The sequence below is a fragment of the Aphelocoma coerulescens genome, chromosome 26 (assembly GCF_041296385.1).
Source record: "Aphelocoma coerulescens isolate FSJ_1873_10779 chromosome 26, UR_Acoe_1.0, whole genome shotgun sequence".
NCBI classification, from domain to species: domain Eukaryota; kingdom Metazoa; phylum Chordata; class Aves; order Passeriformes; family Corvidae; genus Aphelocoma; species Aphelocoma coerulescens.
The window spans coordinates 7,718,601-7,858,438 of NC_091039.1; the positions used below are offsets into that span (position 1 = coordinate 7,718,601).

General features: G+C 48.5%; 7 protein-coding genes across 13 annotated transcripts in view; 4 read left to right on the forward strand and 3 right to left on the reverse strand.

The window, feature by feature from the left end:
* WNT2B (Wnt family member 2B) overlaps positions 1-5,050 on the forward strand; it is a 16,212-nt gene extending 11,162 nt beyond the window's left edge. The window contains exons 2-5 of the mRNA XM_068995704.1: positions 243-463; positions 2,015-2,292; positions 2,704-2,968; positions 4,013-5,050. Of these exons, the coding sequence (XP_068851805.1) occupies positions 243-463; positions 2,015-2,292; positions 2,704-2,968; positions 4,013-4,242 (994 nt within the window). The 3' untranslated portion in view covers positions 4,243-5,050. The remainder of the gene's footprint in view (positions 1-242; positions 464-2,014; positions 2,293-2,703; positions 2,969-4,012) is intronic.
* Positions 5,051-12,831: 7,781 nt separating this feature from the next.
* ST7L (suppression of tumorigenicity 7 like) lies at positions 12,832-36,017 on the reverse strand. 4 transcript variants are annotated; one of them, XM_068995995.1, is made up of 16 exons: positions 35,995-36,017; positions 33,859-33,941; positions 32,741-32,900; positions 32,185-32,239; positions 31,541-31,656; positions 29,595-29,673; positions 28,646-28,800; positions 28,425-28,522; positions 27,893-28,007; positions 26,050-26,122; positions 25,225-25,327; positions 21,969-22,119; positions 21,736-21,828; positions 18,340-18,479; positions 13,603-13,672; positions 12,832-13,368 (listed from the first exon to the last, which is right to left on the reverse strand). In XM_068995995.1, exons 2-15 carry the CDS (start codon positions 33,934-33,936, stop codon positions 13,619-13,621), a joined length of 1,470 nt encoding a protein of 489 aa, XP_068852096.1. In that variant the 5' UTR covers positions 33,937-33,941; positions 35,995-36,017; the 3' UTR covers positions 12,832-13,368; positions 13,603-13,618. The 4 variants fall into 4 exon arrangements, with proteins under 4 accessions (XP_068852096.1, XP_068852094.1, XP_068852093.1 ...); XM_068995993.1 differs by lacking the exon at positions 35,995-36,017 and adding an exon at positions 35,320-35,747 and having other exon boundaries at positions 18,340-18,398; XM_068995992.1 differs by lacking the exon at positions 35,995-36,017 and adding an exon at positions 35,320-35,745.
* Positions 36,018-36,074: 57 nt separating this feature from the next.
* Positions 36,075-47,446, forward strand: CAPZA1 (capping actin protein of muscle Z-line subunit alpha 1). Its single transcript, XM_068995996.1, has 10 exons — positions 36,075-36,156; positions 40,392-40,455; positions 40,713-40,764; positions 41,602-41,665; positions 42,975-43,181; positions 43,572-43,651; positions 44,100-44,178; positions 44,660-44,731; positions 45,318-45,380; positions 45,957-47,446. The coding sequence occupies exons 1-10, from the start codon at positions 36,118-36,120 to the stop codon at positions 46,095-46,097; spliced, it is 861 nt and encodes a 286-aa protein (XP_068852097.1). The 5' UTR covers positions 36,075-36,117; the 3' UTR covers positions 46,098-47,446.
* A 454-nt stretch (positions 47,447-47,900) lies between these two features.
* MOV10 (Mov10 RNA helicase) lies at positions 47,901-55,102 on the forward strand. Of its 2 annotated transcripts, none has more exons than XM_068995991.1 (22): positions 47,901-48,623; positions 49,349-49,442; positions 49,538-49,671; positions 49,754-49,992; positions 50,082-50,322; positions 50,510-50,632; positions 50,714-50,867; positions 50,947-51,101; positions 51,222-51,398; positions 51,490-51,637; positions 51,728-51,889; positions 51,984-52,087; positions 52,318-52,415; positions 52,507-52,626; positions 52,715-52,817; positions 53,019-53,142; positions 53,221-53,412; positions 53,553-53,627; positions 53,740-53,865; positions 54,049-54,137; positions 54,273-54,394; positions 54,558-55,102. In XM_068995991.1, exons 1-21 carry the CDS (start codon positions 48,244-48,246, stop codon positions 54,385-54,387), a joined length of 3,153 nt encoding a protein of 1,050 aa, XP_068852092.1. In that variant the 5' UTR covers positions 47,901-48,243; the 3' UTR covers positions 54,388-54,394; positions 54,558-55,102. The 2 variants fall into 2 exon arrangements, with proteins under 2 accessions (XP_068852092.1, XP_068852091.1); XM_068995990.1 differs by having other exon boundaries at positions 47,902-48,623; positions 54,617-55,102.
* Positions 55,103-55,462: 360 nt separating this feature from the next.
* Positions 55,463-64,704, reverse strand: RHOC (ras homolog family member C). Of its 3 annotated transcripts, XM_068995819.1 has the most exons (7): positions 64,605-64,698; positions 63,226-63,298; positions 63,032-63,129; positions 57,194-57,351; positions 56,824-56,944; positions 56,400-56,530; positions 55,463-56,260 (listed from the first exon to the last, which is right to left on the reverse strand). In XM_068995819.1, exons 3-7 carry the CDS (start codon positions 63,051-63,053, stop codon positions 56,087-56,089), a joined length of 606 nt encoding a protein of 201 aa, XP_068851920.1. In that variant the 5' UTR covers positions 63,054-63,129; positions 63,226-63,298; positions 64,605-64,698; the 3' UTR covers positions 55,463-56,086. The 3 variants fall into 3 exon arrangements, with proteins under 3 accessions (XP_068851920.1, XP_068851921.1, XP_068851922.1); XM_068995820.1 differs by lacking the exon at positions 63,032-63,129; XM_068995821.1 differs by lacking the exons at positions 63,032-63,129; positions 63,226-63,298 and having other exon boundaries at positions 64,605-64,704.
* Positions 64,705-66,251: 1,547 nt separating this feature from the next.
* PPM1J (protein phosphatase, Mg2+/Mn2+ dependent 1J) lies at positions 66,252-75,272 on the reverse strand. The gene is made up of 10 exons (XM_068995943.1): positions 75,013-75,272; positions 73,686-73,812; positions 72,913-73,236; positions 72,301-72,413; positions 70,606-70,690; positions 68,955-69,073; positions 68,714-68,777; positions 68,428-68,535; positions 68,136-68,287; positions 66,252-67,845 (listed from the first exon to the last, which is right to left on the reverse strand). Exons 1-10 carry the CDS (start codon positions 75,270-75,272, stop codon positions 67,698-67,700), a joined length of 1,500 nt encoding a protein of 499 aa, XP_068852044.1. The 3' UTR covers positions 66,252-67,697.
* Positions 75,273-85,383: 10,111 nt separating this feature from the next.
* TAFA3 (TAFA chemokine like family member 3) lies at positions 85,384-96,713 on the forward strand. The gene is made up of 5 exons (XM_068995758.1): positions 85,384-85,471; positions 85,734-85,852; positions 92,835-92,984; positions 93,946-94,070; positions 95,413-96,713. Exons 2-5 carry the CDS (start codon positions 85,735-85,737, stop codon positions 95,422-95,424), a joined length of 405 nt encoding a protein of 134 aa, XP_068851859.1. The 5' UTR covers positions 85,384-85,471; position 85,734; the 3' UTR covers positions 95,425-96,713.
* The last annotated feature ends 43,125 nt before the right edge of the window (positions 96,714-139,838 follow it).

A 139,838-nucleotide genomic window follows, 5' to 3' on the forward strand; every position in this document is an offset into this window, starting at 1 on the left:
GTGGTTGGGCACTGAACAGGCTCCCCAATGCAGTGGTCATGGCCCCAAGGCAGCCAGAGCTCAAGGAGTGTTTAGACAATACTCTCAAGCACAGGATGGGATTTTGGGGGGTGTCCTGTGCAGGGCCAGGACTTGGACTTGATGATTCTTGTGGGTCCCTTCCCACTCAGGATATTCAGTGATTCTATGACTCCCCTCTGCAGGCAGGGCAGTAATGTGGTACCAACCATTCTCTCTTGCAGGTACATCGGGGCACTGGGCGCAAGGGTGATCTGTGATAACATCCCCGGGCTGGTGAACAAGCAGCGACAGCTCTGCCAGAGGTACCCTGACATCATGCAGTCAGTTGGGGAAGGAGCCAAGGAGTGGATCCGGGAGTGCCAGCACCAATTCCGGCACCACCGCTGGAACTGCAGCACCCTGGACCGGGACCACACTGTCTTCGGCCGGGTCATGCTGCGAAGTAGGTTCTGCCCTGTCCCCTTCCCAGCACCATGTGCCTTGTCTTCCTGGGAGAGTCTCTCCTCTCACTGGGCTGCTGTGCCCGGTGGCTTGGATTACTCCCTGAGGAGAGCTTTGCCTTTTCTTGTAAATTAATCAAGTAGTAATGGGAGCAGAGCACTGCATTTGGAATAGCTGCACCAGATGAGATGGAGCAGGGGAAGTGCTGGGGGAGAAGGGGGAAGGAGACACCTCCGGAGAACAGGCTCATATGTAAACAGTAATGGGATATATAAATATTTGGAGAGCGGGGTTGGCCAGGACTCAGCAATTCACGTGGGAACTGGCTGTTCCCTCGCATGGCAAGGGAGGCAAGGCAGAGACACAGCTCCAGTCCTTGATTCAGGCTCCAAGGTGGAGGAGGATCATGGCTATGGGGCAGGTGCCAGCCCTGCACAAAGGGCTGGGCACGGCCCCTGCTCGGGAGGGACCTTCCCGTTCCAGGTGAGGGATGGACACAACACCAGCAGGGATACACCCAAGAAACAGACCCAAGGAACAAAGAGGAAAGGTACAATGGGGACAGGGATGGGGCAGTTCCAGAGCAGGAGCAGCATCATGGGCTCCAGCTGCCCCAGGAATCATCTGGCAGCAAACAGGCCCTGGGAGCCGGTGCAAGCCCTGGCACAGGCAGCGGCACTGCTGGACAGATGCTGCTGCATCCCATGACGTGCCAGGAATATTCAGCCATGTGGCCTCCAAATCAAAAGCGGCTGGAAGAGTCTTCCCACTCGCAGCTCGTATGGAGGACATGTGAGCACCACACAGGGAGCCAGGGAGTGGGGGGCTTGCTCCTAGCTGGCGGGGGGATGGGGCAGCTGCCCATGGGTTGGACAAGCATCAGAGCCACAAGGAAGATGCCCAACCTGACTGGAGGGAAGGGGACTGGAATGCCGAATGCAGCACTCACCCTGCCATGCTGCAGCCTGCTCAACCTCTCTGTTCCCATCACGGCACCTTTTCTCCTGCTTGCATCCTCTCCTGGCAAAGGATGGGGAATGATGAAAGCTACTCGCCACAGCCCCATCCTGCGAGGCCCAAAGAGACCTCTGCTGCCTTTGAAGTTGCTTTCAAAGGCTCTCAAAATGAAGACTAACATGGTTTTGATTTGCAGCTTCTTTTACAACATTATAAAAACAGCTGCAAACTTGAACCAGAGACATAAAATAGCAGGCAGCGAGCTGTGCTGTGTGGGGAAAGCAGAGCCCGGCCGGGGCTGGCGCTGTCTCCATGCTCTACACAGCACTGGGACGGAGGGAAGTGGCCCTGACAGAAGGGTGCTGGCTGGTCCTGCAGGCTTAGCACCCGTGGACATGTACCCTGAGCACTTCAATTAGTGTGAAGGGCTCCAGGGAAGCTGAGTCTGGACACTGTAGTCAGCAGAGATGTTTGGGCTTGGCTTACCCACATACAGGATGGTCTCGCTCCCCATGCCCTGGTCCTTCATGGGATGCAGGTGCTTGGCACAGCCTGGCACGTTCACTCCCCGTCCTTGTTTCTCTCCCTGTGGCAGGCAGCAGGGAGGCCGCCTTCGTCTACGCCATCTCCTCGGCTGGGGTGGTCTATGCCATCACGCGGGCGTGCAGCCAGGGGGACCTCAAGGTCTGCAGCTGTGACCCGCTCAAGAGGGGCCGCTCCAAGGACGAGCGCGGGGAGTTCGACTGGGGCGGCTGCAGCGACAACATCAACTACGGGATCCGCTTTGCCAAAGCCTTTGTGGATGCCAAGGAGAAAAAAGTGAAGGATGCCCGGGCGTTGATGAACCTGCACAACAACCGCTGCGGGAGGATGGTGAGTGCAGCCCCTGCAGCAGAGCCCAGCACTTGCCCATCCCACTGGGACCTTCCGTAGGGAACTGGGCAGCTGAGACAGCTTGGCCACAGAAACAGGACCTTGGGCATCTCTGGAGGGTGGTTCCTTCTGTGGATGAGGGCTGGATGCTACCCTGCCTTCGCAGTGCTCCTCTGCACACTTTGCCCCGGGGAATGGCCCCACGAGGATGGCAGGACCCCACTTCCCTTTGCCTCCTGTGTCCTTGCTGATGTTGGCATCAGTGACCTCTGTACACAGCCCCCATCTCTGATTAGGAGCTCCATCCCACACAGCCAAGGGTTGATAAGCTGCACCAGGAATGAATGGACACTAGTGCAATACCTGATGCCCAGGGTGACCACTGGTCCTTATGCATCCCTCTTCTCACAGGCTGTGAAGCGCTTCCTGAAGCTGGAGTGCAAATGCCACGGGGTCAGCGGCTCCTGCACACTAAGGACTTGTTGGCTGGCAATGTCAGATTTTCGAAAAACAGGGGATTACCTAAGGAAGAAATACAATGGGGCCATCCAGGTGACGATGAATCAGGATGGCACTGGCTTCACAGTGGCCAACAAGAACTTCAGGAAGCCCACAAAAACAGATCTGGTGTATTTTGAGAACTCACCTGATTACTGTGTGATGGACAAGTCAGCAGGTAAAACCCAGAGCTCCAGTCATTACCCAAAAGCATCTCTTCCTCCCTTCCCAACAGCCAGCAGCTCCCAGCTAGCCCAGCCTGGGGGCTCAGCTCCCCCATTCAACCCCAGTCCTTGGAGACGGGGTTACCCAGACCCAGACTCCCCCCAACACCCCACACCTGCACAGGCAGGAATGTGTCTGTCCAAAATCCCCAGGCTTTACACCAAAGCCTCAAACCCCTCAGGCTTCTGGTCATGACAGAAGTGGAGTGTATCATCAGAGCCCATCTCCTGCAGAGCAAAGCTCCCTTGAACAGGCAACAAAGAGCCTGTTCCGTGCACAGGCTGCCAGCTGCTCCTCTGAACACAGCCCGAGGTTGAGATGAGAGCGGGGAAGGGGTTTCAGGGCTGCTGGACTCCTGCAGAGATGATCAGTGGTTTCTCAGCCTGGAGCATTCCCAGGTTAGGAGTTCGCAGCAGCCATGGGAGCTCGGTGGGGAAGACGGAACATGCTCCTGCCATCCTCAGCCTGAGCAGAGAGGGCATTCTGAGCTTTGCCAGCTGCAAAGCCTGGCTCGGTGGGCACACACTGCTCCAGGGATCCCCCAGGCACAGAGGGACTGCACAGAGCCCATCCCTGTCCCCCACCACTCATGCTCTGGCAGCAGCAAATACAGGCTCTAGCAGTGGGCATGGGAAGGGGGCCATGCAGAGTATCATAGAAACCCAGAATGTTTTGGGTTGGAAGGGATGTGAAAGATTATCTCATTCCAACCCTCCATCATGGGCAGACACTGAAGCTGCATCCCTGGCTGGGTTCGCAGCATCCCATATCCATAAAGCACAGCAAGTGCAGACTCCAAAGTGCTGCCTTTGGAGACCCCACTGCAGCACATGCTGTGACAGGAACAATGGGATTTCCCCACTGAAGCGGTTGCACCCAAGGTCCCCACCGCAGATGGAGATGCCCAGTCTCACCAGTAACCCCTGCGGGTGGGTGGGCAGGGAAGTGTTGGAATACGATGGAGAACACCCTGACCTGCTGTCGCTTCCTTCCCCAGGCTCCCTGGGCACGGCCGGCCGGGTGTGCAACAAGGTGTCCCGCGGGACGGACGGCTGCGAGGTGATGTGCTGCGGGAGGGGGTACGACACCACGCGCGTCACCCGCGTCACCAAGTGCGAGTGCAAGTTCCACTGGTGCTGCGCTGTGCGCTGCAAGGAGTGCGAGGACACTGTGGATGTGCACACGTGTAAAGCTCCCAAACGGGCTGAGTGGTTGGACCAGACCTGATGAGATGGGAGCACTGAGGGAAGAAGCCACTGCCACCCGCCTTGCAATCTTTTTAAAACTCCTGTGCCCTGAGGGCCACGATGTTCTGGGAGCTGTAGTTCAACTGCATGGCTTTTATTTAATTAATTCTGCAAAGCACTAAGGAAAGGACTACAGTTCCCAGGAGGTACTGTGGGCCCTTCGATTTGCTCAGCAAAACTAACCCCTGACCTAGGAGGAGGCTGCGATCCTTGCTTGAACTGTGAACCTGCAAAGGTTCTCTTCACAAAGGGACGGTGCAACCAATATGGACTCAGAGGACTGACTGTCGGGATGTGATGGCTGAGGAATCCTGTTCCTCCCCAGAGAATCTACGTGACAGTAAAGCTTCACCAGCAAAAAACATTAGTTCAGAATAATCTACTCTTGCAAAAGCACTCTTGCTTTTCCTTTTCTGCAAGGCCAGAGGAAGGGTGTTGTGAATCTGTAAGACAGTTCCATGATACCTGTGTTTCCCTTGAGCAGACCTGGCACATCACTAACCCCACTGAGCAAGAGTCACCTCTGCACGAGGCTTGTCCCTGTGTCCCCAGCACAGGGAACAAGTAGAGCTCTAACTTGCAACTGAACCCTGAAGGACTGCACAGAGACAAGGCCACCTCTAGATGCTGATGGATACAAAGGGCTTGAAAGAGCAAATGAAACCTGTGAACTTACTGGTAGGTTCTGAAGTCAACGGTACAACAGCATCTCTGTACAACTCACGTGTATGTTGTGTATATTGCTTATTATTTTAAGTCAAAATTCATTATAAACCTGTATCAGAAAATTATGTCCTTTGCTTTTTGAATTCCTACACACTTAGTTGGGCACTTTCCCAGAGCAGGAACCAGCCTGCAGTGTTTCTCTTCCCTGCTGTCTGCAGCTCCTGCTGTCCCAAACCTTCCTACAAAGTTGAGCATCTGAAGCCCCAGGGGAATCCTTCCTCAGCAGCATCACGCTTCAGGACATGTGGATGCCCCATCCCCAAAAGTGTCCAAGGCCAGGTTGGACAGGGCTTGGACCACCCTGGTCTAGTGGAAGGTATCCCTGCCCATGGCAGGGGGTGGAACAAGATGAGGTTTAAAGTCCTTTACCACCCAAACCATTCCATGGTTCTATAGCACTGGGTTGAGCAGGAGATGCTTGATAAGCTTCCAAATCTTTCCAGTTAAAAAACTCCAAACACTAGAAACATAATCAACTAAAATTGAAGCTGATGAGAGGAGGGGCAGGCAGCTGCAGAGCTGCCGGTAGATAAGTTACAGGGATCCACCCCTCATGTCTACAAATTTCCTCTTTTCTCCACCAATTTGAGCAAGCAGACATTACAAGAATGCTTTATTCGGTGTACAGATATTTTATAGAGTCTGGTCAAAAGGTGCCAGTCCACATAAAAAAATGCAGTGTATAACAGTTGAACCTGGAAACTAAACTGACCCAGATAAAAAAGAAAAATTATCTTAATCATTGCAATTCATGAGGCTGAGGGTGCTCCTGCAGTTCCCTTACCTGAGCTAGGCTGCACAATGCCTCAGGCAGGCTGTGCCTCCTCCCTGAGCCAGGAAAAATGGCGTTCATTTTCCTGATACTGCTCAGCATTGTGCTGGTGAGCAAGTAAGGATGTTTCACACAGAGGAAGTTTTCATGGAAGTTCCAAGCTTGTAACAATAAGAAAGGCCAAGTCAACAGGGATATTCACCTGCAAATACTTTTTGCTGGGGTCTGCTTTACAGCAATTAGCTGCCAGAGGGGATGTCATAGGTCTCAGAGGAGCTGGGGTTTTCTCCTGGAAGCAGCGAGATGTGTGGGCAAGAGGGAGCTGAGAAGGCTACAAGAGCAAAGTCTGAAGGAAGGTCAAAGGAGCATGATGGGATTAAGGCAAAGAAGATTATTCTGGTCCTAAGCCACCCATCGGCTACTGCACCAAGAGCATCTCCAAACAGGGATTTTACTCAATGGCCCTAGGAAATAATAGTTTAAGTGGGGAGAGAAAACCACTTTGAAACCGGTTTTGATGGGGGAACTGCTCAAAGAATTAAAAGAGCCTGGATTAAGCACCTTCCTCCATGCCAGACCCCCGAGAGTGCTCATGCAGAAAAAGGACCTTCAGCAGAGCTGCTGCAAAGCCACAGCCAAGCCAAAAGGTGACATTTTAATGGAGCTCTTAATGGAATCCCACCTCCCCACTGAGTAACCTGTTTCTTACAGAATTAAACCAATTCCCTGACAGCACAAGAGGGTTCAGCAGCACCGTCCCTGCTCTTGGATTGGAGCTGGTGTTTACCCAGGAGACTTCTGGTCTCCCCCCAGGCCCTTCCAAGACCCTCTGAGTTTCAGGGAGAGACAATTTTCCCATCCCAGCTGTACCGAGGAATGCTGACAGGTGAGTGGGAGGTCTGAGCCAGGCCAAAGGCATCCCAAGCCAGTGCAGCATCCATCAGCACAGGCTAATTGACTGGGAAGAGCCTCTCATTTATCTTCATTACTGCTCCACCTACCATCAATTTATGACAGATTTGAAAAAAATGCTGCCCCCTCAGCCATCAATCCAAGCCTCCCTCCCAGAGCAGGACATACTCCCTGGGCTGGGAAGGACCCAGTGCCTAGGGACCCGGGGTCAGCCGCCAACAAACACTTCTTCTTCTGCAGAGGACCCTGGGGGGGCATCTGTAGGAGATCTGTGGGCCCACCTGATGAATGACACCTTAATCAGTGGCTGCTGCCAAAATATACCCTCCCTTTGAATGCAGATGTTCATATTTTAAAACAAAGAGGGAAATTCCAAGGACAGGTTTTCTTGGGTTTATTGGCTTCCCCCCTTTCTGGTTTCATCACTGAGATGCTGAAACTGGATGCCTCCAGTGCTCTGTAGAGTAACCACAGCTGAGACAGGAACCCTCCCTAGCCCTGCCAGGTCCACCTGTGCAGCTGCGGTCCTCTGTCACAGCAGTAAATAAGAGGAGTAAAAACACTTGGAATCGAGTGCAAGTGCTACAGAAGTACCTGGAAAGCAGTCATGGAGACAGCCCATCGAGCCCACCTGACAGAAGAAGTGACGGTTTCTTCTGCAAAGGACTAAGCAAGGCTACACTCATTTACTATCAAGCAATTAGCAAAACTCCACAGAACTGCGATAGAAACACTGGTCAGCCAGAGCAAACTCCCAGTGCTTGTGCAAGAGAAGGTCCCACTGTGGGCTGAAGGAAATTCAGACTGGTCAGTGCCTTCCTGCAGATGAGCCGCACGGAAGCTCCCCTCAGCACACTCATCCTTGGCAAGCAGCTGTTCTCCATCTCAAAGCATTTCTGAAGGCTGCAGTCTCACCAGGGAACACTCAGTCCCTCTCACAAGCCCCTCTTAAGTAATCTGCCTAAAATGTGCAGGGAGCCTTTTATGCAAGTTCATCTTCTAATTATCTTCAAGTCAAAAGCATGTCTGCACTCAAGGACAAGGAGCAGAATTAATTGCTTAATGAGCTTCTGAATATATTACCTTCTCTGAAGCAGCTGGACAGGACACACAGGAGGAGATAGAAGGCACTGGAAACGTGGAATCATGTCCAGGGCCAGGAATCGGACTTTGACAGCCAAATGTTCCCTGTGGGTCTCTTCCACAGTCCAGGAGATTCTATAATTCTGATTTTCTCTACACTGGTGAGAACAGGCCTTTTCCCAGGTGACACCACTATTTATCGGGATGGAGGTAACAGCAAGATCTGTAAGTTCTTGAGCTCAGCAATGCAGCTGAATACATTGCCAAGCTACATCCCAGTCCCAACACCCCCTTGTCGCCCCATGGGCCTTTTCTGTTCTCCATTGAGTTGATAAAGGCACAGAAGGGCTTTGCTCAGGTACCTGTGATCAGTGTAATCCACGGGGGGGGGGATCACCTGCTGTAACAGGCCCAGCTCACAGGGACAGATTTATTGTGGCATTTGGACTAAAATTTGCACAGCCTGTCAAGATCCGAGTGCGAGTTTTCACATCCCATATTCCTGAAGCCGAGTCAGCCGTCAGCTGCTCAGCCGAGGGCTGCTCCAGCTAGCAGCAGGGGGGTCACTGCTCTGCAATCACAGCCGGTGAGTCAAGGCAGGAGAATGCAATAGTCACATACTGTGTCACTCTGTTTTATAACTGATGAAAGCCCACAGCCAAATTAGCAAAGAAATCAAGAGGTTGTTAAGAGAAGGGTCCAACCGATGAGGCCACACTGTAATTGCACAACTCAGTGCATCCAGAATAAAAGGAAAACGTTGCTGGCCAGAAATAACCAAAAGCGGAAGATCCCAACGGAGGAACACACTCATCGTGGTGGATGCACCCTTACCAATGCCGTAAGCGTGGATGTGTTATCTCGCTCTCCCCAATGACCAGACTCACTGAAGGTCCCACCAAAGAGCATAGAACAGCAGTCAAGGCTGGAAATGAGGAAAATTCCAAGCACATGAGCAGCATCCCTGATCACCGTCTTGTCCCTCCAGTGTAAGGGCTGGGGCGTGCAGAGCACACCCTGCCAAGGAGGCTCCAGACAGGGAGGAGGCAGCCAGGAGACAGAGTTGGAAACTGAAACTGCCTTTACTCTCTATCCACCTTTATTGTAAGATGGGTGAATTCAGAGAACAGGAGACTGAACACAGAAGCCCACTGTGATTGTTACTGTCATCCTGACTAATCTGTAGAGATCTTTGACCCAAAAGCAGGTGACAACAGCTCATACATCACCTCTGCAGCCATCCTAATTAAATGCAGGAGACAGACAAGAGGAGTCTGTCCCTTTTAACAGCAAAACAGGGCAAGCTGGGCACTGCTCAGAAGCTGGTAGAGTATGAGTGCTGGAGAGGTTTAGACTGGACATCAGGAAAAGGTTCTTCCCCCAGAGGGTGGTCAGGCACTGAACAGGCTCCCGAGGGAATGGTCACAGCCCCTTGGCTGTCAGAGCTCCAGGAGCGTTTGGACAATGCTCTCAAGCACAGGGTGGGATCATTGGGGTGCCCTGCGCACAGCCAGGAGTTGGACTCAATCTTTGCCGGTCCCTTCAGCTCAGGATATTCTGTGATTCCATGAACCCCTAGTGCCCTGCTGCCCACAGTGCTCTCTGCAAAGAGCACAGCACCAGTTTACATCTGCTCCCGACCTCCACAGCTGGGCCCTTTTGGACACCTCAGCGCAGCCTCACTGGCTCCAACATGCCCCATCCATTAGTGTTTGGGAGATTGCTCCCCTCACTGTCTCATCTCCAAGCGGGGGAAGGGCAATATTAATTTATGCCTGGTCAAGCCCCATACACGTCTCCTTTCCCTAAGGGAGTCTGCTCTCATATTTAACGTCTTCATTCTGCTGGCACTGGAGGTGGATGATGCAGCCTGTGGAGAGGTGCAGGCACTTCCCTCTCCCCCTCCTCCTGGAATCCTCCTCTCACTTGTGGTCCTTGGGATTCACCCAATGTTTCTCAGGAAAAAAGAGAGAAAAAAAAAAAAAAAAAGAAGACCTCTAGACAAGTATGCATTTAATAAGCAGTGAGACAAATAAGCTCCAGTTATCCCAGCAGAATTACAACACCAGAGAACAATTTTCTGCATTCCTCTGAAGGCCTGAAGGAACCCAATTGCCTGCTCTCAGCCTAAATAGGTACCAGACACCAAGTGCTCCATAAGCAAACAGAGCCCCCGAAGTGCAAAAATGAAATAAGTAAAAAGCTTCACATTACATATAAACCAGCCGTTTGCACCTTGTTATTAATGGTCTCAACTATGACCTTTACACCCTGCCTTGCTCAGAGTCATGGATCTACAAGGCTTGGCACCCTCACAACAATTCCAGGATGAGGAGCAGGGAATAAACATACCCGGCCAGTGCTGGAGAGATGCACAAAGGGAACTGGCCTGTGACAAACCTGGATGAAGAACCACTCCAGGGCCACCTCCATATGAATTTGTCCCCATAACCTCAGTGACCAAGGTGTCTGACAGTATGAAAAGTCCTTTTGCCACATCCATACATGCATAAAAGCTACTAACAGGCATCTATTCCAAATTTCAAAAATGAAGGGCTCCCAGCATGGTAAATATCTGCCAGAGATTATTCCCCAGAATTCTGATGTGATTTATAGCCCACATGAACTAGGGTGGCAATGAACAGACCTTGTTACCCTGAAACATTTATTATTCTAAACTGCCTCACCTCTGCTGTAAGAGTTTTATTATTCTAACAGTGCCAACAGCCAGCAGCACCCACTGCACCATCATGGTACACTATATTGAAATGCTCCTACTTCTGTGGCTACATGAAATCAAACGGCCAATAGCATGTAAGCATCAGCTTCCGAACACTTCAAGTTAGACAACATTAGGAAACTGCTTCAGTAATGTGCTAAATCACATTTGTGTCATCTCTCCAGATGCACATGCAATAAACTCCTGATTCACAAAGATCTTTAGACACTTTTCATTAAAATCAGTGGTAAGACAGGGCAAATTCACACAATAATTCAGTTGCTTAATTGCTTCACAAACAATAGTTTTACTGTGGTAACACTGCCCCCTTTCCTACCCTTCCTGTCCTTTTTGGAAAATACTCCTGGAGAAGTCAGAGGCTGGCAGGAACAAATGCAGCTACATTCTCTTCCTGGACATCCTGATCAAGAACTAACCTGGTCCCGACATGGAGAGACACTGCTAGCACCCAGAACTACCCAACAAACCAAACCCACCCCAAACTCAAACCCTGCCTAAATGATCAAAGAGCCTATAATTACCCTGGTTTACAAATACACATATTAGATTCAGGTATAGAAATAAATGCTGATCTTAAAGATTGACTTTCACTGGCTACTCTGAACGAACTGAAAATATGAGGAGTCTGTTAATGCCATATAAAGCCTTGTGAAAAATCTATTGCCATCCCAATGGCTGTAAAGTCACCACAGTTCTTGTTTCAAGGAAGTTACATCAATATTTATCTGTCCTGAGTCATAACTGTAATTTTTATATATATATATATATATATACACACACAACATAATTGATAAGGTATTACTAAGGTATGAGTCCAAAAAGCATGGAGAAGCCTGCTGGAAAATCATAGAGAGCATTCCTTCCTCAAGAATTGCTGGCACTTCTAGAGACAGGAAGATTTTCATTACACAGCCTGCTGCCAACTCTCCTTTCAGAACAAGCCCATCCCCTTTCTGTTACTGTTATGTCAAGGGAGGACAGTGAGAGAAAGCAGCTCTTGGGATGATACATGGGAGGCAGAGCTTCATTTATAACCCCACACAACTGCTGGAAAAGGTTCAACTTTAAAAAGCATTAGACTGGTTACCTTATGGGCCCCTGCAGACCAAGAAGTGAAATCACATGAACACAACAGGCCTATTAATCACCACAATGATTCCAAAGTGAGAAACAGCCCCAATGACCAACTGGAAAGAAAGTTGAGAAAATTACATTCTAGTAGTTAGGTAATTCTAAAAACACTGGTAGTATCTTTCTGTAGAGCTTCCCTTTTGATTCTTTGAAGAATTGAAATACTTAACCTGGATTAAAGTCCAGTCAACAGAAATAAGCAGTGGAGAGCAAACAATGGCATTTCTACCTAAACAAGTGTGTTTCCCTTCAGAGTTACAAATAAACTACACTTACATGAGATGCAGAGGTGACTTTCTGCTTCATAGAACTTGGTTTACAAGATAAAGAAGGATTTGAACATCAGGAAAAAGAAAAATAATTCATTCTTCATCTTCTGTGTAAGGAGGTATTTTAAGTCAATTCAAGTGACTTGTTATTGACTGACTTAGGGATTGTTTCAGAGAATACAGCAGGCTACAGCAAGCTTCTTCCATCCAGGATTCAGAAACTGGAATAATTTACACCACCTTTGAAAGAAGCCATCAATGTCACAAACATTCACAAAGATAGTGGAGATCAAACATGCAAAATCTCCCCCATTCTTAGAGGTAAGTATATGTGTTTATCTGCAAAAAGTAAGATGATGGGTTTTCATGTGCTCAGAATTAGCATTTATCCACAAGCTTGTGCTATTTTTATCTCTTCCCCTTCTAAGAGGCCTAGGCTAACATGACTCTGATGCCAAGCAGCAGACCTGCGTGGGAAAAAGACTTTTAATCTAATGGAAGAGTGGAAACAGAAGTCACACCAATTACCTCAAACCACTTGGTTGCCACAGCCATCCTTTCACCTCTGCAGTAAACAAACCCTCAGGGCTGGTCTGTTTATCAAGCAAATCCTTTGAAGAGTTTTCCCCATCTCCACTCTCTTCAAGTCTTCATATCAACAGCAACATTACATTGGACTAACACTTGAAAGTTCAGGTCTCCCAACAGACTCCCATGCAGATATCACAATATTTTGGGCAGTTTCAGAAACCATCCTGTCTTTCAAAATGCTTTGTCTTGAAGAATAAAAGATGCACAAATAAATCTAATGAAGTAACACGAAATAGTGGTGTTTACCATCTCCTTGAGTATTGCAAGCTCGTAAGATAGAGAAGAAACAAATCTTTGTTTGCACATTATAATCTATATTAAACAGACACTTAAGAAGTCAACAAATTCAATGTGTTAAGTAGCAACCTTTTAATAAAGAAAGCAGAACCATACTTTGCTGTTAACAAATATTTTGAAAAAGGCTTATAAAATTAAATCTAAGCCAAGTATCTGGTGCAACTGCAGCTGAGAAGGAAGTATCAATACTCCGAACACCTGCTCAGTTTGTGTATTCTCCTTTCTTACAGAGGAAGTATGAGCTTCCAGTTGTCCAAGTGATTTAGAGAGCAATAAACTATTGCTCAACAAGAACTATTTTCTTAGATGATTACAGATTAAGGCCAAAGAAGAAATTCGTATGTTAAGCACCATCAATGTGGAATCCTGTCAAAGATATCAGTTTGAAGAGCCCAGATTTCTTCCTTGGCCCCCACAACTGGCGGTCAGCGAACCACCAAGAGAGGCTCATGAGAATAAAATCAAGCTATCATGGAAAACACACTCCAGTCACACTGGAGTCAGCTTATGCCAGGGGCTGGACAGCAGCAGGACCTCTGTGTGCTCCATAGTGAAACTGAAGGGTGATAGAAGTATCCCAAAGCACTGGAAGAAACAGAACACAACAATAAATCAGCTCAGTTTCCAAACCAACTTCCTTCTTCAGACTCAAGGTATGAGCAAAAACCACTCTGGTGTCTTTCCCTCAAGGCAACTGAACTCCAATCCCTTCACTGCTGATGCCATGAAATAGGCTTGTTGTAAATATTAGATATTAATGAAGACACACAGAAGAAGAAAAACCCTCTGGAAGCCCCAATTCCAGCCTTGTCCACTCACCCCTGGTGCAGTCCATTCAGCTGGAGGCCAGAACGCTGGGAGCACTCACCGGCCACAGCACCCGCAGCACCTGGGCAAAAGCACAAGGGTTAGAATGGCATTGCTCCATACTACAACTCTTCCAGCTGCTCAGCACTGTGCCTCAGCACTGTGCCTTCAGGGCTGAACAGACATGGGAGAAGAAGACAGCAGATCTGTCAGAGAATCACAGGATTGTTTAGGTTGGAAGGGACCTTAATGATCACCTCATTTTTTCAATACTCAGGCATAGATTATTTACAGGTCACCACCTCAAATTGAACAGCCCATCCACCAAGACCAGTCTGTGCTTCCAGACGGGATCCATATTCTAGATGCCATCTAAACAGTTCCAGAAGTAAGATTAGGCTAAAACAAATCGTGCAAACTCCCCTGCACCTTCTCAACCCATCCCCCAAATATTCCACTGGCATTTGGGTTATCCTTGTGCAAACCCTCATTTCATGGGTTAGCAACAACAGGACTCATTTACTTTGAAGCTTTTACTTTGGCCCTCCTGGCTTCTATCATAACCTCAAATATTACATTAAAAAGGCTTTTAAAACATAACATTCACAGCAGTGCAGGAGCTTTCCCTTGCAGTGAGCTTCTTCCCTGCCTGTTTGCGTGTGGCACCTTCACATTAAGTGCATGAGTTAAGATGTAGATTAGCAAGGCAAGAAACCTTTGCCCTTGGCATCGACACTCAGCTCTGACAGGAAACTTCAGGCTTTTTTTTTTCTACCAAGTGTAGAACCACTCATTACACATTGGCAGGGAAGTGCACATCTCCAAACTATACACATTTTCTCTTAGATAAGCAAAAGACTCAAGTGTTTATAAATATGAAAAGTTCAGCAGCTGGCTAAAAAGTTAATTCTCCAGTCTCACTTAATGAGCTTTGGGTAAAGTGGTAGGGGGATTTGTTCCGAAAGTAAAGCAGTGTCACACAAAGCAGGACTTGCCAGACACAGCTCTGCTTTGCCCTAGTTTCTGTCCCTAGATGGCTGCCATGGACAAAATGGCAAGGAATCCTCCAACAGGGAGCTAGGGAACAGTCAGAATGAGAAATGTTTTCTCCTAATCTCATAATCATAAAAATTAGCCAATTTTTAATTTAAGTCCCATGACTTCTTTCTTTGTTGTGAAAATATCAAGCAATCCATATAAAACCACTTTGGAACAGGGACTATCTTAGGATTTTATCCAATTCCCTGAAAAAGGAAGTTGTTTTCAGTAGAATACAGCAGGAACACTGCTACACTATTTTTTTCAGTATTTTAAAAATAATTTATACTGGTTTATTCCAGTAACATAAGGTTCAGATGTAAAAAATGCAATCAATCTACTTGGAATCGTCCAGAGAAGCTGTAGCTGCCCCATCCCTGGAAGTGCCCAAGGCCAGGTTGGACGGGGCTGGGAGCAACCTGGGATAGTGGAAGGTGTCCCTGCCCATGGCAGGAGGTGGAACAGGATGAGCCTTAAGGTCTGTTCCCACCCAAACCATTCCATGATTCTGTGAAGGCATGTTCAGTGTTTTCAGGAACTCCTGAGAAATGTTTACAGTGCCTGCTGTCACTCTGTATCACTGGTGTTCTTGCAGACTTCTTGGTGTCTTTGTATTACAGAAGGAATTGTGCAACCTCACTTTTGCAAGATGATACACATCCACCCACTTCTCCATCTGTGTAATTATTAAAAAATAAAAATACATACTGAATGAAAAAACAATCAGAACCTTTTGACTGCAATTGTAACAGAAGTTGTTTTATCTAGCAGTGTTTTTCAGCTCGTTCAGTGAGCTGTTCAGATTGTCGTCATTTGCGTACCTTCCTCCCTTCTGTCACTTACTGAGAAGACTCTGAACAGCAACTACTGAGAAACAGAGCTGTCTGATGATCAAAAACAGTGTGATTCTCCAAGAGATCAGAAATCTGGATGAAACAAACAGCGAGGCCCAGGGAGCACCTGCACTGGTACTGCAGCTCCTGTGGATCCCCTACCACTGCCTGTTCCACTGTCCTCACCAGCACCAACTCACAGTTATCATGGAATCAAAGAATAGTTTGGGTTGGAAGGGACCTTAAAGATCATCTAATTTCAACACCTTGTCATGGGCAGGGACACCTTCCACTATCCCAGGTTGCTCCAAGCCCTGTCTAACCTGGCCTTGGACACTTCCAGAGATGCAGCAGCCACAGCTGTTCTGGGCACCTTCACAGACCCTTAACTGCATCAGTAAATGCTCAACATTCTGCCAGCACCAGTCCCCAACACCTGCAAGCCCTCCGAGCCGTGCAAGACACCAGCAATCCCCGTGGCGCCGGTTCCCAGGGCTGGGAGCGTGGGGGCAGGAGCGGCTCCCGCTCCCGCAGCCAGTGCCAGCGCTCCGGCCTCTGCTGATGCTGGATCCCACTGTATACATTGGAACCCGTAAATGCTTCATTGTGATTTTTGGCCACTTGGAATATTTTTAGCAATTTGCCAAGGTTTACCCTGTGATTTATTATGGAGGAAACAAACTCAAGCACTAACAAATGAAAGTATGTAAACTCAGATTTTTCAAGTCAATAGAAAGGTATTCAACTTCTTAAACCCCTTCTGAGGCATTCAGCTCACTGTGGATTCAACTGCTGGAAAAACAGTTTGATTAAGAAGTAACTGAAATGTAATCTAAGGAGTCACTGCTTGGAGATTTACAGTGAAAAATTCCATATACACAATACTTTCCAATTGACATTCCTAAAAACGTGTTCTAGGTTTCTTGGAAATTCAAGAGTTGGAAATACATTTTGCATTGCTTTAATCTATGGCCAAAGCACTCCAGATATACCAGCCAGAACTTTATTATCGCAAATTACTATATTTAATAAGTTAAAGAACAGTAAGATGAAAAATACTTGAAGTAATGAAATACATAGGAAAAAGTAATTTAGAAAGCTTAAAGCACTGGAATTACTTGAAGATATAATGCTCAATATAGCAAGTAATAATTGCTTTATTTATATTTATGTATTTATTGCTTGAGTGGAAAGGCTGGTATCATTAAATAAAAGATGATCTTCCATTTTTGGTATGAAAATTCAACTAGATGCTACTACTACAGACCTCCAGAAGACAAGAGAGTATGTATAAAGTAGCAGCCATCACAGCATTATCAATAGTTAAAATATTGACGCAATCTATTAACTAAAACACGGAATCACAGAATCATAGAATGGTTTGGGTTGGAAGGGACCTTAAAAGTCATCTAGCTGCAACACCCCTGTTGTGGGCAATAAAACCAGAAATGCTACTTTGATGTTGAGTATCATTGTTTCTTACAAGTTTTCTGAATCCCTCTGAAAACATCAGGAATGGGATCATGAGTACAATCATCTAAAAATAAAATATGGAAGAATTTTTATCAGTAGAGTATGATTGAGAGTCAACATTAATTCTAGCTAAACTAGCAGAATACTGGAAGTTGGTATTTCCTTCTCAGCTGTCAATCTCAAGAGAGAGTAATACAGAATTCCCTTCTTGCCTGATGATCTCAGTACACAATTTCAACTTTTGCTGGTATTAAACTGCCACAGAGAGTGTCAAGAACCCCTTTGTCTGTGCCTGCTGCCACTGTGATTTGGTTGGGGGAATGCTGTGGCAATGCGCACCCCTCTTGATCATCTCTTCCTAAAGAAAATAAACACACTGCCAAATGACCAAACCCTGGGAGTTTTTTCCCCACTCTTGGACATGTCACTGGACATCCCAACTGCAAAGCCTAACTCAATTCTACAAAGTCTTTTCTTTGTTTTTTTGGTTCAAGAAACCCAGCAGAGAGAACTTCACGAAGCAACTCTTTGTTAGCATAACATTTGGCCTTGTATCTCTTTGGAAATCTACAACTTTGCTAATGCAGCCCTTATAGAATTAATCAAGCAGATAGTTAGCCCCTAGTTACTATGAACCCAGCCAACTATGAGCAGCACTGAAATTTGTCACTGGCATGTCCAACTACATTTTCCAGCATAAAGATCAACACAACTGTGTGGAAATGAGGCCCCACTCTCAGACCTGCATGACTTGGACATTAGACTGGGCTCACTAGCAAACGCTTTTAGGAATGAAGTATCCTTAAAAAAGAAGGGCTTTCCTCCTGCGTCTCCATTACCTGTTCATTAAACCAGCCAGGAAGCAAATGTCTTTTACCCTTTATTTTGATTAGCAAAGCCAGAATAAATGATTCACTTAAAGAGTTCAGAGCTCTTTATTCACTACTCTGCTCTACTGCATGAGATCCACAGTTCAATAAAGGCCAAACCTACTGCCTGGAGTAGTTTGAGAAGCTGGGGAAGGAAGCTGCCTATGCACTTTGTTTCTCAGCTTTTATTTTTGAGGCTCTCCCGCTGCAGTTGTTCACTTCCACAAGGATAAAATCCATACTCAACACAGTGTTCTGTGGAAAAATTTCCCTGGTGCTGAAATGGTGCTCTCTCACCATAGCAGAGCAAATTAAAGCCATGGTATGTAACAGCAATACTTCATCTCTTGTCAAAATAAGACATTTTGCCCAAATTTCAACCTGTGTTTGTCACAATGGAGATTCTTACAAACCAGATAAAATAATTTATGCCCCACAAGCATGAGATTGACTAGAAGTTATTTCACCCTGGACGTCAAAATTCCCAAAAACTCAGGAGAAACCTAAGCAAGCCCTATGACAGAGGTAGTACTTACAGCTTTCACAAAAGTGACCATCAGCTCAGGGAACTGGTGGGTAAGGAGGGCCAGCATGGCTGAAAAGGAACACAGGCCTGCTGTGAAATGGATGAAAAAGGGAAGCTCCTTCTGGGGGTAAACGGAGACTTCATGAAATGCTGAAAGGAAAAAACGAAGAATGTTGACATTTGATAATCAAGGACTGCTTTCTGAATTACTTATAGCCTTGTAGCTCATTTCTGGACTTTCAGAAGGAAAGACTCATGCAGCACATCTTAGGTTCCAGTACTTTAACTTCTTAAAAATTTTTCCCCTACATTACATGCTTGTTTTCATTATTAATAGTCATTATATATTTATTTTCATTATTAATATTCTCTTCCCAGTCATCTTTTTCATTTGCATGGGCTTTATTTTTGAAGCATTTAATCAGGCTCAGTTTCTGGTACCTACTCGTCTAACAGGACAGAGCGAACACCTGTAAAGTTCTGTCTTGGGGTGACTTTATGATGTGTATCCCATATTGCTGCCCTATGCCCAGAAATTAATTCTTGTGCCTTTCTATGCCTTTAAACTGAGCCTGAGAGGAGGAAGGAAAAACGGAGCAAAACTTTTTCAAAGCAGTTTGCAGCTTGTTCAAGGTCAAACAGAGATAGCGCCTTTTTTTTTTTCCAGCTGCGGCGGGGGAGCGAGGAAGCACCCGGCTTGCAGGTTTTTTTTCCAGTCAGCTTTGGCCAGTTTTTCAGTTTCTTTTTCTCTAGAGAGAGACTGAGAGTTGAACTTTTTTTTCCTTCCCCAGAATTTCGGATTTTCTCCCTTTTCTGCTGGACTGCTTCAATATCAGAGCACATCGGGAGGACTTTCCACCGGGCACAGAGGGCCTGGCCCTGGGCCAAGCCCCAGCTCCGAGGAGACCAAAGGGAGGACTCTGACACTTTCCCAGGTTTTTTCTCCACAGCGAAATTTTATTATTTAGCATTATTATCCTTTTCCCGTGTGTTTGTTAAATAAATAGTTTTTATCTCTTTCACTGTCCTTTGAGGAAAATTTATTTTTCCCGAACCTGGTGGGGGGGAAGGGGTGGTTGTGCCTTCTCTCGGAGGATATATTTCTAAATTTGACCAAACCGGAACAAGTTCACAAGCTGTCAAAATTACCCACACCAACTAAAATAATTCAGGTGTTTTCAACTCTCTGGAGCTCTAACCCTGTTACCCGAAAAGAACAGGACATCTCCACACTCTGTAAGAAGCTGAGCAAGTACAAAACAACCAGCATGTTATATACACATATATTTCTTAGTACTTCTTGAAGACTTCTGGTTGTAGACTACAGTAAATCTGTTCAGAGCAGCTGACAGAGCAGACCTCAAAGAAAACAGCACCAGGACTGGGTTATAAATTCTGTACATAGCAGCTCCTTGCAATTTCCAATCTCTGGTAACAAAATCCAAAGCGGGTGATTAGCCAGGCCAAGGGTGGCATGTAGAGCTTTCAGCACTCACGACACTACTACTGGTCACTTGCTGAGGACCTGCTTGGTGAATGTGCAATTACTTACTGGCTCTGGATACCTGCAGCTCTGATTTCTATCCAATGATTTGAAAAGATTTTTACATGAAGAAAAAAATAGTTTCTATAGACATAAGTAATTATAAAAGGACTGCCCTTCCTGACAAGCTGTTTTTAAAACCTAACAAAAACCTAAAATTATAAATAAGCTTTTTTCTGTAAAATAAGAAAATACAATTGTATTTTTTTTAAACTGAAGTCTGAGGAGGAAAAAGACACTTTACCCTCCCAGTTACTGTTTATGAATGCTGGCACATTAAAGCACCATTAGAAGAGTAAACCCACCAAAAGTGTCTTGTGTTCTTGCAACTCATTAATGGCAAAGTGTTCAGGGTTTGTTTTGGTTTTAATGATATGATTTTGGAGCACAGTTAAGTAGAATATTTGGAAATCCATGTCTAACATCCATCAGAGACGTTAATGGTACCCAGAGATTTATACTATATAGAAACTCACCTAATTTCTAAAACATGGAGCAATATAATTTAGGAAAGTGTTTAAAAAATAGGAATTAATTCCTTTTGCAGTAGCTTTTCCTACACTGAGAAATTAAAACCAAATTCAAAATAGGTAAAGACAAGTAAAGCTAATTCTATACGTTCACAGACATTTGAGAAGCGTTACTCATCAGACCAGTCCAGGTTTTCTGAATCATTGATTTGGTCAACATTATTTTAAATAGATAAATTTTTTAAAAATTAAGTGCCAAGATTTCTCGAGGAAGTACTGCAATAAAAGCGTTAAGATGATTTTATTTATAGGTAGTTTTATATTTAAAACATAACAGGAATGCGTGAGTGATCCTGTTGAAATATCTGCATGTGTTGGTGTTTAATTATGCTGGGAAGTCTACAATTTAGGGTTAGTTGCTAACCAAGGAATTCCTTGTGCAATATCCTGCATAAGTGAGAAATGAGTAATTTAAAGCAGTCTGGGGGCAAATTTAAATTACACATTTTAAATATAACTTCAGGCTTTTAAACAGAAACACGTCTGTGCAGTTTTCCTTTTCGCAGCTGTGGTCTCTGTGGGGCTGCTGGTGCTTTTGCAGTAGCCCTTTCCAGTCCCAGAGGAATTGTGTTTCTTCAAGATATAGAAGTTCAACCCCAAAGGAATTCAATTAAGATGTATAATTAACAACTCAACTCTAATCTAAATTAATGCTATTTTCCTAAATATCCTGGGTACGGGCAGTAATGATACAGTTTATTTGTCTTGCCCAAAGGAAAAAACATGTAGGCTCATAATTGCATAAAGTAACCTTGAAGCAAAGAGCAGCTGGATAAGACTTACTTTTCAGTATCAAATGTTATTATAAATCTGTAGAAATACATGGATAAGAAGTTCGATGAAGAAGTCAGCAGATAAATACAGACCATCGAATTAATGACAGAAAACAATACCTGTTCTACGAAGCTACAGATTAACCAAAGATTCTCTGTAAGATCACAGTCAGGTTTTACTGCATACCCAGTGCAGGACTAGAACCATGGATTGATTCCTTGCAACAAAAGCAGTCAAATCCACAAATTCTTTTAAAAGCAATTTTTAACAAATGGTCCATTTTGTTGTTCTCAAAGTTGGCCAGACTCAGTCTGAATGTACCACACACAGATTTCATCTCTGAAGGACTTAGGCTATTACAGCATCAAGCTGACATTTACCACACACACACACGTCAAGTGCTTCAGGATCTTCTGGGAGGGACATCAACAAATAGCTGAAACCCCTTCACAGGAAGCTCAAACTAAAAAAAATCACAGTAAGGTAAATACAGAATACCACAAACTGAATATGTCCTTGGCCTGTGTTTTATTATCATTACTGCTTAGAAACCACTTACTTGGCAACAGCTCTCTGTCTGCTGTTTCGGTACAGCTTGGATAGGGATAGAAAAGATGGCCTTTCTCTAACGGGTATGGGATCATCCTAAATGCTGCAAAAAGGGTGAGTGACATTAGATCTGTATCTATTCAGGTGACCAGCTTCTCACAAAGAGAACCAATCATGTTTGAGGAGGGTAAAGGCAGAGAGACTAGTCTACTGTACAGAAAAAAAAGAAAAGGAGATACTTACTGCCTTCCCAAGTGCAGTGTAGCAGATTTAGGGCTCCTTCTATCCTCTTCCAGTGCTGGAGGTGAAAAAAAGCATAGGCTACTGCCTCACTGTCCCCTCGCTTCAAAATGTGCTCTGGAGGCAGCACTAGGCTTTTCATTTCTAGTAAATACTGAAAGGAAAAATGGAAAGCCCACCTGGTTAGATGGAATTTTCCAAAACCTTTTATTGTGAAACATAAATGATCATTTTAGGCGTAACTGAGTGTAGAAGGGGCAAGTTTCTACCACAAAGCAGCCAGGCTGCACTCACATGAGAAATGAAAAGCAGCAAAACACACTCCTGTGTGTATGACTCTTAAATTAGGCTTTCACATACACAAGAAAAAAAAAAATCAAGAAAAAACATACAGCTTCATTAAGACAAAATAAAAATACATTCTTGTGGAACAGACGTTAAGTATAATGCTGCACGTGCAACACCAATGAGGGACAAATTTAGGCTGACAAAAAACCCCAAACCAACGGTATTTTTGCTCATTACTTCATCACTGAAAGTTTCAATGTAGGCGGTTGAGGACTTGTTAGCTCTAAAGTATAAGCAGCAAACCTGAAAGTGTCAGTGTGCTAACCAAAGGAAGAATAATAAACCAAACACAGGAAAATCTTCTTTTAATGTGGTCTTTCTGGGCTACCACAAAGTATCTTTGATTTCAGATTTTTTCAATTTCAGCCCTCTCCCTCCATCAGCAGAAAATCTGATACTCAGAAGGGTCAAAGAACACAAGGATTCATCATTTCCCATTTCTTTTGCAACACAGAACATGCATTTTTTAAAATGTATCACGTTTTCTCAAGGTACATTAAAAAAGTCAGGTATTCATTTGAACTCAGCTTTTAAAAAGAGGACTACGTTTTACAAGAATGAAATGACCATTTCAGCTCTAGTATTTACCTATGAGCTGTTCTTTCCTACCATACAGTGTCTCATTCAATATCAGCCAAAGTTAATGCACATCTTTGATCAATGTAGCTGGCAATTCCTTGGAGTGTCCCCCAAAGTGTAAGAATGCAGCTAACTCACCGATTTATTTCGGCAGATGCCACAAACTATGAGATTATTTACTAATCCAGTTTGAGGACTTAACTTTTCCCATTCAGACTCTTCAAGGAATGTAGGAGGGGTTGTGCCCCAGCCAAATAAAGCACATTTGCTGCCTGGCTAGGTTCTTCTCTCCGCGCCTTGGGCCTGCACTCTGGAGGGTAATATTCTTGTTAATCCACTCTAATCCTCTTCAATTTTTTTTGGATTTTTTTTTTTTAACACAGTAAAGGATCACTCACACAGGGCTGCTGTGGGAAAATGGTCTCAAATATCTGACCCCTGACCCGACTCCTCATGCTCTCAACAGTGCCCACTCTTCCATTATGCTAACTGGGAATATAAACGCAGGAGTGGTGGTGAAGCCCCACTGCAAGTATTGCCACAACACACCAATGCTCAACTCCAGGCTTTAGCTCTCTCTGAGCCCATGTTATCACATAAACAGAAAAATTCCAGTCTGGCAGGTTTTCACGTCTATAAGCATGAAACAGGCAAGGTATCAGTACTGAAGGTATCTCAGTAATGAACTGAAGGTTTTGAAGTCTTTATACACAATAAAAAAATCTCTGAAATATTCAGAAGATGACTGCAAAAGATTGTTTCATACAGTACTAAAATGCAGTTATGGATTTCTAATTTGAAATGGCTTAAGAGGACCAGTTTTCCAGCTGGTTCTAACTTTCCAAACAAACCCTAGCCTTGTAAAAGCAGAACAAAGAGAAACAAACCTTGTTTTATTTTCCTTATGCAAAACAATGTTATGTACAATCACTTTAATCAGATGTGCGAACAAAGGGATTTCTACGTTACATACTCATTTATTTTTAGGCTATGGAACAGATCAGATTTTCTTCCCCCTCTGTGATCCACTGGGCGAGTTGCTTCACTTCTCCGCCCTTGTTCACTTGTTTGCTTTGACCATAAACATTTCAGAGTTCTAAACAGCCTGCACCAATAAAATTCTGCTCTGTCATCTAATCAACTGGTGCCTTGAGGCAATATTGTAATAAAAAAACCATGAAGAATGGAGAGATGTACAAATAGAAGAGAAAATCAAATTACTGAAACCTGGAATCAGTTTTTGCATTTGTCTGCAGAACTAGAGACCATATTTTATCAACAGCCTCTTTGAAATGATCTCTTAACTTCTTTAAAAAGGTATATGAGGCTTCAGAAACAACTGGAGGATACCCAAAACAAAAGAACTTTTAGATAATAATAATGCATTATAATCTTCTGCCCCTAAAGGCAGAGGCTAAAGAAAAATCTGTCTGAGACTGTCTGAAATGGACTTGCTACGCTCTTGATCAGTCATGCAAACAAGCAGCAATTTCTCCCAGCAATTGGCTTTCTCAGTGCACATTCTATTGGATTGGACAGGCAGACATAACGGAGCGGCCGGATCATTCCAGCCTCCCCAGCAGCAGCCACTGGGACTCCATCATCATTTGCAGAGGATTAGACCCTGCACTGAGCCAACCTCCTGCATTCAAGGTTTCATACTGCAAGCATCCCTAGTACAGTAAAAAGCAATGCAAGATTTTATTCACCCAATGCTCTGTGGAATCTGTGTTTTGATGCCAGACATTAGCCTGTGGTGACACAGACTCTTAATCTTGTTTACATGTGGATGAAGAAAGTAAGTGACTGTAGATCCTTCAATAACCATGGAGCCATGGTTGGAAGCACAGCAGAATAAAGGGGTTTGGAATACTAGAGTGATTATTGTTTGAAGAACTTAATTTGGCTTCAGGGACTTGGAAGCAGGGTGTTGGAATGAGGAATCTTTAAGGTCCCTTCCAACACAAACCATTCTGTGATTATTCTATGACTTTAACTATCTGCACTTATATTTATTAATGTCTACCCTTACTGAGAGTAAAGGGCCTTCAGTAATACCTTACTGGATTTTCCCAACGAGTCAAGAAATTCCAAGTTTAAATTTTTCTGCATAAAACCCTGTTTGAACATCAGCTATTATTAAAAAAAAAAAATCTGGTGACAAAACATTTATGATATAAATACTAATGTTTTTAACAACTCCATGGCTGGAATTATAACCAAATTCAAGAAAACATGGGGCTAGAAAGGCTCCAGTAACAAAATTATATTATAACATGGTATTTTTCAGAATACAGTAAAAGCAGTCCAATAAGAAATAAAATACTCTTACCTTTGGAACATGAGGGTTAAATTCCACAGCTCTGTGAATTGCTTCCACAGCATTAATTTCTGCTGTACTAAGCCCTCTCTTGGAGGCGGTTTCTGGGGAGAACCTGAAGGGAAAAACCCACACTGAACAAAAGTAATAAATAATAAATGCTAACCAGGTGTTCATTTGCATTGTGAACTTGGATTTCACTAAAAATTGGCTGATTTATCAAGAAAGACAAACAAACCCTTCTAGGAGAAAAAAGTTCATTTTAAGTTAGGTATCTTGACTGTTACCAATGCCCATACGACATATGAAAATTCATGTCAATCATGTCAGGTGAGTGCCCTGACTTTCAGCTCCCTGTTACAGTATCACCTGTTGGGAGGTGGAGCTGGCCTCAGAGCACAGTGAAATGCCAGCAGCAACTACCACAAATTCCCTGCACCCACCCCAAAAAACAAATCCCAAGCAAAACACTAAAAACAGAATTTACACAAAAGCACTTGGCCAGTTCATGGGCTCGTGAAAAACATCCTCACCTGTACTAACTTTATGGATGCTAAAAAAGGAAATTTAAATTGTGTTTAATTACACACACAAATGTATGTGCATATATAAATACACTCAGCTTGCTCTTAGAAATGTAACAGCTACTTATTTAGGCATAACCAGGGATATAAAAAAGATTTAAAAATTAAAATAATCCTTGAATTGAAGCAAAGATTTCTTCACAGTTCAGAAGTAATTTTAAAACATAAAATATCTACACCTTTTTCCTTCATATTTTACATCAGAACCTAAGATTAGCTACAAACCATTGTTTTCACACACATCTTTGCTTACCTTTCTGAAACAGCTCTGGCTTTCAGCAGAGCTGCTGTGTAACATATTGCTGCTGATTTGGGAAGACTGATATCTGTGAAAAAATAAAATAATTAAGCTGTAAGATTCTAAGGCAATACAAACATTTTAAACCCACATCCTTTGAGTTAAAGGTTTTTCCTTGGGTATGGGAGACAATGAATGTAACATCTGGAACATTTCAGCTGTGATTAGAAATTTTCAATTTCTTTGCACAGTCACCAGTCAGTCTCAGATTGAAAACTCAAAGTTGTATTTAGGTGATAGAGTCATTTTTTGTTTCTAAATGTACCAACACACTGAAACTGAATCCCAAGAGAAATGCACACATAAATACAATTTACAATTACAATAAATACAATTAAAACCAGAATGTATTTCCTATATTAACCCACAAAGATTTAAAGTAAGCTTCTAATTTTTACTTAATTTTGCAACTGTACCTTAACACAGTTTTATACAACGCTGAGAGACTGCCCAGAAGCTGATCACAAAAAATTACATTACAGACACGTAGATGAATTTTAACAAAAATGCAGTTTCTGTTCTTCTGCAGTTCCACGAGGGAGAATTCTGTTAGTTGTATCTTTGTAGAATATCTGAAGCCAAGTTTGAGCTGACAATTACAGATTAGAAGGTTAGCACTCCACAGTGCAAGTTTACTTTAAAAGCAGACAAAGTCTGGGGTCTAATTCCCAAGTACCATGTTGTGTATAGTCAGATGGTTCTTGCTTTTTTTGGTAAATCCCATCCTGGGCTTGTCCATCACTTACTACAAGTCTGGCTGTCATGTCAAGCAAAACACAGGGGTGCTGCAGGGAGTTTGAAGCTTGTACTCATTTTTCCAGACACTCAGAAAAAAATCAGCAACCCTTTCTTAAGGAAGTGTCACAATTCCTGGTGTTAACAGAAGCAAGCACTGGGCAAAGTGCAAATGGTTTTCATAAATTAAGAGGAATCCACTCAGAAGAGGATCAAGGAATGGGAGCAGGGTGCTAGGTTGGCCATATACAAGTGGCACAGGATTTGGGCAAAAATAGCATACCTTTTGATTCCCTGAGGCAATAAAGAATTGACATAAGAGAGAACTCAACAACTTCTGAGAGTAACTGTCATAAAATACTGCTGCTATGTCCCTCCATTCCAAAGGTGATTTAAGGCCCTGCTTTGACAGCAGCCTATTGTATACTCATGAAATGGGCACTGTCTAGGTGGCAAAACTGAGGGCAATAAAAAATAAGTATATATTTTATTAACCTTTACTTAGACTTACACAATATCTGAAACCTACTAATTGAGATGGAAAGTGAAAGCAAACGACACCATTTGATGCACACACTGATCTCTGGCAAACAGTATGTTTGCACACTGCTCATCTCTGATGAGCAACCTCAGCATTACAGAAGCACAAGAGCAAGCCTGGAAGATGACAGAAAGGAAAAGTACCTTTTCCAGCTTATTTACATCAATTACTTACAGGACTATGTGCTGGCTGAAAAAGGCTGATGAATTTAGGCATAACCAGGGATGCAGAAGAGATTAACTAAAATAATCCTTGAATTGAAGCAGGATTTCTTTACAGATTAGAAGTAACTTAAAAACATAGAAAGTAATCTGTATGCAATTTTGTTTGCCTAAATTTGACCTCAGCAGTCAAAAGGAAAACTTGACCTGTACTCAGGAAGTACCTGTTTGCTACAGATGAAGGGAATCTGCTCACCTTGCTGAGGTCATGGGTAGACTCCTGCCTGTGGACAGACATCCCTTGCCCACTTCACTTGCACTCATTCAAAAACACCCACATTTTCCAACAGGCATCACTTACCATCATACTTGGCTAAAACTGCCTGGACGTCTGCATAAGCCTGTAACTCCAGAAGAGCCTCCAGGAGGTTTTCATGGATATTCAGCATACTCAGAAGTGGAAACTCTTTCATCAGCTGCAAATCAGTAAAGAGAAATAAATTACATAAAGTATTGCAGTTGAATCACTGAAATGCTTAATAGAAATCAGTACAATAATCTAGGATTTTTCAATGTTCTGTTGTCTCAGAGTGTTAGAAACAGGCATGGAAGCAGCATGAAAAGAATTGCATCATTTCATAAAATCACAGAACAACTTGGGTTGCAAGCAATCAAAGCTCATCTCATTCCAACCCCCTGCCATAACAGAAGGGCAGGAACAGCTGCTACTAGACCAGGTTACTCAAAGCCCCATCCAATCATGATGTGCAAATCTCATGGGAAAACAATTCAATTAGATTAATTATGATGCCTAGGAATGAACTTAAGACCATCAATTTGGACAATGTGACTGAAAACAGTGGTTAACTCAGGTTTTCTTTACTCTTACTTACATCTCTCATCATTTTTACTGCTTCTCGTATTCTTCCAAGTTTCCTGGCACACATAGCTAGTCTCCTTTTCACATACACCAATACATTGGTGTCTCTTCCTGATTACAAAGACAAAAAAATATTAGTCTATCAGTTTCAATCCTTACCTCTCCTAATTATAACTTTAGTTTTACATTTCTGCTCACACAAACCCAAGAGTTAATGGGATTCAGAGTCCTTACTCAGCTGTGCTTCATGCTGGGGGCTCTGGGAATGGCAGTTCTGAGATTTTCTGTAAATCATTTCTCCTGCTTTCAGAGCCTGCTTGAAATATTTCTCAGCATCCACAATAGTTGTTGCTTCCTCCTCAGCCAGAAGGACATATGCAGTAGCACAACTGAAGTAAGAGAAAAACCTACTAGTTATTTTGAGGGAGGACATTTCGTATTTTTATTAAGTGTTAGAAGCATTAGAAATGGGCAAGATTCACTTAAGATGTAAGCATTGACAACATTTAAGTTCCAAAATACTGATGTGAATTCAAAGGGGGAGTGACAGGAAAAAAGAAACCTTTTCCATTTTACAGAAAAAAACACACCTCCCCCCTGCATTTGGAGAAAAAAACAAAGGAAAAAAATGCAAAAGTAAGTTAAGTTATTTTCCTTGAAACTGTAAAAATGGTCTGTAGCTGTCTGGAAAGGTTTTTCTTTGTTTGGTTTGCTTTTGCAAAACCAGGAGATTTAAAAACATTTTATGCAAAAATAACAAGACAACATAACAAAGCAGATCACAGTAGTGGGGGAAATTCTTTGGTTTATGCTACAGGATTTTTAAATCCTTTACAGGAGTGGCATCTGTGAATTCTGAACACAGTTCTACCACGATGCCATCTCTGAAATACATGATCTCATATTCAATTTAGACCATTCCACACCTGAATAAGATTTCTCATTTGTTATTGCCACTAATACAATGATTTAAGAAAAAAAGCAGCACAAAACCTGTTTTTAGTAGAACAGTTCAATACTTCAGTGCAATTTACAGCTCCATGTGTGATTCCCAGTCCCAAAAGTTCCCTTTAAGCTATTTAAAACTTTGCTAAAAGTGAGATGAAGAAACTGATAGTGTGCTCAGTATCCTTCCACTTAATCCTTCACACTAGAAATACAGCAACTGAATTTATAAACTTACTCATTGTTCAACTCTAGAGCTTGATATGCTGCTTTAATCCGGGCTTGCGGGCTCCTCTCTCGCCACGCTTTCTGCATAACTGCAGGAAAAAACACGGAAAAGCTGGTGAGGGACATGGACACCTGTGAAAGACCTGGGAGACAGTGCAGGCAACACTGGCTGCGTGGAGCCAGCTCTAATTAACATTCCCTTCTGGTCTGAAAATTCTTGTTTGCTGTATGATTGTTATAAGAAAGAATAAACAAGTGTTTCAAATTCAGCCTGCTCCTACCACAAGCATCGAATTTTCAACAGTTCATTATGCCCCAAATTTAGTTTAAGAAAGCAACACCACCAGGAAGATTCCTCACTGACCATTTCACAACTCCTACACAGAGCACAGAAACAGCTTACATAACCAGGCAGATGTACAATTTCTGAATTGCTACAGATTTTCGGAAACATTTTCCAGAACTTGTTGAAAGCTTGGCAGGAGCAATTGTTAAACACAGGTTCTTGCATAGACCTGCAGAGAACTTAAAGCTTGCAAACAGAACTTCAAAGAAAACAGTGATGGAGTAAGTGGTGTCTTGCACAGGTAGAGTTTTGTACTTAAAGTATTAAGTTGGCCAGAGCTGCTGTCACTGCTCCATCCCTGAAGTGTCCAAGGCCAGGCTGGATGGGGCTTGGAGCAACCTGGGATAGTAGAAAGTGTCCCTGCCCATGGTAGGGGGTGGAGCTGGATGGGCTTTAAGGTCCCCTCCAAACCAAACCATTCTGGGATGCTGTTCCATGATTATTTTTAGACAACTGTCAGATCATAAAGGGTTAACAATTTTTAAAAAAATTTACAAAGCACATTTGAGTGGCATCACACAGCAAAGCCAATTCAAGATACACAATTTATCAGCTTATTAGGAAGTGTTCTAGGGAACAAGTAAAAAGGGTGAAATCTATTCAGACGTGTCCTTTGAACTACAACTTGAATTCAAAATTATTTCAATGCAATGAACTCTAAACCCCTCCTCACCATGTGTCCATTCGGGAAACATGGAAAACACAAACTGAAAATCAACTTCTAGGAAAACAACACACTCAGAGCTACCATTTTCAATGCAGAATTATTAACTTTCACACTAAAAACCAGTTCTGAAAGAACTCCAAAACCTTACACTCATGGAGTTCTATATCTGGCCTATCTCAAGGACGATAAGAAAACTGAAGAATCTATACATGTTTCTTTTGGAACAAAACCTCCTGCTGTCCAGCAAGAATAACGTGGAAAAATATTTGAGTTTTCTTTCGGAAACAAAATATTAGTCTTGGCTCAGCAAGCGAGACAATACATTCCCTTTTGTGAAATAAAAACACATCTTTCATATCAAACATGTCACAGCCAGCTGACAAGGAACACCTCTGGAATGTGACAAACTGACAATAATTCACACCCACACCGACAATAACCAGGTAAAGAACATTTTGTGCACGAAACATGTGGAACACAAGGAAAAAAAATCTGGAGACCGCACTATTCATTACTAAGGTTTAAATGAGACCACATTTTGGCTGTTGAGAATATAATCCAGGTTTGCAATATTGTGTTAATTATTTGAAATGTGTGAGATCTTAAAAAATGTCAGGACCCTGACAGCACTAAAGTTGTAGAGAATGCACAAGGTAAAACATCTTTCCACTCAATTTCAAGGTCAGATTGGATGGGGCTTGGAGCAACCTGGTCTAGCGGAAGGTGTCCCTGTCCATGGCAAGGAGTGGAACAAGATGGGCTTTAAGGTCCCTCCCAACCCAAACCCCTCTGTGATTCTATACATCTATTAAACCCCTTCAGCAGTTGAGAAAGGCCACAGTTTCACAAAATATTTGACATGATAACTTGCGCTACTTTGAAGTTCACTAAAAACACGCACTTGACACTGCCCAACACTTACACACCTGACAGACGTCAGTACCTGTATCCGAAGGCCGAAGGACATCCGTGTCACATGTGAAGAAGGTCTGATGATCTTGAGCAGACAAATTCATGTCATAGTAAGTAAGAGGCTCCTTCCCAGTCACCCACATGTACCTAAAACAGCAGAAATTTCAGTAAGAGGCATTCCTAGCAATCAGCAATGCTGATACCAAGGGGATATCTGATGTGCCTAGTGCAGAAAATCTGTAATAATAAAGACTAAAGCTACTAGCACAAAGTTCCAAGTACTACTGTTCAATAGTCTGTAACGTTCTAAACAACTTGGGAACTGGCTTACTAGAAAGCAGCTTTTCCCACGAAGTAACACTAGGAGGCTTACCATATATTTTAAAAGAAGAGAATTCAGATTGAGAATCACTGTCTCAACCTCCAAATTAAGGTTTTTTTTCTACTTTACTCTCAAAAAACCCTGATATTACAGTAATATTTTTGTTCTTAACATTGAAACTGCCAAAGCTTGGCTTGGTGCCTTTTAAACACAGGATTGGCATCAATCACCCCTATAATCTTGCAGGTCTCCAGCTGTCTCCTGACATTACCAGTGCAAGCTCTGTGAGGAAGTCATGTGCATGCCCCCGATTAATTTTAACAATATGCAGTGGAAAGCAAGATAATTAATACCTGCTATACTCTGCCCCTCTGAATAGATTGAGAGGATTTCGCCACACTTTGCACTCTGGGGAATAAAAAAAAAAAAAGTACTTTTTAAATTAAAAGCACAGGAAATATTACCTTGACGTTAAAATGCAGTAACGCAAAAACACTTGTGCTTTCAAAAGCTGCTTTTATTATTATACAATCATTTTCATAAACTTCTGCTATTCCACAAATATTTCTGCTCCCCAACATTGCTGGGGTACAAAAGCACACGGTGGGAAGATTGAACACCGCCATGTACACTCATGCAATGTTTACCTTGCACATATTTACAACAGTAAATAACTAATGTTACTGGAACAGTTTTAGCTAAATGTATAACATTTTCTAAATCATATTTTTAACAAGGAATGGCTTAGAACAAAAATACATTATTATTTAGTTTATTTTTACCACTACTAATAAAGCACTTTGTAAGATGTAGGTTTTGTCCATTCTTTACAAGCACTAATGCAGAGGCAAAGCCATTAAAAGCCACCTTGAAGCTTAAGGAAAGCTGCTGGGACACATCAGGAATCACCTGGCATGTTCTGCCTGCTGGTCTCATTCTCCCCCGCCGAGAAAGCTGCCAGGGCTGGGGGGCTGTTCTCTGCACCCCCGATGAGTGGCCTCAAATGGCTCACAGAAACCTGCTCAATGAAAGATGTGCCGTATTTCCGGAAGTGCCACCACTCAAACACCTGTCACAGGAGAAAAAAGCACCAGAAACTTCCTTAGGTGATACCCTTCCAGCAAACATGAGAGCTGAAGAGTGTTCACAGCGAGTACATCCCCTTGCAAATGATCAGGGATGGAACTTATCTCCAGAGTAACACTAATGATCTGGTTTGGCCTGTCTCTCTGATGCAGGATCACTCACAAAACATGAAAGAGATTGGAAAAAAACCAGCAAAATTTTAGTCAAATGTTATGTTCCTCCCTCCCCAGGTCATTAGGGTAACTCATAAACCCTTTCAGTAGTGCCTGTATAGGGAAACTGGGAACAGAGGCAAAAAACATTATATCCTCCTTTTCTGGTGAGGATATTTCAAGCTGTAGCCCTACCTGTAGTACCAAATTTGTAGTATTCAACACAGGTGTAGTTTTTTCATTTCACAAAAATAATCTAAAAGAATAAAGGACAAAACGGCCCATTAAACTGAGATGTTCTGCTAACCAGAAAGAGAGAGGCTAACAAAGAGACAAGGCTAAGTTAAGAGCAATGACAATCGCTTAGCAGAAATTTTGGGCCAAAAATACTACTATCTCTTTTTGAAGCTATTAAAAATACTTGCATATCACAAGCCCTCAAGGACTACACCAAACTGTCAGCCCTAGACCAGCTTGGATCCTGTACCTGGATCAGGCACTGGTCTCTTCTCTCTGGTGACCAGTGACAGAACCCAAGGGAGCAGCTGGAGCTGTGTCAGGGGAGGTAAACAATTCTGGGATTCCATACAAGTTATTTTCTCAGACTCATACAGTCCCAACATACAACACACAGCAAAAGAGTTGTTACAATACGTCAGAGAAGTTCCTTCCCAGCACAAAGGCACCCTCTAGAGTTTGATACTCATTCCATTTACCCCTCATAAAGTCATCTGAGAGGTGCTAAAGTTGTTTAAAAAAAAAAAAAAAAAAAAAAAAAGGACTACTTACAAATATCAGTCCAGATATAAAAGATGAAGTCACTGTAAGGGCAAAGTAGAATTTTGGAGTCAAAGTGCTTAAGAACATGGTCGCTGTTAAGAGAAACAAAACCAAAGACTTAACAAGCAACTTAACAAAAATAGCTTGTCTATTAAAGAATGCTGAATATCACGGAAATCTACAGTATACTATAGGCCCAGGAGCTTTATAATGCTACATTGCTAGGGGGAATCCTCACCACATATTATTTTGTTTGTAACCACCTGTGACAGTTAATTTTTATACCAAATTTTTAAAAAATCAGTGTACATTTCTAGACAAAGCATCTTACAGTTTCACCCATACAGTGGCTGGTGGACCACAACAAGCCAATTTAACATACTATTTCACTTTAAGACAAAACCATGCTGTTTTGAGCAAATTTATATTCAGTGCTAACATATATTTTCCAAAGACCTCTCCCTCCTGCTATCAAGAGCATAATGCAGGAAATGTAATTATCTAGTGGTGCTCTGACCATGGTTTGGACTCAAACTGCACATCAGCCTTGTCACCTGCCACCAGCACAGGTTGGACAGGGACAGGGCTGGCCAGGGCAGGGCTCCAGCCTGACAGACCTCCAGGTGGGAGCACATAGCAGCACGCAGGTGGCACCGGGGCAGTGCCTTGGCTGCTTCCAGCTGCCCCAGGACTGCACAGTCCTCGGCCATGTCCTCAGCCCTGGGGGCAGGTGATGAGCCCAGTATGCCACTGAGCAAAGCTGGGATGTAGGACCAGCCCATAGGCACTGCTGGGACATATTCACAGAATCAAAATATCAATTAGTTTGGAAAAGACCTTTTCGAGTCCAACTTGTGACCAATCCCCACCTCGTCAACACTGTGACCAGAGCACTGAGTGCCAGGTCACCGAGTGCCCTGGATACTACCAGGGATGGGAACTCCACCATCCCCTTCCAATGCCTGACCACCCTTTCCACGAAGAAATTCCTGCTGATGTTCGACCTGAGCTTCCCCTGGCACAGCTTGAGGCCGTTCCCTCTCCTCCTGTCCCTGTTCCCTGGGAGCAGAGCCCGACCCCCCCGGCTGCCCCCTCCTGTCAGGGACTTGTGCAGAGCCACAAGGTCCCCCCTGAGCCTCCTTTGCTCCAGGCTGAGCCCCTTTCCAGCTCCCTCAGCTGCTCCTGGTGCCCCAGACCTCCCCCAGATGCGTTCCCTTCTCTGGGCACACTCCAGTCCCGCAACGTTCCTCCTGAATGGAAGGTCCCAGATCTGGACACAGCACCTGCGGAGCCCCTCGCCAGTACCCAACACAGCGGGACAATCACCCTCCCGGTCCCGCTGGGTACACTATTCCCAATACAGGCCAGGATGCTCGGGAGATCCGGGCCGAGCCTGCCCTGCCCGCACGCCCGGCTCCACAGGCAGCGTCCGCCTCCCCCCGGCGCGCCATCCGCCCCTGCCGCCCTCACCCGCCGCCAGGCCGTCCCGGAGTCGCACCGGCACCCGCAGCACCGCGTATAAGAGCCCGAGCCCGGCGGCCACGGCCAAGAGCCCGCGGGCCCAGGGCGTCGCCGCCCGCCGCCGCAGATGCTCCCAGCGCCGGAACGCCGAGGCCGCCCCGGGGCACGGCGGCCCCCGGCCGCTCCCACCGCTACCGCCACCCTCCGCCATCACCGCCGACGGGGCACGCCGGGACAGGGGCGGGACAAGCACCGGGGCGGGACTCCACCAGAGCGGGCAGTCCGCTCGCCGACCCCATCACCGCTGCTCCAGGGCGAAGCGGGGACTGATCGTCGCGCACACCGCAACCGGGATCCCTGGAGGCTCCGGGACGCGGCAGTTCCTCCACTGCCGTGTTCCCGGTAGCGAAAAACCTGCCCGCCCCCATGATGGCGGCAGCACGGCATCTGCCCGTAGCCAAGATGGCGGCAGCCGCGCTTCCAGTCTACACCTCCCGGCCGTCGCAGCCGACGGGGCACGCCGGGACAGGGCCGGGATGACCAGAGCGGGGCTCCTCCAGAGTGGGCAGCCTGTTCGTAAAGCCCATCACCGCTACTCCACCCGAGCATATCCCACACGATGACCGGGAGCCCCGAAGGCTCCGGGAGGCGGCGGCTCTATCAGCCGGTACCGCGAGAACCCACCCGTTTTGACGATGGCGGCCGGGCGGCGTCTGCCCGCAGCTAAGATGGCGCCACCAGCGCTTTCGGTCCGCCGCCTGGCTCTCCCGGCATGCGCTGCGCGGGGCCGGGCACACAGCTGCCAAGATGGCGGACTTGGAGGAGCGGGTGTCGGATGAGGAGAAGGTAAAGGAAAGGGGGTGGCCGCTCCCCCGCTGTGGGCCTGCGCCGCTGCCCCCGGGAAGGCAGTGGGTGGGGAGTGGCGGGCAGGCTCGTCTGGTGCCTGTGTGCCGGCCTGCGGGTGCCTCGGGGCGGGCGGGTCTCCGAGAGCACCGGGCCGCCGCCGCCCGGGTGAAGGAACGGCCGTTCCTTACCTCCGAAGCACTTTGCCTTCCGATTTCTTCATTGCCTCGGTGCAGCTGAGGTTTAGGTTGGACATCAGGAGGAGTTTCTTAACAGAAAGGGCTATTAGACATTGGCAGGGGCTGCCCAGGGAGGTGGTAGAGTCCCCATCCCTGGTGATGTTCAAGGAACGACCGGACATGGCAGTCAGTGCTCTGGTCTTGTTGACAAGGTGGGGATCAGTCACAGGTTGATCACTCGATGATCTTGGAGGTCTTTCCCAAACAAAATGATTCTGCGAAAATGTATTTTCTGCGCTTCTTTTCCCAAATCAGCTAAGTAACCAGCGTGTCTATAAGGTCCTTTGCAACTTCTTCACTTCCTAAACACCTTCCGAGTGTGTCGGCGCGTTTTTTGCTCGCCCCAGCTGCTGACAGGAACTTTGATGTAGATCCTACAAATTATGCTGGGTGGAAAGGACTAAGTAGGAGCAAATAGAGCCATAATTATTTTAGGAAAGGGGGAAATGAGTAGTTCCTCTTGTGTAGGAATGTGGGAAAGTTACAGACTGCAAGTTCTGTGCCAGGTAACACTGTTGTCTACAAACAGTAGTTTTAAAATACACTGTTACTCTTCCTTACATCATAGAAGTGTTAAATTTAGTGCTTGCTTTGTTTTTTAACATTCTGGATGAGTTGTTCAGGCTCATGGATCCTCAGGGGTCCTACAAGTCCAGAGGATGCTTTCATTTTTCCCTTAAACTGCAATTTCAGCTTCATTTCAGTGACATCATTTGTGAAACAAGCAGAGCTTTAAAGGTGAAATTAATTAATTAGTCACTATTTTAGGTGATGTTGTTTAAAATAAGTATTCCAGAGCAGAATTGATATGGCTTTTAGAATATAGCTTGATTCAATTTCAACTTCCTCCACACCTCACACAGGCAGAGAAGGACAGCCTTAAGGGAGGATCTGAAAGAGAAACATGCCGCAAAGATTTACTGTAGTATCCATTTTGTGACTATTCAGATGAGTCTTGAACTTTATAAATATTATTTTTTTTAAGTCTTAGTTTACCAGTACTTTAAAGCAAAGCAAAAAACCCAAAACCATCAATTTAGCAACAAAATGAGTTCATTCTGTCCTTCAAGCTTCACTCCTTTATTCTCTATGGGCATATTTTTGGTAAGAGATTAATCTCTTAGATAGGCTGGGAGAGCTGGGGGTGTCCAGCTTGGAGAAGAGTAGGCTCCAGGGAGACCTTAGATCCCCTTCCAGTGCCTAAAAGGGCTCCAAGAGAGCTGCAGAGGGACTTGAGACAAGGGCCTGGAGTGACAGGACGAGGGGGAATGGCTTCACACTGCCAGAGGACAGAGTTAGATGGGATATTGGGAAGGAATTCTTCCTTGTGAGGGTGGGGAGGCCCTGGCACAGGGTGCCCAGAGCAGCTGTGGCTGCCCCATCCCTGGCAGTGCCCAAGGCCAGACTGGACAGGGCTTGGAGCAGCCTGGGACAGTGGAGGGTGTCCCTGCTCATGGCAGGGGGATGGGACTGGATGAGCTTTAAGGTCCCTTCCAACCCAACCAGTCTGTGATTCTGTGATTTTCTTTTAAGTTCCTCTGAAATCTCCCCTGTTTTGCTTTAGTTCATTCTGCTGCCATTTTGCCAGTTTAAACTAGTGGCTGAGCAGCTTTCCTTCCCCTCAGACACTTTCCCCATTTTAGAAGCAGGAAGTTGATGTTGCAGAGCTGAAATGGCACCTGAAATGGCGCCGGGGGCCAGGAAATGGGGCAGGTTGCAGAAAGTCCTATTTTGGTGTTTCTGCAGAGAAGCATCCTGACACCGCCCTGCAAGAAACCAGCTCTGAAAACCAACAACTGTTCAAGTGCTTGACATTTCAAATTAATCACTCCCCAGCCTGTTTCCTGCACTCCTGATTTCAATAGTTTGACTGAAATGTTTTGTATTTTATTGCTCCGTGAGAGGCAGGGCAAGGGGTAATTATCCAAGTGAACACTTTCCACTTGCAGCCTTTGCTTTGATCAGAACTGGGTTTGTAATAACATTTGATTGAAATGCAGAGGCCTTTCTGTGTTGATTTAATTTCGTTCATCCTTCCAAGTGAGAGAATTTGTGGAAGACTGTAAAAATCTCTCACATAACACTTGGGGGTTTTTTGTGTTTGTTTGTTGTTTCTTTTTCCCATAAGGATTTCGTTATGAGAATCCATTGATCTAAAGTTCAGCCCACTAAAACAGTGACCCCTTTGCAAAGGTTTCATGTTCTGCAGCCACAACATCATTGCATAAATTTATAAGATATTAAATTTTATAAGTTTTTAGGGACCTTTTTTTGCTGTATGTTGAAGCACCTTATAAAAGAGAATCTGTTCACCCAGGGAGTTAATTTGAAGGGTGTATTCCAGGGCTGTCCTCCCACTGAGAGGCATCCTGGCATTAGTGGTAGATATTTAGTGGTAGTGTGAGAGCTTTAGCACAGTGATATTCCATGCTGTGCTTACAATTGTACTTGCTCAGAAAAGCACATGGTGTCATTTCAGAAATCTTTCAGCCTTTTGGGGCGGACTCTGAGCAAAGTCCACAGAGGATATAGAGCAGCAGGGTCTCCCTAAATTACTGCCAGGCTCCCTTCATCGTTGCCCAAATTTCTGACAGTGAAATTTGACAATATTATGGTAGCAATCTGTCCTAATTACAGCTCTTTAAATAGTGAAAGTTTTAAAACAGTTTAAGACTCCATTTTTGGAATTGCTGTATACTTACCAACCTACAACCAGCAAATTAAGAGAAAATGGTTTTATGTTCTGCATTGTATCAATTACACAAGATACACAAGTCTTTTTAATGTTTTCCTTGTATTGCTTAATTGCTTCAGGCACAAAGAATGTATATCTGTTTTTCGAAATTATTGCTAATTTGGAAGATGATCTATTTTTGTCTGAAGCTCAATCCAGTTAAGGCTGAGTTGTTACTTGATCCTGTTGGAATAAGACAATTTTAAAGCAAAGCAAAAAACCCAAAACCAGCAGTTGAGCAACAAAATGAGTTTGTTCCATCCTTCAAGCTTCACTCCTTTATTCTCTATGGGCATATTTTTGGTAAGAGATTCATTTCTTAGACAGGCTAACAAACCTTTTGTTTGGAAAAGTGTTTATTTCTTTTCGTGGCTTGCTTTAAATAATTATGCAACAAACAATACAAACAATTTCTGATTAAAACAGGGAAGACTGTTGAGAGAAGCGGGTTATTTCCAGCTCTGGCAATAACTCAGGTGAAGCAGTTGGATATATACACACAATTCTTGTTTTGCTGCTCAAAATGAAAAGTAGAAAGTAATCAGAATGGTAATGAGCAATTCTGCAGTCACTTTCAATAAATGTCTTGTTAGTCTAGAGAGGCTCATTGGTCAACTTTGTTAGCTGGGCTTATCAGAGGAAATGTGATGTTTTTATTATTCTAAGGGAGAGGTTTAATTTTGTGACACTTCCTCTTTTATTTCTTCCAAGATCTTTCTATGCCCTTTGGTCCTGTAAAAGCCATAAAAGATTTGATAATGAAAACCATAAACTCCTACTAATTCCAACAGAATCAATACCTGGACTACCTAAATTCTAACAGTGCAAGACATCTATACTGGATTTCAGAACACATTTCAGTGCTATTACACTTTAGAAGAGATGGGGCTTTCTTTTCCAGATTCAAAGCCTCTGGACATTGAAAGTTGGCCTTTTCAGTTATTTATGGTATCATTCACAGTTCCACATGCCTTCATAGAATCCCAGAATGGTTTGGGTTGAAAGGGACCTTGAAGATCATCCAGTTCCACCCTTTGCCATGGGCAGGGACACCTTCCACTAGGCCAGGTTGTTCCAAGCCCTGTCCAGCCTTGCTTTGAATAGTCTTATGGAATTATTTCTATCTTGACAATGCATGTCTAGATTTCTCCCTACATCTGCCACTTTCTGTCACTTTAGAGTTGGTTTTGTTGGTAAATTGCTTCAATATGTATGAATGCAGTAAATTATCTTTTGTCTTTAATTACTTTTCTGCTTCATTGTAGGTGCGTATAGCTGCAAAATTCATCACTCATGCACCCCCTGGAGAGTTCAATGAAGTATTCAATGGTAAGTAATTAAGGAAAAAGTGATCTGTGGTGTTTTCTTCATGTTTTATCTATTATAAGAATCTGAGGCTGTGTCACCCCATACTGCTTTTACGGTTAAGTAGCTAGGGAAAGCATGCAGTACTTCTGGACTACTTCTGCTTAATGAAATTATTTAATCATATTAATGTTTGCATTTGTACAGTTGAAAATAAAATGCATAAAGAGAAAAATTTTATCAAAAAATCCAGTAACCCACCTGAACCCTTTCTTCTCCAGATGTCCGGTTATTGCTTAACAATGACAATCTTCTCAGGGAAGGAGCAGCACAGTAAGTACTAAGATTTCAAACACAAGTCAAATTACCATCAGAGATACTTCTGATTTTTTATACCCACCATTCTGTGACAAAGAAAACTATTTGCTGTATTCAGAGCAATCTTCTGTACTTCCTTACCCCACTTAACAAAATATATAATGAAAGGTGTGGATGATTCTTTTTAAAAGCCCTAATTTGGAATCTGTGCTGTATAAAACTGGCAGGAAGGCACTCTGCCAAAGAGTTTAAATCTGCAGCAGCAGAAATGTCTGATCATGTTGAATCATCTGATTTATAAAGTAAGCGAAGCCTGAAATAGTGAGTAATTCATAGCCTAAGTTTAGAAAAAGAACTGCCCTCAATAAAAAATTTTCAAAATATGTTGTTTACTTCCACAGCTTCATCAGAAGGTGCTTAAAGATTACACATACAAGCTTTTTGATGCTAAGATTTTATTTCTAGCTAGGTGACGTGTCAGTCAGCAAGTCTTTATATAAGAAAATTGTTGTAAATATTTGTCTACTCATTTGTTTACCTTGCTGCTGTCTAAATTGTAGCTGGGGTGATCCTGTTTTGCCTTGGCTTGCTCGCATTCCCCCAGGCTACCTGCTGTTCTACTTTTGAACTCTGTATTTTCCTGGTCATCCCTAAATAAACCTGCTTTTAGACCTGATGTTTATAGCTATCTACAGTGAAAGGTATTGGAAAATCCTTTAACAGTGCTCGTGTGTATTATTTGCCCAATTTAAGTTGATGTTTGCTGTAATATAATCACACAGCGTACTTATTCTTGAGACAAAATAATTGTGCATGTACAGCTAAAGTTCATGTTCTTTTAATCCTCAACAGTGCGTTTGCACAGTACAACATGGATCAGTTCACTCCAGTGAAGATAGAAGGGTACGATGATCAGGTAAGAGGAAACTTTGTACACTTGAGGTTTGTATTACTGCACTGTGAAAAAGCAATAAAAATGTTGTTTCGTCAAGATGTTGACTCATAAGTCAACATCACCATCAGCTGACTCACTCATTCTGCTCACAAGGTACCGCCTCTCCTCCTTCCCCCACATATCATTATAATGCCAAACTTTCTTCTGTAAGAACAAAGCATAAGCAAAATATTCTCTTTAAGTCCTGTCTTGTACTACTTAGTAAGTCCAATTCGTTGTTCTTTAAAGCTTCATGCTGAAGTCACTGGAATTTTACTTAAGAGTGTGAATGATTAAAGATTACTGTCTATTTAAAGCTCACTCGCAAGTCCTTATGTTGCTACTTGCTTACAGTTCCTATTGACAATTGATAGTAGATTCTTAATAGTTTGTTTATTTTCTGCAATTTTAGTCCGTTCCCAGCTACCCTAAAAAACAAACGGTATCTTTGTTTATACCAAATCATTGATATGGTGTAATGATTATACCTAATACTATCCAGTCTATGCCAGCAAAACAAGTTGTTGAGGGGTTTTTTTTAACTTTTTTCTTTAGAACAAACAGAAAGTCGTAGGGAAGCCAGAAAACTGCCTGACCATCTGCTCTGTTCTCTGAGCCAAGCTCTGACCCAGCTTTTGTGGTGTTCCAGATATGTTTATGGGAGGCAGATATTAAGAGGGCTGCTCATAGAAATAGCTTTGATGAGAAAGTTACAGTACAACCTGCAAAAGAAAAACCCCACCCCAGAAAAGCCAATATTTATGAAGCCAGAGAATTATGGTGAAAAAGAAAAAGGGAGGGAATGTGCAATGCTGCTTTGCTGTCTGCTTTCGTTGGTGTATTTTAGAAGTAGTCACATCTATATACCCTTCTTGCCCAGAAGTAGAGCTATTGCAACATGGAACATGGCAATAAATGGTAGATTCCAGAGTAAAATTCTGTTTGCTTTAGAAACAGAGAAGGAAAACAGCTAAAATAACTTCAAAAGCAAAGCAACCTGCTTATATTGTAAGGATACCCAATATTAAGCTAAATATGTACATTATTATAGTTCAGTCTTTTCTGGAACAGAAGTCTAAGTGCAGAATTACTGTGGAGAGCAGCAAGTTACCTTCAGCCTCACAACTACTACTATTAATTTAAATTATTACTGAAGAGACTTGGTTTTCTTTATGTGATCTTGTAGCTGAATGAAAGAACCTATTATAACACTGATATGCAAGTAGGGAAAAATGAGAAATAACACATCTATAGCAGCCTAAATGTATCATCATTTCAATTTCTTTTACAGGTCTTAATCACAGAACATGGTGATCTGGGCAATGGCAGATTTTTAGACCCAAGAAACAAACTTTCTTTTAAGTTTGATCACTTAAGGAAAGAAGCAAGTGATCCCCAGCCCGAGGACACAGAATTGACTTTAAAACAATGGAGAGATGCCTGTGACAGTGCACTGAGAGCCTACGTCAAAGATCATTACCCCAATGGCTTCTGCACTGTTGAGTATCCATCTTGTTTCCCCGAAAGTGCATTGCTCTGAGTCAGTCAGTCCTAGAGCAGACTGTGCTGGGCAGAGCTGTTGGGATTCTCCATCCTCACTAGTGTTTTGGCTAACTTCGGAATGACAGGTTCCGAAGAGGGTGCAACTATCTTGGTATGCACACAGTGGTAAAGATAGATTAGACATTTTTCATAGTCATGACTGCCAAGCACCTTCACACCTGCAGGTGATAAAGTGCGTGCCAGGGGAGGTGTTGGACAGTGTAACTCGTGGTGCATGTTCCCAGTGAGGTACCACCACAGCAGCCTCCACCCTGCTGCCAAGGACAGAGATTAAGAATGGCTTTCCTTAGCTCTTGGGCCTTTTTAACTCTTTTTCTAAATACAGGTTTATGGTAAATCTATAGATGGACAGCAGACAATTATTGCCTGTATTGAGAGCCACCAGTTTCAGCCCAAGAACTTCTGGTAAGACTATTTCAACATAGTGTGTTTTCTTCCTTTGCCTGGTTCCTCACACCAGCCCATCCTACTATAGCTCTGACATGGTCTGAAGGACAGGGAGTTTTGGGCTTCCCAAGAAGTTCTTTTCCTTCTGTAGTGTTTTCCTTGCAGCCCCCTTGCCACTTATCAAAACCCTTCCTGTGACCTATCCAGAGTAAAGGCATTAGCAGAGCTGGATAGATAATCCTTTACATCTCTGGAGCACAAGTGCACTGGAGCTTCTTTGTACTGAAGCTGCATCATATTCAGCTGGGCTGCTGAAATTTGACTCTGTCATCTGAAGCACTAAATCCTTGCATAGTAGTAGTAGTGGTGATAAGACAACATCAGAAACAACTTACTCTTGTCAGTTTGGTTCTTTTTGCTGTTAGAGCTTCTTGGAAATAGTTTTTCATGCTTTGATTGCTTTTAGGAATGGGCGTTGGAGATCAGAATGGAAGTTTACCATCACACCACCAACAGCTCAAGTGGCTGCTGTGCTCAAAATCCAGGTGAGTTATTTCTCCTGGCAGTAACAGAAGAAGCTGCACTGTGCTTCTCTTACACAAATGCTTTGGCTCAGAATGAGATGCTGAAATGCAGCAGAGATGTCCTTCTCAAGTCAGTATGCTATTAAACTAAGCAATTCAAGAAATTAATTCTTAAATCTAGTATTTCAGGAATAGTCTCAGATATGGCCTGTGGTTTATTATGTAGCATTACCATATAGGCCTCCGCTTTGCTTCACTTCATAGGGCTAAAATATCTACCTTGAATCTTTTATATTTGCTCTTATCTCAGCTCTAGGTGTTTACTGCATTAACATAATCTTGAATAGTCTTGACAAAGAATGAAACCTTTTAAAAAATCCATCCTGCTTTTAGTCTCCACGTAAGCAGAGAAGACTGGCACAATGCTCTGTTGTGCCATTTTAGTAGCATTTGGGGGCTCAGGAATTCTGTGATAAAACGTGCATTCTATCTCTTTGTCCAGGTCCATTACTATGAAGATGGCAACGTCCAGCTGGTTAGTCACAAAGACATTCAGGACTCTGTACAGGTGTCAGTAAGTATGCTAAAAGATCCTTATAATAAGCAACTGTTTTATTCCTTAAACAGCTCACAAAGTATGCATTGCCATGACTGCAGTCTCTTGACTTTAAAGTAATTTTAGGGTGAACATTCAATGTAGTATTTAGAGTCACATAGAACTCCCAGATTCCCAATTGCTTAAAATTCAATCTTATTAGAAAGTCTCTGTTGGAAAGCTTCTCTTGGAAGTTTGGGTTAAAGAGGACAGAATATGCTTCTCTATCTCTGTGCATGGGAAAGGAACAGTAAGAGACATACACTAAGGGGAAAATAAGAAATCCTCTAGTATGGTAGAGGGAGCAACAGCTGCAAAATGACTCATTTTCCATGAAGGTCCACGTCCCTTTTGCTCACTAGGGTGCAGCCCTGTTCCAGTTTGGAGCACAACTCTACCCAGTACGTAGTAAGTGAAAGGAGCCCAGCTGCAACCATGAGGCACAAGCTGATGATGTTACCCACTTTATCTGTACTCAGCCTATCATTTGAGAAGAAATCTATTGTGTAGCTTATCTAAGTTGTGCTTAAACATATAAACTATTTTTTTTTTTCCTCCTTTGCAGAGTGATGTCCAAACTGCTAAGGAGTTTATTAAGATCATAGAAAATGCAGAAAACGAGTACCAGGTAAGATCAAATGGTAGTTAAATAAACCATAGAATGATATCGGTCTCCATTTGCAGTTAATGAAAACATGGAAAACTGACCTCTGGTTCTGTTTCTGGCTGAATCTGGTATTCACTGTAAGAATTACTTAGAAGAGGGCAGCAGTATTTGTTTAAACAATATAGTTATAAAGCTGTGTTATAATTAACTATCAAGTTTGCTGTATGGTTTTTTTAAAGGGTTACAAATGATACCTGGAACAAGCATGGGAGGGGAGTGGGTGAGTCAATGTATTTTCCTCTGTGACAGTTAAAAATACTGAGGAGGAAATTTGTGCAACAGCTTTTACATTGTCCCAGCCTGTGTGTAAGGAGACTCAAAAGAGATAAGGCAGTGAAAGACCTAAAGAGATGCTGCTGCATTACAGAGGATGTGAATAGAAACCCTTTGACTTGCACACACACTGGTGATTACATTATTAATTTAGTTAATAGTGTGCCTTACACCTTATAGAAAGGAGTTTGTGGCTTTAACACTGAGTTGAGCTTTCTCGTAGTGTTTTATGAGTGCCCTAACCAAATCTACTTGCCCTTGCAGACAGCAATTAGTGAAAACTACCAGACCATGTCAGACACCACTTTCAAAGCCTTACGCCGGCAGCTGCCCGTCACCCGCACCAAGATTGACTGGAACAAAATCCTCAGCTACAAGATTGGCAAAGAAATGCAGAATGCTTAATGCAGAAACAAGGAGGCGTGTGAAACGTTTGTGTGCAAAAAAACAAATGTGGTCCTATGCCAAGTAGATGGTTTCTAAACCAGAGCAGCATTTTTTAGGGCTTTCAAAGTTAACAGGTTTTCTAGCCTGAGAGGGAACTGTGGAACAAATAGTTGTCTTTGTGTTTTGTGTTTCCTGCCACATAAACTTCCTGTTGTAGCTGCATTTAATAGGTCATTTAAATTCAGCCATTCATGGCTCAGAAGTGTAGCTGTTTTCAGTCACTGGCTGGAAAACTTCCTAGCTGGAAAAGCCCTATTATTACCCCAGCAGAGGGTGCAGAGCGTTCCCTTCACCTGTATCCAGCACTCCAGGTATCCAGTAAGTTTGTCAAACCTGCCAAGAGCTCGTGGCGCTGCAAAACACAGTGCAAGACAGTGAGTCCTCGTGTACCCTCATTCCCAGCCTCCACAAAGCAGATGACTGCAGGCTTAGATTTTACTGTAGAAAATGAGTTTACAGGATCCTTTACAGAATTCCCTACTCACCCAGCTCTTCCAGGGACGTAACTTTTTTTTAATCTGAAGATTTGAGCCATGTTCCCTAAAAGTGAACATCTTTGTTCTCTCTCCCTTGTGTACGTACGGTTACCAGACATCTGCATTTTTACAAGATGCATCACTGCTGATCCACAAGGGCTGGATGGTGATTAAAAATGCAGATGTCTACAGAATAATAGGTATGTTGTGCTTTAATGCTTTGTGGCAGGTTCATAGATTTGTATCACAGGTGTATGGATGGATAGTGTACAAAATAAATAAACTTGCACCAAAGTGAGAGAAAAAATCCTTTCCATTTGTCTCAGTTTTGGACAGTTTCTTGTCATGTTTAGAGGGGATTTTGGAGTGAATCTCTTCTATGTGCATGCTCTGTGTTACTTTTTTCCCCCCCTCTAACATCAAAACTAGCAGTCCTAACAGTTTCTGTGAAGGAGAGGATGAAGAGACACATATGCCTTTCTTAGATCTTGGAACATGGATTCACTACAAAGTGAACTTCCTCTGGTGAACTCCCTTTGCTTTGTTTGCACTTGGCTATCACTGGGCGCCTTGCAGGTTCTGGTTTTTAAACTGGCTCATGTCTTCCTGTTTTTAAATACACAAAGGAAAAAGGGTTGGGAAGAGAGGGATGGGGTTGCCTGTGCATTACACTTAAGGTTTTGCACAGTAATACCACAAAACAAGTGTTTATCCTTTGTGAGTTTTATCTAAATAAAATATATTTGTATTTGCTGCTGAGACTGACCATTCATCCCTCAGGCATCCTCTGTATCAACTAGTCTAGTGCAAATACACCAGTCTTTGGTTAAAGCCATTTGTGTGTGTTCTTTCATGGTCTCACTCCTGTTAATTCCTAAAGGGTAGGAAGTGGCGGAGTCACCAACCCTGAAGGTGTTCAAAAATGTGAATGTGGCACTTGCGGACATGGTTTAGTGGTGAACACGATGACAGTGCTGGGTTCATGGTTGGGCTTTGATGATCTCAAAGATCTTTTCCAACCTTAATTCCACAATTAAAGCATGGATGATATCACTCCAAACCCATGGGTGATGCTCCCGCCCTGGTATACAGACATGGGAACTGGACAGCTGAGCATCCACATTAAAATAAAAACAGTCGCAGAGCTTTAATGCAGCTCCTCCCTGGGAAAAACTCAGCAAGGAGTTAATTCCACTCATCCTCTGTGTCCTACTGTAACACCTACGTCAGACATTCCTGGTCGTATCCTACACGGGACAAAGCAGGGCTTTTTTTGGAGGGTTTGCACAGAGCTGTGACTCAAGGACAGTTTGTTAAGAGGGTCCCCTCCCTGCGGCAGCACCCAGGGGAGATGAAAAGTTGTGTGGGCCTCAGGTGCTGTGGGCTGCGGCCCTGGACCCATCCAGGAAATCGCTGCAGCAATTCCAAGAATGTGAAACTGAAGCAGGGCCCAAGATAAGGCTCTGCACCCAGCACAGCTTTTATCTCCCTCAAGGCTAGTCTTCTCCTGCTCCTTGGTTACACTGAAAGTAGCTCCCCGCCAGTGTTCCAGCCTTAAGAGCGTTTCTATCTCTTTGTCCTTCTCCAAATCTTTAGCTAATCATCCTTTAGACTGACTCGTTCCCTGCATGCCTCCTGGCCCTTCTCCCACCCAGCCTTCTCTACAGCAGGCTCCGCTGTCCCTGTCCCAGCCCCTCCATCCCCCCGTGCCAGGCGGGCGGGCCCGCGGCCGCTCGGCCCCTTTCGCTTTCGTTTCTTCCTGCGCGCCCAGGTCCGGCTCAGCCCAGTCCAGCCCAGCCCGGCTTAACCTCGCACATCTCGACGCGGCACATCTCGGCTCGGCTCGGCTCGGCTCGGCTCGGCTCGGCTCAACCATGTCGCGGTTCAGCGTGGCGGAGGCCAGTCTGTGGGGGGATCAATTCGTGCAGTTCCTGCGGGACACGGGCCGGGAGCAGACGAGCCTGCGGGAAACGCTGCGGACCATCTACAACCAGGAGTTCCGGCGCAGGTGAGAGCCCTCGGGCAGACCCGGGCAGCATCAGCCGGGACGGACTCCTGGCCAGCATCGCCCATTCTCCCGGACCAGCATCTCCCAATCCCCGGGCCAGCGTCCCCAGTGCCTGGCCAGCATCACTGGGGTCTCCAAGCTCCTCTGTCTAACCAAAGCCCTGCTGGGATGATCCCCAGCTCCATGGGCCCCCATCAGCTGCCTGGGGATGGCCTTGGACACCCACTGCCCTCCACACTCCCCCACCTCACCCTGCTGACACCAATCACACTGGCCCTTGTGCAATATTACCACTGTTAATCATTGGCAAAGCCAGGACTCAGTGCACTGGTGGGACTGGGAGGACGTACCTGGGGCGTCATCACTGCTGGGGCCATTATCTCTGCCAGCTCAGCTCCTGAGCACTAGCATGGACAGGGTCTGCATGGCTGTCAGGGACAGGCAATGATGCAGTGAGACAGCTGGAATGGCTGTGGCATAGCTGGAACAACAATGGCACAGCACGGAATTGCTGAAGCAGCCAGCAGGGATGTAAGATTTGCACAGGCCAATGGGAAGGCAAAGTCCTTCTTCCTCTCCTGGAGCAGAGGGGACCCACTGAGAACTCCCTCACCCCAGCCTCAGTGTCCTGCTTCATCTTCCCACTTGCCTCACCTCCGCTGCCTGTGCCCATGGCAGCCGAGCCACACTCTGTCCCATACAAACCCTCTCCCTTGTCTCCTCAGGACTGACACAAAGACACCCAAGTTTTCCTGCATCTTGTATGCGCTAAAGACAACCCAGCAGGTGCAGGTGCGTGGAGAGGTGGTGAAATTCAAGGTGAGTTCATGCAGTGGCAGTGCCCACCAGTACTGGCTCCTCAGGATCCCCCGGCAGGATCCCAGGGCCACGCTAATTCTGGCTGCTCCTTGCAGGTGAAGAGGCGTGTGGTGGTGGCAGACCAGTACCGGAGACCCAGAACGAATGCACAGACGTCCATGTCCACATCTGCCTCAGGACAGCAGCTCAGCTTCACTCCACAAATGCCCCAGATCTATGCCAAGCAGTGGTATGACTGGCAGCACCCTGCCTTGGCATGGCCCCTGGATCCCCCACCCCAGCAGGGAAAGCCTGACCCTCCCTCCCCACAGGGCTGAGCTCATTCGTGGGAAGCATGGGATAGAGATCATCTCAGACTATGACCAGGGCAATGGGAACATCCGCTTCCCAGTGGTGCCAGGTGAGCCCCAGACAGTCACTGTCCTGGTGCAGAACTGTGGGGCGGAGGTGGTGACACTGCAGCGGTTCCAGCCACGCCAGCAGTCACAGGAGCTCTCTTTCACTGATGAGCAAGGGGCAATGCAGGGCCAGTCCCTGCTGTTACACCCAGGTAGGGTCCCGTTGTCCCATCCCATCCCTGCCCTGTGCCCTGCCCTGCAGAGAGGACGCAGGACTCGATCTCACCTCTTCACCCCGCAGGTGGTATGTACCCCATCCAGGTGCGGTGCCTCACCACCTGCAATGGGCACTTCAGTGCTGTGTTGTTCTTTGAGTTCACCAAGGAGCCACATGACCCCTTCAGCATCTCACGCTATGTTGCTGCCATTGCCGAGAGCCAGCTGGCCAAGGACCTGGGGCCCTCGGCACCTTTCCAGCCTTACGAGGCCAGCCTCCAGCGCCTTGTCACAGTCATCACCGAGGATGGCATCCCCCCTGCCAGGTATGTGCTGAAGTCACCTGCTGCCATCCTGAGCAGAAGGGCCCAGCCTGTTCTCCGGCCAGGACAAGGTTCAGCTCCTTGGCTGTCTGACACCACAGGACAGTGCTTCAACCCTGTGCAATGGCTGGTGACAGTGGGGTTGGGGACATAACGCAGTCCCTGCAGCACTGCTGTGCCCTCCACCCAGCTCCCTGAAAAATGAACTGGAGAGGGAAGTCCCTCTGGGCACCTACCAGTACCCAAAGAGCCTCAAGGATACAATCCTGCTCGGACCCAACACTAGTGCCAGCTCCAGCTGGGCTGCCATGTGGTGAGTGCCAAGGGCAATGCTGAGGTGTTCCCTGAGGGCCAAGCTGTCCCTGGGACACAATGACATTGCTGCTGCCCTCAGCTCGCTGCTGGAAGCACCTCTGCAGGCTGAGAACTACCACCAGAAATTCCAGCTGCTGCTGCACCTGGAAGAGATCCAGATGGAGGTGGACATCCGGCGCTACGACATGCAGGATGTGACCATGGTGCAGGATAGGGCGCTGCTGGTTCTCGATGTGCGTAGGGGGCTGAGGGGTGCTGGCATAACACTGGCACTCCCAGAGTGCCTGGCAGCACACTGACCCTCTGGCACAGGTGCCTGGCGTGGCCGAGAACCGCCCATCCCTGCTGAGAGGGGACCACCTCTTTGCCCACCTGAGCAGTGAGCGAGACCACTCTCCGCTCGTCCGGTACAAGGGCTATGTGCACAGCGTGGAACTGGAGAAGGTCAGGCTGGGCTTCTCCTCCAAGTGAGTGATGTCTGCTCCCAGCAGCCTTTCTCAGAGATATCAAAGGCCGGGAGCAGGTTGGAAAGGGACAGGAGGGCATGGGAGAGTGCTCCGTGCCCTGCTCATACCACTCCTTCCCAGGCTGCAGAAGATGTTTGTGAACAACTTGAAGTTTGATGTGACCTTCACCTTCAGCCGGCTGCCACTGCAGGTCCAGCATCGGGCTGCAGTCCTGGCCATGCGCCGTGGTTTGTCCAGCCTCCTGTTCCCCTCTGCCTCCTGCCACAAGTCCCTCTTCCCAGGCCCCTTCCAGCCCCGGTGAGTCCCCAGTTCTGCAGGGTAGGAGGGTCCGAGGGATGGAGGGGATGGAGGCAATGGGGCTCCGGCAGCGCAGCCTCTGCTCCCACAGGTGGTTTAACCGCAAGCTGGAGACCAACGAGGAGCAGTGCAGAGCTGTGACCCACATCGTGACGGGGATGTCCCGGCCAGCCCCATACCTCATCTTTGGCCCCCCTGGCACTGGCAAAACGGTCACTATGGTGGAGGCCATCAAGCAGGTGAGTGGCTGGTGCCCAAATCCAGCCCTGAGCATTGCTGCCCACTTTCACCCATGGGGCTCAGTGCTGTCACCTCCTCCTCCTTCCCAGGTGTGGACATGCTTCAAGGATGCCCGTATCTTGGCCTGTGCCCCCTCCAACAGTGCCACAGACCTGCTGTGCCAGTGCCTCATGAAGGACATTGCCCCTCAGAACATCTACAGGCTCATTGCCAGCTCCAGGAGCTACAGGGAAGTGCCCGCTGATGTCATGGTAAGTCCTTGCTCCTCCAACCTGAAATCCTGACAGCACACCTGGGCTGGCGTCCCCTGGGATAGTGGGACCTCACCCAATGCCCACGCTCCAGAACTGCTGCAACTGGGATGATGAGCAGAGCAGCTACGTGTACCCAAGCAAGGAGCACCTGAGGCACTATCGGATCATCATCACCACACTGGTGACAGCAGGAAGGTCAGAGGAGCTGGGATTGTCCCCAGCACCTGTGGCAGGTGAACCCAGGGCTGCCTTGCAGCCAGGCTGTGAAGGCAGTCCCTCTGGGATTCAGTGGGGAGGGGTTGGAGGAGGGCAGGCAGCAGGAGGGGAATCCCTCCTCTGTGGAAGGATGAGGATGAAGGGTAGGAGAGGAAGGATGGCCAGGTGGGGCAGGATGCTGAGACAGCCTCATTCCACCTCTCCTCCAGGCTGGTGTCAGCCAACTTCCCCCCTGGGTTTTTCTCCCACGTCTTCATTGATGAGTGCGGCCATGCGGTAGAGCCGGAGAGCGTGGTTGCCATCGCAGGTGAGTGGTGCCCGGCTGCTGTCTCAAGGACCAGCATCTCTGCATGGCCTGGGGTCCCTCCCATTCTCCACTGAGATCTTCCTGTTCCCAGGGCTCCTGGCTCCCATGGACCAGGAGACCAACCCCAATGGGGGGCAGCTGGTGCTGGCAGGAGACCCCAAGCAGCTGGGCCCTGTCCTGACCTCACCACTGGCCATCCAGCATGGTTTGGGTGAGTAGGGAGAGGGGTGGGAGTGCTGCAGGCACCCCACAGGGGCTGAGTGGCCTTGCAGGGAGCCACAGGCTGTCACTGGGCACAGGCACCTCATTGCTGGAGAGGCTGATGCTGCACAACCCCCTGTACAAGAAGTCGAGTGGAGGATACGACCCACAGTTCATCACCAAACTGCTCTGGAACTACAGGTAGGGACAGGGATGGTGCAGGAAGGGATTGAGCCAGTCAAGATTGGTGAGCATGGCTCTCCAGGATTTGTCCCCCAGAGCCTCATAGTGGCCCAGCTGGTGTGGGAGATGGGAGTGCACCTGCTGTCCTGGTTGCACGGTGCCTGAGAGGGTTCTGGACCCACACAGCACCCACCTCAGGCACTGTCCTGCCTCTGCCAGGTCCCACGAGGCCATTCTCAGGATCCCCAACGAACTCTTCTACGACAACGAGCTGAAGGTGTGCAAGAGCAACGGGCTTGACATCCAGAATCTGTATTGTACCTGGGAGGAGCTTCCCAAAAAAGTGAGGGGCGCAGCAGGGACTGGCCCAGGGGGGATCCCTAAGCAAAGCAGAGCAGAGCCAAATGTTCTCCATCCCCAGGGCTTCCCCATCATCTTCCATGGGGTTTGTGGGGAAGACCAGAGAGAGGCCAAGAGCCCCTCATTCTTCAACACAGCCGAAATTGAGGTCCTGGTCCACTACCTCAAGAAGCTGCTGCAGAGCCAGGGCAAGGGAAGCTGCCCCACTGTGTCCCCCAAGGAGATCGGCATCATTTCTCCCTACAGGAAGCAGGTGAGGGACACAGCTCTGCAGGCAGGGCATAGGCAGAGACCTCCCCAAGGGACAGGGAACACTGGGACGGATGGGCAGCCCCAGGGCTGGCACAAGGATGGCCCTATGGTGGCTGGATTTTGCCACATGCCTCCGCTTAGGTAGAGAAGATCCGGAAAGCCATCACCTCCCTGGATCCAGATCTGCAGAAGCTGCCGGACATCAGCCAGTTGAAGGTAGGTCCTGAGCATGGAGGGGAGAGGAGCACACCCTGCCACAGGAGGAGGGAGCCCTGCCAGCCCCAGCCCAGGGTTGCTTCTGGCCCCTCATCTGCTGTCCCTGCCCCAGGTGGGCTCTGTGGAGGAGTTCCAGGGCCAGGAGCGGCATGTGATCCTCATCTCCACTGTGCGCAGCTGCAGCACATACCTCCAGTTCGACCACACCTTCAGGCTGGGCTTCCTCAAGAACCCTAAGGTACCACATTGCCCCAAGCAGACCCGTCTTCCTGGGCATCCCCTTCTTCCCTCTGGTTCTCACAGGCAGGTAGAGCTGCTCTGGGTGCTCAGTGCCACACCAGAGCTGCCTGCACCCAAGTGGAGCTGGGAGAGGATGAGAGGTGCTGCAGCCAGGTGAAGCCCTCTTGCTTGTCCTCTTCAGAGGCTGAACGTGGCCATCACCAGGGCCAAGGCTCTGTTGATCGTGGTGGGTAATCCGGCTGTGCTCAGCAAGGACCTCCACTGGCACAGGTGAGCTGCTCTGGCCCCTGCCACACAGTGCTCACCAGGATGTGCCCTTTCCTGCTGCCTGGCCATGCCCGCTGCCATGGAGCAGTGAGGCCGGTGCCCCCTCGTGCCCACGCTCCCCTGCCTCTGCACTTGCAGGTTCCTCAGATACTGCAAGGAAGAGGGCGGCTACACAGGATACCCCTACGAGGATGAGAGCACAGCTGAGGGCAGAATTGCTGACGACCTCCGCATGCTGCAGCTCAACGTTTAGTACCCGGGTGAGCAGAGCTGGGCACTGCCAGCGGGGCCCCGACAGCAGCAAGCTGCTGGTCATGCCGTGCCAGCACCCTGGGGCAGCAGCATGGCCAGGGTTACAGCTGGAGCACTGGGAGGCTTCTTCCTGCTCCAATGCAACAGGGCTTACAATGGGTTTTTGCTTAGGGCTTGCATGTCTCCCTGTCAAAGTCAGGGGCCAGCTCTGCCATGAGGTTTCTCTGCAGGAAACCCACCTGGGAAGGGAGGAGAAGGCCCACGAAGCTGCATCCCCCTCAGCCTGTCCCTGGCCTGCAGCAGCTCCTGCTCTTTCTGTCTCAGTCCCAGGGTGCTCCATGCATCCCTGTGGAGATGGGGCTGAACCCACCGGACCAGAGGGTGTTGCCAGTCTTTGCTGCCAGCCACGAGGCTCACACCAGCATCAGACTGTGATCACTCTCAATTTTAATCATTTTTTGACATGGCTGTGGCAAAACAATTCTTTGTGACTGGTCTCACCATTCAGTGAAAGGCTTAAGCCTGGAGACTGGCCTACAAAGAGCATCACTGGGTGCACAGGGGAGCTCAATGCTGCTGTGATGGGTGACTTGGGCAGCCAGGACCTGGCCTGGGGCAGGCTGGCTCAGTTCTCCGCTGGGCAGCTGCCTGGCCTGAGAGCTGGCATGGCTGTGCAGGCACTTTGTTTCCCTGGAATAAATGTTTAGAGAAAAGCAGTGTGTTGTTGGGTCCTGGATGGGCCTTGCTACCACAGGGCTTCCAGAGCAGCATCAGGCTCACTGCAGCCCTGTCCCCACCTGCTCCAGAGGCAGCATGGCTCCAGCAGTGACAGCAGTGCCCATCACCCAGGGACTGGGTACAGCTGGGAAGCTCCTGCCTGGCCCTTCCCACATAAGGTGCTTCCTGGCTCTTCAGCAAGCACAGGGTACTGAGCCCTGATCCTCCACCAGCAGCTGAAGCAAGAGGGGCTGGGGGCCAGGCAAGTCCCCACCCTGCAGCACAAGGCCCCGATCCCCAGGCAGGAGCCTGGAGCAGCGAGGGGCATGAAGGAGAGCCAGAAGAACACACAAGCAAAGTTAAAATTACTAAAATACTGGTTTGCATTTATTCTCCCAATTATACAGTTCAGTTACTGCTGCCAAGTCGGTGACAAAGGCAGACTCGGCGGCAGCGATACTGGCAGAGCTGGGCACACGTCCTGGGAGGAGAGCTCCTGGCAGCAGCTGAGCCCAGCTCTGCTCACAGACAGGCTAAAGCTGCCCAGGCAAGTCTGTAACACTGGTGTGTACTGCCTGCACAGCCAAGGAGAGCAGGCAGAGCACACCGAGGGCCTGGCACACCCCACACGTGAGCTGTGACCGGCACCTCCTGCTTCTGTGGCACCTGCCCAGAGCTTGGGAAGGAGAGTGAACACCGCAGCAATTCCCATGGGAAAGGCAAAACCAGGGAGCTCAGTACAGAACGGGGTGACGTAGGGAGCAACACAAACACTCGGCCCATGCAGAGCAGCAGGCACTGAAGGCACTGGCCCCTCATGGCCACGGAATGTCGCAGGGACACCCCACGAGCACGGGCGGCAGCTCTGGTGCAAAGGGTTCAGGGCAGGTAGTGGCACCATGAGGTCCTGCTTGGGCTGTCTGCCAGCACTCCCTCCCCGGGCAGGGCAGCCAGGTGCCAGTGCAGGTGCCAGCTGGGGCCACTCACAGCAGCGGGCAGCCTCTGCGCTTCTTGTTCTTCCGGACCTGCAGGCCAGCGCGGGTGGCCATCTCGAACACCTCCCGCACCCCCTCCTTCGTCTTGGCTGAGCACTCAAGGTAGCCAAAGGCATTGATCCTGTTGGCCATGTCCCTCCCCTCCTCTGGCTTCACCGGCTCCTACAGAGCAGTAAAAACAGGGTTTGGAAACATTGCCAGAACAGAACAGCAACTGCCCTTGGGGCATCCAGCCCTTCCAGCGAGGATCTGGTATGGGCAGAGGCAGGTTGCTGGCTGGGGGACCCAGGGCTGTCCCCACCTGCTTCATCTTGGCCAGCTCCCGCCGTGTGTGCTCATCGTTCCGCAGGTCCTTCTTGTTCCCCACCAGGATGATGGGCACATTGGGGCAGAAGTGCTTCACCTCTGGTGTCCACTTCTCAGGGATGTTCTCTTCAACAAGCACACATGGAATCCTGTGAGCTGAGGGGCTACTGCCCCACAGCCTTCTCACAGAAACCAGCCCCAAGCTTTTCCCATTGGAGCAGGGAGAACTCTCCCCACAGCATCCTCCACTCCCATCACCTCCACCCAGTCAGCAAGTTCCCAGCATTTCCCTGAAGTGCACACAAAATCAGGGGATGAAGGGAAAGCTCTGGCATCCTCGAGGGGCAGCATGGAGGCTTCCCAGACCCCAGGGGGTTCAGCAGCAGCACCCAGGTCCCCCCTCAATCCCCGGTCCCTACCAAGGCTATCCGGGCTGTCGATGGAAAAGCACATGAGGATTACATCTGTGTCCGGGTACGAGAGGGGTCGCAGCCTGTCATAGTCCTCCTGTCCTGCTGTGTCCCACAGGGCCAGCTCCACCTGAGAGAGGACAGGGACATGCCTCAGTGGCTCTGCAGGCCAGGAGTGACAGACTGATCTTCCTCAGGTATAGCTGTGCTCTTCCTCAAACTGGGGCAAGTTCAGGGTGACCCAGAAATGCTGGAGCCATGGGGCTCCTCTGTGCAGGTGCATCCGAGCACACAGACCAATCCTAGCAACAGCACTGGGCGGTGGCACTGCCAGCACGGGACCATGGAGCAAGGGCATGGAAATGGCAATGGCCCTTACCTGCTTCCCATCCACCTCAATGTCAGCAATGTAGTTCTCGAACACAGTGGGCACGTAGACCTCGGGGAACTGGTCTTTGCTGAACACAATCAGCAGACATGTCTTTCCACAGGCACCATCTCCCACAATCACCAGCTTCTTCCTGATGGCTGCCATCGCTGTGGGGACAGGAGCAGGTGAGCAGGACAGAGCAGCACGGGCAGTTCATGCTCCTGGCCCCCCAAATTCCTGTGCACGACAGACTGGGAGATACCAGACACAAGCAGCTGGGCACATCCCACTGTGAGTAGCCAGTGACAGGACACGTGCTCCCCCAACCTTCTGCCAGACACCCCTCCAGCTCCCGCACACATCAGCTCATGGGCATCACAAGAACTAGCCTGACTAGAACCATTTACACCCAGTGCTGCTGCTGTGGCTGGGAGAACCATCCCAGCCATGGTCAGTGCTGGTGGCTGCACGCAGGGACCTTGTGCGAGGTGATAAACCACTCTGCCTTCCCCAGACATCCAACCCTCCCTTGGCTTTGCTGAATCACCACCCAGGTAACCAGGATTTTAGACAACCTCGGAGTTCCGCACACATGCTGGGTTTATTTTAAATTCTAAATTCTTCAGGGCAGAAACCGTGCTCCAAGTTTCACCCCGGCACACTCACCAGCCCCCAAATAATCTGATCAGCAGCTGGAACACACTAAGCCAACCTCTTGGAGGTCTGGGCAAACAGGACCTGTGTGCCTGGCACCTGGCACCGGGCTGGCCCCATCCCAGCCCATCTGACAAAGGAGGCTTTGCCATGGAACCAAGAGAGCCAACGCTGGCCCTGGTGGTGGGAGAAGCTGCCAGTCATCACTCAGCAAACAGAGCTGAAACCCCATGACAAAGCAGGCGACTTTCTGCCCCAAGGGAAAAGGATGCAGTTCTGCAAGGAAAACTATGCCTTTGCATCCCTCCGTTTCAAAAGAGGTTTACAGCCGAGCCTGGGAACCAGCCAGGACAATGCCACAAAACGCCTGGCACAGCATCTGAATGAGACACGAGAAAATCAGCCCTAGTGGGATCACATCCCGACCCAACCTTGTGACCAAAATGTCTTTTCCATCCCCAGATTCCCAGTCCAGAGCCTGAGCCACTCCTTACATGCCTTCAGCACATCACATGCTCCCTGTCCCTGCAGAGATCCTGGCAGGGATGATGGCAGGCTGACATGTCAGGGTTTAATCCCTGAAAATTCACACTGCTCTGGGGGAAATTACAGGTGACCAGGAAACCTCTCCTGAAGGCAGGGGTGTTCCATGCTTCCCCCCTCAGCCCTGTCCCTCTCCAAACCCTCTGCCCAGGCAGGAGGATGGGAAGGAGCCATTCATGCTAGGAGCCTGGGGAAGGTTCACAGGAAATAACCCTGTGGGAAGGACACACACACATCAATGCTGATGCATTGAGTGCAAGCTGTGGGAGTGGATCATGCTGAGATCACTCCAGGATCACTGGGATCACCCTGGGAAGGCCAGAATATCACAAGCCTGGCCTTTAACCAGGGCACTGATAACGAGCCTTAACAAAGGCATCCGTCCCTGCCCTGGCAATCCCACCTTCACCCTGTGCCAACAGAAAAGGGAAGAGAAGGGTAAAACAGGAGTCCGGCTGCATCATAATTAGCTGCAAGTGAAGGATTAAGAAATGAGCCCGAATGGCTGACTTGCATTCCAAAGGCGGGCTGCAGAGCTACTTGTCTCATCGACATGCCTGGCAGGTCACCCCACACAAACCCTGGGGAACCACCCCAGTTTCACAATTCAAACTGCCCAATGGTTTGGGCAAAAGAGAGAGAGTTTTCACCCATCCCCAGACCAGACCCTGCTGTAGCCATGGATCTTTGTAGATTCCTAGCATTTTGGTTCACAAGCTGAGGCAGGAATGGTTCATGGCTACCGAGTGCTCTGGAGCTGTTAATAAAAATAGAAAGCTGGCACTTGTAAGGTGAGAAGAGTGAGAATCAACGGCTGCATCCGGGAGGATCTGACATTCCTCAGCTGGGAGCCTTGGTGTCAGGCACACATCCCAGTGGAGCAGCATGTCTACAGGAAGGTGAGCACATTTGTGCAACACTGAAGTTGGAGAAAAAAAGAAAAAAGGTGCTCCAAAGGGTCCCTTTTAGGGACCAGGGAAACTTTTTAGCTCCTGTCCCTATTCCTCATGCCCTGCTGCTCCTCCCAGCTGGGCCAGGCACACCCGAAGTTCCACACAGGGGCAGCTGGCCAGGAGCTCATCCAAGGAGACACGGAGTTTGTGTCATGGAGGCAGATACAAGGGCTGGAAGAATCTGCTGGCTCCTGCCCACTTGAGGAGAGAAAGCTCTCGAGGACAGCACATCCCTGACACAGAAATGCATCACCCTTGGAATCACAGGATCACTAAAGCTGGAAAAGATCTCCAAGATGCACAAGTCCAATCCTTGTTGCAAACCATCCTTCTTGTCTGACCAAAGGCTCGTCCTCTCTCCAGCAGCACAGAAAAAGGAGAACTCAGGGAGAAAAAAGCTGGTTTACTTGGACACAGAGCTTCTTTGCGCACAGCAAAACATGATATACTGCTTTGTGGCTCCGTATCTCCAAGAGGAAAGGCAGTTTGGGCCGTGCCAAATCTAACTCACACCACCACGCAGACGACAACATCTGCAGCGTAAGGAGCAGCAGATGCCCAAGGACACAAACACCCGCTCCCAGACGGACACCAGGATCTCCCCGTGCCCAGCCTGCAGACACTGGATTGAAACCAAAAACAACCAGAGTGGCACTGCTCCTGCCCAAATGCTGCCCTGCCCGTACACTGCCCTGCAAGGGGCATGGCAGACGCCCCAAACTGAGCACAGTCACTGCACCCAGAGCTCCTTCCCACGGCCTCCAACATCCTCCCTGACCCGGGACGGCTCTGGGCCCCAGCAGCTCCCAAGCCCGGCATCATGCCGAGTGGTGACTCAGAGGGCAGAGGCACTGTCCCCACCCAAAATCTCAGCACAATTCATTCCATTACTCAGGAGAGCCATCCAGAAATAGCCCATTACTAATCCAGAGCTGGTGTGCAAAGGCGAGCAGGGCAAGGAGGCTGGAAGAGCTGTGAGCCTCAGGGGTCGGCTGGGTGCCCCCATCCGTGCCCTGGACCCAGCGGCTGGCACAGCATCAATAGCAGATGCCAGCAGCTCTCCATTCCAGCAGTGGTGAGCTTCTTTGCCAGGGGATGCTCTGTTGCTCAGCAGGATAAGGCCAGTCTGTGGGATGAGGAGTCTGATGCGAAGGTCTTTGCACTGTTGCCAGATTATAAGCAGATAAAAAGAGTGGAAAACATGAAGACCATTTCATGAAGACAAGCAGGGCAATCCCAAGTACAAATGCAGAAGAATGACTTGAAAGCAGCCCTGAGGAGAAGGACTTGGGGGTGCTGGTGGATGAGAAGCTCAACACGACACAGCAGTGTCCACTGGCAGCCCAGAAATGCCCCCATGTGCTGGGCTGATCCCACAGCATGAGCAGCACAGGAGGGGGGAATTCTGCCCCTCTTCCCTGCTCAGATGAGACCCCACCTGCAGAGCTGCCTCCAGCCCTGGGGCCCAACACAGGGAGAACAGAGCTGCTGGAGCGAGGCCATGGAGCTGGAGCCCCTCTGCTCTAGAGCCAGCCTGGGAGAGCTGGGGGTGTTCAGCCTGGAGAAGAGAAGGCTCTGTGGAGACCTTAGAGCCCCTTCCAGAAGAAATTGTTCCCTGAGAGGATGGTGAGGCCCTGGCACAAGCTGCCTAGAGAAGCTGTGGCTGCCCCATCCCTGGAAGTGCCCAAGGCTAGGCTGGACATGGCCTGGAGCAGCCTGGGACACTGGAAGAGGCTCCTGCCCAGGGCCGGGGGTGGAACAAGATCAGCTTTAAGGTCCCTTCCAACCCAAACCATTTTGGGATTCTATGATAATCTGAGGACAGCTTTACTACAACTGCCATCAGGCCAAATGATTAAAAGCACACAGTCATCAACAACAGACATGGAAATTGAGATTTTAAACTCTGCCAAGTGCCAACCACCCCAAATTACAGCCAAGGCTGTCCAGCCCACACTGGCTGTCCAATCCAAACTGGCAGCTCTCAGGTGTGAGCAGCACTCACGTGATCCCACTGGAGATGCCTCCTGCTCATCCATGGAGATAACAAAAGGGAGCAGCAACCGTGTGCCAGCATTTCCCACTGCCAAACCCCACAGGGCTCCCATGCCCATCGGTGCACCTGCTGCTGCGGACACGCTGGGCCCACACAGGGACGACTGTGGGTTTAGTCTGTGCCACCACTGCCAACACCAGCCAAGTCCTGAACAGGCATCTCCTTCAGCTCCCCAAAAAGCTGCAACATGACCCCAAATTGCTCTGTTCTACTTTCCAAGCAACTATTCTAAAGCCATCACCATAAAATCAGCCAGGCTCCAGGGCAGCCCTTGTGTTACTGGTCTCTCCCAGCTTTGTGCCTCAAAATGTTCCTGCTGAGCAGGATATGGGGAACTCCTCTGGCAGCAGGATGTGTCCATCATCCAGTGTCTGCTATGGAGACTCAGGAATAGCAGAGAAAGATGTTAACGCTTTGAAGGACTCCAACCAGGGACAGAAATCTTTCAATGAACCTCCTTGGCCAGACTCAAGTTCCTAGAGGTAACAGACGAGTTTTGTTCTAAAGCAGAAATTCCAAAGTGCTGCTGACGGCCCCACCCCAGTCAGACCAGTCACACCAGGGATCACAGCCCTAGCCAGAGGCACAGCTCTGAAGTCTGGCCAGGGCTGGGGGGGAAAGAGTTGTGCCGGGAGCAGCCCCTTGGCAGGGACACCCCCCGCACAGGGATACCCCCAGTGCTGTGGGGCAGTTCCACTACAGAAACGGTTTGTGCAGTTTGGACTCACTAGTATAATGATAACGTAAGTAGACTTCCAAATTAAAACCCCACAGGAATGCCCACTGTGGGGAATTCCATTTGCTGAGACACCTAAACCACGGCCATGGTAATACAGGACAAGTGTCTTGGCCACTGTTGCAAGTACCAGAGGGACTCTTACTACAGAATCATAGAATCATTAAGGTTGAAAGGCAGAAAAAATTTCCAAAAAGGGCTGGAAGTAAACATTGATGCTAAGGGGAAATGCAATGGGCAGGGCAGAGCTTGGGCCCCTGGGCAGATTGCAGCTCGAGACCATCCAAGTGGCACTGGCTTTGGCAAAGCAGCACCTGTAATTTCATGCTCATCCAGCCCCTGGGCTGGCTGAGCTGTGCAGTTTGTGCAGCACAGACCAGTCCCCAGCCCTTGCCCAGGCCAACAGCCATTGCTGCCACCCAGGGCTGACCCACACCAGCACCACCAGCACCCGCTGCTCCAAGCCTCCTGGCTCGCCTGCCATCCCGCCTGCCTCTGCTGCCGAAACTACCTGGTGCCAAGGAAAATGTCTGTATTTACCACTGTCAGAGCTGCCTGAAACCTTCCTCAGACCTCCAGACCTGCCATTTCCAAACAACAAGTGATCATCAAAACAGGAGCTGAACCCAGTGCTCAAGTTTAGACCCTACCCATTTTTTTTTGAGATATTCCTTGAGCACAACCAGGCAGGCTGGGCTTAACACACACTCCAGCAGCAAAGGGCAATTGTCCAGACCCAGACCCAGATCAGAGTGTCCAGGCTGGCTCATTTTCATTGCTAAATCCCACAAAAAACATCCACAAGCAAAACAGAGAAAGGAACTTGGAACAGAAGAATTTGAAAGCCTAAACAAAGCTCAGACCACAAGTGTTTGAGCTTTGTGGGAAAAGCTGCCTGCCCTTACCTCCTTTTCCAAAGGACATCATGCCATGTTCTTATTTTGCTGCCTGCAGTAGTGACAGCCTTCCCAGCCTCACGGTAGAGCAAGTGTCTCGCTGAAAGCTCCAAATAACATGCCACAGTCTCAGCAGATGCCTGTACTTGGGCAACGCCTGACTGCCCCAGCGCCAATCAATATTTGCTAATACAATTCCTTACTTTTCATGTCAATACGCCTCTCCAGTGCAAACGGCAAGTTGGGAGGTGAGCCTGGTTAAACGCTCCTGATAACCTGTTGGAAGACAGTGACTTGGCTTATTTTCCACTTATATGTTTCCCTGGAGAAGCTGCAGCTGTCAGGAACATGGATTCAAGTGAAAGTCTACAAAATCTCATGCAGTGTCTACCTGAGCTGAGGAGGAGGAGCTGGACTTAAACCGAAACTGTTTGGACACAAAAAGCACTTGGCGAAATAGAAACAAAATCCAACTGGTCTCCATGACACACAGCCAGACAAACCGCTACCTCCAGTCTCCAGTTTCCCGACTGGAACACTTTCCCAGGGATGATAGCTTGGGGGGCTCAGCCAGGCCCCTGCTCCCAGCCCACCCCATGCAGATGCAACCCACGGATCACACCCCCGTTCTCAGGGGGGTGTTGAGAGGCTGGGGCTGGGTTTAGGGGGGTTGGCGGCCACTGGGAGACTTGGCTGCCAGACTGCTAGTGCTGGAAAAGGCCACGCAGTCATGCTTTTGGAATGCTCCCCTGCTCCTAAGACATTACACAATTATTTCCCCTCCACGCAAGCCCCCCTAACATAAATGTTTAAGAATGAGCTCAGCAGTAAGCAAAGGAAACTTTTTTCCTTTTTCTGAAGAAAACACAGAGCAGCCACTCCATGAGCATGGCTGTGCATGGGGACACTGCTGGAGTGCAGGCTGTGGGGAGGGATGTGGGATGGGGCAGCAGCCCCCAGGCTCGCATCCCAGGTTAGACACTGCCTGGGAGACAACCACAAGCTGGGATCCATAGCCCAAGGCCACACTCAAGGGATGACAACCTGCAGTAACTGAGGTGCAGCTGACCCATCCCTCACCACACTCAGGGACCCCCATCCCAGGCACACCCACCCCACCCTGTTCCGCTGCACCCCACTCAGCTCGGCTGGGCCACCCACCCTATGCCCCATTCCCCCAGCAGTGCCCGGACCCCAGCCCTGCACTGACCCCAGACCCCAGTAATCCCAGACCCCACCTTTGAGCCTACACCTTACCAGAACTGGTAACCCCACATCCCAATAGTAACCCCAGATCTCAATCCCTCCAAACCCTACCAGTAAAACCTGATCCCAGTTCTTCCAAGCACCACCAGTAACCACAAAGCTGTTTCCCCAGACTCCACGAGTAACTTAGACCCCATCACAACCAGTAATCCAGACCTCCGTTTCCTCAGATCCCAGCTCTGACCCCACTCCTTACCAATACCCCCCACCCCACCAGTATCCCCACTCCCCAGCTGCCCCCCCTCCAGCACAGACCCCAGTCCCCCGCAGACCCAACAGTGCCCCCCGCCCCGCTCGGCTCCCCCAGACCCCGCACCTCTCTCCGCCGCTGCCCCGTCCCACTCCCGATCCCGTCTCCAGCTCCGGCCCCGCCGCGGCTCCGGCACCGCCCCGTCCGGGGCCGCCTGCCGAGGGCGGAGCGGGAACGCGGGGCCGTGCCGAGCCGAGCGGGGCCGTGCCGTGCCATGATGGGCCGTGCCGAGCCGTGATGGGCCGTGCCGAGCCGTGATGGGCCGTGCCGTGCCGAGCTGAGCGGGGCCGTGCCGAGCCGTGATGGGCCGGGCCGTGCCGTGATGGGCCGTGCCGAGCCGAGCGGGGCCGTGCCGAGCCGTGATGGGCCGTGATGGGCCGTGCCGAGCCGAGCTGAGCGGGGCCGTGCCGAGCTGAGCGGGGGCGTGCCGAGCCGTGATGGGCCGTGCCGTGCCGTGCCGAGCTGAGCGGGGCCGTGCCGAGCCGTGCCCCTTCCAGCGCTGCCCCCGTCCGGCTCCGGGACCCCCGGGACCCGCCGGTGTTTCCCCGCGGAGCCCTTGGGCGCCCCGAGGGTGTTCTGCCCGTTCAGGTTCCCGAGGCCAAGTGGGGAGGGGCTGAGCTGCTGCCCTCAAACGCCCCTGTGCCAGGTAGGACCAGCATCAAAGAGCACTTCCCACTGTGACACACACGGAGGTGGCTGAGGGACATGCCTTGTCCCCAGGGTCTCAGTCCCCTCCACAGGGGCCCTGGCAGAGGGGACGTGTTGTGCCCTGTATTAAGGTGACCCCAGTGCCACTGGTGGGGGCTCCGGCTCCCCGTGCCCACCATGGACTGTCGGGAGGGAGGACCAAGTGGCTGCTCCCCCCCTGACATCCAGATGCAGGGCAGAGTTCCTGTCCCTCAGCCGGGGAGAAGCAGCCCCAGGAGCCTGGCCCAGACCCAGGCTCATAAACCGCTGCTATTTTAAGGGCTTGCAGACAATTCTTCTTAATTTACCAAGCCCCAGGCCAGGAGTTGGTTCCAAAGGAAATGTTTCCTTAGTAAAAAAAGGGAACCACAGAGGAAGCTTTAAATGCAGCCTCTCCTCCTTGCCTTATCCAGCAGCCGGGCAGTGACCTGGAAAAGCAGAGCCGGTTCTCAGCCACCAGCACGAAAAGGAATGTGCCAGGGGAACAGGGCTGTGCAAACAAGTGTGGAAAGAGTATCAGGGGTACCAGATGGCCATCAGAGGGACGTGGGACAGCAGGAATGCTTCCAGCAGGCAGCCGACCCTCAAGGCAGAGGTAGCTGCTGCTTGAGTGCCTGAACTCCCAGAGAGGGATAGTCACACTCCTGGGAGCCACAGCCTGCCCCACTCCCTCCCCCACAGACAGGAAAACCATTAGCCTTTTCTCCCTTCCATTCCGTGTGTAATGTTCCTGTTCCCACCAGACTGGCCATTGCTGCTGCTTCCCGGCCAGACCCAGCGATCCAAGACCCCCAGGCAGCACCATGCTGAGACTGGCAGCACAGCAGGGGTTCCCACTGCCCATGGGCACTGGATGGATACTCCATGGGCTCTGACCATTGCCAAGGGCAGAGGGACAGCAGCTCACATGGCTCTGTGCAGGCCTGTTTGCCTGCCTACATAAATTAATCAGAGCTAATTGGCTTTTCGGTAACTCTTCTTTGCAGGAGCTCTGCAAAGAAAGACTTTGAAGTAGGACTGCGAGTGGCAAAATCTTTATTTAAACGCACAGTGCTACACAAGGACAGGCTCCCGGCCCCAGCACCACTCCCTGCTCCCTTCAGCATAGATGCCAACAGGTTTAAATCTCACTGCACAACTTTCCCTTTCCGTTATGTGCACACCCAGTTTATTTACATCTCACTGGTTACAGGAGACAAACAACATTCACCAGAGGTGACACTTGACAAGAGCTGGCTGCACCCAGTGACAGGACACAAACTACTGATGCCATGGAGCCTTTCCCAAACAAGGGACTATGGCCCAGCTCTCCCCATCCTCACAATGCCAGGATGGGACAATGCCTCACAGTTTAGGAGGATGCAACACTCTGCAGAGGTCTGGGAAATGAATGCTCCAGGTCAGAGATGTGAGTGATGCAAAAATCCTGTGCAGAGATCAACCGCTCCAGCTCCCCTCTGCATCAATTTTGAGATTGTTAAGGAAAACACAGGAGCTTCCTTAAGTCTTCCCCTGCCCTGGTCACGCCAAGCTGTTTTTTACAGCCCAGGGCTAAGCAGATCCAGTGCAGTTAAGCTGCTAAGCTCGCCTGAATAGGCCTGTTCTGTGTGACGCTGCTAACTCAGAACCACTCCAAAATATAGACATAACATTCATAGACTCCCCACACCAAGAAAGTATTTAGACATTTTCCAGCTCAGCTCTCCAGTTAATAAATAATTGGCTCCAGAAGCACTGCAGTGATCCAAGGCATGAGAGGATGGGGGTAGAACCTGTGGCACAGCCAGTGGCAGTGCAATGGCTTATCCCTCCTCAGGGCTCTGGGTGCACGGCAGAGCTTGGTCACTGCTCCAGTCTCCCACACTGGAGACTGAGACAAGGTATGTGACAGAATGAAGGTGTGAGGGGCTGAAAATTGTGAGCACAAGGCTGGGATGGCCATTGTGGGGCCACAACTGGACTCATGCCAGGCTGCCCATGGGGCTTTATTCCCAGTCACATCCCATCTGAGCCCCAGCTCCCAGCTCCAACAGCAGCTTCAGTGTCACTGGCAAAAGCATCACAGGGCAGGAGATAGGTGGTGACTGCAGCAGGTATGAGTGCCCCAGTAGCCCCATGGCTGTCGCACAGGGCTGGAGTCAGCACAGCCATGGCAAGGGGCAAAGGACATGCTGAGGAGCCAAGGAGCCTTCAGGCTTTTCACAGCATTGAGAAAGTAGCAGCACAAAAACATCCCTTGACCCCAGTCTTCATTCTCTATCCAAGGCCTCTCAGTCTCCACCTGGGACTGGGATGCAAGCAGGTAGAGGGGGATGCTCTGGACAGGAGCACAGACTGAGGCTCCGGGTTTCTTACTCTTCTTGCAGTTCAGAAAACAAGTGCTTACAGGAGAGGTGGCCCTGAGGCAGTGTCAGTGTCCCGCTCGACTCCATCCAGGCAAGGCGAGCCCCACTGCCCCAGGCTCATTCCGCATCACGTGTAGTTGCCGGGGCCACCCAGAGGGATGACAAAAACAGAGATGTCGTCACCAGAGCCCAGCTTGTCATTGGCCAGCCGCCAGCCCCGCTCCTTCAGCACCCCCCGTGACCGCACCACCAGCTCCTGGGCCACCATGGTGTACCTAGGGGCACAGCACAGCAAAGCACAGGGGATGTTCCCTGTTCCCTGGCTCAACAGTGACCCCAGACCCCCTGACGCAGCATCCTGGCAAGGAGGGAGAAGCTAGAGCAGATAGAAGTGCAGGAAAGGGTCCCTTGGAGAGATCCAGGCTCAGATACACACATCCAGGGGAGCAGTGCACGCTGTGGAGCCCAGAGGGATGCCTGGCCACAGCACTGCCCCAAGAAGGCAGGCCAAGGGGAGGTGGTGGAGTGCAGGACATGCCCCGTCCCCTGCCCACTTGCAGCTCACCTGCATGGGTCGTTGGGCTCATAGCTCGTCAGCACCTCCATCACCACACCAGCCACCTCCTTGTCATTGGTGACATCCCAGAGCCCGTCGGTGCCCAACACCAGCACATCGTCAGGGCAGTGCTCATACTGCGTGAGGTCATAAACCCTGACCTGGCAGGCAACAGGGCAAGGTGCAAGGGTGAGAGGCAGAGAGGCAGAGGAGGCTCCTGCTGCACTGGGCATATCATGGACCTGGTCCTGCCGAGTGGCTCTGGCCATTGCAGGAACCCCTGGGTGCAAAGCAGGCTTACCTCTGGGAAGCAGGACAGGAAAGGCTTGATGTGGATGTTGGAGCTGAACACCTTGAGGTCATGGTCTCCCAGGCCTCTTGTGACCCCAATTGTGGCCATCATCCGAGCCTGAAGAATGGTGGAATCAAAAGAGAACTTTAAGTGTCTTTATCTCCAGCTCCATTCCCAGCTGAGAATTGGTGGCCTTGGAGAGATGACAGCACTACCAAAAATGGGCTGAAATCCCCCAAAACAGTGAGAGCAGGCAGGAAACAACCCCTGCCAAGCTTCTGCCACAGCACTTCACCTTTTTGCCTTCCCCAAAGATAAGTGGAAACTTCAGGTCATCCTCTTCTATCTTTTTGTAAGCCCTGGTTAAAAGAAGCCAGAGACAAGGTGTCAGCAGGTGAAGGCATCCAGCACCTCCGCTGACCACGTGGGACGTGGGTACTCAGTGTACCAGAGCCCCCTGCCCCGTGGGATGGGAAGCCGAAGATGAGCAGCCAGCACAGCAGGACCCCAGTGCCACTGGCAGGTTGGGGGATTACCAGCCATTCATGTTCTGGTCCCTGTAGAGCATCTTCTTCCCCAGCTCCTTAGGCTGGATCCTGCGGGGGAACTCCAGGTGGGTGAACTCCTTCCCCAGCAGCTCAGGCCTTAGCAATGCCTGCAGGAAGAAGTGTCAGCTCAACCACAGGGCTGGGACAGCGGGATCTGTGGATCCAGCCCTGCCCAGATCAGGATCCACCACCCACCAGGACCTCGGCTACAACATTCCCTGGTGGGATAATATCAGCTGCTCTGAAGCAACTTGAATAGGTGCTGGTAAAGCAGCTTCAAACCACTCACCTGTGCTAAGCCAGAGGGGAAACTGGAGCTGAGGACAGCCATGACAGCACTCAGCAAGAAGGTGAAACTTTTGCATAGAGAGTTTTGGGAAATAAAGATCTCCAAAAGGGGTCAAACAATCAAACTCCAGCAAATTCCAGGAGAAGCTGGAATTTACCCAGAAGGAGTCATAGCTGCAAACCTCCCAGGATCCCAGGCTCAGCACAGGGCACTCACCCAAGGAAAAGAGTGGTGGGTCTTTTCTGATGCAGTGGCCCAGCTGTGACCATGACAAGGGACAAGCAGCAGCACAGAGCCCTACCCAGGGCAGCCCCAAGCCCTCATGGAGCACAGTGTGGAGGGGACCAGGAACAGGGAGTGTTGGAAAATGCCAAAGGGGAAAGAAAAAGCAGAAAGAGAAGAGGAGATCCCTTGGGAAGATGGGCTGGCAGGGAGTTGGTGCAGAGGCATGGAGACCCCCAGCCCACTCCAGGGGACCCCTGACCACAGCCTTGGCATCATGTGGCAGAGCAGCATGTGCTTGTCCCCAGCCTGCACCCTGCCCCTCACAGCCAGCTGAAGAGGATCCTGATCGCAGCATTTTCTTCCTCTCGGTCATTCAAAAATAGATTCAAGAAAAAATGCCTCAGTGTTTTTCCAAGTACGTTGCAAGCCAGGAAATTTCATCCAGCAAGACCTCCAACACAAACTCCTCCTCCCCTGTGCTGCCCTCAGAGAGGTCTTTATAACCTTGAAGAGTCTCCCTGGGTGGCACCAGGGGGTTCATCCAGGAAAGGGACAGGGAGCTTTCAGGGAGAGAGACAGAAACCCACTGGCACACATCGGCTCCAGCTCTCCAGGGAGCAGCCAGGGAAGAAACTAGGACTCAGTGGGAGCACTGCAGCTCCTCTGACAGTGAAAGGGAGCACAGTGGATGGAGCAGAGCCACGGTCCTCCAGGTTACAGCAGCCCAGGCAGGGGATGTTCCCTATTCCCTGGACAGCAGCAGGACAAGATGGACCAAACTGGCTCCATGCAAACAAACCAATGCAGCCCCATGCCAACAGCCTGGGCTCTCCATGCCCCGGCTGTGCCAGGCTCGCAGTCACAGACCCTCACACTGAGCCCACAGCAAACCAGGGCTCTGCCAGCCACAGGATGCCCCCATGCCAGCTCCCTGCATCCCAGTGCTTCTTTCCATCCCAGGGAGCAGTCTGGGATGGAGAAGTGCCAACAGCAGGTCCCAGCCATGGGGCTGCCCTTGTCTCCAGAACCCCACCACAGCAGCAGCCCAGCAGGCAGCACAGGGGACTGGGAAGAGGCCAGGAGGTGTTTCAGCAGGAATGGGGTTAGAAGAAAGGTCTTTCTTACTAAAAACTGCAGCCTCTGCCTCTCTGTCTCTGGAGTAAACTCCCTGGACATTGGAATGATTTCCCCATTACGGATGATAATGGCCCTGCAATGAAACATGGAAGGATGAGATTAGAGAGAAGGAGAGGAGACTTGTCAGAGGAGCTGAGCCTGGCTCTCCAGGGCTGATTCCCAGGAGTGGTGCAACCCCTTCCCCTCTGCTGCCTGCCCTTTTCCCAGCCTGAGATGGGGGCTGCTTCCTGGCTTCCCTGCCGACCCTGGGCAGGGCATGGCATCCCTCCCTCCTGTGCAGGAGAGGGGCAGGAAGGAAGGGAAAATGGGAGAGAAGCATGGGGCAGAGGGGGATGAAGCAGACCAAATCAAAGGACAGGACATGGTTAGAAAGGGAGCAGCACAAAGGTGGTGCATCCTCCTTTAGAGGGGAGCTGCACACAGCAGGGGCAGAAATCACCTGCAGCAGGACATGGGTGCATGCGCCCATCCCACACCAGCACTGTCACTTGCTGCTGGGGCTGCTCTTACAGTTCAGTGTCTCAAAAAAGCATAAAGGTCTGATTATGAGATGTTTCTGGATGTCATGGTAGACCCAAGGATCTCCAATGCCGGTGGCTGTGAGTCTCCTCCAATGATGTAAGGCCAAGCTGAGTTCAGCTCTGGCAGTGTCTGATGCCCGAGGAGGCAACACAGACTGTGCCTAGAGGCACAGTGACAACCCCAGGACCCTGTGCATGCTGACATCTGGCATGGCTGGTGCCTGGCTGCTGCTGCCATGGAGGGGGACCTGCACCCAAAAGCAGAGGCATGAGGGATCTCTCCTTCTTCTCTGTCCCAGAGCTGGAAGCACATCCAGCCTCAGAAAATTGACCAGAGCCTGTATTTGCTGGTCTGACGTTGCTGAGGACAAGGTAACCTGCAGTAAATACCCAGAGCAACTGTAGCTGCCCCATTCTTGGAAATGTTCAAGGCCAGGTCGGACAGGGCTTGGAACAACCTGGTCTAGTGGAAGATGTCCCTGCAAATGTCAGGGGGTGGAATGAGATGAGCTTTAAGGTCCTTTCCTACCCAAACCATTCTTTGATCCAATACAGAGCAGCTCAAACCAGCTTCACCTGCAGTGTCACCTTTAGTGTAAGGTGGACCTGCCCTTCTGCCATTGCTTGGGGGTGTGGGCACAGACAAGTGCAGTTACAGTAGCCCACCCCTGGAAATACATAAGGCAATTAAAATTCTTGGCCTCCAAGCTCCCACTGCACATAGATTTGTGTCCTTGTCTTGAAACAGGTCGCTGGTATGAAGTGTACCCTAAAATGACTTCTTGCACATTTTTGAAAGCTTTGCTGAGCACAATTTTCACTCCCCAGCCTGCAGCCCAGGCCAGTGCCAGCAGCAGGGGCCAGGGTGTGATCCAGAACCATCTGGGTAGCAGAGAGGATGTTGTTAGGAAGGAAGGGAGCACATCCCAGATTTTGGGAAGCAATTCTACAGCCCTATCTGTGCATGGGGAAAACACAGAGATCACAGTAGGGTACATTGTCCCTGGGGCATGGAGCCGGCAGGGGATGACTCTGCCCAGTTCTGCCTAGACAGGGATGGAGCCGCGTGTTCCTCACCAGCCATGCCTCCAGCACCACCCCACTCTACTGGGGTGTCCCCAGCCACTGGGCAAAAGGTGAGGGCTGCCCTGTGGGGCTGTACCTGCTGTCACCAGCGTTGGCCACGTAGAACTTGCCCATGAGGTAGACGGCAGCCAGGGCACAGCAGCCCCCGGCCAGGTGCTGAGATGCCCGCTCCCGCTCAATCTGGTCATCCTGGGGAGACAGAGAGAGGCTGCAGGCAGGGTAGGTGGGCAGCCCCAAAGAGCACCTGGCTGCTCCAGCAGCACCTCAGCTTCAGGTGGGAAGCAATGACCAGCCAGGGTACCTTTCCCCACACAGCCACAGAGAGGCTGTAGGGCTTGGGGGGCCAGGGGTCTTGTGGGGCAGCCAGGGATGTGGCTTCACTGGGGCAGTGGGACAGGCAGGAAAGAGCAAGACAGGAGGGGCATAGGTGGGCATCCTGGAACAAAGTGTAATGAAGCCCTCTGCACCCACACAGGCCTGGAGCCCAAAGCCTCTGCATTCTGAAAGCTCAAAATGCGGGGCATCACAGAGCCCTCTCTGAGACCATCATGCTTGGAGCCCTCCCTGCAGTCCCCTCCTTGCTGCAGAGCTGCCTTTTGCCAGTGGGGACAAGCTGATGCAGACACAGACAGCAAAGAGGTGCTCCCAGGGGATGCCCTAGATGACCCCACAGGCAGAGGATCCTCACCATGTGCTTAAAGGCGTTTTCAATGGCGCCGATCACCAGGCTCTCATGGGATACTGCTTTCTCCAGGTGAATCTGAGGCACAGCATCGTTCAGGACCTCCGCATGGTCCTCTGTATAGGACGTGTGGTTTGGATCTGCAGAATCGGTCTTTGTGTTGTGAGGGAGGCAGATGGGAGGTGGGGAGGGGTCCTGCAGGATCTCCACAAGGTCCCGGAGCTGCTCACAGATGTGCAGGTGGAGCCTCTCGGATGCCATGACAGCAGCACCACTGCCCGCATGGCCATCAAACAAGGCCCAGTAGTGGAAATAAAAACCTTTCCTGCCCTGTGGGGAGAAGAGGGAAGGTTAAATGAGCCTGCAAGGAAGCAGATGGGATGGGGAATTTAGAGCAGCTGGGGCCACCAGCTGAGGACAGTGACACGAGTCTCACAGGTCCCAGTGCAGGCAGGAGTGATGTGGGCAGCTGACCAAGGGTGTCTGGACACAGCTGATCCCTGGCTGGAGCCCAGCCCTGTGTCAGACATCTCGTGCCTCTGGCAGCCTCCAAAGGGGAGGCACCACCGTGCCAGCACAGCAGCCACCTCTGCAGCCCACCAGGGCACATGGACCAGTGGGTTATCCCATGGGGATGGAGGATGGTAGGGACAGGCAGAGAGAAGGCCACGAACCAAGGGAATCCCCAGTGTGCACACATCACCACGTGTCCCATCTCATGCCCTGCTGCTGGGCATCTTCCCTGTCGTGTCCCTGCTTGTGAACACCATGGCTCTCACCCCATCCAGCTCCCTGCTGCCTTCCCTGGACGACAGCCAGCCCCTTGGGCTGGGCCTCCGCTCCACAAACACCACCTCACAGCATGCCTGGTCCTCATTGTGCTGGCTCTTCCCTGCATTTATCACCCTGCCAGGAAGAAAAAAGGTGTAAAGGCCCTTTCTTTCATATCATGGTCCAGCAAATGCCACCCTGCAGCACCTCTTCCCCCCACCCCCAACCCTCCACTCATGTCCCCAGGGATGCCCTGCACAGGTGCTCCTGTCCTGTCCCAGGTGTCCCAGACCAGTTGTGGGGGTTGATCTGGGACCAGGAGGAGCATTTGGCCCCACCACAGCTGGGTCCAGGGGGAAGCAGTTGTCCACACACCTACCAAGGGAGGTGACCAGAAATAAACTGGATTTGCTGAAGGTCCTCACCACTGCCCAAGCACAATAACTGCCCAAAAACCTGCACCAGCCTCAAATATACACCCCCGGGACACACAGACAGAATCACAGCCTCACCCATGTCCCATCACTTCCTGGGGGGAGCAGGGGGCTCAGGGAAGGAGGGGAGAAGGTGATGATGATGAAACCACCAGAACTTTTGCAAAAAAGATTCGCACTGACTTTTCCCAGCCTATGCTGACACAGCAGATTTCAGGTCTAAATTGCAGAACCTGCTCACAGGAAGAAGCTGTAAACACAACAGGGTGGTTTTTCTTTGAACATGGAATTTCCAAATGGTTTGCAGAAAGAACTCTTGGGACACCGAAAAGGGAATTTTTTTCTCTCTGGGTACCCCACTATCTCTAGGGGCAAACCAACATCTCATAAAGCTCTCTAGAATATCGGGAAGATCAGCTCGAGGAAGGGATGCTGGAGTGGGCTGACAGCACTGAGCAGCAAAAGCCTTCAAAGTCTGACCTTCCCTCCCGCTTTCAGTTAGAGGTGAAACGCGCAGCTAGTGAAAGAAGACAATCAAGTCCTTGAAGGGGAAATCTCAAGCAGTCCCACTCCCAGGAAAGCCCCGAGTCCTGCCAGAGCCGCCGCAGCTCCTTCGCCCTCGATACCCCATGGGTGACAGCGGGTGTTGTGCAGAAAGAGCAGAAAACAAAACGGACAGAAGAGCCTAAACCCCTCGGGGATCGGTGAGAGCACAGCCCCTCGCTGATGCTCTCCTATCACGGGCATCCACAGCGCCCGCTCCTCGCTGCTGCTGCTGGAAAAGGGAGAGACGCAGCTCACCGCCCGCCGCGACCCACTTTCGTCCTCAAAGTCCCCGCTTCAGTGCCGAGCGATGCCCTCCCCAGACTGCAACCTCCGCCCCGCTCCCGGCCCCGCTCACTCTGCGTATCCCGTGCTCCAGGGCAGGCGGCGGCGGCCGTCGCGGGGGCTCTGCACCGCCCGCCCCGTGTGGTCGTCGGCGCGGCGCAGCTCCTCGGGAGTCAGCTGGAGGAAGGCCGGCCGGCAGAATGCGGCTGGCGGCGGCGATCCCCGCCCGGCCCCGGCTCCGGCCCCGCCGCCCCGGGGTTCGGCGGGGGGCTGCGCGCCCGCGCCCAGCCCCGCCGCCAGCTGCGCCACGGCAGCGCGCACCCGCAGCAGCATCCCGAGCCCGGCCGAGCGGAACCAAACCGAGCGGAGCGGGCCGAACCGAGCCGAGCCCGCCGCCCCGCCCCGCCCCGCCTCCCGCCCCGCCGCGGTGCGGGGAGGGGGAACCAGGCGCGGCAGCTCAGCGCCGCAGCGCCTACGCGCATCGCCCGCCGTTATCCCGCAGCCGGCGGAGAACGAGCCCGCCCGGGTAATGACCCCCCCCCGACGTTATCCCGCAGCCGGGTGGAGGTAGAGGTTGAGCCCTCCCGGGGAGGGCCCCGGCCCGCCAGGAGCTCCGGGGACACGAGCCATCCCGGCGCAGAAAATGCTCTGGGAAAGTCTTTTCCCGTCTTGAGGTGGAGCTGCGGGGGGACGGGCTCGCCCTGTCCACGCGTTTTGCCGACAGGTGAGTTTCCTAACTGAACGTCCCAAGGCTCCAGCAGAGCCACCTACTCCGGGACAACCTCCCCGTCCAGCGCCAGGCGCTTTGTCACACCCCCCGCCCCACGCTCCTCGGCCCACGCGCGGCCATGCCGGGCTATTAATAACCAGCAGCCTGCGGAGGAGCAGGGATGTACCGTGAGAGGGCTGAAAGCTGAACCTCTCCCTCCCTTTCACCCAGGATGCTGCGCTCCAGCGTGAGCAGGATGTGGATTTAGCTGATCCAGAACAACACATTCTCCCTGGCTGGGAGGGGAATAGTCGCCAGCGTAAACACCATCGCTGCACAGCCTGACCTCAGCACCTCCCTGCCTCTGGGCTCCTGTGACAGCAAAAAAAAAAAAAAAAAAAGAAAAAAAAAACCTGATGAAAAAACACAGTACTTGCCTACTGTAAAGGAAAATTGAGGCTATTTCTTAAAATTTGTGTGCCCCAGTGCCTTAGTTTCACAGAGGAACTGCTTATTCCTGTCAACACGGGGCTTTTGCATTGTAAGTTTCAAGCAGAAGCAACACTGGGAAGCCCTCCAGGCTTTAGCCATCTTCAGCCAGAGATCTTCAAACTGTACTAGATTATTAGGATCACAGTACAGAAGTCACTCAGTGGTACCTGTATTCCCACCTTCTAATCCCAAGATTTAAAGTCTTTGGTACGCTTTTAAATTCTTTCAGTACCCTTGAGGACCTGATCTAGTGGGTGGCATACCTGCCCATGATGGGGAGTTTGAACTAGGTTATCTTTAAGGACCCTTCCTGGGGTGTTGGAAATAGATGATCTTTAAGGTCCCTTCCAAACCAACCCTTCCAGCCTGAGGCCAGCACCTCTCTAGTTCCTGTCCAGCATTCACGGGTCCTCTCCTCAGCTCCTGATGCCTTCCCCCTCACAGCATCCCTGTCCAGCTGCTGGTCAAGAGCATGGGGTGCTCTTAGATATTCTGAGTGCAATATCATCATGTTATTAAGGCTGAAAATCAGTGGATTCTCCAGAGAATGTGTCTCCCTGTTGTGGGACTGCCAATCTGTCCCATACTGCTGAGTCACCAGGATGCTTTCCTTGGAAAGAAGGAATTGGCAGTTTCCAGACTGACTTCTGTGACGCTGCTCGATATTTGTTATTTCCGTTATGTTGAGCACGGCACAGAAAGAATGGTCTGACAAATAACCAGTCCCCAGGAATGTTCCCTGAAACAATGTGATGCTAAAGACTGTTTTCCAAGAAAGAGGGCTCCATTTCCCCCTATTCATCCTGCCAGCCATATCCATGTGAAGTTTTCTCCTTATTTGCGAGGCTGATGTTCCCCTTCACAAGGTTGCCTGGCACAAGGCCTGGGGAGGCAGATGTTGTAGACTGAGTCAGAGTGCACGGGAAGCCACTTCGGATGCCAGCAACTCTGCCCTTTGCTCTTCCCATCCCTCTGGGAGTTCTGCCTGGGATGCTCATGCTTTCCCTGTCTCCCCATCTCACCCAAAGTGTCCCTCCCTGAGCATGGGGTTGTCAGATATTCACCTTCCATGGGCACAGCTTCAGGTGAAGCACTCCAGCCTGCTGCCATGATAAACAGTGATTTAAAAATTAGTAACACAGGAATTAGTCTTAAATTATGCTATTTTAGTTAATTTCTCATGCAACTGCTCAGGATGGAAAAAGCCTTTCTAAGTTTCATCCTTCATCTAGGTTGCTGAGCTCCAGAGGAGGTAGGATGGAGCCAGGGATATTTCTTTGTGAAAGAATGACATGTTGGTGGCATTTAAGCCACAACAGAAGTAAATTAAACATCCAGATCATAAAAGTACCAGAGGATGTTTTAAAACAGGCTCTTTGCAGCAGTGCATTAGTTGACTGTACAGCCTTACTGTGTAATGAGTAATATATTAATTTATAATTAGCATAATACAGTGAAGCTCGGAAAATAGCTCTGTGCACTCTGGATAATTCATCAACAGAAGAAGCAGTTCTTAATGGTTTTCAAGGTTTGCATGTTCCCTGTAACTGGGAAGTTCAGAATTTATTGTTATTTCTTTGAAGGGATAATTTGATTGCAACCACACATCTTTATTCCCTGTCTGTTCCTGCTGGAGTGCAGAGAAGCCTTTAGAGCGTTGCTGCTCTGGGTATGTGTGTGACCTCTCTGCAGGTGAGTACATCAGTGTTTTGCAGAGCAGATGACCTGGATTCGGTACAGACTCCCAGAGGGTTTTACCCTTTCCTCTCCCTGATGCAAAGGAGGGGGGATGTGGGGGGGGGCGGGGGGGGCATGCACATTAACTTCTTTGGGTCACTTGGCTTTTCCCCCTCTGCTGCTTCAAAATCTTCCACACCATTTTCATATTTCCCAAGGGATCTTCATTCTCAATTCTGCTCTCAAAGTCTTCAGGAGCCTCCTGGTCTCATTTGATATTGCCTGACAGTAGAAATACAGAAGAAGAAGAATAAATGTATGACAATAACACTCACTGGAATTTATGGAGGCTTTGGGGAACTTACTTTTCAATTTGGAAGCTCAGACCCACATTCCAGAGGATGCAGGGAGCAGGACTTCTCCCTGCTTTTGTAGCAGTGCCCAGGCTTCCGGGAGATCCTCTCCCTGGACTGCCATTTTGACAGGCTGAGGATCTGCACTGAAATTCCCTGTTGTCAGCAAAATCTTCTGAAAAGGGAGCAAAATCCTCAGGGGTGGGTACTCAGTGCTGAGACAGCCTGGAGGCACTGGGGCCTGCTCAGAGGAAGGGGATAAATAAACTTGAATCTTAATTCAGTGGTCCACTGAAAACAGGGTGTGATAAATCTTCCCCAGGAATAAAATATCAGGAGTTCTGCTTTTCCCAGCTTTAATAAAATAATTTTTACCCTTCTGCCTATTAGCAGCTGCAGATAAGTTGATTGCACTGAGCATTTGAAGTCTTCTGACATGCCCATCTGCCTTTGTGTAACCATTTGCCCCTAACCCTTGTCTTGTACCCCAAGCCCCAACCAATGAGTTTTCTTCCTGAAAAAAAAAACAACTGGTTGCTCACCTGGAAAGTACAGAAGGTTTCCAGGCATGTGACAGATTTCTTACATGGGAGCAGGATTTATCACTAAGGATACATCAGGAAACGTTGCTAAGATTTTCTTGGGCAGTTCCTTTCCTTTCCAAACTTGGCTTGTTATGGATACTGGAAACTTGGGTCCCCCCATCCAGTAAAGTACTGGGCTCCTTGAGGAGTCACAGCCAGGGAAGAGAGCAAGGCTGAAGGCTGCTGCTGGACACTCAATAAGAAGTCAGGATGAGGAGGAGGAGGAATTATTGTGTTCACTTCCAGCAAAATTTAAATTAAACCAGTTTTACTGAAGTCTTAATTCTTCCCTTGCATTTAAATGCTGTGATCTGGAAAGCAACAAATTTATATTTCTGTATCATTACATCAATAAAGAGCCAGAGTTTTGTAGGCTTCCTTATTAAATAATCTGGCCTAATTTAATTGGGATTTGGCTGGTGTGAAAAATAGCTTTGATTTCATTTGCTCTTGATCATTCCACTAAAACTTTGTGATCTGAAAGTAGTATGTTTGTATTTACTCATCACAGCACTAGAGACCTGAATTGGCAGGCTCTTGATCAAATTACCTGATGAATATAAACAGCAGATTTAATTTAGTTTCACATTGATTTTTGTCATTATTATTAAAACCCTTTGATCTGAAGAATGAGATGCTTGTATTTCCTTAATATCTTATTACTGGGGTTCGGGTTAATCTTGTAGAGCTTTTCCTTTTTCTTTTGAGTAGCCATATCTAACTAATTCAAATTTAACATATGGCAATTTTGACTCTTTAAAGGGGGAAAAGGAATTCAGTTTCCTTGGACAAAATAGCAAAGTAACCTATTCTTGTCATGAGCTGGAGTACTCTCCCCCGGATCCCTGTGTGCATTTTGGGGTGACTCTTCCCCTAGGGAAGAGTCAAGGTTGTGGGTCCCCAAGGAGCTGGTGGGTCACCTCAGGGCATCTGCCTTGCCATCTGTCTGGTGCCCTGAGGAGACTGCCAGGGGTCCCAACATGGCACTTGGCTGGGACTCTCAGCAGTGCGGTTTCCAAGGGCTGGTTTCCTGGGAAAGGAGAGGGGCTTTGGGGATCCCATGGAAAGCAAATGGCTGGGAAATTTGCAAACTGCCCACCTGTGATTTTTCTGAACAGCTGCTGTTCATCTGTAACTCAGCTTGGTCTTGGAAATCATTCCATGCTTCCAGCTGAGCGGTGGGGTGGAAGGTCCAGGAGTAAGCAGTGAGCTGTCTTCAGAAACCAAAGGCTTTCATCGATGTGCAAATAGGTTTGAGCAAAGCAAAGAAAATGAGTGCATGTAACTTCAGCCTCTCATCTCAGCTGCTGTGAGCCGGGGTTTAATTCCTGGCAGGAATTGTGAAAATTCAACATTTGCTCGTGCTGTAGGTGTTTTAAAGCCTGTTGCTCCCTGTTGTGGGAGGAGCCATGCAAGCTGTGTCCTGGGGGCGCCGGGAGGGGTTTTCTGGACAAGCCTGGAGCTGCCTTGGGGAAAGAACTGGCCCAGACTGGTGTTGTGGTCCCAGATGTTGGAATTCCCTGTGTCAGGGAGAGTCTCCTGCAGAGCCCAATCCAGGCTGGTGATGCTATTTCAGTTCCAAGAAAGCTGAGTTTTGGTGGGTTGACTCCAAAGACAGGCTCACGTTTTGAGAAGAGGGTTGCTGTAGTGGGTCCATCTGTCTGTCTGTCCGTTCCCACACCATTCAGCATCCCTTCGTGCTTGCGGGGCCATCACACATTTTTTTGGCGGGGAAAATTAGTTTTTGGGTAAATTAGCTCTGACCAGACACATGATTTGAGGAGAATGCCGGGGCCAGCAATCTGGCTGGCTGGCTGTCCATCCCCGCACCATTCCATATCCCTCTGAGCTCGCGGGGCCATCACTCCCCTTTTTTTTTTTTTTTTTTTTGGGGGGGGGGGGCCGGGAGGCGGCGGGAAGGGGATTGTGTATGTAAATAATGTAAATAATTTTTCCGGTAAATTCTCTCTGCCCGTTCCTCCTCCCCGGCCGCTTTGACGGGCACCGGGGCTGACCAGGGCGGGGCAGCGCCCTCGCGGGCGGGGGGGGGGGGGCAGCTTGGTGCGCACCGGCACCGGCTGGTGCTTGGTGCGCCGGTCCCGGGGCGGTGGCAGCAGCAGGCGGCGCTGCGCCCCTTCCTGCCGGCACCGGGTCCGCCGGGCTCCGCTCGGCTCCGCGCCCGCCGCCCCCGCCCAGCCCCGCGCTGCCGCCGCCGCCGCCCGGCGATGCCCGCGGCCCCCAGCGGCTGCGGCCCGCGGAGGCGGCGCTGACCCGGCGGAGCGGAGCGGCCCCCAGCCATGGGCAGCGTCGGCCCCCGCCCGCCCCGAGGCCACCGGCAGGTACGTGCGGAAAGTTTGGCGGGGGGGAACGAGACGGGACCCCCGGGGCGACTCCCGTCGTGGTGCCGAGCGCCGGCCCGCTGCCGCTCCGAGGGGACGCTGAGCCCCGACGAAGGCCGGGGAGCCGGGGTCGGAGGAGCCGCCGGGATCGGCGTGCCAGCGAGCACCGGCGGCACCGGGATGCTCCGCCGCGGGGTCCAGCTCTCCCGGCTCCGCCCGGCCGCCGTACGTCGCTGCCCGGTCCCCGCGTGTCGCGGTCCCCTGTCGCCCTCCGGGGCTCCCCGGTGCCGATGTGAGGTTCGGGAGGGTCCCTGCAGTGAGTTTCTCGGGGCCGGCTCTGCCCTGCGCCCCGTTACCGGTGACTCCGACAGCAGCGGAGCTCCCGGTCACTGCCCGCCCGCCCGGCGGGGGTTGCGCCGTGCACGGGGATTCGGACCCGGTGGGGCCCTGTCAGGCCACCGGCTCCGGGGGTGGGCTCGTCACAGGTGCTGTTTTGCCAGCACTGCGAAGCTACTCGCCTTTCTGGGAGGCAAAGCACTGCTGGAGAGACCCCAGATTCTGCAGCCAAGGATGCTCCTTTACCCTGGAAGGGGCCATGGATCCCAACTGCTGTAGCCTTCAGCACAAGCTGTCCCTGCAGCCAAAGCCTTGAGCAGGACAGGATGAGATGGGGGCCTTCACCTTCTTCTGCTTCCTCCCTCTCTGCAGCTCCAGCCAGGATGGGTTTGCCTCTGGCCAGCACCAGGCTAGAGTAGGGCAGTGGCACTGAGGGCCAGCTTCCTCTTGGGGTGGCTCGAGGGGCACAGGATGATCACCAGTCAGATGGCCCCATCACCATGAGTAGAGGCTCAGTGGCCCAGAGGAGAGCGTGAGCTTTACCAGTCCCATTCTGGAGTCATGAGTTTGTCCATGCTGCCGTGCCAAGGCAGGGAAGCAGGAGTCTCCTCCTCCTGCTCATCAGCCATCCCTTTTGCTGCAGGGAGAGACTTGGGGGGCTGTTCAGCATGTGGGTGCCCTTTACCTGGAAGAGTTCATCTGTGCTGGGACAGCCACACCCCAGCAAAGAGCCTGCACAGGTGAGATGTTGTCCGTGATGGCCCCTGCCCACATATGCCTACATGTGCCCATGCCGAGGAACCATGATCTCTTGACACACTGGTTGCAACTGAGATTGACAGTCTGAGAGATTGGGGAACTTGACAGTTACTTCAGGTCCCAGCTCAGACCCGAAAGGCAAAAGCAGCTAGAAAATGTTAATGAAAAATTCCACAAAATTCCAAACAGCACATAACAGAATGGAGAATACCAAGATGTTCAATCAAAATTAAGCGTTTTGACGTGCCAAAACACCACTCTTCATTTCACACTGACACTCCAGGCTGAAAAATCTCAAGTCAGACCAAACATTTGTAGTTGTAATCTCACAACACTGTAGGTTGATATCTGTCAAAACAGCAATTTCTGTGGAGCTGTGTTTTCTAATGGGAGTTTGGGCATGAGTGGGAGCTCTGAGTGCCTCTGCCAGCATGGAGCACTGGGATGCACCTTGTCCTCGTGCTCCCCTGAACCACGTGTGCTCTCCCAGCCGCCAGTGCGGCTCCTTCTGCTCAGCTTGGTGGCTTCCCTTTGGAGTGTGGCATGGACAGTGTGGGTTGCATTATTGATAACGCTGTGATTTATTTATGCTTCCTTAGCTATAGCGAACATCTCAGCCTTTCTGAGCTAAATATACTTTGCGCTGGGAGTATGTTGCTGTCCTCTGTGGGATGGAGCAGCCAGTGCAGTGCTTGGTTTTTGGTCCAGCTGAGAGGTTTAGGGATGTCTCCTGGAAACCTCACATGGCCTGGAGGGTGTCATGGGCAGGAGCTGGGGATGGGCTCCCCCAGAGGAGCTCTGGTGTGTGCTGTGGGGCTCGGGCCTGGTGCCTGGGAGCTGGGCTGTGCTCTCTGCATGAAGCGGGAGCCAGAGCTGGAGCAGCAGCCAGGAAACCAGGGTCTCCTGATGGGGACCTGGCTGCTCTGCTGGAAGGCACATGGGAGCTTCATTGGCATTGGAGACTCACTGTCGCAAGAATTGCAATAGCACTGTGTCTGCTGTCCTCACATCTGGGCTGCCAGATGTGCCCCATTGTGGGGCAAGACAGCTGGGACACAGCTCCTCTGCAGTGCAGCGTGGCTGGGTGGGGGTGACCACAGGTGGGGGGCACTTGCCCCACTCCCGGCTGGATGCAGTGCTGTGGCACACACTGCCTCTGGATTCAGGTGAGGGACTGAGCAGCTCTGAGAGAGCTGTTTACTTTGTCATTGAGCAAATAGTGCATTCTTTAAGCTGACACCAGTATTTACACAGTGGTCTGTCACGTCTCCAAAGGGACTCCAACAGTACTGATCCCCTGCTGCATGATCCCCCCCTGAGAAGCTTCATGCAGAGCATCACCAGAGATCACCTCAATATGGGTTTACAGGAGGGAGTCTCACAGTCCTGTCACATCACCTCAAGGAGCAGTGGTTTTCTTGCACATTGAGCCATACTGGGTTCTTTCTGGCAATGGAGGGGGGCTGGAGTAGGATCAGCCCCTCATCACCCAGTGGGCAGGGATGGAGTCAGGACAGCAAATGGGATGCTCCCAGCCACTCTTCAGTCTGTTCCTGGCCAAGCTGACCATCCCACAGCGTTAATTAGGAGTATTTCCTTACCTCTAAATTCTTTTTTAGCATTAAATACATGGTTTTGTCAAGATACCTTTGGTTTTTCCCTGGGCAAATGTCAACACTTTTGATGACATTTTCTGATTTTTGTTTTCCAGATGGGAGAATCAAAGTGCAAAATATCACTTTAAATCACCACTTTGGAATGAAGCATTTCTCATTTTGAAATGTCAGTTTAAAACAGGACAATTCATTTTTAAATGCTTCAAAACAAGAAATGTCCTTTTTACCACTTCAAATCACTTTGTTTTGATTAAAAATGTCAGTGTTTTGTGTCCTGGCTCTTCATTAGAGGAGTCTGTTTCACTGTCTTGTGATCCAGAGCAGATAGAAATTTTGAACATGGTTGAAAATTGGAGATTTCTTCTCTCAGAGGTGTGGGTTTGTCCAGTGCACTGCTGGAACTGTGCTGCCCATGGAGTGGACTGTGGATGAGAGATTGGCACAGGGCAAGGGTACCCCTGGCACCTGCTGCTGGTCCTGGCAGCACTCCCCAACCTCAGTGTCACCACCACTTGTCTTTGTGGCGTCTTGTTAGTAAGTTATGATCCAGAACTAAAATTTTGTGAGGGGCATGGTTGTTTGCTGGACCTGGTTAGACCCCAGCAGGTGATAATGGAGGCTGGGAGGTCACCACTTGGCAGATGCCAAACAGTGATGTCGCTGTTGGTGCCACTGCCTGTGGAGCACCGGAGCTGTTTCCATCTTCAGGGCTGTGGCTGTAAATAGTGAAGAGAACATACTTAAAGCACTCAGCAGTAAAATACCAAGCCTTTTGGGATTTACATTTTTCCCTAGAGGCGCTAGATGATGTAAAACTTGGCTTCTTCCCAGCATGTCCTGCATCGACTGAGAGTAGTGCCAGTTTGGTGCCTCGGTATTTGCAGAGGTGCCAAGAGTGGTTAATGGTGTGTCCAGAGGTAGTGGATGCAGTTTTGAGTGTGTGGTTGCATGAACTTGCCTTGTATGCTGAAAGGAGGAACAGCCCCAGAAGAAAGTGATGTGCTGGGAGAGCAGACTGCAGCTCGTGGTGCTGCCGTGGGCTCTGTGTATCCGACTGGCAATCAGCTGCCCCATTCCTCAGATTCCTGGGGTGCTGGCCCCAGGACATCCAGTGGGATCAGCCCATCCTTCTGTTTGCCAGCAAGTGGTTTGCAAATGCCAGACCTTGGGCATGACTGCAAGGAACCTCAGTGACACAAGGACAATGACAGCACATAACCATGCACAGAAGAGGCAGAACCTTAAATGACTCGCTGCTGATCTACTCTGGCTCTTCCCACACACTCTGGGTCTGCATTTAGTGTTTGTCATCTGCTTTAATAACCTACTATAAAGGACCTGATTTTGTGCTCTCAGCAGTAAAAATCAGGAGCAGCTCTGCAGGTCCTGCTGTTCAAAGGGGTGAGCAGGGTTATGGGCTGAGCTCCTGAAGAGGTTTCAGTGGTGCAATGGGCACATGCTCATGCACCCAAGAGTATATGTCTTGAAGTGGGGCTGGTGAAATTCCCCAGCCACTCCCAAGGACACAGTGGCTCACACTGATAGCAGGTATCACTGCCCATGTCCTTCTTTCTCCTCTCAGATGCACTGATGTCTGCTTCTTGCAAAGACCTGACCCACCTGAGGTTGGCAGATGCACAGATGTGAGCGTGAATCCCCAGTAAAAGGTAACTATCACTCACCTGTACTGCTGGTGGGATTTCTTTCTGTCCTGCTGCAATGGCCTATGCTGCTGATGAAGTCTGAGGCCATCTGAGGGTGGTGGGTGAATCCCTTCATCTCCCAGGGCCATGTCCCCACAGCCAGGACACCCCAGTCCTCACAACGTTCAGGAGTCATACCGCTGTGTGCAGGAGCATTGGTGAGTGGATCTGCACCTCCCAGCCCTCCTCAGTCCCTCTTCCTCCATGTATCTCTTCTTTTTCGTAGAATGAGTGAGAGAGATATACAGAGCCTGAGCAAATGGGTTTTCATGCTCAGTCTCTGCCTTACCACGCTGTGGGGACGACTGACATTGGCCTCCACGCATCATCACAGAAGCCATTCAGGTAGGAGAGCGACATCCTTGCTGCATGTGTTGCATGTTTGTGCAATCATCTGGGTCCCCATGATACTGGTGGTACCTTGGGGTCTTCATGGGATGCCTGAGGTGGGGATTACATGGGGATGAGATGCTTGGTGAAGTTCTGTCTCACACTTCTTGGTAGGAGGAGGAGTTTCAGGCTGCGGTTCACACCAGGAGCAGGCAGGAATCTCTCTGGGGACCAAATGCTGACAGCCTCAAGGAGCTCGGTGTCCATCCTTGGTTCTGGGGTCTGGGCAGCATGGATGAGTGTGCCAAAGGTGTGGGCAGCATCCAGCAAACAGACACCAAGAGGCACCAACACAGTGCCACTGTGACAGCTGTTGGATTGGCATTTGGTGTCCATGTGTGCAGGAAACTCCCAGGACTGCTCCTTTGGGATGGGTAGGAACATGCAGCCATAGGGCTGTAAAGCTGCTCTTTGGAGTTATAAGTTGTGAGTACTCATTATGGGGCATCTAAAACCTGTGACTTGGTGAGTCTGGATGGTCTGAGGAGTTAAAGAGGGGATTTCTTCATATCTGTAACAAAATCTGAGACACATATAATGATCCATATATACATCTGATACATCTGTGTGAATCTATTATTGCGGTAATTCTTGCTCTGTGAGCAGTGGATGTAAATCTTTCCATCAGAGTTGCTATGGGTATCACAAACTCCACTTGTTATGTGGTGGACACTCTCCACTTCAGGCTTTCACTAGAAATAAAAATTTTCATCCCCCTGGTTGCAAAGATCATCTAGAAAGGTGGAACAAGTGTAAAGGGATGTAGAACTGAAAGTCTTGCTGGAAAACGTCACCGTGGCTCTGAGATGTTAATTTGTTATTCCCAGCTGTGAATTTGAGATTCCCTCTGTGAGTGTTGGAATGCTACTTTGTGGCATGAATGTGATTTTTTGGAGGGGTTATGTGAACCCATGGTTGAAGTTTGTGTCCGGAGAAGAGGAGCATCTGAGAAGTTATGGTCAGCCCTTTGTGCCCATCCTGTCTGGCACCGAGCCTGATGGGCCAGTGGGGGGCCCAGTGGCCCAGGGCTGGGGGCTCCTTGGAGCATGGTGGGAGGATGTGTGGGGAGATGGATGCTGGTGGTACTGGTGGTACTGGTGTTACCGAAGTTACTGGCAGAGCCAGGCAGCACAGGCAAAAACTTCAATCCTGGGGCACCTGATGTCTGCTTCTTGTGCCTCTGCTTGGAAAGGGCATTTAAGGGTTAATTTGAAAGCATTCATGCTCTTGATTGACCCCACACCTAACCCTGTCCTATTTCTGTCATTTTTGCCTGACAGTTAAAGCAGTTTTAATCCTGTAATCCCCACCCGCATTGCTTAAAACCAAAACACATTTTCCAGAGTGACTCCCTCACCCAATCAGTGAGCAGCTACCTGCCTTTTCCTTGTCCTAACCCTCAATACCCCTCCTTGGAAGTGTTCAAGGCCAGGTTGGACAGGGCTCTGAGCACCCTGCTCTAGTGGAAGGTGGCCCTGCTAATGGCAGGGAGTGGAACAAGATGAGCTTCTTTCCAACCCAAACCATTCTGTGATTCTGATCAGGAGAAAACTCTTCATTTTTCTTCTGGGATGACTTTTCGGCACTGACTTAGGGCTACCAGGGATATGGGCACTGCTCGCAGCTCAGGTGCTCACTCAACCTGCCCAATCCCAGTGCCAGAGAGCCCTGCTCCTCCATGGGATTGATTTGTAGAGAGCTGCTTCTTTGGGGAAGAGTCAGACCTGGGATTAATAAAGCACCGACTCAACGAGGTTTGAAGTGCAGATGCCCAAGTGTGGTGGTGTGAATTGTGTATAAATCTCACTTGTCCAAGAGCAGCTAGGCTCGTGGATTCACATGCCAGCAGGCATAGAGTTGGGGATTTTTTGCTCTCACAGACTTATCCACAGCAGACCACATTGTGTGCTTTTTATTCAGGAAAATTCTGATCCACAGAAAAGAGGGCAGACCAGGAGCAAACACTTAAAAGTTTGACCCCACTCTGTGTCTGTATGACCACAGTTTCTCTCTGCCCATCCTGCTTTCCTGACATTGTAAGAACTTCCTGTGACTGCCTCATCTCTTGGGCTGGGTTTCCATGGTCTCAAAACAAGAATTCTTGGTCTACTTGGTGAGTTCATGGGCTTTATTCTCCTGTTGTCTGCCCTGTTGTTGCTGCCTTTGGGACAGTTTTCAGTGAAGGTTGTTTGAAACACCCTTTCATAGTGCTGCATTCTCAGTGGCAGTGACATTTGTGTCCAAGGAAGCTGCAGTTATGTTTCTGTGTGGAGCTGAACAAGGATAGCTGTGTCACTGATGCCTGAGGCCCCCAGGGTCAGAGATGCTGAGGGACAGATACATCCAGAGCTTTCATCCCATTAAAGAATTGTGTTTATTCACAGGTAAAACCACCTAAAAATGATCAATAGCAGAGGAAGGTCTTTAATTGTGACCTCAAACTTACAAATTTCTTGAAGGGAGAGCCCACATGCAGACCCTCTGTTTGCCATCCAGAGACATATCTGACTGTGGCAATCAGGTCTGATAATAGAATTATAGAATATCTCACATTGGAAGAAATCCACAAGGATCATTAAGTCTAACTCCTGGCCCTGCACACAAATTCATACCACGTGCCTGAGATCCCTTGTGCCTACCCAGCACGTGGAGATGCTTCTCTGTCCAAGCAAAGCAGTGCTTCCTGCACAATGTGGTTGGATTTAAAGAGCTACACGAATCAAGCACAGTCATTTGGAAACAGAGTAGGAGACTGTTGGTGAAGAACAATTCACCAGCAGTTTAATCCCCTGTGTAACATGGTGAGGTCTTCATGGTGAGCAAGGCTGGAATGTCTGTGTCCAACTCCCACAGGGGTGGTCCCACCACCTTCTAATGCTGCTAATCAAAGGGCTGTCTTTGCCTTTATTTGTGTTCATCACTCAACATGAAGCAGAAGTAAAAGGCATTTAGTCAGCTGGGATCTTTTCTTTTGGGAAATGAGGTTCTCTGGGCATTGCCTGGCACTTACATGCATCCAACTTCTCTTTATTTTGTAGGTCTCCACCAGCAAGCAGTATTTTACACTGAACATGTGGAGTTGTGCCCACACTCCCTGAGACACTCAAAATGTGTCATTTCAGGTTATGCCATAAAACCCCCATGTTCTGCCATTCATTTAAAGGTCAACCTGAGTAGGACAGCATTTTTATTTTATTTCTGCATGCGGGCTTCAAAAGCCTTGTGCTCTTACAATTCTTTTATGGTTCCATGAGATAAGCTGTGTCTTTTTTAAAAGGGTTCCAGTGGGGAAATACCAGTTAAATGGGAGGGAGAAGCATGCCAGAAGCTCTGGAACTTATCCCAGGCTCTCGGGAGGTTTCCTGCTGTCGGTGTTAAACACACCATCCATCTGATCTGTATTTTCTTCCAAGTTTCCTGCTGCTCAGCAAAAGGAGAAGCAGCTGCAGGGAGTTCTGGAGCCCATTGCTCGCACTGCACATGGGCTCAGCCTCTCTGCTTGCACCTCCCAGGCGTGGGACATGAAAGCCCAGTGTGGCAGGGAGCCTCTGGGCACCGCTCTCCTGCTGGCATCCCTCGGCCTGGGGATGCTCATCTCCTCTGCAGTGAGGAAACAGCAGTGTCTCCTGCTGACATCCTGGGAATCACCAGATCTGGGGCAGAGGGATTTCTTTGCACTCAGTTACAACCCCCCAAACTCCTGTGCTTGCTTGAACGTTGGGGTCTGGCATGGTTTGTGTTGCCTGTGGGCCAGGGCTGGGAAAAACAGAGAATCTGGTGTGTAGGAGATGGCTCCTACATGGCTCCCGATGGGCACGTCACCTCTGCTCAAATGCAATGGCTTGGGAAGGGGATGCACTGTATCCTGCTGTCAGGGCTGGGGCTGGCACCTGGAGGGGGCATATTTCCAGTCTCATTGTGTCCTAGGGCAGGGTGCCAGATGGTCAGAAGACAATGCAATGGGGAATGGCTTTAAACTGGAAGGAGACAGATTTTGATTAGATACTCAGAAGAAATTCTTCCCTGTGAGAGTGGTGAGGCCCTGGCACAGGTTGCCCTTGGACACGTCCCTGGAAGTGTTCAAGGCCAGGCTGGATGGAGCTTGGAGTAACCTGTTCTAGTGCAAGGTGTCCCTGCCCATGGCAGGGCATGGAATAAGATAACTGTTAAGGTCCTTTTCAACCCAAACCAGTCTCTGATTCTACAATTCTAAGACCTTTAGGTAAATGGAAGTATTTTGTGGCCTGAGAGCGGGATGGGTCCTGGGGCTGTGTGCTGCTCCTTCAGCTCTGCCATCAGTAGGACCCTTGGTGTGAGGCTGTGTGTGTCCCGAGGGGGCTGTGGGGCTGTGTCAGGGCAATGGGATACCTTCCCTACACAGGCAGCTCTCTGGGCAGAGACTCTGAGGCTGCAGGTTCAGCACCACAGTGCCCCATGCTCAGCCAGCTGCAGTAAGGCAGAGGAAGGCAAATTTCTCTTTATCTCTGAGCTGCACCTTTCTGAGCAAATTAAAAGGTCTTTGACACGTTAGCGAACTCCTATTGCATGGCTGTAATGACCGATTTCTCAGTTCTGCCTGGCTCTCCCTCAGCTGAACCTTTTAAAATTAGCTGAAAATGAGCAGCCGGAGAGCAGGAATGTAAGGGAGCAGAGGGGTCACCTGGGCAGCCCTCCCGGGAAGAGCTCTGCTAATGAAGCTTTTCTGAAAATGAGTCAAAACCATAACTACATGAGAATACTGAGGCTTGAGGGTGTAAAATCCCCTGGTGAGGTGCACAGGGTGGAAGAGTGACTCCTCGTGGTCCTGGACCACAGTGTGATAGGAACGTGGGCTCACAGGCAGCCAAAGCCAAGGATTTCTACTTCTTCCTCAGATTATTTGAAAAATCCCATGAAGCATAAAGAAAGGGCAAAACAGTCATATTTGTTCTGCAAAGAGTTGCTTTCTTTCTCACTTTCATAGAAGTCTACCATTTCTGCATACAAAAAGAATGGAATTCATTATTAAAGCTGAATTATTATGGCATTTCAAAGGGAAGATAAAATTTATGACCAGAGATGCTATTAAAAAATATTCCATATAATAATTGTGCAGTTTTTATGGGCAGAAATGAAAGTAAGGGTTCATTAAAAGAAAATTACCATGAAATAGCAATAAATAAAATAAAGACACGGTGATTGCGCAACCTGTCCTGCCCGTGTGCGGTGGGTGCAGGGCACAGGGGGGTGTCCTGGAGCAGCCCTTCACATCTTGCTCTCTGTCTCCGGTCTGGCGCTCAGACACGGTGAGAACAGAAGGGCAGGGAGTGCTTTGACTGAAAGCTGGTACAGCCATACCCAGCTGCCACAAGCCAGGAGTTTACACTTAGACCAGCATTTCCCAGCAAGGGGCGTGAAAAAAGGTCTGCAAGACAAAGGGATTTCCCCCAGCACTGGGGGAGAGATCCCATTTCCCTCAGCTTTCCTTGGAGAGGTGAAGTGGCTGCGTTCCAAAAGCTGGGCGGTGTTTGTTGGTGAGTGTGGGGACCTGACAAGGTCCGCAGGGACACTCATAGTGACACAGGTCAGCTCCCCCAGTCCCCCTGACTTTGTGTCAGTGGCGGTGGATGGGATCCCCAGCAGGATCCTCCAGCAGTGACCAGGGGTGAGGCAGAGCTGGGAGCTGTGACTGGATGGGCAGGATGAGGCTGGCAAATGCAGGGTGGGTTGGAGCAACTGCCAGGCCTCCTGTGCTGGGAGACAGTTGAGTGTGGGCTTGTGCTCACAGGTACCTGCACCAGCAGCAGCAGCATCAGGACACATCATTCCCTGCAGCCCTGCATGTCCTGCACCTCCTTACAAGCCTTTCCTCTGGTGACAGCTCCTGGGGGCTCGTGCCTGCAATCCGGAATGTGGAAGGTGTCCTGAACCCAGGATACGGAGCAGCCAGGAACGCCCTGATGTCTGCTTACCTGCACACATTTTGGGATGCCACACTGCAGGAATGCAGCTTCCCTGTCCTCTACCCAGCCTGGCTCCCATTTGCTTGGGAATAAAAGCCTGTTCCTGGTGACCCAAGGGACCCAGGGCATGCCCATGCGTGGCTCTGCACTGCTCCTCCAGTGCTCATTAAGCAGCACCTGCAGGGATCTCTGGGGTCATGGGAATGAAGTCTCTCAGTCCTTTTTGGCTGATTTGTATTGTGCTTGTGTGGGCCATTACCCAGCCAAGGCATTGATTTGAGATGCTGACCAGCTCTAAACTCTGATCCCAGAGGTGATCAGCCAACACAGTAGTTTTCTATTTTCCTTAATATTTTAATGGCACTAGGAGGGGGAGCAGCAGAGCAGCCTGGATTGGTGATAAACACCGTGACATTTCTCTGCCACTGCAGGGTGGAAACACCATCCTGATCCTTCTTCCTCCAGGCAGAGGGTGGTGGGTGATGGCAAGATGAAGGCATTGATTGTAGCTGGGGTCGGAGGTGGTGGTGCTCTGCTTGAAGCCAAAAGCAGCACGATGCACCATCCTCTCTTGTAGCAAAGTGCATCTCATTATCAGCTGCAATTGGCTAATGTGCTCATTAGTTTCAATAAAGCTCTTGGCTTGGCCGTGGCAAGAGGGGATGAATTTTGGAGGGTAGGACAGGTGTGAGGGCTGTTAGGAGCAAGACCCCAGATGCAAGAGGTGTGGAGCAGGACCCCAGCTTTTCCTTACAGGTGGGCTGGGCAGATGCTGTGCCCAGACACCTGTATGTCACCAGCAGCCCTGGGGGTGATTCCAAGGGCCGGGATAGTGCTTCACATGCTGGGTTCTCCTGGTGCCTTGGTCACAGCTCACACCAACAGTGTTGCCCAGGGCAGTGGGCAGGAGGTGGTCTAGGGTCTCTTCTCAAGGCTCTGGGCAGCAGATGGCCTGGGTCTCTGAGGTCTGACGGTAGCTGTTTCTCCTCCTGCAGTGCATGTAGAGCCTGGCACATGCGAAGTCATCGCAGCTCACCGGTGCTGCAATAAGAACAAGATCGAGGAGCGCTCTCAGACAGTGAAATGCTCCTGTTTCCCGGGGCAGGTGGCAGGGACAACACGGGCGGCTCCCTCCTGTGTGGATGGTGAGTACCCCATGGTGCAGCCCCATCCTTTTCAATCCCTGACCTCATCTTCACATCTGGTTAAGCTGGTGTGTGGCTTCTGTGCTCCTAGCATTAACAGAGGAGACCTGCCCAGGGATCCTGCAGCAGAGCAGTGGGGAAGAGGGCACATTTTGGGGACACTCTCATGTTGGACACTCATGTTGGTGTGGCCGTGTTACCCCACTCTGCAGTCCTGGGCTATGTACTCTGGGGGACTTACTCGGGTTCCAGCATCGCTGTGCTGGGGTCAAATCTGCAGCACTGATCCCTGCACGTCTCCTCACTGCACTGCCACAGCTGGAAGCAGGGATATGATTCCAGCCATGCAGTACCTTCACCTGCAAGGAGTACCAACCAAAACTCAAACTGTGAATGTTTTATCGAATGCCATCACGTGCCATGACCAAAGAGCCATCAGGAGCACTGGCAGCCCCTGCCAGCATGGTACTGATTTGCGTGACAGCCAGTGCCCTGTGACTGCAGTTCTGTGCAACACCAAGAAATGCCAGAATGAGTTGTCAGCTGTTGTCCCCAACAGCTCAGGTCACATTGTTCCTAAATACAGGAGAGCCTGCTCTGGTTGTCCAAACTGGAGGCGTGAATCACGAGATCCTAATAGAGCAGAGTGGTAGGAGACAATCCCTTTGCTCTGTAACTGGAGCCTGGAACGGGTTATTGAATAGTACTGCTCTCACTGGGAGTGAGGACATTGGGCTTTTTACCTGGGGTAGCGAGAGAAAACCAGGTGTTCCGGAGGCAGGTGGAGCAGTTGGGTCAGGTGAGGCCAGGCAGGTGACGAGCAGCTCCTTGTCCAGGGCTCCTCGATGTGGGCTATGCTGGAGAGAGGAGCTGTATCTCCTGATGTCACCCAAGGGTGGGCAGAGCTTGTCCTCCATACCCTGTGCTGCAGCCTGGTCGCTGATCTCCTCCTCTCCCCCAGCCTCCATCGTGCTGCAGAAGTGGTGGTGCCAGATGGAGCCATGTCTCGATGGGGAGGAATGCAAAGTGCTTCCTGACCTCTCAGGATGGAGCTGCAGCAGTGGCAACAAAGTGAAGACGACCAAGGTACATCCCTTGCAGGTGATGGGGGGAACCCAGCTGTGCTTTCCCCAGCCTGGGGCAAGCAAAACCCAGGAGAGCATCCCAAAACAGTTCTGTGGGGAAGGAGAGAGCTCCAGCTCCTTCAGGGCACATGCTGTTTTATAAGGACTCACCAAAGCAGAGCAGAGGGTCTGGGCTGTGCACTTGTCACTGGTGCTGGAGGGGCTGGCAGGTGTTCCACAACCCAGAGGGTATGCCACGGCTTTTCCAGTTAATAATTCTTGATGGGAGGCTTGGTGTTGGATGGCTCAGCCCCTGAGCAGACATACTAGGTGTGTCTCTGTAACATCCCCGGGCTCCCAGGGTGTCCAGGTTGCTCCCCAGAACCACCTGCTGCTCCGGGGCAGCAGGTTGCCCTTCCCAACCCAGTGATATAGCCCTTAATCTGTCCCATTCCCCATCTGAGGCAACCATTTGTGACAGAGCACTACATGATTATTATTTTCATCGCTTGCTGAATGCCCCAAAGAACAAGGTGTAATTAAAATTTTATCAAACTCATTAGTAATTACATATATGCCATGGTTAATCAGTTGCATAATTTTGTAATCATTGTTCTTACTGTTGAGTGTAATTATTCCTTATGCTTTCGTTTTCCTCGCCCCACATCCCCCACCACCAAATTATTGTATTAAGCACTGTCGGGACTTTTTTCATTGCTGCTATTATTTCTGTGCACAGAAAGCACTTTCTTGCTGAGGTGTCTTTATGGACATCCAAAAAGGTTCCTCCAGTCCTGAGCATCCATAACTGACCAGTAACTGCAGCCCTACATTGAGCTGGTTGTCTTTTTCCCATTTTAGTGTTGTTTGGTTGGTTTCCCGCAGCTACTAACTTAGCCCAAAGCCTCTGCTCTGGTTTTGCTGTCTTGAATTCTCCCTGGGGCCATTCCCCTCTGGAATGGGAGTAGGACTCTGGAGCTTCTGCTCTCCTGCCTCATCCAGCAGACCCATCCATGGCCAATCTCCTTTTGGGTGCCGTGCCCTCCCTTAGGGAGGTGGCAGTTTGGAATCACAGCCCTGTGTTTTCCAAAGGACTTTTGGTAACTTTGGGTGACTTTTGTGACTTTGGAATGGTGCCAAAGGGCTGGATTTGCATCTCAGTCCCCTGTGCAGACGGACCTCAGTCAGAGCTGCAGCCAGAGCACAGAAATCACAAACCATCCATAAGGTAACATTTGGAATGACCACTCCATTAAATGAAAGTAAAGAGCAAATCTAATTTGCACCTCTTGAGGCTGTTTGCTGATAATTCATGGATGGGGAATCAGCTGGATGCGTTGGATAACTTCTCCTCTCCTACGCAGGTCACTCGATAGCCTCCGTGCAGCGCGGCACTGGCTGACCAGCCTTGGCGTGGGTCCTGGGGCTCCCGTGAGCAGCAGGATGTGGCCCAGTGCCTGCAGGGGTGGGATGCTCCAGGGCCACCATCCTGCACCCACCAGCAGGACTGTGACAGGTACTGGATCAGAGCATCCGGTGAGCCCCAGCTTCCCTGGAGGCTGAAGGCAGGGACCCCAGTGCAGCTGCCAGAATCCCATCACTCCACGATTTCCTCCTTTTCTGTGGACGCGTTCACCAAGCAAGAAATGGGCTCGCTTTCCAATCCTCCTAAATAAAATGCTCCATCTATGTAAGAGCTGTTGACAATACAGAGACAGACAGGCAGCAGGCCCGCAAAATGGGCTTTGATCTGAATAGCTGAAATCATTGCTGTGAGTCGGCTTTCCCTATCTCCCGAGATGCTGAATCCAAGTTGCAGTCAGGAATCGGGAAGTCAATGGTTATGTGGAACCCTTCCCCATGTGGCTCCAGGCTCCTGGCCCACATGTCCCTAGGAGCAGCCGCTGAGTTCCAGCCTGATCCTGAGTCACTGGGGGCTGCTCTGCCCTTGGAGCACTGGGCTTTCCCTGCCCCACCACCTTCCTGGTATGACCACATGCAACAGATGTGGCAGCATAGCCAGAGGGTGTCTGACACCCTGTTGGCCCACAGGGATGGTGAGATATCTGCATGGCGCATGCTGCTGGTTTCTCCTTCCTTGGTAAATGCATTAATCAGGTTGCAAATTTAATGTTTTCCACCATGCAAGTCCCAGGCACTGAGTTTCTGCTTGTATTTGCAATTGAATTTCAGAGTTGTGTGAGGGGATCTCTCTGTCAGCGGCTCTGGGGTGTCTGGGGCATGCAGATGCCCAGCCAGGGCCTCAGACCGAGCCAGGTTCTGTTGCATTAATCCAAAATAAAGAAAAATGTACCACCTCCTGGCCCTGAGCTCATGACCTTCTTCAGGACACACCATTTCCTGTGGTGCGGCAGCTCAAGGTGGGGAAGAATGTGAACTCTGTGCCCCTGAAGTCAGAGGTGCTTGGGACCCTGGGGCTGTGGGACCAACACCTCCAGCACTGCTCTGGGACTGCTCTGGGACCCTGCAGGGGACGTGCTGGCTCAGGAGGGGCTGGAGATGGTGTGGGGACCATGGCAGTGTCGGGGTCAGTGGTGTATTTGCTGCCACCTGCCTCCTGCCCTGGTTCCCACCATGGGATTCATTATTAAGACATTTTTGTAATGGGGTATGTAATACCCTGTCCAGATGTGATGTAAATACCAGACTGTGAAATAATAAATTCATTTTAATCTCTGCAAAGGATCTTTTCACTCAGCAGCGAAGGGAGGCTCCAGGAGTGCTTCTCATGCCGACTGGATCTGAGGTGAAGGGGATGGGGACTCTGCCCTGGCCATTCCAATCCCAACCAGCTTGTCCAACTGTGGCTCTGGAGGAGAGCTGAAAGTTTCTTGTGGCAACAAAAGGCTGAGACCAAACCACTACATTAGCTTATAGAGGTCCTAAAGAAAAGTGCATTAGTTTCCACAGGATGCTTTGCTGAGAACTTCTCTTGTCCTGTCCCTCCACTTTTGTGTACCCCTACCCAAGGCCAGACTGTGACTGTAAGTTCCCCACCCGGAGTCCTGTCCCCTCTGAGAACCCAGGCTGTTGAATGCGGAGTGGGAATCTGTTATTTCCAGTAGCAAACACCAGGCTGTAGATGGATTTCCAACACCAGGATTTCCATCCCTGCTTGGCTGGAAATTTTCGTAGTTGGCTCATAATGTGCAGGATCCACTCTGCGGAAGTGATGAGCTTGACACCTACATTGATATAAAAATATTTTATTGTCTGCATAATAGGCACCCTTGGAGCTTATTTTTCACTTACTGCAGTCCACAGTTTAGTGAGGAAATAGCCCCTTGGTGTCTCTGCTGAGTGCTGACCTCGCTGCTATCACATCATCAGAGTACACAAATACTGCAAATTGCTACTCCTCTCCTGGCAGGTAAATGCATTTCCAAGGAAAAAGCTGCAGCCTGCAGGACTGCTGGTGTTATCTCTGTCTGCTGAGCAGCCAGGGAAGGATGCTCCTGCCACAGCTTCTGGCCCTCTGCCCTTCTTCCACTCACTGTATTTTCAGTGCTTTCCTTTAGCCAAGTGGGCAAACGCCCCTAGCAGGAGCAATAAACCAAGGAAGAGAGTGATGGTGATGGGAACATCTCTGGGCTGAGGCAAGGACTTCGATGCCCCGTCTCTTCGCTGCCTCAGTGGGACAATGCCACCTGCATGGTCCCCAGCTACCTCGGACACCCTGATCCCTTCTCTCTACATGTGGCCACACTGCTGGTCCCTAGACAGATCAGCCCTTGTGGCTGCATCAGCAGCTTGGAGACCCCAAGCTCCCAGGCCAGGGTCCCAGGTCCACCCTGCCCAAGTCCTCATCTTGGTGGGGAAGTCTTGTGCCAAGCTCCATCTTGGCACATCTGTACAGTAACTGTTTGGGAGCTTGCACAGACAAGATTTGAAGTTGCCTGAGGGGCGATTAGTCAGAGGAAACTGTCATAGTTAACATACTTTCAATATCATCTCCCTGGGTATTATAATTACACCCCATTCAATTAGTCTCCAGGGAAAAAAAAGCCTTTTGTATTAAGATTTGGTGGAGAATTATTAGAGAGTGAATTAAAAGACAAGGATTCCATTTTACCTCAAAATACTAAAAGCATAATGCATAAAATGCCCCTAAATTACAAGCTGACTAAATTTAGAGCTGTGCTAGGAGGTGAAATGAAAGGTAGAATGAAACCCTTTGAGCAGTACAAGGTGCGGTATTATCAGAGAAATAAGATGGAAACATAATTAACCACCCGGCATTATGCTGAAAGATGGCAAATTGAAATGGCAGACAAAATTAGGTGAAATTGCAGAGCAGGCTCATTAATTTCTGCTTTATAAATCAGTGCTACCTGTCAGCAGTGATGCCAAGCCATTCCAGAGCAGGAGCTTTCCAAGGGATGCTGCTCACAGGGACCTCACCTTGTCCCAGTTGGGGCTGCTGTGCTCCCCTGGATGGTGAACTGTGTGTCACTGTAGGAGAAGGTGATACCTCCAAGGGTCACAACTTTGGTGCCCTTTCCTTCGCCCAGCCATGGTGCATTCAGGCCAGATCTGGTCTGTCCTCTTCCCCAAAAGCTGGTTCCCTTTCCCTGATGCTTTTGCTGCTCCAACTAGTGCCACCCTTGTGACTTTTGCCAGTGTTGCTCCTATGGCATCTCATAGGGAACCTACCATCAGTGGCCTCTTGCACGGATGAGTTGAAGTCCAGTTTAGGGCTGGAGGAACATTTTCTTTAACTGTGCTGAATTTCTTCCTCTCAGGCTTAATTGGCTCCCATTCCCTGTAACCCCTGCCCCCTCCACCCTCCTGCCGTTGCTCTGCTTGCTCCTCTCTACCCATTTGCTTTATTGCTGCTTTTCAATGAATTCAAACAAGAAAAGAATTGTCTTTTCCAGAGGTAGAAAGATTTCTGTTTGAATCACCTCAGCTATGCAAAAACATCCCTGTGCATCTCCCATGCTGGGCTTAGGAATGGAGAAACCTGGAACTGGCTTATCAGATGAGAAGCAGAACCTGTCTTGTCCAGCTTATGGGATTCACAGAGGTGGCAGGTGCATGTGACTGTTCTGGCACTTGTGTGTTTGGACATGAGCACATTGGTCAGGTTTTTTTTCTACTTTGCCAATGCCTTTCACTGAGAGACTATTTTTTTTTCCTCTCTGGCATGTTTGTAAGTAGATATATCCCTGTTTTGGATATGTGAAGCAAATGGCTTCAGCATCCAGACATGCTGCCCCATCCCACCAGCATTCAGGAAAGAAGCCAACAGCAGCCACAGCCCCCACCTCCAGGATGTGGGGACGTGTGGCTGTGGGGACATGGGGCCATGGGCACCTTCCCCATTGCCTCGCATGCCATGGGATTCCATTAGAATCACCAAGATAAAATTACAACAGCACAGTGTTTGCTCTGGTTAATACACTGTGATGGGGCTGTTTGAAGCATTAGATGGCTCTTCCAAAAATGCATCCTCATGTTTTATTCAAATGTGCATTTGTGGAGATGTTCTTAAGGGAATGAATAAAATATTCATTCAGATGCTACTGTGCAATAAAAGCAGTCAGGGCATGCTGCTGGGTCAGGGCTGCCAGGCAGCCTGAGTCCTGATGGGCCCCAGGAGGATCCCTGGGGATCACAGAATCCTAGAATATCCTGAGCTGGGAGGGACCCACAGGGATCATCAAGTCCAGTTCCTGGCCCTGCACAGGACATCCCCAAGAACCCCACCATGTGCCTGGTGTGGATGAGGGATGGTGGCCCTTGCTGCCATGTGCTTGGGAGACCCCAGCCCTCTCCAGAGGCTCTGGCACAGCCCTTCACATGGAACTTGTGGATCCATCTGGCCCTGGAGCAGTCACTGATGAACAGGATGGTGAGGCATTGGCACAGGGTGCCCAGAGAAGCTGTGACTGCCCCATCCCTGGAATTGTTCAAGGCCACATTGGATGGGGCTTGGAGCAATCTGGTCTGGTAGAAGGTGGCCCTGCCCATGGCAGGGGCGGAACAAGTGATCTTTAAGGTCCCTTCCAGTCCAAACCATTCCAGGGTTCTATGATGCTGCTGCTGCCCATTTACTTCTGTCCAGGGTCAGTCCCTCTGTGCCACACTCAGGCAGCCTGGGGAGACCTGCAGAGGTGGCACTGCACCAGAGAGCAATGTCCATGTCCCATCTTGCTGCAGTCAAAGCCCCATGCCTGACTCCCATCCCAAGCTGGCAGGAAAAGTCAGGAGTCCCAAGCGCCATATGTCTCTCCTGTCCGTCTCCACATCTGGATCCCCGCACGCTTGGCAAAGCCAGATCATAGAACCATAGAATCATGCTTTCCCCCCACCAGGAGAAAGGCATGAGGACATGAGGGGCTGCACAGACATAGGCTCATCCTGGGCAGACTCTGCTTACTACCTGCATCAGGGACTAAATAGGGGCTCATTTTTATAAAGTGATTTCTAGCCTTGTTTTCCTGCTGGGGCAGCTGCAGTGGCCGCAGCAGAAACAGAGCCATTGGCTGGGGCAGAGCAGAGAGGGAGGATGCAATTTAATTTCTGCATTTCCCAGCTTGTTAATCTCCCGATTTACTGCTGGTATTTTATTTCCGTAGCATTGCTTCATAGTAAAGGGATTAGCCTGGACCATAGGTCTGCTCTGATGCTCATCTACTAGGGATTACTGAGAAATTTTGCAGTTAGTTAACGGGTCAAATAGGTAGAAATGAAAATATGTGCATGGTTTTGTTGACATTTGCAGAAGCATTCAGTCTGTGACCTAGCACTGGCTCTCCTGCTCCATTCAGCATCCCCTGCTTCCTGTGTCATGGGGGTCCTGATCCACTGCTTCCTGTTTCACAGGGTTCCCAATACCCTGTTCCCTATCTCACAGGGGTTCCAATGCCCTGCTGTTGGGCCCAGAGCCCCAGAGCCAGGAGCCTCAGCACCTCTCCATTGTCAGGGTGTTGGATGCTGTGGCAGCAGCCAGCTGTGCCTCCAGCTGCCAATGCTGGCCGTGGTCAGGAAGTGTAAAATCCCTTGGGCAGTGTGTAAAATCCCTGTGAATTGTGGTTTGAATTTTTCCTGTGCACATCAGTGCCACCAGAGGTTAATATATTAGCAGGCTGACCTGGATACGAGTTAGTCAGACATCCCTAATAAATGCCTGCTAACTGAAGACACAGACAAATTAGCACATGCTTCATTTCCTTCTAATGATGTGCTTTACTCTGGTCTCAGCTTCCCCACCTGTGTCAGGAGCCAAGTGCGCCTGGAGTCCTGTGAAGTAGGACTGGCCACCTCCCTTGTGTCACCTTCTCCGCAGTGCTCCCAGCCCAGCCTGGTCCTCTGAGCCACCAGGAGTGAGATCCTACAGGCAGAGAGATGCATAATTGATTTATTGGTAACATGATATAGTGCACGGAGCCAGGATTAAGTAATGATCCTATTAAACACTCCTGGATGTATTCATATTTGCAAGCTCTAAGTCAATCAATTATTTAAATAAAATAATATTTAAATACCCTGGAAATCCTGTAATTATTACAGGGGCTGAGACCATGTTCATTAACAACAATAATAAATATTGTGGATACTCAGTTCTATAAGGAAATTATTCTATGAGTTGTGAAAACTGTGCAGGAACTGCAAGGCTGGGAGGACATAAATATGGATCAGCAGGATTATTACACACCAGCACCAAGGGACAAAATTAGGGTGTAAAATTCCCTGCAAAGACAAAATGTAAAATATGAAAACTTTTGCAATCATTCCTAATAATGAAATTTTGATTAGAAAGCCAGGATCATGCATAAGTTACTGAATCTACTCTGCGGGCCAAACAGCGTGTTGAATCCATGAATCCGGTTGAGAATATTTTGGCTTTGAAGAGAATTTTGGCTTTGCAGTGGACACAGGGGTTCCCAATCCATCCAGGATGCAGGTGGACCACGGGCCTGAGTGCTGGGCTCTGGACACACAAAATTAACTGACCTGACCTGACCTGGAGGAGGACAAAGAGGAAGAGGAGGAGGAGGATGAGACTGACTGCCTGGTGAGGGGTGTCTTTCTGAGACATCCTCCATTGGGTACATGCATGACCATGCTGAGGACAGCAATCTTCCTTCAGGGTTTTCTGCTCTTACATAGCAGGGAAACCAGAATATAAATTATTTAAGCAGGCAGAAGATAATTAACTCTAATCAATCTGGACTCTGCCCAGGTTATAGCTCTGAAACAGCATTAATCTCATTAATTACTTAATATTACTAACACAGTTTTCAGTGAGTTCAACAATGCATTCAGTGAATCCAACATTGAGCAATAGATGTAAAGTAATTGATTCTGAGTTGAAAAGCCTTGTGGTACTGCAAATCTGACCATTTTATTAATCAAGTTATCACTTTTAGGGCATTGAAGAAGTAGCAACTCAGTCTCATGGGGAAATTTTTTCATTTCGATGATGGGTTATTCTGGGATTGCATTAGAGTGTGTTATTTCAGAAATATTAAGAAAGAAGAATTTAGGTTAGCGGAATGTCTGGTAAACAGTTATTTAAATTATGGGGTGAGCGTTTAGATTAAAAGCCTGGTTTTGACTGAGGAATTGCAGCTTGTGTCTGGCTCTGAGGTGAACCACCCCACCCGAGGATTTGGGCAGGATTCCATCCAGGAGTCTGTCTGGGAACATAAGAACTAGGCAATGCCTTCCATCCCTCTCATGGTGCCTTTGCTCATGCCTTGGTCCCTGTTTGGTGGCATGTGGCCTGACATGGGCTTATGAGCATCAGCATCCATCACTGTGAGGTGCAGCTCCCACTGGGACTGGGCTGGAGATGTGCCAGACAGGAAGAAAGGTTGGACTGAATCAACTCCCCTGTAAACACCAACCAACATTTCAAGCCACCAGACAACCCAGTCCGTGATTTTCCAGTCATTCCGCTGTGCAAATCACAGCAACCTAGAGAAATGAAAAGGTGAGAACACATATTGATTAATTACTTAGTCATCTCCAAACAGTTATTGAGCCCAGACACGACTTTGACAAATTACTCCTCAATTTTTGTGACTGATACACAATTTGATTAATGCAGTTTTACAGTAGTCCTGTCAGAGGGTGACAGAGTCTGATTCCAGTGCCTGGCAAAAGGCAATGGTGTCATGGTCTCCATATCTGGTGGCACTTGCAAATGGTCAACCAAGACATCATTATGCGATGTGATATTTTGTTTGAAAGGAACAGTGGGTTAATAAATTGAGCTGAAGGCGAAATATCAACATTATCTGATCAGACTGACACTGATAACTGTGAGCTGGTACCCTTGCCATGCAGGGTGTCTGAACACTGAACCACCCAATGTCAGTGTCAGGAGATTGATATTGGCTGATGGCAAGGAGACCTCAGAGCTTTGCCCACCTAAGTGTCTGCCCTGCAGAGCCCTGGCACAGCGATGGCCCTGGGCAGACACCTCTCCCACTTCAGCCCCATCTCTGCCTTTCTTGGAGCTGATATTGCTTCTGGGAAAAGGCAGGAAGGAGTGAGCTGTAACACTGTGGGGTCTGGTCAATATTTGGTTAACGTTTGGGTATGGCTTTTCCACCTTCACTTTGAATTGGAAACCTTGCACAGCAGAGCCCAAGAAGTGCAAGCAGAGCAAACCTCCCATTTCCACAAGAAAATGTTGTTAAAATCCTGTGCAAGAAGTAGGAGGATTAACGACCTGTGGCTACAGTGCCTGGAAGTCCTCATCTGCAGCATCCCTCACTTTATCTTTAAATCCTCAAGAGCAGCACCTGTGGAGCAGGACAGTGGGGCAGGGGAGAACAGGGGTCTCTCTAACAAATAGCACTGGGGATAACAGGGAGCGCTGGATGCTGCAAAAGGCCCTTCTTGTAGACCAGAAGGCAAGTGGCATTATAAAGAAGGATTTCACACTATTTAAACAATAAAATCCCCACTGGCTGCCTGGGGAAAGTAGCGTTTTACCGTGGAAAATTGTGATGTGACAATAGTGACTGTCAGACGCCGTCCCCATGAAAACTCATTGTGAAAGGAAAAGCCAGATGAGCCAGTGTCGTAATGGTTCTTCACAGACATTAATTACTTGTCTGTGGCACATCCCTGCCTTGGAGCAGGGACTTGGAAATGTGCCACCAGATGCTGGGAGTGAAAGAGAACTAATCTGCCTCCTCTGGGGCTGGGAGGGGAGCGCTGATGACTGTCTGTTGTCCCTGTCCCTGCCTCTGTCACTCAGCCCAGCCCCTCCTGCCTTAGACTGGCTGCTCCCTGATTCCCATCGTCTGGGGGAATGGGCAGGGGTGAGTGCTGAGGGTCCCATCACTGGTGCTCAAGCAGGTGGGTCTGTGTATGCCAGGACACAGGTGATGATCGATACCACAGTCACCACTTCCAAATCAATATTCCTAGAAATGTCCATCACTCATACCCCACCCAGTGATTCTGCTTTTCTCTCTGCAATAATCAATGATTTACTTTTTAAGCAAACTGACTTTTTGCTCCCTTGAGAACCATTTCCCCAAGTTCCCCTCAGGGCTTCCATGTACATTATGTGTTTAAGAAGTGTCATGCTCTGTGCTTTTCCCGCAGAGTCCATGTGCAGAGGGTTTTCCTGCTGCTTGTGCTCACCACGGGGCTGCTGATGAGGTGTTGGTGTGGTCACTCACTCCAGTATGAACTGTTTCTGCACCTTCATCTCTTCTGTTAGCACCTGTGCCATTTGAGACCTTGTCTGGAAAGCTGATGCCTGGAGCAAGGAATCCAGGATGATGTGCAGGGAATGGAGACTCTTAAAGGCAGCAAGGCTATTCATTAATATTTTAACTGCTCTGCTGGTATAAATTCAGCTTTAATGAAATAAAATGAAACCAGTGGTCTGGTGCAAAATGAGCACAGGGATGGAGCTTATGTCATACTATAGTGTCCCAGTGGTGAGTTTTTAAAGAGAAGCTGCATTTCAGGCAGAGCTCTGGATGTCAGGTGGTTTTCACTGTACCACTTCCAAATGCAGTACAGCTGCCTCGGAGCCAGGAGCTGGAGATGTGCCACCAGATGTTGGGAATTAAAGGGAACAAGCAAATCTGTATCTTAAAAAAGAAGCCACTGTTATTTGGGATGGGGCCACGGGACTTGACATCGGGTTCCCTCTTCCATTAATCAGTATTTGTGTTGGGTTTAATTAGTTTTGATTGCAGTTTATGGATGTAAATATGTCTCCCAGGGCATCTCCCTCACCTCCTGGGAATATGAAATGAGTGTTTAGTGTAACAGCATTGGAGCAATGCACAGGAAGGAAAACAAACAGAAGAGCTTCATGTACAGCCACAGAGCTTCTGGTGATCTCCACCTCAGTCTGTGGTAATAAACAGAAAAGGGAGAAGATCCTTAAGAAGAGAAGGGAAAGGAGCAAGGAACCCCATCTTGATGCTCCTGGAAAGCAGTGTCTGAAGCTCTGAGGAAAGGTCCAAGGACCATATCTGTGCCAATGTGAAGTCTGCAGGAGTTATCCATCAAGTTGTGCTCTGCGGGAGGAATCACAGCTGTGCAGGAGAAATGTGTCCCATGAACAGCCCAGCAGTGACACAGAGGGCACCTTGCATCAAGCTGTGAGGTCTCTCATGTCTGTCAGATGAAGAAAGAATTCCTCACCAGGAGGTTAATGTGCTTGATTCACCCCCCACAGGAATATAATCTTTCTTATCAGGGTTTGCCATTTTATAGTTTAATTAAGGTCACCCAGTGGGCCTGTAAATGACATCTAAATTAATAGCCTGCAATATCTGCCAGTGCCAGTCAGGCTTACTGTGGAGTCGGCACCCCAGGAGGAGAGTGAGAACGGAGACGTGAGGCACACCTGGAGTTCTTCATCTGCAAGGAGAAGACGTCGATGCTAATTCCAGTGTGTTCCTGTGTGTGACAGGAGCATCACAGCTCTGCCTGTGGGTGCTGCGTGTCCCCAACGAAGGTGCGATTTGATATTGGCATCCCAGATTTACACTTTGACGTTTACTCCCAAACCGTGAGATAGAGCAGAGGCCACCTCACCAGCCCATAAATCGGGATGTGTGTGATCTAACAGCCTGCTTGCCACTCATCAGTGTACTCAGATCCATCTTTTGTGATTTACAACTCAGCTTGGTGACTTATTTTGAGTCAGTCAAGTTCAGAGACAACCTATAACTCAGACCCATCACGTATTCATCAGTGACACAGGACTTGGATAACTTGGGGATAACTTCAGAATTAATTGTGTTACTTATGAAGTTGATGACATGACTAATCAATTGCTACATGGCAAATAAATCAGCGAGACACCTGAGAAATTAATCATCTTTTTTTTGTTGTTAGAAACTTCATATGCCTTATAAATCAGACATTGGAACAGTTTGTTTTACATCAAACCCATACTTGGAAAATGGCCTTTTGGGGAGAATATATATTTATGGAATATCTGTCCTGAACTGGTTAAAGGAGTTAAAAAAAATGTAAGAGCAGTGGGTTGAACATCTTATTTTACAATCATTATCTGTGTGCAAGCAATGAACTAAGAACTTGCCACAGTCATGGCTCAGTGGTTCGGGTCAGTGCAGGGCATGGTGTCGTGTCCAGAGTGGAGGCATGAGCCATCCCCTCTATCCCCACAATCCCCGCCATCCCCATCCTGGGGATGAGCTCCCATCTTACCCCTGGGCTCTTAACCAGAGCTGGGAAGATGTGCAAGGAGTTGACCTTCAGATCAGATCAGGCTGGATGAGGCTTGGAGCAACCTGGTCTAGTGGAAGAAGGTGTCCCTGCCTGGGGCAGGGGATAGAACCAGATGAGTTTTAAGGCCCGTTCCAACGCAAACTATTCTGGGATTCTGTGATACTTCCCAAGTTGCACACAAAACATCCTTTCTCTGGAGCTCAGCAGTGCTGCTGTCATCCTGTCAGCCCCCTGCTCACCAAGAGTAACAGATCTGCTCTTAATGATAATAATCAATACATTCAATGAAGAATCAGATTTTATTTAATGTGCAATTTACTTAGATCCTGACACCTCTAGATTTATTAAAGCAATTCTTGTGCATTGACTTGGTACTGATTGATTCCTTGAAATGCATTCTAGTGGGGATTTAAAATCCCAACAAGATAGACATTTTCTATATCCTGCATTTAAACTGCTACAAATGCAACGTGTTCTTATCAGTAGGTGTCCCTTTAGAATACAGAATCACCCCACTTTTGTTCTATACATAAAATGCATGGAAGAGATTATTCAGGACATATTTAAAGGATGGGTTTTTTAATGAATCTGTGGGCAATAAAGCATAAATTACGCATGGAAATGTAAAATCTAATCAAACTAGTTGCATAAGTAAAGCCATATGTGCAGGAGTTCCACTCATGAAAAAAAAAAGCAAATTAAATAAAAGCATTGGAGATTATTTGAATACATAAAGTAGATATTTAAAGTATTTCCTTAAGAAACTCAGCCTGCACAAAGCACTGTCTTTAATAGAATGGGGAAAGTTGCCAGTAAATATTTATATTAGCAGCTTTAGATGGAAAAACAAAACTCCAGGCAGAAGATCTAAGATTTCCCATCAGATGCAGCTCTGAGACTTGCTGGTTTCTTGCTGCTCTCCTCGGTGGAGTGAGATTTTTGGATGGCACTGCCTGGCTTTATGTGGAGGAATCCCCTGGAACCCAGGGAGAGAGCTTTTTCAGAAGCTTCTTTTAAAGACCTTTGCCCACAAGAACTTCTCACCCTAACTGGAGGCCTTAAACTCAATTTCCTTGTGTGAAGGGCTTGGTGAGGGGTCATCGCCTCCTTTCTCCAAAGCCCTTTGGAACTGACATCTGAGAAATACTAGGAAGCTGCTGCTGCTGCTGACCAAGCCTGGTTCAAGTTCTTCTGGGATGCTCTGGAAGTGGTGGGATGCAGAAAGACTTAACTGCCCCAATCTTCCTGCTGCTCCAAGAGCTGGCATGCAGCCCATACCTGCACAGCGATTGGACACAGTCATGGAACAGGCGGAGATGGAAGAGGATGTGCGATTTTACTAGTCTGAGAATCATAGAATGGTTTGGCTTGGAAAGGACCTTAAAGATCTTCATAGCAGATGATGAAAACAGTTTTTAACATACTGGTAAAGCAGCCAATATTGGTGCCAATAGGCCAGGAAACATCACTGGCTTTACCCTCTCTTGTCTCCTCTCTTCCTTGCCTCATCTGCAGCTGGAATAGATTAATGAGATGCAAACATTGACGGCAAACTGCAGCTCCTGAGCTCCCCGGGTGCTGGCATGGGATCATTCGCTGCTGAGTCCCACCTTCTGCTGGCAGCCAAGGCAGGGTGGCCATCCCCAGTCACAGCAAACACTTTGGCTTTCTGAGAGGTGGAATAAAGCTCTGATGAGAACTTAAAAAGCCCCAGTAGCCTGACTCTGTAGTGATGTGCTGCTCAGTTTCTATGGGAACAGGCCGAGCTGGTTGATTGGAAGCCCACATGCAGGAGAGGCAAGAGAAGGAGTGAGTGGGGCTGCAGATGCAGAGATTAATTGGTGTGACTCAGGCTGGGCTTTTATATAATTTTCAGCCATTCCAAAAGGTGCCTGGGCACTGGAGTTGGAACGCAATGAGGAGGTGTTCACAGGAGAACAATCTCATCGCTTGTTGAAACTATCGTAGCGCCTACTCAAAAAAAAAAAAAAAAAAAAGGAAATGGGTGATTTATTTTCGTCCCTTAGTTTCTAAATCACCTGTAACTTACAAGCATGGAATTGTTAAGGTTGGAAAAGTCCTCTAAGATCATTGTGTCCAGCATTAACCCAGCACTGCCCAGTCCACCACTAAACCATGTCCCTCAACATCACATCCACATGTTTTTTGAACAATTTCAGGGATGGTGATTCCACCACTTCCCTGGTCAGCCTGTTCCAATGCTTGACCACCCTTCCAGTGAAGAAATTTTCCCTAATATCCAATCTAAACCTCACTCGTAAAGTTCACTGCTAAGGCATGAGGAGCATCTGCTGGTGGTGGGAAGGCAAGAGGCTGTTCCACGCCTTGCCCTTGCTCGTCTTGGTCTCACCAGTATCGGTCACAGATTAAAAATGGATTTTTTTTCCATTTGGGAGATTATTGCCAGCTATGGGAAGGACCAAAATAAGCTATAGGACTGCCGAGCCTCAATCCTGACAGTGCATTACACACATCAAACCACCAATCTCTCCTAAAAATGATCCCTGAGCTAAAAACCTCCCTTTTGTCAGCCTGGAGCTTGGACATGCCCCAGCACCATGCCAGGCAGACGCTGTCATGTACCCTTTAGGGAGTCAAAGCTGCTGCCAAGCTCCATGTCCATGTCTCTCCCAGCCCCTTTGGTATGTTTGGATGAATTTTTCAAGAAGGTGCATGAGCTGGGAGAGCAGTGGAATAATTGTAAAGCATGTGTAATATGTTCCACTTCAGCCATTTAGAAATAACAAGTAGAGCTACATGCTTGCTTGAAAAAAAACACATTTGGAAACCAAAATTAGATGCAAAGCTGAAAGATAAACTCTGTTGTAAGCACTTGTAAGAAAGAGTTTAAGAAAAGGATTAAAAGGGATTAGTTGAGCCTCTGAGACAGAGAAGATCCATCAGTAAATCTGATTATCAGCTCTGCATAGCACTCAGTGATTTAAAATGCCAAAAGGCTGATGCTGGAAATAAGGAGGATTTGGAGATGTGGGGTCCCATCCCTGCCATGGTGATGGAGGCTGGAGGCCATGTGTGGCCAGCACTGAAGGGGGTGATGGTCCCAAAATTCTCTCTATGGAGTGGGCACTCCCTGGGATCAGGGCATGGTGCTCCCCTCCTGCCCACAGAAGGACATGTTGTGCCTCCAGGTCCTGGATAAGAAACTGAACCAGCATTATCATCAAATCATGGAATGGCTTGGGATGGAAGGGACCTTAAAGTTCATCCAGTTCTACCCCCCTGTCACGGACAGGGACACCTCCACTAGACCAGCTTTGTCCAAGTCCTGCCCAACCTGGCCTTGGACACTTCCAGGGATGGGGTGTTAGCTGGTGGATAGACGAGGTTTTCATCCTCTTCCTAATGAACGATGCTCAATGCAAATCAGGAGCTGTTACTCGTGTCAGTGGCTGTTGAATTATTCATTGGTGAGAAAATCACCAGGGACCAGGCCAAGGAAAGCTAAATAAGCAATTAATTGCCTTTATTGGTGCTGCCTGCCTCTTGTAAGTCCACTTCCATGTAATCAGTACTTTTTCCAAGGGATGCATTTGGCTCAGGGAGGGAGCAGAGTGCATGAGCCATGCTCCGCACAGGGTACCTTCTCCTGGTGTTTTCTAGAGAGTTAGAGAGTGGAAGATTTTTGTTTGTCCCTGTCTGTTTTTCTTTGGTTCTTTGTTTTGGTTTTTTGGCGGGTTTTTTTTGTTGGTTTGGTTTGGTTTGGTTTTTTGGTTGTTTTTTGGGATTATTTTTGCGATTTTCTGGCTTCTCCCCATGCTGAGCAGCGCAGTCCCATTCAGCAGAGGATGTACATCGGCTTCCTCAGCATTCCCTGGAACTTTCCCTTCTGACCCTGCTACAAAGCAGACCCCAGCATTGCCCTGGGGGTACCCAGGTCATTATCCCCTTGCAGCCTGCAGGGCTTGGACATTCTCATCCCACTCCAGCAAGGCTTTAGGTGACATGTCTGCTTTAGGTGGCACATCAGCCCCAGGCACTGGTGCTGCTTTGTGCCGACTTCTGAGAGCTCAGGGCTGAAGGAAGCCCCGTAAGCCCAGTCCCGTCCCACCATCAGCACTGTAAGTCTGCAAGTCTTTGTGGAAACTCATCAAACAGCTCCTTAGATGGAGGACAAGTAGGGTGGATTTTTTCCCCACTGTTCTTGGAAGGGTTTTACGGCCTAGACCCGCCCTGCTACAAGCTCAGAAACCTTTTTGTTATTTCCAGCCTAAATTTATTCTGCAGTTCATACCTCATTATCCCTCTGTTAAGAGCATTCTTCAATAGCCCCTCTCCCTAGGGACAGCCTGACAGAGATGTTCTGATGCATAATGAGGACACTTCCAACCCCGAAGCCCAGACAGACCCCGTCGGGTGGGACCCCCTTGCTGCCCACTCACTGTGGCTCCCTCCTTGCAGTAGCAGTGCCATGGCCTCACTAGCATGCCCATCCCACGGGGGATGCTCAACCAGCCCAGGTACCCCTCACTCCTGATGGGGATGAAAGATGAAATGGACCCTCGGGTTCAGGCTGATCCACAGAAGCTCATCCCGTCAGTGTTTCCAGTCTCTGGGTGTTTTATTTTTTTCCTTTTCACAAAGATAAAGCCTTCTAATGATCTTCTAAACTTCTAATGAGTTAAATATTGAAAACAGTCTTTCATTAAATTTACATACAAAAATTTGGTTGCAATTACAACAATTAGCTTGCCATGAAAATTGGGTGTGTGGAGAGGATAAAAATGTTCCTGCAAGAAAAGGACAGAAAATTCACATTCACACTTACCAAAATAATCTCCTTAAATTTGTCACTTTGACTTCGGTCCTGTATTTTAATGTGTGCTTTACACCCCAAGGGTTTAGCTCACTCGTTGAATGATGCCACATATGCACATACTTGTAGGATAAAAAATATTTGGTGTTTCAGGAACTGTCTTAAGTCCTTGTTTTTGACCATTGTGTTTCTGACCCTTTAACCCTCTGCTTCGCCCTTTGGTGAGGAGTACCAATGCTTGCTGGAGAATTGAGACCTCTTGGAGGGCTGAAGTATTCCGGGCACTTAATTATGAGAGAACAGAATGGTTCTTTTAATTTAGGATCAGAAAAGAAAGGGAAAATGAAACAAAGATCTTGTGATTTTTAACATAAAACAGTTTTGCATTCTTGAGGAGCACAACTGATGTCCCAAACCAGGTCTGTTTTGACAGTGATGTTTTTCAGAGAGAAAGCAAACATTGCTGGGAATCTCTGGCATCAACACTCTCAGAACAAAGGCAGAGGAACAAATGTTAAAAATTCTGTTTGTGCTCTTTACATTACACATTTACATGTGGCTATTATGACGAATAAAGGTATACGTCCACTTCCATCTCTGCCTGTTCCCATCCCCTGCCTCACTTTCCTTATAAGACACACAATTTGAATTCATTTTCTCCAAGCAAGTAGCATTTATTTGTGATTTACACAGTGGTCTTTGCTGGGAAGAGCCATGCTCCGGGGGGCATCACATTTTCCCTCATTCAGTTTTATGGAGCAGGAATATCACAGTCAAGAGTAAATTAAATGGATAATAATTACTTTTATGCCTCTAATTTAATTATTTGAAGTTATAAGGTCATCCATCTGCTTTGCTCCTTTGTTTGCTCCTGACATCAGCAAACACTCACATAGGCTCTCTCTAGACCATGTGTCTGGGGGCTCCCTGACAAGGAGTGGGCAAAATCTGCAGCAAAAAGAGATGGATCTTAACTCCATTGCGTATTAACACACCAAGTCCCCACTGCTGGCAGCAAGGACACTGTCCGGAAGGCTGTGCCATCTCCTGGTTTGGTTAATAAGGGGAAGCTACTTAAATAAAAATCATTAAAAGAGTATGCAGAGAGGCAGTGCTGTCAAGGAGGACACGGCTGCAGAACCTCCCTGCAGGGAGGGAGGGAGAATTTGGTGGCCATGGACCAGGCTGCACTGATGGTCCCCAATGCCTGCTGCTCTGTACATCCCTGTTCCAGAGCAGCCCATCTGTGTTTTGAAGCCTCCTGCACTTGCAGCCTGGCCTCAGTGCAGTGGAACAGTACTTAGAAGTTACATTTCATTCAGAACAACTGTAGCCTAAACGAAATTACTCTAGCAAAATGCAAATGAGCTGCAGTTCCTTTTCATTTTCCATCTTTAACAGCATTTACTCTGTCACTGGTGGATTTATGGCATTTGGCTGCAGGTTTTAATTGCTGTTTGCATGCACAGCAGTGCCACAGCCAAGCACTAAATGTGTATTTCCATTTTGCATCCAAATCCGAGCCACTGCAGAAAAATTACCAGTGTGTGTGTTTTGATATCAGCTCCATTGTAATTTGCCCTTAGAGCTGCTGGGGAGAAGGGATGAAGTATGTTTGTTTTATTTTGAGCTCTTTATAAAGCACCCAATGAAGCAGAAAGGAAACCAATCCCACAGCAGATGCCACACAGGACGCAGGGTCACTATGTGACTTTGGGACTGGAAGGAAATGTAATAAAATTTGTGTTACTCCAGTGGGATGAGGTGAAGAGCCAGAGGGGTACAGGGATGTGTCCCTGGTTTGGCTGGTGCCACCAAGCCTCAGCGACAATTTGGTGGCTCTGGGACCCCTGTCACCCCTTCGGTGTGTCACCTACCCCCCACACAGAGGTGTCTTTCTTTTCCAGGTCACACACCACCCGGGTACCTTTCTTCCCTTCTTATTTCTTTCGCTTTTTTTCTCCTCTTTCTTACTCCCTGGTTGATCAATTATTTAATACATTTCATCCCAGTGCAGAGCTCCCTGAAGTGAGTTGTTTTAAATTAAATACATTTCTCTTTGAATCAACTGGAGTCCCTGAGAAATTTTTAGCTCTGCAAATGAGCTCATTAGAATTTTGGAGGTGTACCTGAATCTCTCCTCTGTGTTTTTTCTTTATTTTTATTATTTCAAATCTCATTCTACTTCGTTCCAGGTTCAATCTTTTCCCTGCAGCAGTGCCCTATGCACTGACTGATCGGAATAATTTCAAAAGGAGAGAATTAAAGGGCCCAACATGAAATTTCCTTAGAGAATTGATGTGGGTTAACTGTCTGTATCTTATTGTGCTGCCTTGTTTGGAAGGCTTCTAGCAACCATCCATTATAGTTATAAGGCTGAATGATGACTAGAGCTACACTGGAAAAAAAAAAAAAGGAAAGAAAAATATAAAAGAAAAGCATTTTCTATGAATAATAGCACCAGGGTATTTAAAACACTTGGCTGCACACTTTTCAGGCAGCAGGTGCTGAAAAATGCATTTCTCCCCTAATAACCTTTAAATCCCTTGTATGATGTGGGTTTTCTCTAATCCTCTAAATATGTTCGGAGGAGACAACAAAAAGACATACATCACATACCGATTGTGGTTCCCAGGGTGGAAACCACTTCTTCATCTCCCCATAGACACAGAAAAAGGTCTTATTCAAGCTGTGATTCAAGAACAGCCCTGGACCTCCACAGGCACAGCTACACTTCTGTGTGGGCAGAGGTTGTGGGAGTGCCTGGACTTGGCTCCCGGGAGCTGCTCCAGACGTGCTGGGGGAGCCGCCCAGAGGCTCTGGGGTGAGAGCAGGGCTGAATGCAAGGGCAGAGGGAGCAAAGGGAGCCTAGTGAGAGGCACTGGGGGACACAAGCAGAGCCAAGCTGGGGTTACAGCTCTGTGCACCCCCATATCAAGAGAGCTATTTGGCAGCAAAGGCATTTATTTGCAGCCCCAGCTCCACAGCATCCACATTCATTTTTTTTCTCTCCTTTCCACCTGGGGAGAGATCAGCTCCATTGCATGCGGTCCAGGTGAAAAGCTGAGGGGTGACTGCAAGGCTGGGGTCTCCATGCCCTCTGCCTCCTCCTGACCATACATGTGGGTGACCCTAACAGGTTATGGGCATGGACAGGCTCAGTAAAGTGATGTAGCTGGGAAATTACTGTGCAAGTCTCTGGGGTCATGACAGTGAGTTTTCTCTGTCCCTCAAGCAGATGAGGGCAGCACCAGACTTCTACAGCTTTTAATGCCAAGGCTGCCAAAACCTGGATTTTTTCACACAGTCTGTGCCCAGCAGTGCCATGTGAACTCCATGCATCCCACTCCGGGGCAAGATGCCCGTTCCTACCTTGCTGTGGTTCTTGGCAAGAGATTTTGGTTTTGTTTGTACCCCATCAACTCCTGGGGCACATCATGCACCTCTCTGCCATCCCTGCTCTGCCAAGGAAGTGAGCTCCTCACAAGTGTGGTACAGGTCTGTTATCACAGGAATCAGCTCTTCAAAGGACAATTTTCACTTGCTTAAAACTTCTATTGAAACAAGATATATAATTTACACCTGGATCTGATCCTTTATAATGCAAATGTACAGAACTTCAAACACCAGCTGGCTCCCACTCCACAGGGCTGAACACCCTAACCTGGTTCTGGAAGTGACACTTTTTTTTTACCCGTAAGGGTAAAAATTTTTCGTCCATCAGGATACTTTTAACCACCAGTGCCCATCAGTGTCCCATGAGGACACTTTTACTCTCCAGTGCATTATGGCCATTCCTATTTCCCTCCTGTCCTGGTTGGAGCAGGGATGCAGTCCCCTTTCCCTGGAGGAAATGATCATTCTAGACCTTTTTTGATGAATGCCACCTTCTAACCCTTTAACTGCCTCACCATCCCAGGCTCTTCACCTTTGCTGCTATGTATTTGTCAGGGGAGGCAACTGCACTGCCAAGCCATAAAGAATGTGAAACAACTGAGGTGACAGTAAGCATTCCTAAGCCTAAATCAGCAATGAAATAAATTGGTACAAAAGTCCTTTGCTGGGATTTCCTGAAGAGCCTCCAGGCAAGCCTCAGGCAGCCTGGTCAGACAGTGAAACAGCCAGGGAAGAGCAGTCACAGAATCACAAAGTGGCTTGGGTTGGAAGGGACCTTAAAGCTCATCTTATTCCATTCCCTGTCATGGGCAGAGACATCTTCCACTAGACCAGGTTGCTCCAAACTCCATCCAGCTTGGGTTTGAACACTTTCAGGGATGGGGCATAAATGCTGCATACGCAAATGTGCTCCAAACACATTGGAGAATTCAGGAGAAAATGAACAAAGAGGAAAAAAAATTAGGAAAATAATCCTCAGTGTTGTAGTGAGAACAAGAGCTCGTAGGGCAGGAGACTCTTTGGGAGCCTCTTGCTGAATGGAGCACACACTAACCTGCAGGATCAGATCCCAGAGCCCTGACAGGATGGGAAATCAGCCAGGTCAGGGGAGATGTGAACCCTGTGCCACCAATGGTGCTGAATTAGAGCACTGAGTCCATGAGCTGAGGAGGAGCCTGTTTGTTCCACTATCTGCACTTGTGTCACATATCAAGAGAAATTTTTTCCAGGAATTTACTCCTGGTTTTTGCAGGACACCAGAAGCCACACAGTCTGCCTGAAGCTCTGCTGCTTTTCCCTTTCTCTCACCCAAAGAAAGCCAAGGGTTAACAAAAGCCAAGCCAAGCACATTTAGACTGAATTCCCCCCTGCAGATCCCAAACAAAAGCTGCAAAAATGCCATAAATAAATTTCTTCCTGTTTGGTTTCAGTTCCAGTGTTAAATGGACCATTCTCTGCTTTGGTGCCGAAGCAGGGAGAGGGCTCTAGGCCTGCCTAGAGAAGGGAGCTCAGTCTGCCTCTGCTGTGCTGTTATTTCATTTTCATCATGACTAGTCTAAAGACTCAATAATCACAGATAAGCCTGAATGAACTCTGGTTAAAGCCACCGGGCAAATAACCAGCCCAGCCCAGGGACCCCACAAAGCCTGGGAATTGCTTCTGCCACTCCACTGCCTCAAGCCACGCAGGACAAGCAACTTTTGATCCTCCAAGACTCAAAACCGAACTGTCCAATTGGAAATTTCCAACAGGCTCATTTCTTTCAAACAGAATAATTTGCAGTTTGCTCAGAGTTTTTGAGCCAAGCTCTTTCCCTGCTTATTTTCTGAATTTGCTGTTTAGATGAAAGACCTGCCTCGTCTGCTCAACAGCAGCTCTGGGCTTACTGCTGCAGCTTCCTTGACAGGAAGAATGTCCAAAAATCAGAAAAAATATCCCAAATGCCTCCGAAGAGAGTGACACCTGCATCCCTGGTTCTGGTGAATGTGTGACTGCCCTATGAGTACAGAGGAGAACGAAGCTGTTGGAATTAAAAGGAAATGGTTTGGGGTGTCTCATCTCTGCCTCATAATGCTGCCAAAGCAAGAAGGGGCTGAGCAAGAGCCTTTTCTCGCAGATCATTTGGTTCATTTTGAGGCCCCAACAGATTCTGTGTGTTGGGAAGGTTCATCCATTGCCAAGGCAGGCATGAGCTCTGATGCTCCGACACTGATGGATGATCCCACCCCACAGGACACTTCTGCTGGGGCTTTTCTCCCTGGAACAGGGGATTGTTACTTTGGAAGCAGCCATGGGGTCATGGTACAGGATCAGTCATTTGGGGAAGGGATGAAAAGGGCTATGTCACTGTCACTTGGGTTTCCTCCCAAATGGCAAAACCCTCATTTCCCAAAGAATGAGACCTATGGTACTTTCTCAAAATACCTAGAAAATGGAGTGGAACTCATGAATGACAAGAAATTGCCTAATGTGTCATTTTCTGAACGTACCTTGGGAGAAGGAAAGAGGTTACTTGCAAATAATGAGTTTCATTTGCTGATAACAGGGGCTGTTAATTAGCTCTGGGCACCACTGCTGGCAGATGCCAGAGGTAATGGAAGTGTGAAAACTTACACTTCTGGAAGTCTTTTAAAAGTTCATTTAATATGACACTTGGGAAGACAGTTTGTGCAAGGAGTCACAGTAGTCTCAAAGAGAATTAGCTTAAAGCCAGAGACAACAGGGAAAGAAGAGGGCAGGACATGCCAGGGTTGGGCAACTGGGAATGCTCTGCCACAGGGTTGTGGACCACCATCAGCTTCTCTCTGGGCCTGAGACCCCTGGAGTATGCAAGGGAAATTAATATACAGTGAAGGCAAAACCTCAGATGGTGTTTCCCATCAAGTATTGACCCATTTCTAGGTTATTTAGGAAGAAATTCTTCCCTTTGAGCATGGTGAGGCCCTAGCACAGGCTGCCCAGAGAAGCTGTGGCTACCCTATCCCTGGAAGTGTTTAAGGTCAGGGTAGACGGGGCTTAAAGCAACCTGGGGTAGTGGAAGGTGTCCCTGCCCACGGGCAGAGGTGGGATGAGATGAGCTTCAGGTCCATTCCAACCCAAACCATTCTGTGATTCTATGATTCTGTGATTATTGCTTTTGTGTGGAGCAGAGACAGGAAGGTAGGGAGCAAGGGGCTCATCAAGCAGGGTTAGGAGCTCAGTCATGAGTGCAGAAGATTCCTTTGAAGCTCTCTTAGTTATCTCTCTGGCTGGCAGAGCAATACTGCACATCTTGGAGTTTTATTCCCTTTGATCTGGCTGCTGTGGTGTTTGCTGCCCCTGCCAAGCCTCTTGCTCGGGTCTCCATCTTTGATGTGGGTTAACAATACCTCCTCAGCCCTTTGATGCTCCCTGTAACACCGGCTTTTACATTTTTCAGTAGCAATGTGCAGGGCAGGGAGTGCCACTCTCACTGGCACCCACAGCTGAGTCCTGGAACCCAGTTTGGACCAGTTGACGCTGAGCACACACAGCTGGGGCACTGGTGAGGGCAGTGACAGGAAAAGAACCCCATTATTACCTGCAAGTATGGAGTTGTAGCAAATGCAGCCCTGAAATACCCACCTCCCACCCCACTTTGCTGGAGGGACCCCTCTTTCCCAAACACCTCCTTCACTGAAGCCCTCAGCTCCCCTCCCTCCATCCCAGGGTTTGGCTGCTATTCCCTAAAAGCACATGAGAAAATCTCCCCTTAGTTGTGCCAGGTCCCAGGGGAAGCTGCCACAGGGTGATAACCAATAACAACCCCCCTCCATGATTTACACAGAGCTGCACCCCAGAACCCCAAGAACACGACCTTCATCATCCTTGAAAAATAAAACTCAGCTCTTTGCTGGGATGCTCAAGGGTAGCAGGACCAAGACACTTTATTTGACATTGAAATCGTTCCCGCTGTGGTGTACTTGGTGCTAATTGTTGCCACCACTGAGCCGGGGTCACTTCTCCTCCTGTACAAACAGCCATTAAATGTCACCTGAGGAGCCTGTCGCAGCCCAGCACCTTTTACTTAATGCAGACCTCGTCCTGGTGTGCCAGCTGCTGATTGATTCCACTTCCTCCTGTAAATATTTTAACTAGGACTGTATTTCCAGGGTTAGGTAAATTTGAGAGGCGAGCAGCAGTAGCAGGGAGCTCACAGCTTTACTTGGACCTGCAGAGTGGGGCACACGGCTTTGTTGAAGAGGGTTCAGCCTGTTGCACACCCGCTGTCAGACCTGATGTGTTCCCTCTCAGGGTGCCTGAGGCCACATTTAGGATTTCATGTGGCTCACAGAGCCGCAGAAGCAGCAGGGTCACCGCTTGACACCAGAGAGCACCTGCCCATGGGGTGAGAGACACAGGGCGCAGGAGCCTTGGGATGAGTCTGCGTGATCGAGGTTCCAGCCCAGCATCTTGGGGGCTTTCATGGGACAGCCACATGCTGGTGGCTTCCCTGCCATGAGATCTGATAATCATGGCTGCTCTCACAGGTTGTCTGGGCAGGATGGGTCCCACAGAGCTGGTGTGGGATGCGTGACAATGCCAGTGGCACCAGGGTCCTGACAGCACCCTGCTGCTGGGTCACACAGATAATCTGTCAGGCACATGCCCTCCTGAATGCATGGCAGAGCTGGCTGACCTAATTACAGGGACAAATATCACACACAGAGCAGGGAGAGGGAGGGAGAAGCAGAGGTGAACAAAAGATGTGAGGGGCTGGCAAGGACTGAAAGGGCACAGGTTTCATATTATTGCAGAATTGTTTGGGTTGGATGGGACCTTCAAGACCATCTTGCTCCAACACCCTGCCATAAAGCTCATCTTGTTTCAACCCTCCGCTATCCCAGATTGCTCCAAGCCCCATTCGACCTGGCCCTGAACACCTCCCAGCATGGGGCAGCCACACCTGCTCTGGACAACCTTTGCCAGGGTCTTACCACCCTCTGAGTAAAGAATTTCTTCCTAATATCCAGTCTAAACCTGTCCTTTTAGTTTTCAAGCTTCCCTGTCCTCTGTACTGATGCCTGATCTTTTCCAGGGTCTTACCAAACTTTTTGCAATCTCAGGTGATGAGTTTCTTAATTTAAGATAATGGAGAGGGGAAAAAAACTCCATGGGGATGAGAAGGTGGGCAGAAGGGAGGCCATCACGAGAAGTGGGGCAGGAGCTGCATTATCCCAGTGGGTTGTGTTCCAGCACTTTGCCCCCCAGGTGTTCTTGGGGCTCTGCTGCAATTGCTCTGAGAAAGACAAAGCAGAGGAGTCTGGTAGATGATATTCTACATGATAACTTCACAAAACTCACTTCCTCCCAGTGTGGAAATAACACCAAAGGAGGAGAAAGGCAGAGGGGAGAAGATTTTAAGTTATCAGAGAAAACTGCTTTGAAGAAAAGTGTAAGTTTCCCCTCCAGAGGACTAAAAGCATATTATCTTCTAACCCGATTAAGACAGGACTCCTTACAAATGAAGCAGGAAATGGCTTTGAACTTTTGCACAGAGCACAATCAGCATATGCTGTGCTGTGGAGGGGGACAGAAGACCACAGGGCTGCTTGGCTGGGGAGTACTTTGGCAGGAGTTTAATTCCTCTAAAGGCAAGTTTAAGGCACTTCTCCCAGATGAAGGTTTGTTATCTGGCTCCTTTCCTGCCCTCTCCAGAGCTGACTAATATTGCCAAGGCATGGGAATCATCAAATCATGGAATGGTTTGGATGGAAGGGACCTTAAAGATCATCTCATTCCACCCCTGCCCATGAGCAGGGACACCTTCCATTGTCCCAAGTTGCACCAAGCCCCGTCTACCCTGGCCTTAAACACTTCCAGGGATGAGGCAGCCATAGCTTCTCTGGGCAGCCTGTGCCAGGGCCTCACTGCTCTCACAGGAAGAATTTCTTCCTAATATACAATCTAAACCTGCCCTCTGTCAGTTTAGTCATTCCCCCTTGTCCCACCAAAGGGCTCCATAGGCAGGCTCCTCCCATGATTTATGGTTTAAAAAGGAAGAAGGAAACATGCTGGAACCACTACAAGAAGCCAGAAGTGTCTGGAAAAACCCACCCGGCTGAAGACCCATCCCTGTGCTGCCTGTGAACTGCTTGGGTGTCTCACCCAGCACTTCGGGTGAGAGCACCCCAGTACAGGCTATAACCATCCCCTTGGAGCCAGGTGTGCCTGTGCTTATTTCCAGGTGTGAGACTGGGTGCTGGTCCTGGCAGGCTGGAATCAGAACCTCCTGGTCCCTGCAGTGTGTGAAGGCACACACGTTCCATTTATCATTTTAACCATTAAAAGTAGTGTTTTTTTTCAAATACAGTCTTACAAGCTTATTCATTTTAATTTGCTCCATCCTTGAAGGTGAGTTTAATACCATTCATACATTTTCATTTATAAATTTGTCAGTAATAAGAGAGTTGGCACATGGGAGAAAGTAACTGCATAATTGCAGCTTACACGCTTGTCTTACTGAAAAACTGCTGGCTCAGGCATCGGCTGTGCCAGGCATCATGCATGAAATTGCAAATAGAATTTAATTTGCCCTTGTATCCTGTAGGATCAGCTTAAAATGATTAATGCAGGAGACAATGTTGTCAAGATTTTATTCATTACAATCTCGAAGGACTGCAGTGCAAAGCCATCATGTATAACATGACAATGTGTAATATGCAGCTTTCTGAACTGCTTTCTTGTGGCAAACAATCATATTCCTGCTCCTTAATTCCAGTGCTGAGTTAAGTGGGATTCATCCCATGCATGTTGTTGTGATCTCCTGGACAGGTGGAAATGTAACTTGTTTAAATTTAGGACATATAGAGCTGATGTCTGGAGCAGCTCTAGAGCAGGAGGTAGTGCAGGCTCTGGAGGCTGTTGAACCTGCAGGAGGGTGATGTGACCTGCTCCATCACCCCTGGGAACAGATCAAGCTCTGAGACAGGGAGAATCCAAAAATTTTGAGTTTAGGTGTCCCAGTCATCTGTGAACTCAGCTGTCAGCTTCTCTCACCCTTCCCCTTCCCTCCACTGGGTGCAGAAAGAGGAGTTGGCCAAGCCGGGGATCATCATCAGCATGAAAACACTGCAGAAGTGCAGGAAGGTGGAGCAAGAAAAACAGTGGAAAACCCCATGGCTAAATTGAAAAGGACAGCCAAGGCAGAACTGCAGGACTGGAGAAATGGCTCAGCCCTAAAAAAAGGCCTCTGAACAAACAGATGTTCTTCCGGTGAAACTTCTCTTTCCACTGCTGATGAGTATCCAGTAAGAAAAATCCCTTCTGCCTCATAGCCACTGGCTAATTGGCTTAACATGGTGAGAGTAATTATTGGATTGTTCTCTTTTTAGTGGTGGGTTTGTGAGGAGGTTATGGCTTAGAAATTGTTCTCATCAGAACTCTAATGGAGGAATGAAATATGGGCTGTGATTATGTTATTGAAATGGATTGTCTGGTAATTATATTAATACAACAGAATTACAGTAGATCCCACAAAAACTGCAGTTGGGAGCATTTCCGTCTCAGAGAAGTATTCCCTCCTGCCTCCAAGTTAATCACTGCTTTGTTAGAATGAGAAATGGTTCTCACAGTCCCCCAAGTAAGAGACAAACATCCTTTTTCCTTGGCATGAAATCTATTTTACTTTTTGATTTCTTGTTGGCTGATCCACACCTGCTGTTGAAGCAAAAGCAACAAGAACCCTGCCCTTTCCCCCTGCCTGTGTCATTCCATGGGCGATCTCAGGTCCCTCCTGATGCACAGGGATGCATGGCTGACTCCCTGAAACTGCCTGTTAGGGAATACTCCTGCAGCAGGTTGTGCTGCTGTAATTACAGAAGCTGTTTGGCTAATTAGGCATTCAAAGCATGGCCCGGACACCTCAGGGTCACATCTCCAGCCCACACTTTGCTGCCTGTGCTGTGGTAGGGACAGAGCAGGGCTGAGACTGGCAGAACAGCATTGCTGCTCACACAGACCTCCCCTATCTCCAGGGTAGACAGTTCACCCCCAAACCACATTTTTAGTGGAAGAACAGGGTGTGCATCAGGGGAGCTGAAATGATGGCAATTAGATGGTTGCGGTGAAAAGTCAGTATAAGATCATCAAGATGTTGGGCACCCACTGATGGCTCTCAAGGCACGGGCTCCACACAACTCTGTTGATCCACCTGAGTATGAGGCCCTGGCACAGGGTGCCCAGAAAAGCTGTGGCTTCCCCATCCGTGGAAGTGTTCAAGGCCAGGTTGGACAGGGCTTGGAGCAACCTGGGATAGTGGATGGTGACCCTGCCCATGACAGAGGAGCTGGAAGGAGATGAGCCTTAAGGTTGCTTCCAACCCAAACTATTCTGGGATTCTGTGATGATTTAGCAAGGTGGACGGCCTTGTCCAGCCTGCACCTGCCAGTGTGAGCACATTTGAAAGGCGTTTCAGTTTGATAGCTTCCACTTTTGCATTAATTTAGAAAAGTGCTGCAAGTAGTAATTCTGCCTAACCCCCTTTACAAAGCTTATGCCACATTTTTGTAATTAATTATTAGCTAAGACAAACATGTCAGGCTTGAAGAAGCCGACTGGGCCTCCTGGCAGGAGCACACAGACTAATACCTTATTGGTTTAGCTGCCAGTTAAAATGAGACAAATCAATGTAAATTTCATTGTATTACAACAATATTGATTCCCTATTAAACAGCAGACAAAGCAGGTTATGGCTTTAGGAAAGCTATTAGGAGTTAAAGGATGTTTTTTCTTGAGAATAAATGGGAAACTGGTGTTTAATACTGGAGAGTCAAAAAAGGAGGAAGGTGTATGGGTGTAAAGGGGAGTGAAGGGGCACAGTCAAGCCAAGAAATGCCACACACAGATGTCTTAGGAGTGCAGTAATGGACATCCCCTGAATGGGGGACGAGGGAATACCGGTTTCGGCACAGGGATGCTCTGATCCCTTCCAGCCCCACTGAGTGGGATAAAGACTCACATCCCATCCCAGCAAGGCACCAGCTGCTCTGCCACTTATCTCAGCTTCAATTCAGTCATCAGGGGAGAGCATCTGGGTCAGCACATCAGAAAATCCCTAAGAAATTTCATCATGGAGAAAACCTACCACAGCTGGAAGCCAGGCAGATGCCTCCATAACATGCCTCCTGCACAGGGTTAAACCAACAGCAGCTGGGGGCCTGGGATTAAGATAAATAATTATTAACTGAATCAATACTGATAACACAACCAAAGTCAGGAGCTTATTGACTCCTGGAGTCACTGTTAATGGTTCTTTACACAGTGAACTCAGCACCATCTCCCACCCATGTGAGTGCACGGCACAGACAGAAAATTCCCTGATACCATAGAAACTGGTCTGCACCAGAGGACAATAAAATGAGGAATTAGAAGCAGTAATTTCCACTCTTAATTACCAATGAAAAACTAAAAATCAACTCAAACTCCTGTGAAGGAGCACGCGAAGGAAAAATGTTTTGATTCCCTCAATCAAATACTTAAATTCTAATTACTGTGTACATATGCAAAAAAAAATAACCTTTTGGATACTATTTACTGAGTGACACAGTGGCAGGATGAGGGCTGGGATGTTGACACAGTCCCACCAGGACCAGCCCCAGGACAGGGTTATTGTCAGTGTGGAAAATGGGAGGTGAGCTGCCACAGCAGAACCAAGAGCAACTCCACTCAGAAAGGGAAAATTCGTTTTAACCTGGTGACATTTTCTTCAGAAGTAAGTTCAGAGTTTGGTTAAGAACATGACCTGGACATGCCCCAGCTCTGCAGCCCCATGGCTGGCTCAAAATTATATGAGTTGTAAGAGGAAGGAGGGGGATTCCTGTGGGATGAAGAGGGCAGAACACCCCGTAGAGCTTTAGCTCAGTCTACTCTGCAAGGAAATGCCTGAAGATTACCCATAACAGGGATCAGAGCCAAAACTTCTGTGTTACACTGAGCTGCAGCCCAGCACTATGCCAGAACAGTCTGCAGCAGCCCAAAGGGCCTCGGATTGAAACAATCCATTTGAGGGAAACCAAAAATATGAATCACAGAACATCAGCTACAGCTACAGCATCCAGGTAGGAATGAATGGGAGCAGTGTTGGCTGGGTGATAAAACCAGCCTGGCAGGAGCTGGAATAGGATGCTGATAAAGCTGTCATCTTAATCAATTTACAAAAATGTGGTTATAAAAGCTGGGCTTCAGGGCAAATATGGGCAGTTCTTGGGAGGTAGTTTGAACCGAGCCTTCTCTGTATACAGCCAGAGCTCTAAGGGATGAGAAGACAGTGCTGCTCTCCTCTTTCCTTTGGTCTCTGCTCAAATTCCTGTTGGTCAGCTCAGGTTTCTGTGCTGGTGGTGCTTTTCAAACACCAGGGCCTTGGGCTGATTAAGCCTCTTCCTGGGGTGACAACAGAAATTTACACTCCTGGGGGTGTTACACCCCAAACCAGCACTGTCTTCCCAGCCCAGCAAGGACAGGGGGTCAGCTGGGAGGGAGCATAAGGCATGGGGCTGGGAGCTGCATCTTCCCCCAGCTGCTCTCCAGCCTTCTTTGCAGCCTTGGCAGAACAATCCAGGCTGGTTTCCAACACCACCATGCTCTCACATTTGGATTTCTGGGGCAAAACCTCTGCCTGTGGTGCCCTGGGAGCAGCAGGTTTGGTGCCTTCAGGATTTGTTGGATGTCACTGTCAGGAACCAGAGGTGAAGGGCAGCAGTGATTCTAGAGAAAGATGCCATGGCCTCTCCAGGTTAATTATTTGTCTGAGGATTACATGATGTGGATGTGTTATTCAGATCTTAGCAGGGGATTAAAAAAAAAATCAGAAGAAGAATGAGGAGGAGACAAAAATGCTGGAAAGATTATAATGGAGCAGGGAATGAAATGGGAAGACAAAAGATCTAATTACAAATGACATTATTTGCATTCTCATCAACTTAATTCAATTTTGTTTTCTTATTGCTTTAATCTTGGAGCTTAATTCAGTGGAACATAGTGAATGAAGGAAGCAATGAGAGCTGTGCATGGTTTGTTCGGGGCAGGATGTGGTGGTGGGTACAGGCAGCTCCAGCTTTGTTTTTTCATGGGCTGGATATGTCAGGTTATTCTTCAGGTTATATAGTCTCTATATATCTAGATGTTTCAATTCAAAAAATAAAGGTGATAAAAATTCAACATTCCTCTCCATGCTTGCGTGAAATGGGATCTGAAACAGCTTCAGCTTTGATTGGATACCCAGTGTGACCTGACATTTAATTGAGGATGGGAAAGCACAGGTATTTTAAAGAACAGAATGAAAATAATTCTGACATTGTGCTCTTGATCAGAAAATAGCATTTTCACATCACATTGGGCACTACATTACATTTCAGGTACTGAGGGTGATGGAAGTGATGCTCAGAGGGAAACACATTTGGTCTCTCAGAGGGAGCTTGTGATTCTTTGGGGTTTCACATGAATTTTAAATTAAATTATTAAGCAAAAATCTGGCCCAAAGCTCAAGGACTATTGCATATCAATTTTTTTAAATTGTTTGAAATTGTGCTCGTAGTAGGCATGCTGCCATAGTGAAGAAGTAACTAGTTTGAAACAAATTAAGTGGTCTAAATTGCTCAAGCAACAAAACATGGGCAATGTAGCTCATGGAAAACAATACACTCAAAAGCCAAACCAGCTCTGGTGTCTCCACATCTTTCCAGTATAAGGAACAACCAACCTGGGGATGAGCTGGGACGCCAGCTGGGTCCTGCCAGGCAAAGTGGCCAGGATCACCAGTATTGTTGGCACCAAGTGAATCCTTGGAGCTTACAAAAAGGAGGGAGAACAACTTTTTATACAGGCAGATAGTGGCAGGACAAGAGGGAATGGCTTTAAGCTGAAAGAGGAGAGATTTAGGTTAGATGTTGGAAGAAATACTTTACTCAGAGGGTGGTGAGACCCTGGCACAAGTTGCCTGGGGAAGCTGTGGCTGCCCCATCCCTGGAAATGTTCAAGGGAAGGTTGGACCTGGTCTAGTGGAAAGTGTCCCTGCCCATGGCAGGGGGTGGAATGAGATGATCTTTAAGGTCCTTCCAACCCAAACCATTCTGGGATTCTGGGATTAAAACTCACCCCAACAGCCAGTACCATGCAGCTCTCTGGGGCTTGTATTTCATACCTCACAGATCTTTCCTAGGGACATTTCCCCACTCAGGCATGGATTTGCCTGCCACATGAGTTCCCACAGAGCAGATCCATCACCATGCTCACTGTCACTCTCCAGGCTTCCCTGCCCCATCCTTGTGCTCCCAGAAGTAGCACATGACCTTCCATTTCTGCTCTTGTGGAAGTGGGAACACGCACATTCTAAATTAGAGATATTTCAGCCAAACAGCCTATTTGAGTTCAGGCTTTATTATCATCTTACACTGTTTTCCAATTGACTAAAAGCAGGTATGGGGTTTTTTGGGGTATATATAACGCTCATACATGCAGCCAACATAACTTCATGCATTGATTTTTGGGCCAGCTCTGCAAAAAGCAATTCAACTGACAATTAAATTAACAGCTGTATTTGTCATTCTTGGCCCAAATGAGATCCAGAGAAGAAATTGCCCTGCTACCTGCTCAAAGTTCATCACTCTTTGAGGAACATTGGACATTAAAGCCTGAGCTGAACTGCATCAGGCAGGGAGTCGGACTGGGAACTTCATTCTCTCTGCAGATGATCTTGTAATATACCGTGGAATAGGTTTAGATTAGATTTTGGGAAGAAATTCTTCGCTGTGGGGGAGGTGAGGCTCTGGCACAGGTTGCCCAGAGAAGCTGCGGCTGCCCCATCCTTGGAAGCATTCAAGGCCAGGTTGGATGGGGCTTGGAGCATCCCAGTCTACTGGAAGGTGTCCCTGCCCATGGCAGGTGGTGGAACGAGATGAGCTTTAAGGCCCTTCCAATCCATTCCATGATTGTGTGACCGCCACTGCATTGCCAGGTATGGCAGAGCTGTTGCAGGTATCTGCTTGTACAGACCAAGACATTGCAATGCTCTTGAACTTGTCTGTTCTGTTTGTCTGCTCCTAAAAGCAGTACCAATGGAAGCACAGGTTACAAAGCAAAGTGCTCCAGCAAAGGTGGGAGACTGGTGGGTGACAGCAGCACTTCTCAGTCTCACTGCTTGTCGTCAAATGACTTTTGGTCACATCTCACCAGTCTCTGCTGCTGCACATCACACTCAGACACCCCTATATATGTAATACTGGGGAACTTGGGTTCACAAATCACATTTTTCCATGGTTTTACAAAGTTCTGCAAAGTTTCATCCAACTCCTCAAAAGAGCATGTGGAAGCTGAGAGCCACCTGCTTTGGGAAGCAGCGCTGAGCTTCCTCCTTTCTATCAGATGCTCTAGAGCTGGCCTTTGGCAAACCATATCTCAAGTACAGCATTTGTCATTCTGTTTCTATCTCCTGCTGTTACCAAATTCTTACCCCTCCCTCAATCTCAGCCGGTTGTTTTACATACGGTGCATGGCCCTGCACACAGGTTCTGTAAATGAGCATGGTGACACTCCAGTGTAGATGAAAGTGAAAAATTGATGTTGCATTCCCAGCTTCATTTCACTGCGGCACAATTCATTGGTGCCATCTGTCTTAGTGCTTTTTAATGGCAGCTCTTCTTGAATTGATTGACAAGTGAATAGATTTTCTGCCACAAAGTTTTGAGGTCAATCAATCACTTATGTGTACTAATTACGAAGATCTTGAAGTTGCAGTGGGCAATTTTTTTACTTCAATGAGCTACACATACCGAGTTGCTTAAACTTATTTTTAAACAGCTTATTTTTCACCGTTGGTCAAAACTCTGGGCTGACAAATTAAATAAAAAAGGATTGGCAGCTCGTGAAAGCAAACTATGATTTCAGCAGCCCGCACTGTTGGGCTGTATCAGTGATGGCACAGCAGGAGTCTGAGGGCAGAGAAAGCCATGTCTTCCTCCAGATAAGGAAAAAACCCAGTTGTTTAGGCAATTAAAGGTTTTATACCCTTTCTGCAAGAGAAGGGTCATATAGAATCCTGGAATGGTTTGGTTTGGAAGAGACGTTAAAGCTCATCTCATTCCACCCCCTGCCACAGGCAGGGACACCTCCCACTAGATCAGGTTGCTACAAGCCCCATCCAACCTGGCTTTGAGCATTTCCAGGAATGCTGTGGAAGAAATGAAGCCTTGGCCAATCCCTGCCCAAAATCTGCCATTTCATGCAGAAAATGAGTAGCATCCTGGCTGACAGGATGCTGCCCTAACTCCATGGGAAATAGCAATGTAATAATGTTGCCTCATGTTATATGGATTTGTAGTGCTGCTCTGCACAGTTAAACAGATAATGTTTCTCACCCAGAGACACCTGCAGTTTTACAGTCAGAGCAAAGATTCTTTATACACACAATATTTTTCTATACAGAGTTGCTGACACGTGAAATAGAAAATACAGGAGATAAGGTAGACTGTGTATGTATATCTATACATACATAAATTCTAGTTTGTGTATCAGTTTAACTTTTTAAAGGGCTTGAGCTTCTTAGCACAAAAAGGGACAACTTAAGCAGGTGTATGTTCCATGAATGTTGAAATTTTCCTGGATTTCATATAGCAAAATTCTGTATTTCAGGCTACTTCAAAGCCAGGTGGCTGGAGGAAAGGAAGTTTTTAGTAAGAACAGGGTTAAAAAGAAACTGGTTTTATATCCTCTATTATATTAATTGAATCTAACTACAATCTGATGGTGAGAAAATGTCTAACAACCTCTGTGTGTTATATCAAGTACCAGAAAAGAAAGGAGCTGGTTATTTTGGGAGGTTCTGCACTGGCTTAGCTAACTGCAACTTCTGCAAACGCTGAATTGTGTGAAATTTTTAAACACATTTTGGGGAACACTGAGAATGCTTGATTTTCTCCAGCATAGGGTATTAACAATTTTGTAAAATCCCTCAGCAGCAGCTGGAAAAGCATTGTAATATCCACCTTGGAAATGAGCACAGTGTAATTAACACCTCCACTGAGCCTCAGACACAATGGAGGCTTCCAGATAAACAGCTCAGAGAAGAAAGGGAAATGCTTTGAGACAGCAGTTCCAGGGTAATGTGCAGCCCCCACCTAGCATTTGGGTGAAGGGGTGTCTCTGCAGCACCCCTGGCTCAGGACACCCCCATCCACAATATGGCTTAGTGGGGATCGTATTTGGCCAAAGGCTGGATTTGATGATCTTGGAAATATTTTCCAACCTTACTGATAATGATTCTATAATCCTCCCCTGGGAAATGGAGAGTGGATCTGGCCTTGCAGACCCCAGCCAGCCCCAGATGATGCACTGAAGAGCATTTCCTCCAAGCTCACCAGGAAGTGGCTCAGCCCCACCACTTCTGAACAAATACTCACAGCATTTCTTCAGCTCCTGCTTCAATTCTCACAGAGAGAAAAGAGCCCATTCCATAGGAGCTGTGAGGTGCTGGATGCTGTTCCCACCTCTAACCCACATGCAAAGGGAAATCTTGAGGCTTGAGCTGGATGCTGGTGGAAGGCTTTGCTGCATGAGAGGGGTTTGTAAATGACACAGTTGTAATAATTTGTATGTGAAACAGCTTGCCCTTCACTTACCAATCTAATGCAGCCAATTGCAATTCCAAATCTCTTTTTAGGGGAATAACTTGAAGGAAAACCCGAGGCTGCAGCCCGTCTGGACTTGTAAGTTTCTATTATTGCAAAATAATTTCCCATCGCTGTTTTCTAAACTGCTTTGACAGAAACAAAGTGGTGGGTTGGAGTGCTGGCTTCCCTCGGCAGTAGCCATGCAGAATTGCAGGTTTGACCTCATTTCATCCTCTGAGTATTTAGAGATTGCTTTCATGCCCAGGAACCAGGAGAAGAATACAGATTCCTTCCAGAGTGCATTGAACTTGGAAACAGTAAGTGACCTCTAAAGTTGAATAGTATAGCCACAAGAATAAAGAATTTCTTTCTTTAGGAATGAAAGAAACAGGTTTTAGATCAACACCAGAACAGCTGCTCAACTAAAAATACCTAATAAAGTGGAAATAGAAAAACTGTTTCCAACTTACATCTTTTTGAGGAAATCACTATTTCTGTGATTGCCTTATGCTTTCCCTATTTATGTTGCTATCCAACAGCAGAGGCTGCAGAAGTTAAAGGACGTGAGTCTATCCTTGTGTCCCTTTGCAAAGTTACTAGATTCTATTCCAGGAAAAATGGGCCAATTTCCACTTAGACAATGTGATGCCCAAAGGGCATTTTCACAGAATGGGAGGGAAAGAACAGAGTTGATTCAGGCTGTTGGTCTGCTGGAACAGCTTTTGTAGAGGCCCAGACAGAGATTACTTCTCCTTAAGAGCGGGTTGTCACATCTTTCCATGAGGAATAGGAAACAGTCACAGCAATGAAAGTGTAACCAACACTTTGACACTTTTGTGGCTTCTGGGTGAGCTGATTCCTGCTTCTGGGACATGTCCCAGCCTCCCATGGCTGTGCTCTGTCTGGGCACTGAAAGCGGCTCAACCGGCTGGGGAAACAGCTCCAACCAAACGTCACCAATCTTCCTTCTTTTGCAGCATTATTATTAGTATTAGTTTTATTGGTATTAGTGTTGGTATTATTATAATTTATATTATTATTGGTATTGTTGCTATCGTTATCATTTGTGAGAGACTGGAGGGCTTGCTGGCTCAAAACACGTCTTTGGGCAGGTATGGGGGAAGAGGCAGATCGGACCTTGCCTTTGGTGAGACAACTCCCCTGCCCCACACACCCCACAACCCCTGGCCTGTATCCAAGCCCCACAATTGTCTGCCAATCCCTGGCACGCAGGAGGCAATGCTCCACTCCCGCCTCTGGAGCCTCTAACCCAGATTCTGAGTGGCCAAATGAGTGGAAGTCCCACCTGGGGGTTGGGCCCAGGAAGGCCAAGGGGTATTTCAACAAACACAAGACAAGCGCGTGTCTTGACCCCACCTCTTCTTGGAACTTCTATCAGCTGAACACCACTGAAACCAGGAATGGTAGTTTGTTCCTTTTGAAACCTTTTTTCTCTTTCTTCTTCTAATTCCCTCTTCTCCAAATTTTTGAGTAACTTAAAATTGAACAGGCTTAGACTTTGTTAAGTTGAATGGGCTATGTTAATGCTGTTAATGCTTTGAGAAGTGTTTTATGTTGATTGAATTCTGCTCTAAACATTTTGCCAAAGTTCTTCGATTTTCTAAAGTTGCCAGAACACCTGTAAGCCCTTTTAAAAGTCTTGTTGAGCAAGTTGTTTGGGGCTTTACACCATTATATTGTCATTATTATTTATATTTTTCCTCAGCGTGGTTGTGAGGTTGCTGGGCAGGAGGAGGGAGGGACACAGGGAGCACCATTACTATCACAGTGCATGACTGGCACAGTGCGAGGGGCCTGGGGACCAGCGAGATGGATGGTGACATGAATAAACGGGGGTTTATAAAAGCTTGTCCTTTGCTTAGCCCTGCCTGTGCTGACAAACTGATTTATGCCCTGCTCTTGCAGGGAAGTGGCAGAAGGTCTGTGTGTCCTCCTAGTGCATGGGTTAGATCACAATGATTGCTCATTCCTGCAGCCCCGCTGTAGCATCCAATCACCCTGGGTATGAAATGCTTAATAAGCAAAGTTTTCCTTTTGCTTTTCTAAGGGCTTGTGCTCTTGCAGACTGCAAATTTCCAAATACGCTGGACTAAAGAAACAGTTCCCACTGATACAAACGGATTCAGCCCTAGCACACCCTGCCTGTGCCCTCCCCTCTTCTGGGGAGGAAAGAGATGGTCCTACCCCCACCTCCCATGTCTGCAGCCTCTGGCAGATTTCCTCTAAAGCAGATTTATTACATTTTCTTGGAGTGAGTTAAATCAGGAAATTTGATTTCACAGAGTTTATTGAATTTTAAACAGAAATTATTGAGAAAGAAATCCCCACACACATACACTGATATGTTCTCCCTCCCTCATCCTCTTCCTCTTCCTCCCTTCCCTCCTCTTTGTGATCATGAGCTGAGCTACATGCATGCTCACTTGCCATGTCATGGACAATAGGAATGAGAAGCTGGAGAGGAAAAAGAGGGGGGCGATGGGGTGTTGGTTAAGGTCCTCTCAGAGTACAGAATAATGGAGGTACTTTAGGCCCAGCAATGGTGGCAAATTGAGGGAACACTGAGTGGGAACGAGTAGGAGCAGACAGCATTCTCTGCTAAAAACAGCTTGGTAATTACAGATTTTATATGCATTTAATTTAGGAAGGACTTCACTGTTTAATCTCAGGTAATTGTGGCCTGGCTGGGAGAGCTCCTGTGCCAGGTTCGGGCACAATGCCAGGCTGGGCCAGGGATGCTAAGGGTTCACCGCCCTACTCTGTGCCATCTTCAACCCACTCAGCGGGTTTCAAAGGGCTTTTCAAACACTTTACATCGGACCATAAATGTGTATCCATTAGTTACCCACCCACAGCATCCAGGGAAATGGAAGCAATTCCTGAGGCTAACAGGGAAAAAATAAATCTCACCATTTGGAAGGTGATAGCATGGAAGTAACAAGTGCACGTGTCTAGATAAAAATAGATGAATACTGCAGAGGCCAAATTGTCTTTTTGACAGATGATATGAAGATAGGGTCATAAAAACGTTCTCTCCCATAACTATATCCCTCTTGATTTATATTAGGAATACTGCCAGGAGTCATTATGGATTTAAACACAGCATTTTGCTGCCATGTGCTGTGATGTTTCCAGCCAGATGAGGAGACAGAAAATGGAAATTATGCTGTCATTTCCCAGGATAGGTGTGAGGAATTTGCACACCTTGGCATCAGCATCATAACCCTGTGGGAGTGATAGCCTCAGGAACTGTCACAGGTCACGGACCACTCTCCTCTTTTGGCTGCAGCAGCAGCAGGAAGGGACACTGGGAATCCTGAAAAGCTGCATTTTGTTTTGTAGCCATGATCTTACATCCCAGCCCACAGGCATGGATGGAAACCCCTGTTCTGCCTTGGTTTGCAAACACAAATCTTTAGGTGCTTCAATGGTTCTTCGCTGCAGGGCAGTCTGGAGATGAGCAGTGGGTTAATTAATTTAGGGTGGTGATGTGATATCCAGCACCCACAAGGGGCTCATGCCAAGCCCTCCACAGCCCCATTTAGTACCTGCTATCCCTGTGGCACATCCCAGCATGGTAACCAGTAACTACCACCTACATCCTCGATGAAGTAAACTGGGTACCAGACCCCTCCTGGCTCAGTCCGAGCCATAAGGACATTAAGCAGAAATTGCCTGGAAATACCCAAATGAACATGAAATAAAGCTGAATGAAACCCAGAGCCAGCTGCAAAGCTCTGGGTGCTGACCTGCCTCCCAAAATTTGGAACAGTTGCTGCTGTATTGGGCAGGACCTGGCGTGTCACACGCAGTCAGCACCTAACTGAGATACAGGACTCCCATTAAAGGTGATTATTAAATGACAGTGTTCATGCTCCTCCTAGTCAGACCAGTCTCTGCTGCAGCTTCAGAGGTGTTTGGTGCAGCAGCAGCAGCTCCCAGGAGATGGGCCTTAATGAAGGGCTCCCTAATAAAGGCTTTAATTGCCTGGTAAGAGGAAGGGTGATCCTCTGAGGTGGAACATCTCTAAGATTAAAGGCTTCTCCCAGCCTTTCTCCCACTGCTTCTCCTTTTGACTTCAGGTTTAACTCCCTTAACACTTTATTTCTTTGTTTCTCTTCCCCTTTGGCAGCCATGCAAAATAAATGGGAAGAATGAGAGAAAGCCCAATATCAAAGAGAAAGAGAAAAACTATCATCTTTAAAAACTTGAGATCTTTCTTTCCTTCCTTCTTTCCTCCCTTCTTTCCTTCTTTCCTTCTTTCTTTCTTTCTTTATGAAACCTCAGAATAACCCAGCCTGGAAAAAAATAGTCTTTAGGTGCCTTGGGAGCTTGGAAAGCAGAGTGGCTGAAAGAAGTTGTTCCCTGTGAGGGTGGGGTGGCCCTGGCACAGGGTGTCCAGAGAAGCTGTGGCTGCCTCATCCCTGGAAATGTCCAAGGCCAGGCTGGATAGGGCTTGGAGCAACCTGGAATAGTGGAAGGTGTCCCTGCCCATGGCAGGGGGTGGAAGGAGATGAGTTTAATGTACCTCACAGCCCAAACCATTCCAGGATTCTATGACAGCTTCCCAGATCCCATCCAGTGGACAGTGAGCCTGGCCCTGCCTGTGCTGGGGTCCCCTCATCCCAGTCACTCTGCTTTAGTGATGGAGTGTGCAAAAGCATTCCCTGTATGGAGAGGCAGTGGTGCTTTAGCTCCCTTTCTCTGTCAGGGACTTTATTCAGTTGTCCCCAGACATGCTAATTAATTTATTCTGAGTAGAAATAAATGTCTCTAGACTTCCTTTGTCATTTTCAATCTCTCTTTAACTTCCATCTGTTTCCTTCATGGTTTGTGAACTAAGAAAGAGGGGGAAAATGGAAAGGAGTTAATTTGAATTTTCCTTATTGAATGCTGTTACCGTAGTGAGGCCCTAGGGATCCCACAGAAAGGTTGCACACGCCTCTGCTGAAATCTAAACAGCTGTGGGAAATGCCCTTTTACTGTAAATGTTGCATGGAAGTCATTAATAAACTGCAGTTTCATTAGGTATTGCCAGATGTTAACTCGAGAACTCTGAGAACAGCAGGAGGTCACCAGCCAGCTGAGACAGAAGTGGTGGCAGTGCCAGGGAGGGGAGTGTGTCACACTGGGCCTCTCTCTCTGCAGCAGAGGGCTCCTGGGGAGACAGGGACCCCTGTCCCTACAAGCACAGTGTTGGAGCTGTGCTCTGACTGCTGCCATGCATGGAGAATCCTGTTGGAAAAAACCTCCAAGACCATCAAGACCAATCTGTGCCTGATCCCCACCTTGTCAACCAGCCCAGAGCACTGAGTGCCATGTCCAGTCATTCACTCCTTGGACACCTCCAGGGATGGGGACTCCACCACCTCCCTGGGCAGCCCATTCCAATGCTTAACAACTCTTTCAGTGAAGAAATTATTCACAGTATCCAAACTGACCCTCCCCTGGCACAGCTTGAGACCATTTCCTCTTGTCCCATCCCTCGTTCTCTGGGTGCAGAGCCTGACCCCCCCCCGGCTGCCCTCTTCTGTCAGGGAAGAGCCACAAGGTCCCCCCTGAGCCTCCTTTTCTCCAGGCTAAACAGCCCCAGCCCCTTTGGTTGCTCCTCATAGAACCTACCCTCCAGACTACCCCAGTTCTCTTTCCCTTCTCTGGACACACTCCAGCATCTGAGTGGGAAGAGCAGGAAGTGTGGTGGCAATTGCAGGGTGGTCCTGCCATTCCTTGCTGCTGTGAAACCTGGAGCAGGATCCTGTCCATTTTCAGGGTGGCAGAACAGCTCTTGCAGTGCAACAGCAGGATAGTGATGATTATTTTGGTTACATAGAGATTAATTCCTATTCCTGGTCTCTGTTTCAAACTGAGCATTTTAACTGCACAGGCGGGAGGTGGGCAGTGATTAATTGTCTCAGGTCTTTGATTCAAAGAAAGCATAAACTCATCAAAGCTAATTTTAAGGAGTGGAAATGCTTTCCCAGCACAGGACAGGTGATTATTCAGCCACAATCAGATACTCCAGAGACAGCCAGTAGGAGGTCTTAGGAGAAACCTTACCCAGCAGAGGGAGAGTCCTGGGTTTTGTGCCCAAGTCACCCCCCATACAGTGCCACCAGGACACACCGCTCAGTGCAGTTGCTCAGTGCTCCCACCTGGCCCTGTGCCCCTGCCAGGGTGGAAGTGTGAAAAAATCCCACTGATGATGGACCAGCAAAAGCTACTGCCATGTCCTACCTCTGCTCAAAGGCCTTCCCCGAGGCAGTTGGGCTATGGGAAATGCTGACTCCTGCAGATGGGATCTAGGGAAAGGCAACCTAGTGCTTGGAAAGCCAGTGACATGCTTTTCTCCAGGAGAGTCTGTTAATACCCAGGAAAAATTGAATCTGCTCAGGTTCTGGAAGCTCAAGTTCACCTCTGATGCCACCATCACCAGAAGTCACACATTCAAGGAGCACAGTCATGGGTGCTCCAGCCACCTCCACCCCCCAGCCTATCCCTGGGGATGATCTAGGGTCACCCCAGCTGCAGGTGAGGCCGGGAGGTAGGAGCAGGACATGAGGCAGGGTGGGAACAACATCCCAGCTCTGCAGAACGAGGCTCTTTTCCCTCCTCTGCAGAGGATAAAGTCAGCTATAAACCAGCCAGGACACTTCAGCTGGAAGTGAGCAGGTTGTTATACGTGGCAGTTGATTTTCATAGCATTTTTTATATGGTGCATTAACAGAGTAACAAACCCTATTACAGTTTAATAAACTGATTCCAGACTGAACAGCCTTGTTTCAGGGCTGGCTCCTGTTCAAAGAGCAGGACAGCCAGCTCAGGGCTCACTCAAGAAGCTGGGAAGCAGTCTGTAAGCAAAATGAGAACCATAAATGAAGCAAAAAGCTCTTGCCTAGGTTTGGGCTTTCTCACAGCTCAATGTTCTAGTTAAATGCACCACATGAACACCTTGATTTTGGGGCACAGGGAAGGATGGCTGTGGAGGCCATAGTGCGGAGGACAGCATGACCACCTGCTCACCATGACCTTCTGTGTCACTTTTATTCTTGGCAAAATGAATTTACCCTCCATGTAATTATAGAAAGAAAATTGTTTTGACCTCAGCTTCATACTTCTCAGCTTAATGTGTATAATTGCTTTGCCAGCCATTTATTACTGTCAACATTTCCAGTCGGGGCTGTGGGGAGCAGCAACAGGAAGGCAGGGGGGATAGGGGAGGTTGGGCGTGTACAATAATAAAAAGCTGTTTACAGTTGCATATTAATCATAAATACGGACCTGGGGTGCAGAAAATCCCACTGTCCTCAGCCACCAAAGGTTCACAGGGGTGTTGGAGGGGAAAACGTTGCTGCATCCCCTGCCTTGCCCTTGGTCTGCCTGCTGCAAGCTTCTCTCCTTCCAGAGGTGCTCCAAGGCAGGTATGTCCAAGACTAATGAATTATTGATCAGCAGATAATAGGAGTAGCTTTATTTCTAATGGCTGAATTGCTTATTGATCCGCTTCACACACAGAGAGTGGGAGGACTGAACATTCACCACATTGCCACTGTACCCTTGTCTAATTAACACCCCCCTTGTCTAATTAACACCCCTCTGGGGTGTGTGCTGGAGAGGAGCCTGTGCCCAGGACCAGGACTGGGAGTCTGTAAATCTATCTGGATTTAAGTAACATTAACAATGAAAGAAAAACCAGCAGCTTTAGGTAATCCTGGAGAGAACAGAGAGAGGCAAAGGGGAACTCCCTGTGATGAACAGGCAAAGCCTGGTAATTCCCTGATACCACAGCATCTGGCATTCACTGTGAATCCCAGCGGGATGAAGTGAGAACCAGCCACTGCTTGGAACTCCATGCTACTTGCAAAGCACTAAGGAGTTCTCACTCTTGGATTTATGGAAATCAGCCAGGTAGAAGAAACAAGGGCTAAATGCTGCCTGATAGTACAAAGTGTTACAGGGAAATGGATTTTTTTCAAGTTCTTAACTGCCCTTTGTCCTTTAACCCTGAGAGACTGAACAGGTATCTAAGCTGGCATTTCAAAGTAATATGTGCAAAAATAATCCTAGATTTCAGCCTTCGCATTTTAGCTGATCACAACAGGTTGACTCTGGGTCCTCAAATTCATCCCACCTTTCACCCCCTACACACCCACTGCAAACCCACTTTATGTTCCTCCCTCCTGCAAAGCCCTGGCAGCCACAGCACAGGATTTTGCTCAGTGCCTGACAGGCTGGGCATCCCTTTCCAGATCCTGGTGCTGGCTTCCCAGCCTGAGCTGCCCCCACAGCTCCCGTCCACTACTGACACATCCCTACACCAGCACTTGGCAAAAACTGCCTTCCTGCCACTGGCACCTTGTGTAGGACCTGCTGGTTCTTTATCTGCAGCACCAAAGAGAGGCTGATGAGCCCTTTCTAATGGCAGCTGAATTCAGAAGAGGATATTCCCTATTTGTCTGTGGAGAAGTTGTCAGCAGAAGCACTGCAGCCACCTTGTCTTTCTTCCTAGGTTTCCTGCGGCAGCTGTGCCTCCGCAGGAAGCTGCTCTTCCTTCTCCCAATGAGCCTCTTGTCCTCATACCCACCATCTGGGTCCTCTTCAGATATGACTGTGCCTTTCCACTTCCCCTGGCATAGGATCCAGGCTGTTGTGGTCCTGAGCAAATCTATTTAGGGCAGAAAAGCCATTCTGCAGCCCATGGTAGGAAGTCAGTCCCTGCCTGCCCTTTCCCCCTGTCTGGGATCCACAAAGGACAGCCAAGGAGTTTGGAACTAATGAAAGGAGTGATGAGGACTCACAATGACCAAGTCTCAATGGAGTGGGTTCTGGCACCTTTTCAAATTGATTTTAAATAGGAACTCCCTCTAATCCTCCTCCCTTATCTCATTCCCTACATCACTGATTCCTCATCAAACAGTTTAAATTAATTTGAGCCTGCTGTTCTCTGCCCTGTTATCTTTTCCCCCCTCATTTATGAATTTTAAATCAACTTGTTAACAACCTACTTAGTTGCATAATTTCCCTATAATAATCCCTGCCCCTGGCCGATTGTGCATTAATTCTGGAGATAGCACACTGAGCAGCCGATGGCACAGCCTTGCTCACACTGCCAACAGTGGCTGCAGTGACAGGAAAATGACTATACAGACCAGTAGCCCAGCAGCCACTGGAATTTGGGCTACTGGTGCTTTGCTTCTGGCCGGTGCCCACTGTTCTCCAATCCAGACCACGCCACACCATTCTGGTGTAGGCA

Coding starts and splice junctions, on each gene's coding strand:
- CAPZA1 (XM_068995996.1), top strand. CDS start 36,118: ATGGCGGACTTGGAGGAGCGGGTGTCGGATGAGGAGAAG. Junction 36,157..40,391: donor GGGTGTCGGATGAGGAGAAG/GTAAAGGAAAGG, acceptor GCTTCATTGTAG/GTGCGTATAGCTGCAAAATT. Junction 41,666..42,974: donor TAGAAGGGTACGATGATCAG/GTAAGAGGAAAC, acceptor TTTCTTTTACAG/GTCTTAATCACAGAACATGG.
- RHOC (XM_068995819.1), bottom strand. CDS start 63,053: ATGATGTCCTTTGGAAAAGGAG. Junction 57,352..63,031: donor GATGTCCTTTGGAAAAGGAG/GTAAGGGCAGGC, acceptor CTGTCCCCACAG/CGATGGCAGCCATCAGGAAG. Junction 56,261..56,399: donor AGCTGGCCAAGATGAAGCAG/GTGGGGACAGCC, acceptor ACTGCTCTGTAG/GAGCCGGTGAAGCCAGAGGA.
- PPM1J (XM_068995943.1), bottom strand. CDS start 75,272: ATGCTGCTGCGGGTGCGCGCTGCCGTGGCGCAGCTGGCGGCGGGGCTG. Junction 73,813..75,012: donor TGGAGCACGGGATACGCAGA/GTGAGCGGGGCC, acceptor TCTTCCTGGCAG/GGTGATAAATGCAGGGAAGA. Junction 68,778..68,954: donor GACCAGAACATGAATGGCTG/GTAATCCCCCAA, acceptor TCTTTTAACCAG/GGCTTACAAAAAGATAGAAG.
- MOV10 (XM_068995991.1), top strand. CDS start 48,244: ATGCCTCCTGGCCCTTCTCCCACCCAGCCTTCTCTACAGCAGGCTCCG. Junction 52,088..52,317: donor ACACTGGTGACAGCAGGAAG/GTCAGAGGAGCT, acceptor CCTCTCCTCCAG/GCTGGTGTCAGCCAACTTCC. Junction 53,413..53,552: donor TTTCTCCCTACAGGAAGCAG/GTGAGGGACACA, acceptor GCCTCCGCTTAG/GTAGAGAAGATCCGGAAAGC.
- TAFA3 (XM_068995758.1), top strand. CDS start 85,735: ATGAGTGAGAGAGATATACAGAGCCTGAGCAAATGGGTTTTCATGCTC. Junction 85,853..92,834: donor TCATCACAGAAGCCATTCAG/GTAGGAGAGCGA, acceptor CTCCTCCTGCAG/TGCATGTAGAGCCTGGCACA. Junction 92,985..93,945: donor GGCTCCCTCCTGTGTGGATG/GTGAGTACCCCA, acceptor CCTCTCCCCCAG/CCTCCATCGTGCTGCAGAAG.
- ST7L (XM_068995992.1), bottom strand. CDS start 35,521: ATGGCGGAGGGTGGCGGTAGCGGTGGGAGCGGCCGGGGGCCGCCGTGC. Junction 28,523..28,645: donor CCAGCATGAAGCACAGCTGA/GTAAGGACTCTG, acceptor CTTTGTAATCAG/GAAGAGACACCAATGTATTG. Junction 18,480..21,735: donor AGACAGAGAGCTGTTGCCAA/GTAAGTGGTTTC, acceptor TTTTCCTTTCAG/CATTTCATGAAGTCTCCGTT.